The sequence below is a fragment of the Abramis brama genome (assembly GCF_963993115.1).
Source record: "Abramis brama genome assembly, chromosome: 16".
NCBI classification, from domain to species: domain Eukaryota; kingdom Metazoa; phylum Chordata; class Actinopteri; order Cypriniformes; family Leuciscidae; genus Abramis; species Abramis brama.
In genome coordinates this window covers 20,530,061-20,651,956 of record NC_139978.1, presented here as the reverse complement: position 1 = coordinate 20,651,956, position 121,896 = coordinate 20,530,061, and the positions used below count along the sequence as shown (strand labels likewise).

Below are 121,896 nucleotides of genomic sequence, written 5' to 3'. Positions count from 1 at the left end.
TTATACACTACCTAGTATATGGGGTCAAAACACTTGCAATGGATGACTTTTATGATAGTCTGCACTTATTAGGGCCCGAGCACCGATGGTGTGAGGACCCTATTGGAATTGCTCCGTTTATTATGATGTTGTATTCTTTTTGAAGCTTGAAATCTTCCTCTATCCAAAAAGAAAACCATACAGATTTGAAATAAGAGTGCAGGAAATGATGATGAGAACAGTTTTGATATACAGTGAAACTATATAATGCAATTTCACGAGTTCACACTTACATACAATAAAAGGGAGTAAAGTTGAATGCGTATTTGGCGTGCTGTCCGGGGGGAGGGCTCCGAGCTCGGAGTTCGGCCCGAACCCAGAGTACTAACCCCGTATGTAAATGGTTAGGACTAGAAGTGTGGAGAAGGGGTGGTGGAGGGATGCTGCTAAACTGTCAATGAATTGAGGTGAGACTTCTGAATATATCGTTGATTGCTGAGTGCTCTCCACTCATGTTAATTATCTGAATGTGCTCCTCCCGAACTTTGTTAATAAAACATAATTTAAAAAAAATCCAATGTTTTACTGTAAATCAGAGGATGGTGCATAAATGTGCATGAAAACAATATCTAAAAGATCTCCCAGGGCACAAAATTATTCACCTGCCTTGTGTATCCGGTCCTACTCAACCCGCTCAAAGCGGGATCCAAATTGGGGTCTCTGGCATGGGAGGCGGTCGAGCTAACAAGGACGCTAAAGACCACAGCCGTTAGCGTCAATCGCTTACTGGCCTATGACAGTTACACTCACCTCACTCCCATCTGGTTCACGGCACCAAATGTAACGTATCGTTTCTGAGCCGGATTCAAACCGGGGTCTCTGGCATGGGAGGCGGGCGCTAACAAGGACACTAGATATGCACAGCTCTTATTGGCCTACGTCTGTTATGACATGTTATTTGACATTCTGCAAATTACTTTATGCTGACTTTTGAGTACAGTTTATTGTAATAAAAAAAGAAAGAAAGAGGAAATCGGTAGATATTTAGTCACACCAAACATACTTTCAACATTTACCCCATGTCTTTCTGCATTCATCTTTTAGTCTGAAAATGAATATGCTTTGGCTAAAAGGACACAAAGCCTGTTCTTATACTGTGATATTTGATAGTATGGTCTTATTGTCAGAAATCTCCATCAAAATATCACCCTGCAGGTTCACGGTCCCTGCAGACCTGCAACTGGACCTCAACATCTGCACCACACCTCTTCCCTTCTCTCACCCAATCACTCGATCAGTAAATGATGTGTTTTCCCAAAATTATTTCATAAGTGCTAACAGGCTCACAGAGTCACCAGCGATTGTGCACTGAAGAAAGAAGGCAGTAAATCTACAAAGCAGGCATTGATTGGCCCTCAAAAAAAGATTTTGTGTATAAACACCACACATTTGAAACGCCAGTGGGAGAGGTTTGCATTTTATACTTGACGTTTTACAATTCACATAGCAAAGACATCTAAATAACTAATGGAGTGCGGTATTTTGCTCATGCTTTGTCCCAGAGATAATCCAAGCATGGCCTGTGGTAAATGACTACAGATGTCTCTCTGTCATGTGTCAAAAGCAATAGTAAACATGATGAATAATATGTCAGAGCCTGAAAACATCAGATTTGATTTAACATAAGAACGTAGATGTATTCTCATAAATGCCAATGATGCGCACAGCTCTCTTTCAAGTTGCAAGTTTTGGTGCTGGCGTGCATATTAAGTACATAACCATAAATGATGTCACATCAGTATATGTAATATTGGCAGCGTCCGGACAGCAAGATTTAGTTTAGAATAATACAATTAGTTAGGAAAAAACTCTGTCAAGAGACTGCAATACAAACCTGTCTGCAAAGATTCGACATTCACCATTTCTCAATAAATAAAGGTTTCTTTATGAAGACAGTACGTGGCTGAGAAGCTCAATCAGCTGCAGAGCTTTGTATATGTAATACTTTTTTGCCTAAATAACCATGATGCAGCCAATAAATTCATATATATTACAGCCAGCTGTGTTTACTTTATAATTGCCAATCTGAAAATGCTTCAAGGAACAGAGGGTCCTTTAGGGCTCGGAGCCACAGAGTTGCTCGCAAGCTGTAGGTACTTGTGGAGAGCCACGTCATTATATAATTCACTCCAAAATGTTTTTGGAGAGTATTTTGCTTTCGCCGGAAAACACCCGCAGTATTTTACTCAGAACTTATTGATCAATTATAACAAGCTCAATACAGTGTTTGTTAGATCTTTTGCCAGATTTTACTTCCAGCACTTAAAAATAAAGGTTTTATTGGCATCTATGGTTAAGAACCTTTAACATCCATGGAATGTTTTCATTGCACAAGAGGTTCTTTACACTAAAAAAAAAGTTATTTGGGGAACCAAAAATGGTTCTTCTATGGCATTGCTTTGACAACCTCCTTTTGGAACATTTATTTTTAAGAGTGAATATAATGCAAATGAATTTGAACACTGAAGCAAATCACGTTTTAATATGTTTTGTCCTTATGGACAGTATTTCTGATGAGAGTCAGTCGAACGGGACAAACATCACACAGCTGTGAAGCAAGACAACCATGATTTCCAAGGACCTCTCATGAGGTATAGAAATGATATTGTGTAATTAGCTAATAAATGTGTGGCCTTTTGTGTGCCGGGACACTGGGGAGCCACTCACATCTTGCTAATGAGAATGGAACGATTACTTTTTGTTCCTTTTTTTTTGTTTTTGTGGAGACTTGGATAAAACCAATCTCACATTCACATGAGTGTTATATTTCTGTAAACTGCTGAGGACAGACAGTGGTGGAACAAAAAGGGTGTAAGGTAGATTTCTATGGTGATGAAATGAAAACAAAACACAAAATCAGCACATACTTCAGAATTTTTTAAGGACTGTTTTGGGAAAGGTTCAAACTTAAGCCTGAAAATTATGATTGCTAAGACTGTAGGCTAAGCATAGATCAGGATCTGGGCATTGGAGACCCAACCGCTCTGCAGGGATTTACAAATATACAAACTAAACAGAAAGTCAGAACACTGCTTTGATGATGTGTGTTCCTTTTAATATAGAAAAATATCTTAAAATATGGATGGATGGATGGATATATAGACAGATAGATAGATAGATAGATAGATAGATAGATAGATAGATAGATAGATAGATAGATAGATAGATAGATCACTGAAAACATCCAGCCTCCGTGCAAAGGTAAATAGCCAGTTTTTATGAAGTGCTCTCCTTTCTCTTGTGTCACACTGATTATACAAGAGCCACACAATCGCAGAGGAAATTGGAGAGTGTAAACACTGGCAGAGAAGTGCTCAGAGCTGTCAAACACATCTCTGTGATTGAGCACAACCTTGTGCTTTAGAGTAAACATGGGAAAAGTCATGGGTACATCACTGCAGTGGGAACCATGGCAAACTACAGAACTGTTGGGAGAGATTGAGTGAAACATAGTGCTCAAGACAGATCATATAGCTCAGAGAATCCAGCAGAGGAAGTTAATGACTAATGGTGCAGTTTTTTTTCCTTTCTGGAGAAAAATAATATGGCTGTAATAATTTCCTGATGGTGGGGTGGGATAGGAAATGGATTCTTCATAACGATGTATCTCATTTTCGTACTAATGTCAAGGCTTTCCTCCCATAGTCTCCTAATCTGATGACATCACCACTCCAATCATCGTCCAGTGTTTATATAGCACTATATAGCTGCATATATTTGTATTATTTTGTGTAATGTGGTTTATGTGAAAGAAAAAAATGAGATATTAAGGCCAAGTATGGTACCCATATTCAGAATTTGTCCTCTGCATTTACCCCATCCAAGTTAGTGCACACATATATTAGGAGTAGTGAACACACACACACACACTCCTCAAGTCATTTCCTTCTGGTATTGAGAATCAAACCTGTAACCTTTGGGTTACTAGTCTGTCTGACTCTCTAACCATTAAGCCACGACTGCCTATGTTTATGGAAGGAAAACTAATCATGATGTATTGCAGAGCATCACTGCGGCTTGGTACAAGACAGATTTTTCATTCTCAATAGTCATTAACTATTTTTGGATGTGTGATATGCATAGTATAAAACCTATGTAATGGTTGCATAATTCTTGATGAAAAAAAGGGCAACAAGACAAGGAATTCCCATGTTTCGGCACAGACTTGTACAAAACTATAAAACTGCATTTTTCCATTGCCCTGTAACCTAAAACTGGCGCTACTATACTTACAACTACAACTTATAGAAAACGAATTAACAAGAAAACCAAATAAAAAACAAAAAAGAACAAGCAAAACAAGAGTAAAGAAATAAACAATAAGACAAACAAACAATATGAAAGAAAGAAAGAAAGAAAGAAAGAAAGAAAGAAAGAAAGAAAGAAAGAAAGAAAGAAAGAAAGAAGAAAAAATTAAGAAAGAAAAACATATGAAATAAACTTTACAAAAAAACTTACAAAATATAAATAATCTCATAGAAAAATAAAAATAGAATTACAGGAAATGTGTGAAAAGCAATTAATCTTCAAACACTGAACACAATGCTCCTTTGCTACACCATTTTAGTTTAAAAGAAATAAGATCATCCAAAGAAAGAAAGAAAGAAAGAAAGAAAGAAAGAAAGAAAGAAAGAAAGAAAGAAAGAAAGAAAGAAAGAAAGTCCGACCAAGAGAGTCCGTTCTCTCCTGCTTCAGCAGTTTTCTCCATGTGTTTGTCTGGACGCCGAGTCTCGAGTTGAGTTGAGTTGGACCCAGCGCTTCGAGTCCTGCAAGAAAGAGTGCTTTGCTTCTTTAAGACTCCCCTGAAGTTTGAGATGCACACACGAGGGCTCGCGGCTTGGGTGGTCCCTCTACTTTGGTGAGCTGTTGCTAAGCAGCTAATAATAGTCGTGTTTGCTGAGTAATTTTTGCCCTTCTGGAACCAATCAGAGCCCAGGAACCCCGGCCATCTGACAGCCCCGGAGGCGGGATTTCGAGCGGTCTTCGCCACGCCCTCCTCCCCTTCTCCGAATGGAGAGTGATCTTTTTTCACATCTATTGAATCTCTCAGAGATCGCCTTGTCGCGCGGCCTGAGGAGGGACCCCATAGATCACAGAATGCTTCAGCCACCGAGAGATCGACGTTTCCACAGCATCTTCCACTTCGCCTTCTGATATCGCGGACTTTCCAGCGGACGGCGTGAAAGTGGGGAATTGTTGGAGACCTCCAGATTCGCGAAATGTTGGAATGGAAGGCGCAGACTCTGACTCGCCGTCTCAAACAGGAGTATGAAGTGCTTCGCGGATCTGGGATCAACGAGAGACAAACTTGGTTTTCTTCGGATATCACTAAACGCTCGCGGGGAAATACACTAGCGCGGATAACGAGACGTTCGGCGCAGACTTTGCAACATGGCCTCGGCTGTTAATGTCTCCTCCGAGCAGGAAAACAGAGACCCCGATCGGCCGAGGTTAACACGGAGAAATAGGGGCAACTATCGGACCGCCGCGGCGGATTTGGAGTATTTGCAGCGACCGAGCTATTGCGATGCTGCCTTTGCATTGGAGCAGATATCAGAGGTGCTTTTATGTTTGCCCTGTTTGCATTTGGACTTTGTTGGGAATCTCTGACAAAGTGCTCAACTTTAGTGAAGTCGCTAGGTAACGGGATAGCCACGGCGCCGATGGGGGGGTCTATGCGCGAGGCAACCTGTAGCCGCTGCATTTGTTCACCGTTATGTCCATCTGTCCCGATACATTAATCGTAAGCATAACTGTCAGACGTGAAGCTGAGCTCTGAAAGTAAAGCGAAGGGTCTTAGTGATGTTGGCCCTTTCCGGCTGATTGAAGCCCCCTCAGATAGGATCTACACACGGAGTCGTTTTCGTCCCGCACTGCTCAGGCACGATCCATGTGGCTGCCCTCTTCCGTTCACAAATATTGTCGTAACTCCCTCTGTGATGGCTGCAGCACTTCCCAAATCACATCACATCGCGTCCCTTCAGCTATGCGACCCACGTGCATCTCCGATATTACCTACATGACTTTGGACATTGTAACCTGTTTCCCTGGTACAATGTCCAAAAGATGCAATCTGTCACATTGCAGTCATACTCAGTTTAACGTCTAGTAGATGCGTGGGACAATAACTCATTTGAATTATGCTCTTTGAATGCCGAGAGAATAGTAGGGTACAAGTAGTATGGAAAGCTGTTTTAACATTTATTCATTAGAACCAAGTAGTATTTATTTTTTTGTGACTAGTTATTATTATTATTAGGCCTATATAATTCAGATTTTTATTAAGTCATCCTTTTTTATATAGTTTCATTAGTAATAACTATGTCTTAGACTTAGATAATAATTCTTATTCCTAGTCACAAAACCAATAATGACAAATAACTTTTGTGTTTTTACTGTAGCAAATTGAATATTTGCCATTGAATTCTTTGAGGATCTGTGGTTCAAATATGAACTATTATGTGGTATATGTACATTGTAAAAAAATATATGACAACATGTTTTTACACTGCTTTAACTTGTCAAAATAAGTTAAGCATTTACATTTTTTTATGTTATAAAATATTCAACTTTTTTTTTTAAGTCAGTTTAATGTAATTTAACTTAAACATCCAAGTTGATTGTACTTAAATGTTTAAGGCAGCACTTTTTTTTTTTTTTTTTTTTTACAGTGTACCAGTTTTTAGCACATATTTATACAACACCTGAATCTATGTAATTCTTATAACATTCTAAAACTAGTTACAACTTTTTTCTATGTAATGACTGACCAGTCAGAATGGCTGCTCTATATTTTAATTATAATTTTTTACTGGTAAGATTCTGAATGATTCTAGTATAGCAAATTGAATACACACAGTAGTGTCTATTAAATATGTTTTAGTGTGTGTTTAATTAGTAGAAACACTGGAATAGATGTTAGTATCTAAAGAAAATGTATTATATTCTAATGAATAATTACAAGTTAGACTGGAATAGATACTATTCTGAAGTTGATATCTGAACAACATGAGATAATTCAAATTTCCCACCCTAGCAGATTAGTCACTGTGATAGTGACTAGTTGTAAATGAGTAAGTTGTACTACTAGTATCTAATAAATAGATATGTCTAGTGACACTGAAAAAGATAGCCTACTAGTCACTACTACTTGCAATAGTAATAAACTAGTAGTAAAAATGATGCAGCCAATAACTAGTAGTAAAAATAAGTGCCTGCTATAATGATAGAATAGTTTTAAGGGATAAATGTTAAAATGGCTTGCCATAGAAACAGTGCTTGAAAGTGTGGATGGAGGGGGTACTTTTAAGACCTTATGAGTGGTGTTATACATAACCTTAATTGTTTAATACATTTCAAGTAATTACTTGAAAAGAAAGTAGGTTTTTCCTGATACTAGACTTAATGAAGCCCACTAAGTGACAATTTAGTTTATTTACTGCATTTAATCGAAAAACTATGAATAAGTATCGACGGAATTTAGTTGATCTGTTTAACAAGGTGATGCGAGTTTAATATTTTGCTCTCTCTTGTCTTGTAGGGGAAGGCGACTGGGAGGAAAGCGCCGCTGTGGTTGAGAGCAAAGTTTCAAAGACTTTTGTTTAAACTTGGCTGTTACATACAAAAGAACTGCGGAAAGTTTTTAGTTGTGGGCCTTTTAATATTCGGAGCTTTTGCTGTTGGCCTAAGGGCAGCTAATCTGGAGACGGATGTGGAGAAACTCTGGGTAGAAGGTAAGAAGCTGTTTTCCTTGTACTTAAGTCTTTCTAATACGTTTTCCCCTCAAGTGTAATCTAAAGGCAGACCTGAAGCAGTGGGTGTGGTGTGGGGGGTCTGTCATGTAAGCTGAAGGAATTGTTTATTGTATTGAAGTCTGGCAGAAATCCAGATTAAACGTGATAAGAATGTTTTTCGCTTCGAATTTGCCTCGCGCGCACGAATGCACTTTGCTTATGGAACATTGTAGCGCGCGCGCGCCCGCCGATTGTTTCCAAGTTCGATACATCAGTGGATATTTGATTTAGAAAGCAATGTGAGTGTTTTTTTAACACGAATAGCCGCCATTTTGTGAGTGTGTGCGAGTAGTGTGTGTGTGTGTGTGTGTGTGTGTCTGCCTCCAGCAGTTGAATCTGATCCGTGCTGCTCACAGAGCCTGTGTGTGGTCCTGTTTTGGACAGCGTTCAACTTTCCAAAAAGATTTGTCTCAGAGTTTCAGCAGGAACCGAGCGAACTACAGGCAGAAACGTGCACTCAGACCCGACACAGACTACAGCTCATAGGCGGTTTGAAGAGAGTTTGAAAGAGAATTGTTTTTATTTTATGAATAAGTCAATTGTGAGATGTTGGGGCCGTAGTGTGGGTGGTGGTTTTTGAAGGGGGGAGGGGCAAATAGGCCTTTCTGCTTTGATCTACATTCCTGCAGTTTAAAGAACCTTTGATATGACCACAGATGATATAAGAGGTTACCTTATAATTGATTTCACAGGCAATTTTATATTAAGTTATTTTAATTGGATAAATTGGCTTTCAGTGTGTTTTTGGACTGTAAATACACACGCCATGTTCTGTCCATCCAGTACTGAAATTAAAGTCAGTGGTGTGTGGTAGATTTATGAAATGAGACAGTTGCCTCTCAGTGTTTCATTTTTTTTTTTTTTTTTTTTGCATTTCCACTTGATGTCCCTTTTAACTAAACACTGTGTAAACATGGAACACTCTAAACACTCTAAACAAACTGCTAGTATAATAATGTGTATTTATATTAACAATCTTACATTTTTAGTTTTTATTTAGTTGTAGATTATTGTTTCAATTCATTTCAAATTGAAATTTGTGATGTCTGATTGGGTGAGCTGTTTATTCTGTAATTAGTTACACCATTTTGACCAGTTGACCTGTTCCTATTATGATAGGTGGCCATTGTCACGATAATTGACCAAACCTAGTAAGATATTTCCTGTCATGTGACTTTTTGCTAGTATTTTTCAGTTAGCCCTTTATATAATATAATTATATAATATAATTTATATCAAATAAAGAGACCAAAATTTTATGGATATAATTTTTGGCCACACTTTCTACAAAGAATTTGTAGAACACATGCAAAAACAAAAGAGAACCAACAAATTACAAAATATTAATGGCTGCCTATGTTGTTAATGTATGCTTTTTCCTGCAAACTTTTTGTTTTTCTATGCATTTTTTTGCATAGTAAAATAAAACTATAGCTTGCCTTTTTTACCAAATCATTTTGTTGTAATATTTGTAAATACCTTGACTAAGTTTAGTGTTTTGTTCTTCCCTCATATTTAATATATATATATATATATATATATATATAAATATATATATATATATATATATATATATATATATATATATATATATATATATATATAAATAAATATATATATATATATATATATATATATATAAATATTTTTTTAAATATATTTTGTAGTTTACTTTGAACTTTTCATTAAAAACAGATATCCCCTCTTGACATCAATTTTGGCTACTACTACTACACACACACACACACACATTTATATATGTTTATATACTATGTCAATTGCAAGGTGTTTTGAGGTATTTGTATTTGCATTTTTGAGATAAACTAGAGAAGGTAATATAAATAAATTTGGCCTATTTTCTTTTACTTTACTAATTTGTCCTTTAGCAGACACTTTTTTTTTCCACCCAGTGCACCTTACACTATAGTTCCAGTTCCCCTGGAGCAGCTCAAGTTATTTGCTTAAGGCTACTATAGTGGAGCGGGTGCAGTAGCAACCTAGACCCTAAAACCTCAGTCAACCCCTCAGTTAGAGAAAAATGTTTGTGGTAATGCTAGATATTTTAAGTAAATATTTAAGCTGAGTGTCAGTAATCTTTAGTAATTATTCTCAACATTAAAGTCATTTTTGTTAAATCGAATGTGAACCTTATCACAAACACCTTACCCAGAGCTTTATCCTCTCTCTCTTCAGGGCTTTATTTTTGTTACTCACTTCCACATTTCCTTTCCAAAAAGTGCAGGAGGTTTGCAGATGAAGTATGACAGTTGGTTGCTGGACACACACTCACTCACACCTCAGTTGTTCCCATGTCGAAGCACATGACAGCTTCCAGATGCAGTAACATCGAGACCTGTTTGTTTAGATTAAACTCCACAGCTGAGGGATAGATTAGTTCTGGTTGGCCAGGTTCTGCGCTGGGAGATGTCGGCCCAGCGTCCATTAAGATGCATGTTTATGTTTCGTTTGGAACAGTCTTTTGCTAGCGACCTCCAAATGACCCTTCGTTGAAGCTGTGTCTCTTACTCTCCCTGAATTTCAGCTTGAATGGGATTCAGTGTGATCTCATGTTGGCTTTCATCACTTGCCATTGAGGGCTGTTACGCTCCAACCATTATAATTTGTTTGGTTGCTCTACAGATTTTCAGCGTTACATGATTGATGTAGATAATGTTGCCATAGCTTTTCAATTCACTGGCTGTATCCTCTCACTGATCTGATATGAATGTAGCTTTGATGTTTTGGACTCTAATTTTTGAAGTTGTGGAGACTTGTGGACCTCTAGCAGACTTCTTCAGGTCAGATTTTGTGCAGAAGAGAAAAAATATATATTTAAGTGTGTGTGTATATAAATGTATATAAACTCAAAATAATGGCTTTTTAAGCAAATTGTATTAAACTGTATGCAAACTGTTATTGTATAGCTTTAAAAAAAAAAAGAAAAAAAGAAAAGAAGAAGAGTTGCAGATAAAATGAGTAGCCATCTTTTTTGCTTTTCAAGATCACAGGCTCCAAGTTTTTTTTTTTTTTTTTTAAAGAAAATACCAGCACCGCCTGAATTTAATTAAAACAGTTTCACGTAAACATTCGCCTTCCTGTACGCCTTCCCCTCCTGGCCGCTTTTGAGAAGGACCACTCTCTCAGTGAAATCATTGAAATATCAGGGTTCGGGTTGTCCCATTCTCTCGTGCAGGGGGTAGGAGGAGTAGCATGAGGCTCGGGGCCACAAGGCTGTGTCCCTCAGGACCTGAGGTCATCGAGTGGAGACTCCGCTATTTAAAAGCTCATCGGATCCTGGCTACATGACCCGGGTGCAGAGTGAGGGGTTCCAGCTAACGCCAACCATGATGAGAGAAGGTTTACTATTCTAGCCCTCCTGTGGAAGAAGAGCTTGATCGATTTAAAGGCATTTAATGATTAATTTAACCAGCAAGATGTTTTTATACACCCAGCAGGGGGCAGTGTAAATTTATTAGATCAGTGATCAATGTGCAGTAAATCTGGGTATTATGGAAGACACGTAACTTGGGTTTATTTCATTCTCGCTTGATGTATTTGTTGGCCTCTTGTCCTTTTTGTGCAAATTTGAGTTTTATGTTAACTTTATCAAGTTTTTCAGTGTTTTATGATTAGAGCCATTTTATTATGCTCTTTTCAGATGTTTACTCCTGGCGGGGTTTTTTTGGGGAAATAAAGTGTAGACTGAGAATGCCTTTACATTCAACAGGTGTGGACATATTGACAAATCTCTTTTGGTTTTCCATTGAAAACATGAGGATGATTAAGAGTTAGCAGTGTGTAGGAGTGTATAACCTGCAGTTCATGTTAGGAAGAAGTTCTCTTCTACTATGAAGGAAGTAGCTGAAGAATGTGACCTTCCTACATTGTGGTGAAGAGTTCAGGATCTAGTGGAATTCTCCCTGTTTAGATGTGCTCAGGAAGGCTTGGACACACATGGCTGAAATGTAAGGGATGTATGCAGAGCACTAGGGGTGGGCGATATGGCCAAAATCTTTTATCACGATATGAGTCATTTTATTTCATGATAACGATATATATATCACAATATAGTTATTTTTGCTTTAAATAAGGTTTAATCATTGGAATTCATCATGAATCATAATTTTCAATATCACAAAAAACTAATACTAGCCTAAGTTTAAAAAAAAAACTCTCAAGCTTACTGAAGACAAGTTAACAGTGATAAAGAAAGAGCATGGAAACTAATTACAAGCATATAGGAAAACAAACTACAATAGAACAAAGACACAAATGAAATAGACCTACCTGGAAAACGTCAAGCACTGATTAGAAATAAGAAATACTACATAAAATGTATAATCACATAAAAAAAACAATACGTAGACTTTATTGTTTAAATGAAATATACATTTCTTATTACAGTTACAAAAGTGATTCAGTCGAGGTGCAGTGAGAGATTTTCTCTTATTTGTTGTTTGATTAGCATTAATAATGACAGCAGGTAAATTTGGATGCTGTCACTTTAAGACCGACTGCACGGATCCATTATACCCATGCGTTATCTTTCTCAACCATAGACTTCTCAACTAATTACGTTCACTTAAGACATAAATTACTGTGTTTACTTGCAAATAGGCTACATGGTCACTTTGACACTTAGGTTTGTGTATTCAGTCGTCCAAGCCCAATTAGGCGGCAAAAAGCATTTAGTTCAGTTCTCACGCGCTTTATTAATGTGCACGCGTGCATATACTGAAATGAGTTGTATTTCGCTGCTAATTGCACTTTAACGTTATAAAATAACATGTTTTTAAACCGCATCGTTTAAAAACGCATGTAAACGACAAGCTTTCGTTACCGTGCAGCACAGTCACATGAGCGTAACCGCGATAGAGACGATAGTGAAACCAACGCATGCAAAAAAGTAGGTAAAATTAAAAAAAATAACCTGCTCCAGATATACACTTTTTGAAATAATATATTTATTTTAAAATGTATAATTTACATAAGTCATTTAAATGTAGCCTTTGTAAGAATATAAAGCAAAACATTAAATATGCAAAAAAGTATGAAAAATGTAAACAACTAGGCTAGTATTTCCAAGTCGACTATCAGCACAGCAGTACTGTTTAATCGACTAGTCGAGTAGTCTTGCACATCCCTAGTGGATACTGTAATATTCTGGCTCATAGAAATGGTTTCTTTCTCAAATGTAACTGTGAGATTTTTGCCTGTTTTCTCCACCAGGTGAAAGTTGTATGTCTGATTGCTTAGAAAAGTAAAACTTCATTGTATTTTAAACAATTCACAGTTTGAGGGGCCTATTCATGTCAGTAGCACATACAGTGCAGGACAACTTGCATGACAAAGCAGTTTACAATGTAGCAAATTCCTCTGATTATCGTATTTTGGCGCTTGACTGTCCCTAGATTTGGCCCTTTCTTAATTGTAACTATGGGAATTTTGCCTGTTTTCTCCACCAAGTGAAAGCTGATAACTAAAAGTGCACCTCTTCTAAACTTTCCACTCAATTTGAGGTGACATTCATGTCTGTAGCACAAATATCGTGAAGATTAAAACTGTTTGTTTAATACTTTGCAGTTGCTTAACATATGTTTGATTTTCGTATTTTACACTGGCTATAAATCATGATTTCTTCAGCGGCAGCCTCAACAGTTTTAAAACTGACGCAAGTGTGTGGAAGACAGATACGAATGGAGCAACTCCCATCCACAACCAGCATCCTGACAGCTCTCCAATTCCCGTGTTTATATTCTGCATACCTCCACTCCGTGTTATTCAAAAAACAGAGACACCAAAATGACGGAAAAGACTCATGCTTTCTCTCTCTCTCGCTCTCTCTACTCCCCTTCCCCTCTCTTTTCTTCCGAAAGCTTTCACTGCCCTTCAGTCCCCCCCCCCCCCCCGTTCTCCGCTCCTCACACTGACACCCCCCTCCTCCCCCTTCACTTGGGAGTCCATCCCTGGGATGCCAGATGTATTACAGAGTGAAGCGCAGCAATGTAAACACTGAGTCCTGCCATGGATGCCGGGTGGTCTGGCCCTCCCCCTCTCCACCCTCCCTGTCTCTGTGGCCGAGGGGCGGAGGAGTTCAGCGAAAGAGAGTGAGAGGGGGAGGGGAGCGTAGTAGCTGAAGTGTTATTTGTGTTTTGGTTAGAGCGGCCGTTTTTCTGCAATCTGCTGCTGCGGTTAATGGGCCAAGATACTACGAAGTTCAGCCTACATCTTGACCAGTTTCCTTCTTGTTCTTTGGGAACAGTTTAGTAAACTTGTAGTGAAAATTTAAACTTGCCTTAAAACATGCCTTTAAAGCCTAGTTAACCTGCAAGAAGTGTTCGATATTTTGCTTTATCGGCAACCAAGGAAAGGAAATTGATCTCTGTCAAAATTGGTTTGCATGTGAATGTAAAACCATAGTAGAAATACATCTGTTGCAGCTTTTTGCATATTATTGATTTGAGTAGACTTATTATTAGGGTTGGGAATCGTAAGAAATTTTCCGGTTCCACCAAACGATTCCGATTCCGGTTCCCATTCAATAGAAATGATTTAAAACATCTAATAAAAACTAGTAGTAAGGGAAAAATGCACAATCCTTTATGCGTTTATTTCTTATACTTGTCAAATGAGTTTAACAGACTGGTAATGTCAACAAATTCAACATATTATTTAGCAATTAATGCAAAAATAATTAATTTTTCTGATGGAAAATAAATATTTCTGCATTTTCTAGGAGAATTTGGGACCTCTCCTAGCTTATTGTATCTTCAGCAGTGGAGAATACCCTCTCAGAAAGGGTGTAATATGCATGAGCACACATGTATGATCCAGACAGGTGAAACAGAACAATTTTTAAATCGGTTTGAATGATTGATTCATAAAGACTTCACTTATTTCATTACTGGATGAATCTGCGCTCTAGCGGTTAATAAACAGAACTGCATGCGTCTTGCGGAAGAACATTGTAGCCGGAACTATTTCTCTCTGTATGTCTATGACGAGTCACGCAGGTACTGGGATACTCCTCAGCGGTGTAAACGCTTATTACAGGCTTACCGTAGTGATTCAGGATAAGACGAAAACACGGTTTGAAAAAAGGCATTCATGATGTTCTCGCTCATTATATAAAATTTGTAAATTCTGAACACAAAAAAGTTATGGACTGCAGCTTTAACAGTCGTTTTTATGAATGTTTTGAAGCATCAGATGTAGCCTAATCGATACACTCATTATTTGAAGTGACTTTCAAAAGGTGATTTACTCTATTTTGGTTGCTACCGTAGACATCAGTGTTTATACTCGAACAATAAACTTTTATCTTAGTACTTCTGTGATCATTTGAATATTCGTAACACAGAAATATCGATACTGTGTGGTTGAAAAGACTGTGAAAGTAAAGCTGTTTCATATATATTGACAACTGCCCTTTCTGGGTCAGCGATAGCGCAAACAGATTTGAATGTTCCGGTGCGAAGTTTTTGTCATTTAGGAATACGATCGTGTGGGTGTTTGAATCGAGATCTTTTAAAGATTAATCGTGCAGCTCTACTGTCTTTACACTCTCTCTCTGAGAGAGTAGCGCAAGGGCTTTTCAGTGCATTACTATTTTAATATTCATGAGAATATTCATATTCTGTTAAAGGATAAGCTTCCAGCTATTCACCCACACATCGCACCAGAACCGTTTTTGGAACCGAAACTTTTGAATTTTGCACGTTTCCGGTATTTTTAAAAAACACAAACGGTTCTGGATAAGAACCGATTCTCGGTTCCCAACCCTACTTATTATATTAGCTAACTTGGATTATTGGTAGTTATATCAAATTTTTTGACTGCAGACACCTGTAATCAGCCAATCAGACACCAGTATTCCAGAGAGTCATGTAATAATAAGCGATTATTTATTTTAAAACCCTGACTAACTGGAAATGTCCCAGTGATATCTTATTTTGCTGGAGCTCACCGAATGTTTGGGTAGGTGTGCACATTGATCCCCCAACCTCAAGTGTGCACAAACTCACACACACACACACACACTTTTCCTAATGCTTTTTGTTGCAGTGCGATCCAGTTCATTTGAATAGTTTTTTCTTAAGGCAAGGGACTTGAATGAAGCCAGCAACGTGGAAAAATCTACCCATTCAGGCCCCTCTGAATGTACATCTCTGGATTGCAGTAAGCTGTATTTGTAGGCAGCGGACTGCTAAATACATCCATTTTTCGCGGAGCAGATCTGGACAGGTGATTAGCATAATTAGAGGAGAGCTGGCCATACATATGGTAATGCGGTGTGGAGTAAATGGCAGCTGCGGTGTAAAATTTGTGTCAGGGGTCGAACAGGCTGCTTGGGGGCATTGTGCTACAGCTGCGGGTCAGGGACTCTCTCTCTCCCTCACTTTTTCTTTTTCTCTCACTTTCACTTTACCTCTTTCCCACTAATCGTATCTCCTCTGCGAAAGGTGGATAAGTGCATGGTGAAGGTCAATGTATGGAGCCACTGCAGGGCTTTGCTCTATTTGTGGATATGCTACCTAATTTTATCGCTATTAAAACTGACGTCTAGAAATGGCAGTATTATTTTTCTTCAACCCAAACGAAATGTAATAAATACTTTGAAGGCAGCTTTCTGGTTTAGATGTGAGCTTAGCAGTCAGCGGCATGTCGAAACTGGTGCGTCGTGGATGAGGCCGTTTGTGGTGCGCTACAGTTTGTGCCTGGATTTGTGCACGTTGTGCGAGGGAGAGAGTTCATGCCGCTATGACCCTGTGCAGAAACTTCCGTGCAACCACAGGGGGTCTCTCTGAGTTGGAGTCTAATCCAGCTAATCCTGCCCGCAACACAGTCATAAAAAGTTCCTCCCTGTGCCGGCATTGCCACACACAGCACCCCCCCCCCCCCCCCCCCCCCCCAATCTAAAAAAGCTGCCATAAGCCACACCATCCCATCATGCAGCGACCCCAGCAACCGTTCTTCCCGGCCCTCCAGCCGAGTGATTGGCGTAGTCGGCGGGATGAAGTGGTGGGTGGTAGGGGAGCTTGCAGTAGTGTGGAGTTATGTCATGATCTTCAAGGGGTTGGGTGCAGTGGTTTTGGCTGTGGTGGAGGGGGGGTGTGGGTGGGATGTTTCTTTTGTACCAAACCCCTCACACCCCTCAGAAACAGGCCACTCAAAAGCCACTCTGCAGCTGAATGGTGAGAATAGTAATGCGCTTGAAAACTCTGGGCAATGGGAGAGTCCTTGCAATGGCAGCTCCCCCTGTTTGTGAAAGGGAGGTTCAAGGGTTAATGTTATGCAACAAACTGAATGGGCCCAGTGGAGGCACCAACACACACTGACATGCACACCAGATTCACTGGCTTTCCTGCTGCACCCCTTGCATACCTGTGGGTTAGACAATATGGATGGTTTTGGTTTTACATGTAAAGTCCTCTCTGCTGTCTAAAGTACCTACATATTAGTTAGTGAAAGTGATTATCTGATTTGTTTATAGGTGTCTCAGCTGCTGCACATTTTAGCGTTTTTAATACCTGGTTAAAGCATGGCGTTCATGCCATGTTGTAATTACTGTGATTGCGAGATGGCAACATGTGGCGTTCCCGGAGCTGTTCATGTCCACAGACTCGGATTTATGCATTTCTGTGGCAACACTATCAACGCAAAATGATACTGCAGCAGTCAGGTGGTACAAGTCAGAACTCTCTAAGTTGTGTATGTTCATTATTATTGTAATGTTATGTGCTTTGAGACACGTGATGCTTTGCAGACTCTCCGGCTCATGTGTTTTGGAGGAGGAGTGGCTTTGGAGACGCTCTGAAGGGAGGATGGGATCCAATGCTTTCAAAGCTGTCTTGAAGTTGCTAGCCTTTATAAAACCACACCTAGCTTTAATGTTATGTCTTTTTTGCTTACATGTGTAGTACACAAATAATAAGCTGCTTTATTACAGCTTTTCTTGGGGAACATTTCATCAGATAAACAGAGCTGATTCTGATTTTCGTAGAGATCATTTCTAGAAATCATTTATATATTATTATTTTAAAAATCATAATTATTATTTATAATAATTATCATTATAATTACGATTTTTTATTATTAATTATGAATTCCTATTATTATTATTATTATTATTATTATTATTATTATTATTATGTGAATAACACTGTTGTTTTTAAGGATAGTTATGAGAAGATTAATAGTTCTGGCTCAGGTTCCAGTCCATTTAATTTATTCATTCTAGATTTTTTTTTTGTGTGTGTGATTTTTGAGAAAAATTACTTATTACAACAAATATTTGTTTTGAATGTGTATACTTTACATTGTCATATATACTGTCATATTGAGTTAGATATGACTTGTGATTCAAGATCCACTCTGATTCAGAAAGTGAGTTGTTAGATTAATTCCAATAGATTTTAAGTTTTATTCATGAGATTTTTTTGACTGGTTTGTTAAAAAGAGTAATAACGGAATATGCACTGGTTCTCGATTCCCAAGTTTCCCAATCTTGATTTTTTTTCTATTGATTAATGCATATTCGATAATGTGATCAAGAAAATGTTTTTTCACAAGGAGCATACACAATATTTTTCACCGATGTCTAGGGGCTGTTTACACCAGGCCACTTCATGCGTTTTCTCAGATCGGATTGCAATCTGATTTATCAAAACGACTCCATTTACACCTGGTTACATAGGCTAAATGTGTGTGTGTTTTTTTGCGGATAAATCCGATCTTCAATTCCCGCTATATGCAGATTTAATGGAGTGCACGTCACCGAAAGCAACAGTTATGAGATACATTATTTTATTGATCATCAGCTAAAATTTCTGAATCAAAGCCCGCAATAAGAGAAAGCGGAAACAGCCCTGGTAAGATCATTTCGTTTCTTTACATTTAATGAAGATGATTGTGTGTTAAGCGTCTGCGACTTACTTTCACTTTGATTTGCGATAGCACGTTGATGCTCAGCTTCTCATCTGCGGCGATGCGTGTTGCAGTAGTGTCGTCATATCTGACTAAAACGTGACATATAGCCTATAACACGCTCTCACATGTTTATTTTTTAATAAACCATAATTAACAACATATAAAAATGAAATAATCTTTAGAGTAAAGCCGCAGCCATCATTACCAAGCGCGAACCATTGACAGTGAATGAAACGAAGCGAACTTATGGCGCTTTTCCACTGCATGGTACGGTACGGCTCGGTTCGGTACGGCTCACTTTTGGCACATTTCCACTGCATGGTACGGTACGGCTCGCTTCGGCTCGCTTTAAATGGTACCACCTCTGTTGAGGTTCCAAGCGTACCGTACCGATACTAAAATGTGACGTGAAAACACTGCAGATCACTGATTGGTCAGACAGAATCATCTCTACCAGCGTCATTGTATTTACGACACGAGACACTAAACCCGCTAGATTTAAATAGCCAGTAGACAACAGCCAGCACTGTAGCGCCTGTTTTAAAAGTATTTGCTTTAAAAAAAAAGAAAGAAAAAAAAGAGTATAAACTTCAAAAAAAGAAATGGCTGAATCGTGGTCAGTGGACGAGGTGCAGACGTTCCTCTCGTTGGTTGCCGAGGAGTGGATGGGGAAACACGGAATGAAAAATTCGCATTTAATATGATGATATCATGGCAGTAGAGACGGCAACTATAACGATCAGTCCCACCCACTTTGAAGCGGTACTAACTGCAGTGGAAAAGCAACCGAGCTAAAGCGAACCGAACCGTGCCGTACCGAGTCGAGTCGTACCACGCAGTGGAAAAGCGAAGCGAGCCGAACCGTTCCGCGCCGAGTCGAACCGTACCGAGCCGAACCGAGCCGTACCATGCAGTGGAAAAGCGCCATTAGCCTACAGGCCGTAGTGTGACATGCGTAAACCAATGGTGTAAACATAATCATAGATGACGTGCCACGGGTTTTTATTTAAAAGAAAGAACGTAGTTTATGTTTGTATGTAGGTCTAGGCAATTTATATTCACAATACTTAATAACTAATATTATTTTATTGCATTTGTATTAGTTGTTTGAAGAGTAAAAAAAAAATCGGTCGGTCTTAACGCATTTTACAACCGGCAAGTCGGTCGGACTAAAAGGGAAAATAAATAAATAATTGGGTCGGTACTAAATTGACAGGGTCGGTCGGGTTACGGCAAACAAGAATATTTTTAAGGATGGCCCAATTAGATGCTGCTTTTTATATAATACATTTCTTCTTATAAATTATGATACCATTTGGTTCATTGGTCCATCGGGGCAGATTACTTTCTCACCTCAACCGAACCGCCCCAGAGTTTGTTTTCAATCAGGCCGAGACCACCTAATTCAGGTGTGGATCCAAGCGCGGTTGCTGTGTTCATATTTGCCTAAACAAAACGAAGGGAGAAAACGCACCAGGTTCGAAACAAATGCTCCAAACAAGCCAGGTGTGAAAACGGCCTTAATCTCCCAGGAATATATCTACACCTGTCCATGTCGATACAGTTTATGGGCTTTTAGTTTTTGTAGTTTTGATGCACAGGATTAGACAATCATGCTGTTTTTTAAAAGACCATAAAACACACCTGCAGTCATGTTTGAATGAATTCACCTCTTGTTCTCTGTCATTCTTTCTCGTTCACATTTTCTTTTGGTGTTAATTTCACACCTGAGGCAAGGCCATTTGTGACCCCAGAACCTATGCGTCTCTGGAGGGGTGTTGAATTCTCCAGAGTTCAGGTCATAATATGACGTTTCCAGCAATATTGAAGTCTTTCTCTGTGAAGTGAGCGACATGCATTGTTATAGTTCCTTCCTGTTGCCTCTGTAGGACATACATCAGAGGAGTCATTCATGACATGTAGGTGACCCAATGCATGGTAATCCAGAGTGGAGACTTTTCTGATTGAAAGCTGACATCTGAGGCTGTTTCATCTCCAAAACATGTTGGTGATCCCAGGGCCTCAAAATCAGGAACATGCTCAGCTTGTTAGGGATATAATCAACCTGGTCCCAATAATCATGTTGAAGTAAAGCTCAGGCTCGCTTGAAGCTGCAATTAATGAGGGATATTATAAACATGCCCCAAAACAAGATCAGATGTACATTTGGGCTCAGGAAAAAAGAAATCCATTGCTTTCTCAGAATGCTTCTAGACATTTCCCTCCTTCTCAGCCTTTTTCACTGGCAGGGTGGTCTGCCCTTAGAAAAAAGCACGGATATTTTCAACTTTAATACAATTACAGTGGTTTGAAAATATTCAACGTATGTCTGTCTCGTGAATTGAAAACCATTGTTAAATTGGATTATAGCTTATAAGTTGTTACAGATTGCTTTACACAGCCCTTCCTCCAGAGCTCGAGTAGGTTTTTGGTTTAGTTATCAGGCATGTTGTGTTTTTGAAGTTTTAGTGGTTTTGAGGGGGAAAACAGTAAAAAAAAAGCTGAATTGGTTGCTAATTGTTTTATTTTTGTTGTTTTATGCTTGCTTGCTGCGTGAAATTGAGACCATTCTCACATGTTTAGAGTGTGGAAAAAATTGTGAAGAGCCTAAAGCCCAATTTATACTTCTGCGTTGAACTCACGCCGTAGCTACATCTTAGGCTTTGTGTAGCGCGCGTACCCTGCCGTGCACCTCTCCAAAAATGTAACAACGCGTCAATTCTACACAAACGCAAGTGCTGTGATTGGTCTGCTAGAACCCCTCCCTTGGGTTTCACATGCTCCCTCTGCACGTCAACGTGGACAACGACGCAAAATAAATGAAAACCAACGTGTAGTCTACAGTGTAGAGGCTCCGGCGTAGGTCCGACGCAGAAGTATAAATCAGCCTTAAGTCTTGTTGCCACACACAACTAGGTGGGAGAGGACTTTGTTTAAAACCTGCTAGTGTAACTTCTTCAGAAAAACATTGGTAATTGCTAACATATGATTCTGGCTTAATTTTTCTTTGTTCATGTCCAGGGTCCCCCCCCCCCCCACACACACACACACACAGTACAAAGTACCCTACCCATGTGAACTGCGAGCCCAGTACTGACAATAAATCTAAAATAAATTAAATAAATGCAAAGAAACAGTTTGTAATATTAACTTATCCTATTTATTCATAAAAAAAATACAAAAAATCACTCTCAAGACATCAAAGCACTTTGATTTATGATCTATTTAAAATCTGTAAATTTAGGCTATATGTAAAGATAATAATATAATCAAATGAATAACAACAAACAATAATAAGTAATAAAATGAACAACAAAATTACACATTACATAGAAGTGGCAGATCTATTATTTTGACTTTACACTCCAAGACTTCATGCACAGATCATTTGACCCGGCCATTTCTATGGTTATCACTGTCGATCGGGTTCAATCGCACATTTAAATCCAGAAACTTTGCAATGTGTAGTTAGTAGCATGAAAAAATATTTATTATAGCCTATACAGAAAGCAAGCAAAGATTGTTGCCATTATAATGAAGCTGTCAATTATAACGGCAGGTACACAAAGCTGCAATCGATGAAGCTGCCTACTCTGTGCAATGAATAATTGATATTTTGTTTATACTTTTTGGGTTATAATGAAAGGATTCACAAGCGTGCAGAACTCACGCTGAACAAAAACTCTGCTGTTTTGAGTGGTGTTGAGCGTATTCTGACCAAACTTAAATGCATCTGATTGTTATTGCGTTCACTCACTCAACAGATATCTCTGTGATTGGCTAAAAAGCTCAACGCTACAAAAACACGTTGTAAATAGAAACCATTGACTCTCTTCACAGAGTGCTTACCCGTTATAATCGCACGTACATTTGAAGGGAACAATATTGCTGCTTTTTTGATGCCGCCAAAGTAATGCAACAACTCATGTCAAGTTACTTTGCCCGTGTGATACACAAGCAAAGTTAGTCTTCAGAATCTCTCCTCTGGCAGAATAGGTCAGTTAAATATGGTTGAATTTACCTTCAATACTTCAAAGTAAAATAGTTGACCATAAATGAACCCTCCTCCCTGCTTCAACATCTCAGAAGAGCTTCAGAATCATGCAACCTGTCATCCGAAACACATCACACCATTATATGATTTGCTTGATTACGTTACAAGGAATTGACAGATTGCCTGACTGTACCAGACTGTATTATTACCTGGTTCAGAGTAACTGTGAAGTCCTTGTGAACCGTGTTGCCTGCTTCTCTAGGGTGCTTGATCTTGGAAATGGAGAAGTCTTCTATTTTCGAAGGTCAGGTAGAGAGCGCGTGAAGAATCGACAGCTTTGAGAGGCGGACTTGGACGGTGTTCAGCAAGACGCTTTGAAAGGCTGCTTTTGTAGCTGTGAGGGTTTTCTGTTCCTGTTGGAGCTTAGGTGTGCCACACAACGACTCCACTGCCCCAATGCAATAAAGAAGCCAAGGCGCTTACACACACGTGTGCGCATGCAAACTCACTTGCGCACACGCTCATAATTCATAAGCCTGGATTTGAAGGCTGTGAAGAAGACTGCAGGTGTTAAAGGGTGCACTGAAAGGCATTTTGAAGTCAAGTTAACAGGACAGATGGGAGCCTGTACATGTGTTAGCTTTTCCTTTCATCGAGGCTGGAAGATATGATTGATTACAGTGAGACTGTGCTTGACCCTGTGTGACGCAAGTGAAAGTTATGATTGTTTGTCACTGAGTGACTTTTTATCATGCTTGTCTGATTCTTGTAGGTTTTTCAACTGCTTGTTGATGGTAATAAGTTTATAAACAAGTAAATAAATGAATAAATTTAAGTTGTCAGCTTGGTGAATTGAGTGTGATGAGCTAAAAAGATTGCACTGCGAAATAATGCAGAGAAAACGCGTCTTTTTATTTAGTTGTCTTCACTGACTCTGAGTCAGTGTTTTTAATGAATTTAATCGCATTGATTAATGTTTCGCTTAATGAAATCAATATATCCGAATTAGCATCTGACTCACCCACTCAACTCCACATCGTTACATTGTCATCTTTTACCTAAAATAAATTTTAATTTTAATAAAAATCTTAAATGTTTAACTTAATTTTATTGAGAATATTGAAATGAATTATAAACAAGTAAAACATTTACATGTAATTATGTTGTTTCGTAATTAAAACAAATAAAATAAACAATACCAATTTACTAAAAAAATTATGTAGTTAGGACCAATTTGATCATTTGGTGGTAGACAAAAATAACAACAACAGCAAAAAAGCAGCATACTATACTTTTTAATTATTTTTCTGACATTGAGCTGTTGAATTCGAAGCAACATTTCATGCTCCTAGACTCATAAATAAAAGTACTAAATTGTTGTAGAGCCTCATCTGAGTCTTCTTTTCCATCACTTTTCATTTCCTAGTGGGTGGCAGGGTGAATCAGGAACTCAAGTACACGCGGCAGAAGATCGGAGAGGAGGCCATGTTTAGTCCTCAGCTCATGATACAGACGCCACGACAGGAAGGTACTAACATTCTGACCGTAGAGGCGCTGAAGCAGCACCTCGACTCCGCCATAAAGGCCAGCAGAGTGCACGTTTACATGTACAACAGGTAATGGCACAACAGCCTCTGCAGAGTTATTTTTTGACGCACAGTATGTCAATGGACTTTTTTTATTTTAGGTTAAAAATTGTGAATGTGTATATTTTCCTATGTGTGTGAAGTCCTATAAACGATCACTATTTCTTTCAAATTTTATTTTTATTTTCAATCATAGTAGTGCACAAAATTACAGTACATCTAATTTCCACTGTTGCATTTTCAGGCAATGGAAATTGGAACATTTATGCTACAAATCAGGAGAACTTTATACAGAAAACAATTATGTGGACCAGGTAAGGAAGAATGCTCATCTTTTTAAAATGACATTTTAGTAGAAATATTTGAACTTCAGAGGAGGACCAAAAGGCTTGTGAAAGGCTTGTAATGGCACATCTACCTTTTCAGATTATAGAGAATCTGCACCCATGTCTGATCATCACTCCTCTGGACTGCTTCTGGGAAGGTGCTAAGCTACATTCAGGAATGGTCTACCTCCCGTAAGTTACACACACCTTTCTGTATTTCATTGGAGCTTGTAATTGACTGTCCAGTGTGACTTTGCAAATCAAGTTGATTTGCCAGAAAGGCCATTTTCATACAGTAAACACTTCGCTGACATGTCCTTCCTGTGAATAGAGCCATGTAGAAAACTAAAAAACAAGCAAACTAAATTTAAAGGAAAAAGTTTTCCAATCTAATTAAGAGTGGTGGTTAAAAGTGGATTTTACCATGTTTATTTGATAAATTACCTCTTTAGGGGTAATTTATTTATAAATCAAACCTAAACAGGAAGTTAAATGAGAGTAGAGTCATTTGCACTCTTTGTAAGGTGAAATTTAATAATCATTGAAGCTCAACAAGTCTGATATCTCATTTGGGTCATATACGTGAATTGCGTAGAACCGGAGAGTTTTTTTGGGGGGGGGGGGGGGGGGGGGGGGGTATTGTTACTCACAGTAACTGCCATGCAGGCTAGAATTGCGAAACATTATTGGATAATTCTTATAATTGACATTTCTCTGGGCCAATCGGAATCTTAGCACTTTTTCTCTTGGCCAATTGGAATCTTAGCACTTGCGTCAGAATCTTGAAGCACACAGCGTCAACTGAGCTCGGCTCGCCATTGGATGAGACGCCTGGCTACCGTGCGAGTCTAATGGAGACTCACGCATGAATTTTCCTGCATTGAACTTGTTTTAGCGAAAGAACGAGCAGAGAGAGAGAGAGAGCCGGTCGCGCGTGCGCACTCTCTGTGTAAACAAGACTTCACCGTCTCCAAACTAAGCACTGTCTTGCTCTCTCTCCCTCGCACATATTAATCAAAATAAATCGACACGGTGGTAAAAGGTCGGAAGACCAAAGTTTCATGTAGAGCATTCGGAGATTTTTTTTTCCTGAATTACTGCTGGGTGTGAATTGTGCTAAATAAGTTGCCTTATCTTCTCTGAAAAGCGTTCCGGACATTCAGCTGACATAAAACAACACTTTAATTAAACGAAAAAAAAAACTATACAGTGATGAAATGTTTTCTATGTTGACACATATCTTGGATGTCCATGTCCTAACTGCTGGGATAATCACACAACGCGCACGACACGTCCAATTCGCGAACTAATGACTCCTTTGAACCGATTCATTTTAATGAATGGTTAAAACAACTGATCTTTCCAACAGTGAACTCAGGAGACATCTGAATCGGTGTATAACTAATCAGTAACACTTTACAATAAGGTTCTATTTATTACATAAATTATATAAAAAGTACAGTTTGCTAACTCAAGCTTAAACTTTAAAATAAATAAAACCACTTGTTTTTTTTGAAAAGCATATGACTACATTTTTCCACACAGTGCTATCAAGAATCGATAAGAGAATCGTTAAAGAATCGGATCGATTATCAGAATCGTCAGTGGCATTATTATTGATAAAATCTTATCAATTCCCATCCCTATGTGAAGACAGTAAAATTATAATCAAACATTAAAGAACATACATGTTTTTTTAATAGTTTTTTTTTTTTAGAGTTAAAAGATTAAACATTTTGCTAACATGAGGTCTTATTGTGTCACTGTCAGTCTTTTTACATCAGTGCAAAACTAGGGTATGCAGATTAAGACCACTATTCATCAGCATGCATTGATTAATCCCATGGCATGTAGCAAAAAAAAAAGTTAGTCTGCACTCCATTATGCTTGTAAGATTAAGTCCATGAAGTGCAGAAAATATATTTTTATTACTGAATCAAGTTCTGTGATTTTGAATCAGTTTGAGAATTAGATAATCTATATTTTTGCATGAATCAGACGAGTACATAGGGATGTTGCATAAAGATTATTATTTTATTTTTTTAACATTACATTAATCACTATATTTTAATCGAATGACAGCCCTAAGTGGTGCTTCACAGTCTCCAGTGGGGTTTTCTGAAGGCCTTCATTGTAATGTTGAACCGCTCGAGGCCTCACACTTCTGCTGCTAATGGCTCCTTGCAACAGTTACACTCAGTGGACAACCACCAAGTCTGCAAAAGTTTTTCTGCCCCCCTCCCCCCTCCCTCTTTCCCTCCATCATGGATGTAAATAAGGATTTTACTGTGTTCTGGTTGGGGGACTTGGAATAATGACTCAAGCCTGGTTAGGCACATACAATGTGGTCTGAACCACCGCAGGCCTGCCAGAAGAGAAAGACAGAGGGGCGAGCAGAAGAAAACACATACAGAAAAAAGGAAAGAATGAAAGCAAGAGGGAGAAATGAGAGAAAGATGGTGCAGGGACAGAAAGGCGGAGCTGGTTTGACAGAGGGAGGCTTAGAGAATCAGTCAACGGAGCGGTGGAAGTGGATGGGTGATGGAAAGTGGGAGGGTGAACTCGGTCCGAGGAAGGCCGTCTGAGGATAGAGTCAAACATACGGGCGGGACGGGAGACCGGGTGAAGACACAGCAAGAGAAAGAGGGTCTTGAAAAAAACAACTGAGACGAGATGGCAAGCAAAGTATGGGAGGTTTGTGAAACTGCTGCGTTGGGCTGTTAGTTGTGGGGAGATGCCAGGCCCTGAGCGGGATCACCCGGCACGGCAGTATAATTAGAGGGGATAAAGATCAGATGAGCGGATTGATTCCATTTTCTCAAAGCTGTTATTATGGAGGCAGGCTGAAATCCAATCCCAACTACATTTGTGCTGCCACCGCTGTGACGTGCAGCATCCATCAATTCCTAAGCCTTCGGAATTCCATCCAGTCACCCTTCCTCCGCTCCCCGTAGTTACGCCGTACCACTTTAAGCACGTCCAACATCCCATAAGCAGGGATCCATGGTTATTTTAACAAATTATTTAACAAGAAATAAATGACATTTTAAAATATATTAAAATAGAAGAGTGTTATTTTAAATTGTAAAAATATTTCACAATATTACAGTTTTTTAAAGTTTACTGTTTTTCCCCCCATCAAATACATGCAACCTTGGTAAACGCAAATCTTACCGCAATGAGTGCCGCATTATAAAAACAGTTTATCTCTTGAAACGTACAAGATCAATGTTAGTTTTTAAACAATGGGCTAATCTTAAGAAATTTGGGAGTGGAAAAGGCATGTCAAGGGTACTCTGTGTTTATGCTAGCAACTTTTTATGGGAGTTAATGTGCCTATAACCCTGCCTTCTATTCAATTCCGTTGTGTGAGTGCCATAATGTGAATGCCCCCTTAGGTCTGCATCAATAAAATGGTTTCTTTTTTTTCACACAGTGGCAAACCCCTAGTGCAGTGGACCAACTTTGATCCGATGGGATTCATTGCTGAGCTGAAGATGCTAAAAAATCCGGCGGACATCTGGGAGGAGATGCTGGTCAAAGCAGAGGTGGGCCATGGCTACATGGATCGCCCCTGCCTGAATCCTGCGGACCCTGACTGCCCATTGTCAGCTCCCAACAAGAACATGACACGGGTGGGTTCAGCATACAAAGGATGGCACAGAGCAATAGCCAAAAATCATTGTTGGATCTCTTTTTTCCCAGTCATAGGCTATAGCTATTAAAGCAAAGTTGTTTTGCATCTTGAGTGTGTCTGAATTATGATCTGTCATCATCTTAAGCCTTTTGACGTGGCTCATGTTCTGACTGGTGGCTGCTATGGGCTTTCCAAAAAGTACATGCACTGGCAGGAGGAGCTTATCGTAGGTGGGACCAAGAAGAACGACAGCGGCAAACTTCTAAGGTAAGAGACCAATTTGGGATTTAAACACTGATGGCATTCATAGAAATAAATTTATCGTAATGTATTTTAATTGTAAAGGGGATAAACAATCGTGAAAACCATTGAGGGTGTGCAAAAGGAAATAAAGGAAGCGTGTAAAGTGTGTCTTTAAATATGTTAGCAGTGCAATTTGAGCAGTGGAAAAAAACATAGCAGTGGAAAAAAATATCAATTTGTCTTTCAAAATTAAACACACTCTTACACACTCATATGTACAGTATGAGGTTTGTTTTTTGTTTCTTGGCAGATTGTAATCATTAGTAAACTGCATATTAGTATTCATTCCCACAGACTGAGGAAGCCCACACCTTTCACTCTAAGAGCGAAATGTGTGTTTTTTTTTTTGTTTTTTTTTACCTCTTTAGGTCTTGAGTGGGGACAGAATTCAGCATCCATATTATGAAAGAACATTGTCGCAAATCCCAAAAATGTTAATTCGCTGCAGTGGTGGTGGCGGAAAAATATTCTCAAGTGGCTCTGGAATCGTCCACTACGATTTCTAGGAATCTTTTCACTCCCTTGTGGCTTTCTGAAAAGAGAAAGTCAAGGGTTTTTTTCATTCAAGAAGTGTTCATTGAACAATAGCAGGTTGACAGTCCACTTGAGGGAGTCTGTACTCTACAGTTGGAGAAGTCTGAGCTCGTCTGTGGAGCAAAGTGACAGACCGCTGTATTTCAGCATGTTAGTGCTTCTTTTCATGGTTTTTTATTCCCAAGAAATGACAGACAAGGTTAAGACTGTTTTTGCTCTTTTTAAGCAGCATCCATTATGACTTCATTCCCCCCAAGAAATTGAGCTTTAACAGCATGCTGAACAATAACCAATAAAGAGCAACACCCATCGAGCGATTTGTTTAGAAATTGGGCCACATGTTGCACAGAGGACAACGCACTACAAAGTTGTGTGCTGACCGTTCAACTTTTTGTATATGAAACATTTGGTCAGTTTATACCATACATTCAGCTCAACATGTTGTTCTCTTTTCACTCTTCCTCAAAGTGCACAGGCTCTTCAGACCATGTTCCAACTCATGACCCCAAAGCAGATGTACGAGCACTTGAAGGGCTACGACGAAGTCTCACACATCAACTGGAATGAGGACAAAGCAGCTGCCGTACTAGAGGCCTGGCAAAGGAGATACTCTGAGGTACATGCACGTCTCTCACCGCGAATCACCTCGCGGAAAGGATGTAAAAATGCTCTGTTGATGTCCAGACTTCAGTCTACTTTAGTGGAGACATTTACAGTGACTTTTTCTGCTGTAGTGTTTTTAGTAATTCATCCTTTCATCGGGTTTTACTTTGCCTAAAACTGGATCTTGTTATGAACCGTTTAGGGGGCCCGTGGCGATTCATTCCTTCAGTCCAACTTTGTTTCCTGGAAAATACACTCACATACATGTACTCATGCAGTGTGAAGGCATTCGTCTTTAGTCATAAGTAATGCATACATTCCAAAGGCGCTGTGTCTCTTGAGGTTAGGACCCAGCTGTTTAAGTGCAGTCCTTCAAAGGCATAGACTTCCTTTTTTTTCCTTTTTCATACTTTAAATACTCAGGTTAAGTGTGAACTTGGAAAAACGGGGCACATCTGTAAGGTCAGGAAAGGTCACGATGGGACACTGTAGAAATGTGCACAATAAACCCTTCACATGTATTTGATGTGCAATGTTGTGACACTGAAAACATCATCTAGAGGTATTTCGGTCCTGTCTGTTTTAGAAATCATCACTTTACATTAAGGTTAAATTTGTTAACATTAGTTAATGCATTAGGTGTCATGAACTAACAATGAACAACCTTTTTTCAGCATTTATTAATAATGCACATACATGTATTTTGAACAAATGTGAATTAACAAATGAACAATAGTATATTTATAAATTAACATTTTACAGAAAATATTAATATGGTTCAATTTGTTAACAATAATGCGTTAGATGTCAAACTAGCAATGGACAACATTTTTACAGCATTTATTAAAACTGCGTAGTGTCAATGTTTACATTTAAATATAACATTTTAAAATGTATAAAATAATGAATGTACTATTAACAAACATGAATTAACAAATTAACAATAGTATATACAGTATAACAAACTGTACGTGGGCTCTCGACGCACTGATCGCACATTGAATTTATGCGTAGATACATTTCAGTACATTCACATTCACAAAATCTTTTGGGGCATCTCCATGTGGTCCTGTGAAATATCGCAGCTTGATATGTCTAAAATGAAAACAAGCTCTAAAAAGCTCTTTGCTGTTGCACTGTACACATACTGTACACTGGATTCTGAAAAGTTTTATTCTGTAATTTTTTTTTTCTTTTCATGTGTGCTTTCATATGCATAAATGTATGTATTATTTGGACTCCTTATATCATTTGGGTATTAGGTGTCCTTTTGATGTCTCCAAGTGTCCTTTTTTGGAAAGACACCCACATTTACCTTGAAAAAAGCTTGCAGAAAATACAGTTTTGTAAGAAGCATCCTTTAATCTGATAGTTTACTTTGCTGGATATAGCAAATGACAACAAAATAAACACCCTTAACAAGATAAACGATGTATGCTTAATTCCACGATAAGTATGCGATTAATCGTGATTAATCGCACCCTTTTTTGCGATTTTAATTGCATACTTATCGTAAAAATAAATAAATATTGACAGCCCTAGTTTATAATATATTAATTTTTTTAGACAACTAGTCGTTAACAACTTGTAATTGTTAACTTGTTACTTGTCCAACATGTTATATATAAAATTATGCATCATTAAATGCTGTCAAATTATTGTTCATTGTTAAGTCATCTAATGCATTAACTAATGTTTACAAATCATTTTAGCATGCTTTTGATAAGAGATTTGCTCATTTAATATGGAATGACTGCATTACAACACAGCTAGTTTTTGCTAGTGATTGGTGTCCATTGCAGAATCCCCCTCTTGGTATGGTGGCCCCAGCACTTGTGTGTGTGTGTGTGTGTTTTAGCATGTGTGTGGTATCTGTGTGTGTGTGTGCGTGTTTGACAGGACCGTCTGGAACGCATTAACCCGCTCAGCACACAATCTCTTTCACAGCTGCCGTCCCATTGGTGGTTTGTGTGTGACATCATCTGGTCTCTGTTTTGTCAGCCCTGACCTTCGCTTGGCATAGGGTTTCCTTTTAGTGCGTGTGTGTGTTTGTGGATGTGAGTGCGTGTGGTTTTAGGGGGTGGGGCTGTGATTTTAATTTCTTGGATAATTGTGCTGTTGAAACATTTGTGGGACTGTGATTTCCACTTTAATTAGCTTCATTCGCCAGAGGGAAAATACAAAACAAGGAAAAGATGAGCAGTGAAAAAAATGATAGAAAGGGTGTAAATGAATCGAAGATAAACAACATTAAATAATTATTTTTCTTTCTTCCTTCCGTCCTGTGTGTCCTCAGGCCGTCCAGCAGAGTGTGTCTGTAAATTCGTCTCAGAAAGTTCTCACGTTCACCACCACCACCCTCGAAGACATTCTTAAGTCCTTCTCTGATGTCAGCGTGATCCGTATCGCCAGTGGCTACCTCCTAATGGTAAACTCACTCACACATCTCCAGTTCTGTCTTGAAGAGCTTTAGTTTTATCTAGACTAAAAGACTCCTTTTATGTTCAGGTTAAAGCACAACCTCATTCACTACATTCTGCGTTACACATTTTAACCTAAGTACCCACCCGAGTCTTTGAATAATCGTGGAATATGCCTCATTTCGATGTTAACATTATTTTAAGATAATTTCACACCAAAACTGGAGTAACTAAATAACAAGAAAATACAAAACCTCTTGCTCTGTTCTTTGAGCATCCCACCAAAAGCGTTGTGTTTATAAGTCTCTGTCCCTTGTGAAATAAAAGTACAATATAGAATACTTTTAAAAAGAGTAATTATACAGAAATTAATATACTGATAAGTATTTATGGTAAACTAAAATATACTTTACTATAATTTCTATTGACATTTGTATGTCATTTATTTAAATATATTTGTAATAACACCTTTTTAATGAAGTTGCAATTCAGTAAATATTAATAAAAAATATATTAACTTTAAATGTAATTAAATAACACACTGCGGTTACAAAGTTACAAAATTACAATCAAGTACTTTACACGTGCTTTAGTATGATAGTCAACGTGTACGTAAGTGTATTTTAAAGCACGACCAAAGATATTAAAACATAATGATTTAAAATGTAATGTGTTAAGAAACATAGTCATGAAAGTGTACTTTTTTAAGATTTGGGCACTTCTTTTTCACAAGGTGGATACAATTAAAAATAAAAAAAATGCATCTTGAGACCCCTGCAGTCTTTTCCATTATGTTGCAACTCCCATCTAGTTGTTTTAATGTAAATGCCCCCAAAGAAATTTGTCCAGTCGTGGACAGATGAGTCCCAAACAAGCAAAAAATTGTACAGGAATTCTTTAAATAATCCAATTACGGTAGTCAACTGGTTGACGCTATTGCCAAGCAGATAACTACTCATGCAGTCGTTGAGAGTTTGAATCTACTTTTACAGTAACTGTTCATATATAATTGTCTGTCCATCTCTCTCGTCTACAAGTGTCTAAAGGTAAAAAATTTGACCTAGCCTAAGATTCAATTGATCGACTGATCATTGATAAATATTGAGACACATTTTTTTCATTTTAAAATCTTGTCATGAAAGTTTTTTCATGTTGACAATTCAGACTTGGTGTGTATAGGCCTAGTGTTATGTTACATGCAGCTTGCCAGTGCATGCCTGACCCTGCTGTGCCGTGACCGCACTCATGAGAACGGCACTGCGGTAACGTGATAATGTCAGATTAACGCTATAGCTGTGTTATCTGTGTGCAGCTTGCCTATGCGTGTCTGACCATGCTGCGGTGGGACTGCGCCAAGTCTCAGGGGGCGGTCGGGCTGGCCGGAGTGTTGCTGGTCACTCTTTCTGTCGCCGCTGGACTGGGACTCTGCTCGCTTTTGGGCATCTCCTTTAACGCCGCTACCACACAGGTACATCGCATGAACATGAGTAATCTAAGGGGCTGTTGATGTTCACACAAAACACATTCATTCCGCTGTGCTACTTTTCCAATCTTTTTCAATGCAAACGCTATCTTTAACCATAGCACTCGCATCTTTTGCAGCGTCCCGCACATGACACGGCATTCTAAAAACGCGGCGCTCAAGTTAAAAGAAGTCCAACTTTAAAATAATGATCTCTAGACCTTGCATCTTCTTTTTTTTCCACTGACTTTTGCTGTTAAAACAATTCTGTGTGAACTAGCCCTAAGATGTTACAGTACCTACTGTGTACTTTATATGTAGCATGCTTTTCTGTTTTCATGTGCGTAAAGGTGTTGCCGTTCCTGGCCCTTGGTGTAGGGGTGGATGATGTCTTTCTCCTGGCTCATGCTTTCAGCGAGACCGGCCAGAACAAGAGGATTCCATTCGAGGTGTGTTATCTCATTCCACACGTCCTGAAAAACAGGGAACACTACTAAACAACTACTGTTTTCTCCTGTGACAGACACTCAGAAACACACAGCGACTACACATCCAAAGATAGTGTCAAGACAAGGCAGTCAGTTCAGAAATGAGGGAGCTAGTATGTTATCAGGAGGAAGGGGGTATATCTGAGCGTACCCTCATGTTATCACTTACATAAAGGAATGTGTGTGTACCTGCCCCGACCTGTGATGTAACTTCAAAAACACTAGCACGCTTTGATCTGCTGAGGGCCAATGAACAATGTCACAACACTGATAAAAAAAAAAAAAATACTACCATTGTCTGTTTTTTTTTTTTTTTTTTTATGTTCATTCCATTGTATTTTATAACATACTTTGAAGTAACAAATTAATACCATGGAATAAATATGTAATATTTTCGTATTGTATAAATATTTGTATAATATCTATTAAATCTGATATAATGTAATCATTAAATTAAATTTTTATGTAATATTATATTACATTATATTATAATATGGTGTATTATCTATTTATTTATTTTTTTAACCATATGTATATATAGTACTGTTCAAAAGTCTTAGGCACGTTAGTATTTTCTCCCAAAAAACTGGTTTTAAGTCCAGTTAAGTCCATCCACTTTTGCCATTAATTGTAATATATATATATATATATATATATATATATAATGACACCAATTTCCATTTTACAAATCTTAAGTGCACAAAATATAAAATGCACACTTACTAAAAGCAATAGTAAAGGATTTGTTAAACTGATTTAAAAAAAAAAAAAAAACTGATTAAAACTATTTTTGAACGATTCATTAAAAGAACCAGATCATAAGAGTAATTTGTTCTGCAGTACAGTCTTTTTAATACTTTATTCTTTTACACATACTTTTGGTCTTTTTAGTTTATCAAAATACCATGGTATTATAATCTGATATCATCACTTTTCCATGGTATTGCCACAGTACTTTTTATGTAAATCTTTAATCAGTTTCTGTATAGCCATTACTAGCACAGATGTTAAGGATTTGTGTTGTTAGTTTTGCCTGCAAAACTTGATTGGACAATGGCTATCTTATGTGTTTGTGATCTGTTTTTTTTAGTAAATTTATTTATGTGCTTTCGTCTATCTATCTGTCAGGGGTATCTTTGTTTAGCTTTCGTGTGCGTGTACGCGTGGTGGTGTATGAGAGGTGATTTAGATTACTCTAATGCAGACGGCTGAGTTCAGGCATGTATTTGCTTGTGTTTATGTGAGATTGCACAGCGTGCAGCGACACTTTTGTGTGGAAAGTAAACAGTTCCCCTGTGGGAGGAGAGAGAGTGCAGAGCCCTCCTGTCTTAAAGCTCTCTGTGTGTGGTCCTGCACGTCCTCAGACACCACAGAAATACTTTCCCTCTTTCTTTCCTTCTCCTCATCTCTACCTCCGTGTGTACGGAGATGGGGTTTTGAACTGTTTCTTTTGCGCCTCGTATCCAGAATGGCTTTGAAACGAGCAGAGAGTGCTTATCCTAACAAGACAATGAGCCAATCGTGTTTCTTGGCTTCTTTGTTTAAAATGATATTGATGGAAAATATTTCTGTGCGAGAGAGGGATAATGAAAAGGGAGGGAAATGAATCTGTTTTTGCTTTTTTCCTCTCTCCAAAAAAATCCACATAATAGCGGGGCAAGAAAGGAAAGCTTTTCATCAGAAGTTGAGCTCATTAAGTTGTCATGGCAATTTGTTTGATTATCAGCTCTCTTCGATTTTAAACTTCTGCACGCTTAAATGAAAGTTACACCTTAAGTCATAATGATTAAAGGTGATTTTTTTTTTCAGTTTCTGTTCTGCTGACGTCTGAATTGTTATTTACGAAAGTAATCGAGGCCCGAGAGTGACAATAAATGATTTATTTTTAATTGGAGCTTTGTCTTACACTTAGAATATCAAGAAATGCACCTACTCTCATTTTTGATAATTGTATAACAAAATAAAATGTATATTTTTTATGTATTTATCATAAATTTCTAGTTAAACTCATTTATTTCTATTCTATTGAAATTCAAACTCAATCGAGCTGAGAATATAATTATTCAAAACACCACATTCAGATGAAAAATAAATGAGTAAAAGTTCACGGTATATTACAGTTTTGAATAAGTTTACACTAAACATAACAATTTTTATATCATATGACAAGATATTAATAAATGCTTTATTTTAATTTAATTTGTCTTAAAATAAGCAGTACAGAATACACTCAGAACATCTAGAGCTGCACATACCCCCATATTTGGTATATAACTAATTAAATAAATTGAATAATAAATAAAATAGATTAAAAAATTATAAATTAATCAATGTTTATTGTCATTTCCAGTTACACTGAATTATATATATTGTACTATATCCAAACTCAATCGAGATAAGAATAAAATCATTCAAAGCACAACAATTAGATGAAAGAATAATAAGTGACTAAGTTTGCAGTATATCACAGTTTTTAATAAATCTATATTCTAAATATAAATAATGTCAACGTTATCACGAGCCAGATGTCAGTCACCTTCCTAGATCAGCCATCTAAACTAAACCGCCTCAGACTAGCTGCAAAAACATTACTCGCATTGGTATTGATGTCAAACTGTGCACACATTAATATAATACTCCCCATGTTTACATGTTATTACATATTCAGCAACTTGGTAATGACATCGTTACTCATTTCACATGCCAGTCATAACAGAGGTCATTTATGTATAGTAGTCTGAGGTACAGTAGCAAAAACAGCCAGGGTCTGAATTAAAAATGGACATGAAAAGCTAATATACAACACTTTTTGGTGCAAGAAACCTTGACTAACATTAGTGGACTCCAGGGGAAAGAATAAAATTCTTGCTGTGGATTTGTTGACAATGTGATGTTACTTTATGTCTTTTTCCCTCAGGACCGCACTGGTGAATGTCTGAAGAGGACTGGGGCTAGTGTGGCCTTGACCTCCATCAGTAATGTCACAGCATTTTTCATGGCCGCCCTTATTCCAATCCCAGCACTCCGAGCCTTCTCCTTACAGGTTTGTGTGTGTGTGTTTTTGTTTTTTTTTCATCTTCTTAAACAGGAATGCAGTTCAAATTGTCTGTAGCAATTGTGTGTTTGTTTATATTACCAATGGATGTTTGCTGAAATTTCCCATGTCCATACCTGCTCTTTCTTTGTGTATGTGTGTGTGTTCCAAACCTTCATTGACTCCAGATTTCTCCACGCGACTTTTATTGATTTCATTCATCAAACCAAGCGTGTGACAGGTTGAGGGAGCTGGTGTGGCCCATAACCCCCCCTACGGCGTGTGATTAGTGGTATGGCCCCCTAAGTGTGCAGATTGTGGGCATGTAACTCAATCTGGGAGTGGGGGTGGGTCTCACGGATTGTTGTTCCACACATCTGCGGTTTATTTATGACCGCAAGGCTGTGGAAGTGACATTGCAAAGAGGCTGAGCAGGAGATCTGCCCACAAACTGTTCCTGACTTAAATCAGGATAAAGAGACTGTCGAATGAAAATTCTGTCATCATTTACTCACCCTCATGTCGTTCCAAACCTGTAACTCTTTTTCTTTTGTGGGGAAAGAAAAGGAGATATTCTGAAGGCTGTGGACTGGAGAATTCAGTCTTCAAAAAAGAACTCAAAAGCAACTGTTCACACCAACACAAATGTTCGGCATGAAAGTTCAGTTCAGAACAATGCATAGAAAACATCAGGATGAAGGAAAATACAATTTCACTGACTTTTTCTGACAGTAGGTGGCACTTATAGAAAAGCAGAAATACTGCATTGATTCCATACTAATATTCGTGTCAGTCTAAACAGTAGGAATGTGCCTCGAAGCCAAATACAGTGTTCGAAAATGAAATGACACATTCTACCTAGCCGTCAGTCATCTCTCCTTACTATCTTCACGTGAAGATGTACTTTAATGTATAACCGACTACCGCAGCAAGCCTAACCATGTACCTTTAGGGGCTCAGTAGAATGCATTTTTCGTTTTCCGTGCCTTTCCGAATTTGGAATTAGGCTTCAGGCACATCCCTACTAAACAGATATATTAACAGCCATTTATCGTGCAAAATTTTCCCAATGAATATTCATCTTGGTGTGAACAGGCCTTTAAAGTGTATTAAAAGTGGTCTCTATGACGAATCATACACAATAAGACTATAATCCTCTCTAGCTCTCTTTAGGATGTTTGAGTGACAAGTATTGATGCCCAATTCCTGAATGAATCATTTTGAGTCAGATCTTTTTAATGAATCAAATTCGTTCATGATTCACTACTCATGAATGGAGATTTTTCAGTCAATAACGACTTAAATGTTTGTCTTTTCTCACACAAAGCTATCGTATGGCTTCAGAAGACGTTTGAATATATACCATGAGTCTTATGGACCACTTTTATGGTGCTTTCACATCCTTTTTGAAGATTAAAAGCTCCAGTCCCCATTCATTGTGATTGAATGGTTGATATTCTACTGAAAAAAAGTAACTCTTAAAAAATGACATGAGTTTATTTTTGGGTGAAGTAACCTTTTAAATGGCCTATATGAAATCTGAAACTACCTACGTTTGAACCTACTTAATCAGTCTTACTAAATTCAATTGAAAGATTTTCCCCATTGGACGTCTGAAGCCTCATCGCCCTCACATGAAACTCACACTGATTCAGCGCTTGAGCTGCTTAACCTTTGAACTTTAGGTGAAGTAACCTCGCCATCATCCACATAACCTGCACAGCTGCACAGAGACAGACGTAGAGATTTACACACTGATGCCTTGTTCTGTTTAACAAACACGCTCACACAAATCTCAGCCTAAACCCTACAGACAGCCTCCCCCATTTTGGGATCCTTTGATCCTAAATCAGAAATATACCATTTCTTTATACATCTGCAAGTGTAGACAATATGTCTCATATTGTGTTTGTGTCTGTTCGATGATTGCATATTTTCAGAATATGTTGTGCGGGATGAGACTGCCGACCACACGTGGCTCACGCCTAAACTCACACACACGCACTCATACGGTGCTGTAGATCTAGTATTAGGATGTGTGGATTGATGTCTCACACACATCTGTCAGACACACGCTGTTTTTCACTGTAGCGCACTCCAACTGGCACCTGTTCAACTGTGCCTGAAAACACTCATCTTCAAAACCGCTGTGAACACACACACACGCACACACACGTACATACAAACACGCACTCACTCACTCACGGCTAAGAAATACTGCTTTTGCAAACATGTTATTTCCTGCCTTAACAGTCTCTTTTCAGCTGTAGTGTGTTTACTTGATCGTTTGTGTCCAAATGTGTTTACTTTAACTTTTGTCTAATGTTTTGTTTCAACTTATCCACTTTGAGGAAAATGCCTAAAAATTACAAAAAAATTCTGCCATATGCATCTCAAGCCTATAGATAATCTTGTCCCTATGAACATTTTATACACTTACATACCAATTTGCGGGCTTTCTATTCTGGGAAAACAAAAGTCAAAAAGTCAACATAAACTCAAAATTTACCTAATTGACTAATATAAATACTACCATTCAAAGGGTTGGGGTCAGTAAGATTTTTTTTTAACAAGAAATTAATACTTTTATTCAGCAAGGATTCATTAAATTGATATAAATTGACAGTAAAGAAATGTATAATCTTACAACAGATTTCTATTTCAAATAAATGCTTTACCTTTGAACTTTATATTCATAAAATAAATAAACAGAATCACAGTTTCAATCAAAATATTAAGCAGCACAACTGCATTTGATAATAATACATGTTTTGAGCATCAAATCGGCATATTGATTTCTGAAGGATCATGTTACTAAAGACTGGAGTAATGACTGCTGAAAGTTCAGCTTTAATAAATTACTTCTTGAAATATATTAAAATAGAAAACAATTGTTGTAAATTGTAATAATATTTCACAATTTTACAGATTTTTTTACTGTATTTTTCATCAAATAAATGCAGCCTTTCTGAGTATATTTCAAGTTTTAACAAATCACTGGTGCACATTATTCCAGAGGAAAAAATGGTTGTCTTTATTTATTCCCCATTAAAATAAATCGCCACATTTACTTTAAAAACATGTATTTTTGTGTAATAACAATACAGAAGTGATGGGTTGCTGCAATTACGACTTAATGTTGAATTTAAGCATTATTTCTCTGTTTGAATTCTTCTGTCTCTGTTTAGCTCTGTTCCTTTGGCACCTCCCTGACTTTCTGTCTTTTTATCTGTTTCTTTGGCAGCTTAAAAGCGGCCGCACATGTCGAGCCTAACAGATCTCACTCTAGAATCACTCACGCACAGTGTCTCATTTGTTCTCTCTCTGTTCCTTTTTAGGGCTGATAGATTAGATATTTTGTTTTGTAATGCAGTGACAAGTGTGTCCAAATACTTTTTGGAGTCACTGTATTTTGTATCCATGAGTTCTCTTGTCTTCTTGTGTCTTGGCTCTGTCAGGCTGAGCTGCTCTCTGGGTGGTCTGGCAGTCTGACATGGCTCCAACCTCCACCCATAAAAAATACACACTAGGGCAGGCATGCTTCGATCTGCCCTCTCTCTCTCTCTCTCTCTCTCTCTCTCTCTCTCTCTCTCTCTCTCTCTCTCTCTCTCTCTCTCTCTCTCTCTCTCTCTCTCTCTCAGTTTCTGACTCTCATTGTCATGTCGCTTTTCTTCATCCACTCTCTTCTCACACTAGTTATTCTGTAAGCTTCAACCGAATTAATCAGGATTAAATGTTTCAAATCACTCGCTCGTTTCCCCACGCTGGTAAGGAGCTCTTGGCCCGGTGGAGTCTTTTTAGTAACCGTGTGATATATCGGCTCTGAAAGAAAGTGGCTGTTTCCCAAGGTCAGAAGAGCCACATCTAGCTGAACACTGAGAAAGTCTTTTTCCTGGGTTTGGATACAAACCACTTCATAGTCAGTTCTTCATATTGGAGTGTGTTGATCGAATTATGAGTTCAATAGCAATGTGATTTACGTTTAGAAATTTAAGTGGGTTTCGCTCAAGATGGATGAGCCCAAATTCAGTTTTGGATTGGCAAGGGTTGTGTTTTTTTTTTTTTTTTTTTTTTTTTGTCATTCATCTGTTCTGAAGAGGATAATTGTCTTAAAATTGAATTTGTTGGGATCGTTGTGGTTTTGGCATAGACCCTCTGCAGATGTGCTGGTGTTGCTGTATGTGAATATTTTGTGCGAGTGTGAATATGTGCTTAATAGGAACTTCTCTTTTCTCTCAGGCGGCAGTCGTCGTGGTGTTTAATTTCGCTATGGTGCTGCTGATCTTTCCTGCCATCCTCAGCATGGACCTGTACCGCCGAGAGGACCGCCGCTTTGACATTTTCTGCTGCTTTGTCAGGTAGTGAACACATTTATCTGGCTAAAGGAAGACTCATCATAAACTGCTGTTGTTTTCAAAGCTAATTATATTTAATACACACTTAGCTTAACTCTACCCTGATTAGAAAAAAAACCTTTGCATTTCAGGAGAAAAACATAATTTAAGCAATTTTCTTTTGAAGGATGTCCCCAAATAGAGTTAGCTAACTTCTGGGGTTTTGTCCCCAAGTAAACATACACAAAAAATATTTCCATTTTTGTTCTCATGATGACCTTAAAGGGTTAAGTTCTCCCAAAAATGAATATTGTCATCATTTACTCTCATGTTTTTCCAAACCCGTAAGACTTTCATGCATCTTTGAAACACAATCCCTCCATTGACAGTCTACTCAACTATCACTCTGATGCTCCAAAAAGTTAATAAAGATATCGTAAATCTAATGCATATGAATTGAGTGGTTTAGTCCAAAATTTCTGAAGACACACAATCACTTTTTATGATTAACAGATTTCATTTAGGCTTTTATTCTCATATAAACATCCATCAACACACACATCAGATATGGTGAATAAATTCAGATAAAATATTCAATGACTTATGACACTGAGCGCAGTATAAAACCGCACAATTAAGCGTCAACCTGTCCTAACATCTATACTTTGTGTGCATATGTGCGTGTGTTGATGTTTTTCTCTGTCTGTGGCCCCGGGCCTTTAAATAAGACATGCTGTTGCCTCTCCTGCTTTTTGCAACATTCTTGGTGTCTGATGAGAGAGAGAAAGCGAGTCAGCTATAGGCACATACTTTACCTTCGTAGTCATGCCCCCAAACTCCTGCAGGAAATTAAACCTGATGCCTAAACTTTCACCATGGTTGAAACGCTTGCTTTCTAGTCACCAGCACTCACTTGCCTCTCGGCTTTAACTGCTCTCGACTGGAAAGCTGATTGCGGTCGTGTTTACATGCATTTGCATGAGCGCTCAAGAGTAATGAGTTGCCACATCTGAAGGACTTTCACAAGCTCACTCGCTTACTCTCCATTCATATAGAAAATCATGGAGAAGATACAAGCTCTTTTACAAAACCTTGTTAACTTTCTTAATTTGCCTTATAAGCCAGCATACTAACTATCATGAACCTTTATAAGTAACTGATTTGGAGCATGCTAGATAGGCAGTGACTCGCCACAAGTGGCTCTCCACACAGGACACTCAACTTTCAATTGATTTCAGTAATTTGATGTTAGCATGTTGTAAAGCTAACAGCATTATATTCTAATAATAATAGAAAAAACAGAGAGTACGCAAAAGTTGGGTAAAATAATCCAATTTTTAATGTATTTATTGATACTTATCTGTATTGAATGATGGTCTCTCGCTTTGTCCACCATCCTGGTAGTATTAGAATTCGAAATTAGAATGAGTGTGTCCCAAATGTTGAAATGAGTATCCCAAAGGTACCCGGATTGAGTAGCGTTAATTAAATAAACTGAAATATGCAGGATGTATAAGAGGATGTTAACTGTGATAAAATGACAAATGATGGTGACAGGATGCACAAAACTATGCAATAGTCCAGCCCATTAAAGACGCAATTATGATGTATGTCCCACAACTTGCCTAGTCTTCTAATTTTTTAGTGCATAGTAAAAGTAGGCAAATTGGGACAGCACAACTGAGCTTGTAGCAGGCATTATGGGATTGGATTCTTCATTAAGAATAAGTATGATGCCGATTTACAATTTGGACCAATCGAGGTATCTTAGAAGGAAGAATGATTAAGATCCCTACCTTTTTGAACTTCCTTTGTGGTGAATGTTAGTCTATACATGCCGACTTTATCCAGCTCTTCTGTATCATTTCCTGTGTTGTTGTGATATAAATTGATATTGCAGGAAATTCCACACAGAATCGACCGTTACATGGTGCTTTTGTGTTACTGAAATGCTCTGCTCTCTCTCTCCTTTAGCCCTTGTGCTAACCGGGTGATCCATTTGGAGCCGCAGGCAGCGTACGCCGACTCCTCCGCTGACTCGAGCCACTACAGCCCTCCGCCCTCCTACAGCAGCCACAGCTTCGCCCAGCACACCCAAATCACCATGCAGTCCACCGTACAGCTGCGCACAGAGTACGACCCCAGAACACAGGCCTACTACACCACGGCAGAGCCACATTCTCACATCTCCGTCCAACCCTTTGCCCCCAATCCCAATCCCAATGCCAATCCCAACCCCAACCGCAACAACAATAACAACAACAACCGCAACAACAGCAGCGCAGGGCCAGGAGCGGCCTCCGATACAGCATCCTGCCAAAGTCCTGATGGCGCTAGTTCCACACGAGACTTGCTATCTCAGTTTGGGGAGTCGAGTTTACGCTGCCTGGAACCGCCGTGTTCTCGATGGACGTTTGCATCATTCGCTGAGAATCATTATGCACCGTTTTTGCTGCAGCCTACAACAAAGGTGAGGGTAAAATGCTTTTTTTTCCCACACCGTACACATCATCTGATTAGAAGTGGGATTAGAGATGCCAGCAATGAGCTAATCTCCTGGAGTTAAGTTTTGTGAGTGTTATTTTGTGAGTCAGGGCCTTCTGAAAACCACAAACACCTCAAACAGGGCAGAACTTTGTCATAAGACACTAAAACAGCAGTAGCTTCAGATATAGCCAAACTCTGACTCATATTTCTCTTTTTGTGTGTTTCCTATCAGGTGGTGGTAATTTTGCTCTTCTTGGCATTGCTCGGGGTCAGTCTGTACGGCACCACCTGCGTCCGGGACGGTTTAGAGCTGACTGACATTGTGCCTAGGGAGACGGGCGAATACGACTTCATCCGTGCCCAATTCCGCTACTTTTCCTTCTACAACATGTATGTGGTGACCCAGAGAGCGGACTACGCACAGATCCAGCCTCAGCTCTATGAGCTGCACCAACGCTTTGGCACTGTGAAGTACGTCCTGCGGGAGGAGAACAGCCAGCTCCCACGCATGTGGCTGCATTACTTCAGAGACTGGCTGCAAGGTAATACACTCAGATGTGCAATCGATCAGTCTTGTGTAAGAAACCATTGGTAAAGGCCAAACTTTTGACTAAACTGCAAAAAGTGTGGTCATATTGCACATTGCAGCTCATTCTGATCCAGAACTGCCCATTTAGACTGGAAGAGATCATCTGACTGATAAGCAAAATGACCAACATAAGCATTTTTTTTTTTTTTTTTTTTTTTTTTTCAGCATACACCTCAATACATTTCGTTAGATGTACACTGCCATTCAAAAGTTTGGGCTCAGTAAAAAAAAAAATTGAAAAAGAATTTAATACTCTTATTCAGCAAAGTACATTAACATTAAAATGATCAAAAGAGACCGTAAAGACATTTATAATATTACAAAAGATTTCTATTTCAAATAAATACTTTTGAACTTTCTATTCTTCCAAGAATCCTGAAATATTGTATCATGGTTTGAACTGTTTTCAACATTGATGATAAAAAAGAAATGAGCATCAAAACAACATTAAAATGATTTCTGAAAATGTAGATTTGCCATTACAGGAATAAAATAAATTAAAATGGAAAACAGTTCTTGTAAATTGTAATAATATTTCATAACATTTGTGAGCAAATGAGACTTCTTTCAGATACATAAAAAAAAATCGTACCGACCCCAAACTTTTGAATGGTGGAGTATTTTTAAAAAGGGGAAAAATCTCCAACGTTCCATTTGCCTACAAACTATTTTATTTTCTCTAAAAACCATTTGAGTTTCACAAACTGCTTCATTTTTAGAGACTGTCTTGGTTTCCAGACAGCGCCTCGCTTCGTTGGAGACGAGTTTTACCTCAATTTTACCATCATCAGATCATCTGTTTCTCACAAACATCAATCATGCTGTTAAACCTCCAAATCTGTAACACATTTAATTTCTTAAGATGGATTATGATCAGAGAATGAGATTTAAATTGAGAGATTAAAAACAGTGCAAAACTGTAAAAAAAAGGAAAATCCTTTTTTTTTTTCTCACTACAAAAAAAATGCAGTGAAGGTGAGAGTGAAACAAAAAAACAAGAAGATTGGGAGATAAAGGGCATGTCCCTGCAATGGCTTTCTCCACAGTGGCTTCTTTCCACGAAATCCATGTGTCGGGTGCTCGGAATGCCGTATCTAATCCCAGGCGGGTCAAATTCAAAAGAAAACCTTGTTTTGCCCACTTTCTCTCTCATAGCTCCTTTTTTAAAAGGCGTACCTGTTTCCAAACAACTTCTGTCCAGACAGAGTTTGGGTGGCATGTACAGACTTGCTTTGTCGCTGTCAGCTCGGCCAACCAGAACCTCAAACATCATTGGTGTTCTTCATTTACTTTCTTTTGTTTAATCCTTTCAGCGGTCTCATTAGAACACATTTTTGTTCGGTCTCTATGTGTGCATTTACTTTGGTGTATGCATGTGCGTATAGGCTTCAGTAAAGGCTGCTCCAGAGAGGGTGGAGAGAGCTGTCTTTAATATTGTGGTTTGAAATGGCTCGACAAATTGGTCACAGACAGTGAGGCGAGGGAGAGAGAAAACAATGTGCCCTAGAAACGGACCACTGGCGTTGAGGGGAGAGAGAGAACAAGGGGTTGAGGGATGACTGAGAGGAGAGGTTAACATGATTTATGTATAACCTATTGAACAGGATCCACAAAATAATGTGTGTGTGTCCTGGCAGGTGTGCAGGAGGCATTCGATAAGGACTGGCAGGCCGGTAGGATCACTCAGGGGAACTACAGGAACGGCTCTGACGATGGTATCCTGGCCTACAAACTCCTGGTGCAGACCGGCCGCAGGGATAAGCCAGTAAACATCAACCTGGTAAGAAATTAACTAGACTTGAGTCAACCTCACTTGAGTAAGATCAGATACATCTCAATGCAACTCCAGTTTTCATAGATTGAATCCCATGATTCTCAGAGAGATGATGGAGCCGAGGTGGTTTATCCACAAATAAACTTTCACCTATATCCACAGTATCCACTCTTTTTAAAGAGCACATCACTGTTTATGTACTAAGAAACATACTAGGCAGGTCGCCCAATAAATTTCACAACTTAAATGAACTAATTAACTTCACAACCTAAACTAATTAACTTATTTTGTTTATTGACTTTTTAAATAAGTGGCCTTGGTGACATTTTAATTTAATTGTATTTTATTTAATTTCATTTAATTTTATTTTATTTTATTTTTACTGAATGTTTAAAAAAATGATATTACTAGCACTATGCTGAACTCTTTGAGAAAAAAAATATTGTTCTTATTTTTAGCTGTAGCCTAATATTACATACAATGTTTATGACTTTAATTGTCATATATCAAATGTCTATCTATCTATCTATCTATCTATCTATCTATCTATCTATCTATCTGTCTATCTGTCTGTCTTATTAGTATTAAAGATAGGGTAGGTAGGAATTTTATAAAAAACTTTTTTCCAAATTTGTTTAAACTTTCTATATATATCAATACATAATTAAAATGTAAGTACTCTGAAAAAAAAGAGTATAAAAATCGAGTGACTCTAGACCGTTTAATCTGCATTAAACACAGCTCATTATTTCCATTCGGGACGAAACAAAGGATTGGCTTAGGCGACTGTCACTCTCTCGCAACCATGGCAACCACCCTTTTGCCACACAGGATCTGCCCATATGCGCGCGCACCCGTTTGATTTGAGGAATTCAAGAGGCACGGAACCTAGGAATAGCAAAACAATGGCAGAGAAAGAGCAATCAAAAATTCACATTACCGGCATATGCAGTTAGCGAAGGCAAACAAGGCAAAAAAGGAAGACAGTACTAGAAAAGGTAATGAACAAAAAGTCTTTGAATAAATCGCGTGTCAATATCCTCGGACCCTAGTTGCACGGCCTCTTGCACGACCTCCTCTGCTTCGCCCTCGACCCCGGACCTGTCCTCGAGCTGACGATGCGGTACTTGTCTCTGGAGTGTAGTCCTCATCAGAGTCAACAATGCTTTCATCATGGAAACTCTTACATGCAGAACACCATATATGTTATGAATCTTACACGAAATTCATCTTCATCACAGTGTAACTGATGGTAATGGAAAAACGTGTATGCAATGCAACCTGTTTTTAGCTTTGCCTTATAGATATAACTAGCTCGTTAGCGAATCAAAAAATATATATTTTAAACTTTACCAATATCAATATGCTAGCTTGATAGTGAGTACTAAAATACATCTTATTTGTTTATATTCATAATGATAAAGTTAGATTTTTTTATTACATGTGATTCTGACATGATGTCACTACATGCACTGTGCTCCTTCCTCTCCGCTCGTCTCAGGTAAATAATGCGTCTTCCAGTTCAGCGGTCGGAGTCACGCGTTCATGTGTTTTGGGGGCGTGGCTTTGGAAGGAGCCCAGAAGGGAGGGGGTGGAGTGAATGGAAATTAATGAGCTGTCTTTAAAACAGTCGTGAGAGGTCTACAGACACTCGATTTTTATACTTTCTTTTTCAGAGTACTTACATTTTAATTATGTATTGATATATACATAAAGTTGAAACAAATTTGGAAAATAAGTTTTTTAGACAATTCCTACCTACCCTACCTTTAATAATAATAATAATTAATAATAATATTCACTTATTGTGTAATATAAGATTTCTAATATTTATTATTAATGTTATATTTATATAAATTCTGTAAATTATTGTTGATAATAATCATAATAATAATAATATATTGTATTATAATTATTATTTACTATTAAACAATTGTCATGCCCATCTCTATTTTTTCCCCCGAAGTATATTGATACAGTACAGTGGCCTGGCCTTTTCTGTTAGTTCCTGGTTGACATGGTCAACATGTTTATGTGAATCTCTGTCTGTGTGTGTAATTCTCAAGATGACGGAGGGGTGCTTGGCCAGATATGTCTTTAGCATCAGTGTCAGGGTTTATAACCACGCATAGGAACCACACCTGGCTTCTGAATGTTCGTCTGTATCTGTCCTCATTCTCTTTCTCTCTTTCTCTCTCTGATTGCTTTACCAAGCACAGGAATTTAAAGCTCTCGATGGGGCCGCAACTTGCCTCTGAAAAAGCAATTAAGTCTTCATTTAAACCATTTGTTCCAGTTTCTTGCTGCAGGCCTAAAGCTCAGCCTATACAACCTTTTCAGGACTCTTCAGAGGGGCCTTGTCAAGAAAGAAACCACTGCACGCATACACACACACAAAAAAACATAACAGGTTAACACATTAACAGTTTCCAGTTGCTACCCAGCATGAAATGTCAGGCAAGAGGAGAGCAAAAATATGAAAAATACAAGGCATACCATATGCCAGAGGGACTAGAGGGTGGGAGGTGTGGAGCGGACGGCGGCGAGAAAGAGTGTGTATGTGTGTTTGAGAGTGTGTCGTCTTGTCAGGTATTTGGCAATGCACACATAAGACCAGAAATGATTTGCATTTTTGTTGTTTTCAAGTGGTCATTATTGTGCTGAACCATTGCCAGCTGAATGGGAAAGAAAAGCCAGCCGATCTGTGTTGGTGTGCGGCCCTGTGATGTCATTTCCTCTGCCTGTGAGGGAAGAGGGGCGGCAGTGGGCCAGGAGGCCGCCAGCTTTGCACTGTGTGCTTCCCGTGACAGCTTGAAGACATACAGTTGTTGCGCATCCTGCTGCTTAATGCAATCCAGATCTTTGGAATCCAGGTCCGCTTATTCCCTTCTCTTGGAAGTGCTGCCATGTCCCCTTTCAGTGTATACAGAGGCGGGAATCACATGCTGCCTGTCTCTTGTTCACCTTATATTTTTTATTATATTATATGTATTATTCATTTTAAAATACATTAAATAGAAAATCAATACAAAATGATAAACTTTCTATTTTATATATTTGTTTTATTAAATTGAAATTTTATGAGTAAGACATTTTCTTACTCATCTACTATTTTTATTTTAGATTTTATTTTTATTTAAACATTTTTCCCATAATCTTTGTGATTACTATGATAAATTACAACCCCCTACGGACACACTGAGTCACCATTCGAGGTTCGATGAGGCTCACTGAGTCACCATTGTCTATGATTTTTTTTTTATCATACTCGCCAGTCTTTTTACATGGAATGCAAGAACAATGCAAATGAAAAAAAATCTACATAAATATAATATCATTGTAACGAGGTTAATCAATAACCAAACACAAAACTAAAGAAAAAGCGGCAGCCCCTCACGGACGACTGCTGTGCACACATAAACAAAACATAACGTAAAATAGTCCAGGCCTGGTCCGCTCTCATCCTCTACTGTCGTCGCTCCTCCTTTTAAGCTCCCGTAGCTCCTCCATGAGACACGAGGCCGGTGCGGAGCACAGGTTTGACGGCGTAAATGACTGGTCATATTAGAGCATGCGGCACTCGCATCGAACAAAGTTTATAAAGAGTGACTGTTTTGTCCATGTGTTTTTGATCATCGCTGTTGTAACGTATGGGGAAGCCAGAATGCGTATCCATCGACAGAAACGTACATTAGCCAAACTCTGTCTATTTTACACTTTGTTATAATTATTTACAACAAACCATATTATAAATGCGTCATCAGTTTTAAGATGAACCGTGGTGAAAGTGCGTGCTTTTTTTTTTTACATTTTTTTTTTTATTATTATTTATTTATTTATTTAATTTGTATTTAATCTCAAGATTTTTTTGTTGCTTTCAGGCAGTTTTACTAGTTTTTAATTTTTACTTGTGTTGAGTGGGATTTTAGGTCATTGTCCTATCAAAAACCCTATTTTTGCCTTCACAGCAGGAGCCGTCCGTGGCGCCGGGCTTTGTGGGTATTCATAGGGGTCAGGAGAAGCAAGTGTTTGCAACATTTGTACAGATGCTGTGTTATTTTTATAGCTCTCCTCCATTTGCTGGGTGGCATTTCCTCCAGTGTTAACAGCAAGGTTAACTGCACACAGACGCGCTCAGGGACTCCGGCCAATTTTTTTATTGTTACACTAACTCAAGCAATTTTTCTCTCACTTACTCTCATTTCTACCACACACCCTGACCATACCCCCCCCCACCCCATACACACACACACACTCTAGTGCACACTGACCCCCAACTCCTGGCTAGGAAACTGTAGATTTATTTTCTTGAGAAGCATGTATGGCATTGAGTGTGATGCCGTAATGACTTTGCCTTCACAGGAGGTAGCTAGGCGAGAAGCAGAGATTGCTGCAGTGCTGGTGGGCATTCACAATGCTCGATTATTTAGTACATACATTGGTGTATCTGCTTTTTCTAGAAATAGTTAAAGTTAGCAGACAAACCGTGTTGAACAGTTTCTAATTTTACATTTTCTTTCTTCTTCTTTTTTTTTAATCACCAGCTAACCAGACAGCGGTTGGTGGGTGCCGATGGAATCATCAACCCAAACGCCTTCTATATTTATTTATCTGCCTGGGTGAGCAATGACCCGGTTGCCTACGCCGCATCCCAGGCCAACATCCGTCCACACCCTCCTGAGTGGATCCATGACAGGACAGACTCCATTCCTGTCAGCAGACTCAACAGTGAGTACTTTCTGATTCATTTATCACCAGTCCAAGGGGCCAGAAACTTTACAATGAGTCGATGTGACCAACTTTTATTTTCAGTATTTTAATATGCTGAATTTTGTTGATCTTATCCTGTTATCCTCAGCGCCTATGCTTTGTGAGCACAATAATTTCATCCCAAGCAGCAGAAGATGGCATTAATGCATTACGTGGTTGGGTTATGCTTAGTTTACATTAGTGGTTTGGAAGTTTAGACATTTTAAACCTGTGAATAAACCTGCTGTCATTTGGGGGATTTTCCTTTTATTCAGGTTTTATTTGGTAGGATATACATTTTTTGTGTTAAATGATAAACGTCAACACGAAATGGCATTTACAACACATTTTACGTCCGTAATTTTACCTATTTGATAGTATGAACAGGATAATAAAAAAATAAAATATTATCTTCTTATGTAGGGTTTTTTATTTTAATTTTATACTTTAAACATGAAGTGATGAGTTGTTTCTGATTGATTATTTTATTTTAATTTGATTCATTTATAAAAATAAAAAAAAATCAGAAACGATTCATCAGTGCGTGTTTAAAATAAATCAATACATTTGAAACATGCATTGTTCATATTAAGACTATGAGTATGATTAAATGTATTCTGTTACATATGAAGTTTTGACTTTTGGTTAATAATGGTCAACTGAGCTTTTCCAAAACTGAATGACTTGTGTATCGTTTATGAAGTTCAGACAGCAAAAGTGGGTGTATTCCAATTGTAGTTGTATTTTTAAAGTTAACAGCAACACTGGGCTGCGTGATCTTGTGTACATTGTGTGTGTGCAGTACACAGTGGGCGCTAGGGGAAAATGTGACTGGATAACAAGCTGAAACGGCCTCTCCGAGTCTGAGCCCCCACAGCAAGCTGGCAGACGTCCAACTCCCGTCCTGATGGAAATTTATAGTGGAGATTATAACGGGGCAAAAGCATGTTTAGCAAGTGGTCCTGCCTGACCCCTTCAGGCACTGGAACACACACACTCAGATATTCCCTCCCTTCCACCCACACACCCTTCACAGATGCTCTCACACACACCTCTGGAGCGCTAGTCATTCTGGGTCACATTCTTCTGATTTTATTTGTGGTTTTAAGACTGCCGCTTATCCAAGTCCAGTAGCCAGAGTGATGACTCATTCCAGGCCTGCTGCTGAAAGCCCTGCAGTGCACACACGCTTTGATGACAGGTGATAACTGTCAGCATGAATTTGGCAATACTCAAACGTTTGATAGTCTTCCGTGTGTGTGTGTGTTCGTTCCAGAGAGGAGCAATGGGATATTGCAGTGCAGATTTTTGACAACATAATTACAGCAGATCATCATCAGGATTGACACTCGGCTGCATGTCGAGATTTGATAGCTGGTAATTTAGCGCTCTTTTCCTCCTGGGGCGGTAAAAAAATCGACATGTTTAATAGGTGCAGTCTGTCTCTTTGAGAACTAGACGTCCTTTATGCTAACTACGACTCTCAAAGAGTGCCAGGTCATGTGGCTTGTTGTAAAAGTAAAATTTACTAGTAATTATCTCATTTGTATGGACATCTTTGTCTTTATGTCTGCAGTTCCGGCTGCTGAGCCCATCGAATATGCACAGTTTCCCTTCTACCTCAACGGGCTTCGTGAGACGCCACAGTTCGTGGAGGCCATCGAGAGTGTACGCGCCATCTGCAACAACTACAGCCGCCAGGGCTTGCCCAGCTACCCAAATGGCTACCCATTCCTCTTCTGGGAGCAGTACGTAGGCCTGCGTCACTGGCTCCTGCTGTCCATTAGCGTCGTGCTGGCCTGCACCTTTCTAGTGTGCGCCGTCTTCCTGCTCAACCCCTGGACTGCGGGAATCATAGTGAGTTTCTCCTTATGATGTGTCAGGGTTTTGTGTACATGCACATTCATCACAGACTTGGCTCTATCTGTGTATGTACATTCAAGGCTTGTACAAACCAAGTCTGAATTTTTGGCATGAAACAGAACATTTCTATGAACTCCTTCACGATCTGAAATATCCACTGCAATTATCTGTTGTTGTTTTTTCAGTTGGAGTCTAGGTCGGTTTTTTTAATTGTTCACATGCCGAAAAAATTAATTTATGTATCCAAACATAAGAGACGTCAGACTAGGCGTAAGTAGTTTTGGCACAAATCTATAAAAAATATTTTCAAATATTGTTTACTTTCGTAGCATGTAGTTATACTGGACTTAGTGTAAGCAGGTCTTAAGTGGTAATATATAGATATGAATATATAGATAACTAAATAAAATATTTCATACTGTATATCTATGGTTTTTTATATCTTTTGAACTGAGTTTTATTTCATTGTGTTACTCTCTCAAAAGTCAACCTTTTGAAATATTATAGTCCTGTTTTGGAGTAAAAAGACACATTCAAATATTTGTTTCAGTTATTCAACAGTACATGCATCATAGGGTTCAATTAATGCTAATTTTTCTAATTCTTCATATTCTCGCTCCTTCACTAAACTTCATCATCCATTAATATCTATTTAATAAAAGGTAATTGTGACCTTATTTTTTTACAATTGCACATTTTATATTTCACAATTGCAACTTTATAGTTGTTATACTGTTTTATTTATTGAAATTGTGACTATTCCTCACAACCACATTTATATCTCATAACTGCACCTTTATATTTCAAAACTGCAACTATTTTCATAATACCACCTTTAAATCACATTTTTCAATTGCCGCTTTAGTTCATATGTCATAAAACAAGTTTCTTACGATTACATTTAATAATTTTTTTTACTTTGAGGTGGAAACAAGCTTTCACAACGTCCTCTTCATTATTCTGTGAAGGACTGTGATGTACAAGAGGTTTGGAAGTAATTAAATGTGCACAATTTAGAGCAAGACGGGAGGGCAGGCATGAATAGCTGAAGAGAAGCCGTGTTTTTACAGCCCTGCGCTTTGTGTTTATCTTATACTGTCAGAGCCAGTTTGTTTAGTCTACATGAGGCTTTTTGAGACATTTCTCTAAAATAAATGGGGAAATGAGAGGTTACCACAGCAACTATATCACTCCTCATATAAAAAAGACCTGCTGTTCCTGCTGAAATGTGCGCATATGTAACATTTATATCATTCGTGAGGCCTGACTTTCTTTCCCACACTCTGTCAGCCACTTTTTGATGGTTTCTGTTTTATTAGGGGCAGTGTTTAAGCCATCTGACTGATCCAACTCTGTCTGACAGGATAGCGGCTTCATCCTTTCGCTTTACTGGACACTTGAAAGGGAAAGTTATAGCCCTGCTTCAGCTTTTACCATTGCGCTTTTGTCCCAGACCACCAGCGGCCCCCTTAAACTCCATACGTCCCCACTTCCGCAATGCTCGACCCCCCTCCCTTTCATTTGCCAGCCTTCCCAGCCCCCAAACTCCCCTCCGTTGGCCCTCTTTCTGTCCTCTTCATCCCTCTTCAAAGGCAGCTAGGCCCCCAAGTAACCCAAGACTCATCAGCTGATTATGGCATTTACTTTACCAGTTCATAGCCCGAGTTCAGCTCCATATGAAAGCGTCGCAAAAGAGCCCGTCTGAAGAACAGATATTTTCCCACATTCCACAGCGCTTTATCTAAGCTGACCCATCTAACCCGAGCCGTACTTTACTTTAATCTATGTAAAGTATGGCTCCTTGTGTTTTCGGAAAGAACTAGGATGATGGATTTATGTTTGCCGGTCCTCTCCAACAGGTGTTGGTGTTGTCTTTGATGACGGTGGAGCTGTTTGGCATGATGGGATTGATCGGTATCAAGCTCAGCGCTGTGCCCGTCGTCATCCTCATCGCTTCTGTTGGCATCGGTGTGGAGTTTACCGTCCACGTGGCACTAGTGAGTTCATGTGCTAGTCATAATTGCGACTATTTCATCTTTTTATCTCACAATTGCGACTATATATAGCCAGTTCACTCATTATTATTATTGGTCTGGGTGATTTATATTGATCATATTTGTTATGTTTTCTTCTCAGGCGTTCCTCACAGCCATCGGGGACAGGAACAAACGAGCCGTTCTAGCACTTGAGCACATGTTTGCCCCAGTGCTGGATGGAGCGTTTTCCACCCTGTTAGGAGTCTTGATGCTGGCAGGGTCAGAGTTCGACTTCATAGTCAGGTAAAGACTGCAGACTTGTATTTTTCAATCCCTTTCTGCCGCATAGATTGTAGTACATTTAACGTACTTTAAGATGGGATAGCTGTGTTAATCAGAGTAAAGGGTTAGTTCACCCAAAAATGAAAAATTGCCATAATTTACTCACCCTTATGTCGTCTCAAACCTGTAAGACTTTCATTCATCTTCGAAACACAAGTAAAGATATTTAAATTTAAACCTGAGAGATTTCTGTCCCTCCGTTGAGTTCAGGCAACTAGCACTTTGTCACTTCAAAAAGTTCATAAAGAGATCATAAAAGTAATCCATATGAATTGAGCAGTTTAGCCCAAATTTTCGGAAGAGATTTGATCGCTTTTAATGATGGACAGATTTGATTTAGGCTTTTATTCACATTTAAACATTGATCAGCGAACATAAACAGAAGCTCAACCAAACCTGCTTGACGCACAATGACAAACCTCATCGGTTATGATTTAATATTCATGAGGAGAATGATTGTGGTCCAATGAATATCCTGTGAGTGCATAGCTATCTGGCTCAACATATTAAAGCATAAACATAGAAACTAACCAATTTTGCTCATCATAGCTGGTTTGACAAAAACTGATTAACAGAAAATATCTCTTTTATCGCTTGTCACTTTTGTCACATCACGCCTGGTTAGGACACAGTGTAAATGTTTTCCTAACTCTCTTCTCATTTTTAACCAACCTCCCTTCACTTTCAACATGAGCATGTATCTTTCCTGTCTGTCTTCACAGAGCTTGAGGCTCTCCTGTGTTTTCTGTAATCGTTTTTTTTTTCTACGGCCCTGCAAAGACATTTACAAGCTGAGCACAGAGAGGGCCCGGGGGTTATTTTGCAGCATGTCGAGGAGTGGAAATGAGGAGTGACACACACTGCTACTTAGAGGATCTAAATCAGTAACTTTGCAATTGCTTTATGTTTTATGTCCTTCCTGTCCTCAGATGAGTCCGAACAGATACGCTAATTTATTGTTTCTTGGAGCGGTATCGAGACTATCACTGTGTTGAAATTCAAATCACACTTATATCAAACTGAGTCATGAGTGTTTGAGTGGTAAGTATCTCGGCTGTTTCTATGGGAGGGAAAGAACAAATGTCTGCAGTAGCTCATTCTTATTAGAGGACTGGAAAACCACCACAGCCCTCCACCCTCAAATCACTCTGGATCTAAAGTAGCATGCCAGAAAAATAATACACACACAAGTTCAGAGCAATCACACACTCTCTCCGCAGACCACATTGGGCCCCAGTCCCTCTCATGGGCTCCCATTGAAACGCAACTACTGTTTTTTCATCAAACAAAACCCCCTGGCCTCCGGAGATATGGAAAAAACAAAAAACGCAGGCTGTATTTTTATAGCCTTGCAGGAATAAATGTTTCCCTGACTTTGCTCCGTCAGGTCCGCTAATGTTTTGAATCTAAACAGATCGGACGTGTTGCTCGGCGAGGTTTCGCTTGGGAGAAGTGGCTTTCGAGTACAGCTCTTGGTTCATGGGCACTTCACGTGACGTCTCAAGAGTTCAAAGTTGAAGAACATAAAACTCTCTTGTTGCTTCAGCCAGTCTGAAGGAATCGCTCTCATCCGTGGAAAAGCACACCGGCTTAAATCACTCGTCAACACGAACATTTAGTTTGGAGTCTGTGACTTTCCGAGCGGTTCGACCAAGATGATGTCTGTTGAGTTGTAGCTATTGATCTGTTTGATCTCTCTGCTTGTGAGTTCTGCCTTTCGTGTGGTAGAGCAAGAGCCAAACGCAAACCCAAAAGTGCAATTCAAGGAACCTTACTTGATGAAATGCAGACATAGTCTAAAGATCCAAACTTTTTTTTGTTTTTGTTTCAAACATAAGCCTAAATAATACCAGGCTGGCTTCTCTCTCCACTCTCTCCCCAAACAAGTGGCGTCTGCTTGGTTAAACACTGTGGTAGCTGTTCCCTTGAACCAGACCTACGAATCCTCCCAAATGACATAAAGTGAGTGTATCTAGAGAGACACCCAGGTCTGTGGTTCTCTAGTGAGAAGCCCACCTCGTGCGGCCATAACAGGACATTGTTTGAGTCTGAGGAGCTGCTTGTAAACCTGGGGAGGCCGAGCAAGAGCAGCATCAGTTATAAATGTGTCTCTGGGTTTAGTCTGAGGTGCAGCTGTGCTGCATACCAGCTGGCAGGCCTTCGCTAATGTACACACTCTCTCTCCCACACATGCATTCACATATTAATTCCAGTATAAGGTATGGTTTAAATGCATATTTCGCCCATGCAGTACCACTGCAAAAATTTGTTTCCAGTAAAAATATCCGTATATAAAAAAAAAAAGTATGAAGAGAAATTAAGTTAGATAATATTTATTTGATTTACTTTGTTTATTTATCTCTTTATATTTTATCTTTTTAATTATCAATCTAACATTATTTGTGTGTGTGAAGAAGATAAGAAGTACATTAAGGCCTGGTTCCACAGACAGGGTTTAGATTAAGCCAGGATTAGGCCTTAGTTGAATTAGGGAATTTTAAGTAGCTTTTATAAAATGTTCCTTAAAAAACATTACTGGTGTGCATCTTGAGACATAACAGTGGCACTGATATATTTTAAGATATGTCAGTGCAAGTTGCTTTTAGTTAGAACAGCTCAAACATGCATTTTAGGCTCAATCCCAATTCACCCCTTGCCCCTACCCCTTGTTTTCGAGTGTACCCCTTGGCCCTTAAAACAGAGTTACAATGGCCAAGGGGTTGAAATATTCCCCTACGAAATGGAACAACCCTTCATGAACCCGATACATCATCAGTCGTCGATGATGGCTCTGACGTTACGGAAGCGACGAGTTTTTACAGGATTTCTCCATGACAACGACTGACAACGATACCAATATGCCGTCCTCCGCTGTGGCAGTCTCTGTTGTATGGGCTGTATGCATCTTTCTGGACTTGTCTGCCGTTACTCGGACAAGAAAACGGAGACGTCTTCAACGTGAGAAAATACTTACATTTGTGACTTTTTTTAGCCGTTTGTGAAGCCATCTCACCGGTGATTCGCTATGCATTCTGGGAACTTTGTCGTCGCCCTCCGTTCGGAGTGTGCCTCTGAAAAATCTCCGTTTTGAGGGCTATGTAGCCCTACCCCTTCGCCCTAGGGACACCCTACCCCTAGACGTGAACGCGCAAAACGGAGGGGTAGGGCCAAGGGGTGAATTGGGATTAGGCTTAAGACTTGTCTGTAAAACCAGGGGTGAATTGTACTAAAATACATATTTCATAATTTGTCTTTCATCTACAATGTGTGTATGTATTCAGTATATATTTTATGAAAAGAGACATTGTTCTCTCACACTTCAGCTCAAATAAATTAGTCTTGTTTTAAAACTGTTTAGATCATTTACTGTAAAATAAGAAAAAAAATGTAATTTATTTTTTATTTTTTGCAGTGCATAAATTTAGTAATGGTAATATTAAAAAGAAATTTCATTATCTGGATATATAAGCGAGAAATTTCAACATTTCAAAAAGGAAAAAAAAATATTCTAAAGAAAATATCAAGAAAAAAGTGTGTTCTCATCCCAGTATTTCTCTAAAGTACAAGATGGCAGCTGCAATTTGAGCCGCAGCAATTTACACTGATGCATTGCTGGAGTAGCGAAGGAGGGAAAGCTGGCCATAATGAAGAAGAGAGAAAGAGCGAGGGAGCGAAGGAGGACAGGAGGGAGGGATTTGTCGAGGAGATTGGGGGGTCTTACCTGATACTCTAGAGATTTAATTAGAGCAGGGGATTGTAAAAGGCAGGGAAATTTCACAGGGGCTTAGCATAGAAAGACTGATAGAGAAAGAAAGAGAGGGAAAGTGAATGTGCTCGAGGCCAGGCAAAAGGGGCCTGTAGTCTTTCCTCTCGTCTCTTCCTCCTAGACTAAATTGTTTAAATTCTATACCGTTCACTTCATTTGTTTGCTTCTGCGTTCTTTTTTTAAAGAGCGAGAGAGGCCCCTGTCCCTTTGTGCTTTGCCTCTCTTCTCTCGCAAGCCTGTACTCCACATTCCTTCTCGTTTTGCTTTTCCCTGTGTTTGCTTGTACTCCACTCACCCCTAGAAAAAAGAGAAAAGAAAAACCTCTCTCTTTTTCCTTCCCTATTTTCCATCCTTTTGAATTAACCAACTAATTATGTCCTCTGCTTCTCTGTGCTGCTTTCTAAAAGACCTCTTTGGAGACTTTCTCTGGCACAAGGTAATTTTGTTTAAAACCAAACCCGACTAAAGTCTTTTTGTGTGCGAGTGTTTGTTAGAATGTGACTTTTGCTCTGTGCTTGAATCATAGCAGTAAAGTTCCTTTTTTATTCTGATTACAGTGTTTTTTTGCTGTGTATTTACAGGTATTTCTTCGCTGTTTTGGCCATCCTAACAGTATTAGGGGTCCTGAATGGACTGGTGCTGCTTCCAGTCTTATTGTCCTACTTTGGCCCTTATCCTGAGGTAAGAGGATTGCTCCTGTTAAGTTATCCTGCATAACGCCTTCACATACCATACATAGTGCTAAACTCCTTTAAAACTTAGCTTTTTCTGAAAGAGTGACCAAAATATTTTGTTACCAATATTAGACATTTAGATTACTTTTGCTGTCATCTAATGCTCACACCCTATAATACCTACTCTATCATATTTGATACGCAGATTTCCAAGCCCAAGAGTTTGCTGAAAAACCTGTTGTCTGATTGATAGTTTTTTTGTTTTTAGCAAGTAAAAGGCCTTTTTGTATAATTCTAAAAGCATCCCACTTCAGGTCATGATACATGTCTTTTTAAACCTAAGAGTAACTTAAGTAATATTTCAAGATGAGCATATACGGGACTGAAGCAACTTAGGTTTACTTAATAATCCATGCATCTTTTTTTTTTTTTTTTTTAGAAAAATCATGTTAAAATGTATCAGATATATATATTGTTTTGACAGAGCTTTGATCATAAAACTAAGCATTTAAAAAAAAATCATCTTAAGACCGCATTGGCAGATATAGAATGACGACTGATATTTACATGCATTTTATTTTTTGGCCATATAAATATCAGCAACTGCTCCAAATTGCATATTTTAGCTCAGTTTGAGCCTCTGAATAAAATTGGGGTGTTTTTTACCCATTTGAGGATGAGCTCCATATTTTTCTATATTATACAATATGAGCCATAAAAGCTTGATGTATCAAATATGAACAAAATAACACATATTCAAAAGTTTTTTTTATTTACATTTTTTAAATATTTTATCTAAAAGTTCAATAAACTGTTCCATTTAAAAAAAGATGATGATTTTTCTGACTATTATTTCATACGTCAGGCTTTACAGTGTTCAATTTTAAAAACACTCATGTTTTAAAAACAGCATTTAATGTAATCTTTCTTATACTGTACATTATAATGCTTTGATGCCTAAATTCACTTGCAGCATTAAAAATGCTTGATTGTAGTTTGATTTAAATTTATTTAGACAAAATAGCATAGAATTTTTATATCTGCCATTTATCTGTTATCAGCATTTTTAAGTGTGGCTAAACTGAGCCACTGTAAATATTCAAAACTGCACGATGATGTTAAATCTTTCAAATATCACAGGACATCCACAAATTTTAGATAGAGCAACTTCTCAGATTTTTATTTTCATGGCCAATACACTTTCAGGTATCTCCAGCGGACGGACGAAGCCGGCTGCCCACCCCGTCTCCAGAGCCTCCCCCACAGGTGGTCCGCTTCACCATGCGGCCCAGTCACACGACCCCTGGAGCAGGTTCAGACTCCTCAGACTCAGAATACGGTTCCAACACTACTGTGTCTGGCATTAGCCAAGAGCTTCAGCAATATGACCTCCAGCCCAACAGGGGGCGATCAGCCAGACAGGAAGAGGTGCAGATCGCCACAGGGGGACGACAAGGCAGTCGTCAAGTTGAATTGCCAATATGTCCTTCTTACTCAGTGAGTAGAGTGTTTATATCACTATATATTTTACATAAAAACAATGAAGTAACGTTGTTACAATGTTTTCCACAGGATGACTCTAGACAGCAGCAACCACAGCGGCATTACAGGTCTACCCATCTGCCCAGTTCTCAGGATGCTGGACCTCAGTCGTCAAAGCGATACTGTAGCAGGGACCCTAAGAGGGATTTTGGAAGCGGACACCCGCCTCCCCCTCACAGGCCGCGCATGGATGCTTTTGAAACCGCTACTGAGCCAGGAGGCCGTTCAGGCCCCAACCACCGGGAACGTTCAGGGGCCCATCGCCCCCGTTCCCACAACCCTTACTCTCACCCTTCCCAGCCGTCCACAGGCCCTGCCTATGGTCAGCCCATCACAACAGTGACGGCCTCGGCCTCGGTGACGGTCGCCGTTCATTCGGGGATGCCCGGCCAGAGCGCTACCTACCCGTCCCACCCCTCCAATGACAGCTATCACACTTCAGAAGATGTCTACACTGACCCTCACTTCTCCGACCCTCACGTGCCCTTTGACGAGAGCAACGACAGCTCAAAAACGGAGGGCATGGAGCTGCAGGATCTAGAATATGACACTCCCAATGTCTGCCACACAAGACCCTCCAGCTGAGGTTAGTTGGGGAGCTTCTTATACGGCGGAATTCAAGTAAAGCGGTCCACATCAAATCAGCAGTTCTATGAATAAATATGGCTGTCAATTTATTCAAATGTTTAATGATATTAAATAATATTAATATTGATAATGCATGAATTAAGATTTAAGTTTATATTAATTAAAAATAAAGGTAATTAAAATCCATATATTCTGTAATACTATATTATAACCGTGATAATTATTTTCAGGATTCTTTCTTTCCCTTTTTTTCAATTAACTGACACCAGACTTTTGAACGGTAGAGTAAATACTGTTCTTTTGAGCTTTCTATTCATCAAAGAATCACGGCTTCCACAAAAATATTAAGTCAAGTCAGTTCTATTTGTATAGTGCTTTTCAAAATACACATTGTTTTAAAAAGAAGCTTTTCAGAAAACTATGATGTTATTGTGGTAACACTTTACAATAATTTTACATTAATGCATTAACTAACAATGAAAAATACGTTTATTACAGTAATTATTAATCTTTGTTAATGTTAGTTAATGAAAATACAATTGTTCATGTTGTTAGTTATGTTAGCTATATAATAATATAAACAGATACATCTTTTCATTTTAATAATGTATTAGTAAATGCTGAAATTAACATTAACTAAGATTAATAAATGCTTTAGAAGTATTTCTTATTTTAGAAAAGTTTCTCAAGCACCAAATCAGCATATTAGAATGATTTCTGAAGAATCATGTGACACTGAAGACTGGAGTAATGATGCTGAAAATTCAGCTTTGATGATCACAGGAATAAATTACATTTTAAAATATATTCAGATAGAAAAGTTATTTTAAATTGCAATAATATTTCACAGTATTACTGTTTTAGTGTATTTTTGATCAAATAAATGTAGCCTTGAGCATAATAAACTCCTTTAAAAAAGGATTAAACATTTCTTTTTTTTAATTGTTAATGAAATTACATATATCAAAATGTGTTTTTTAATTGCATTACTTATATAGCACACGATTGTTTATAATAGAATTAGAAAATTAAATTGACAGTCCTAATAAAAACGACTACTAATAATAACACCTTTCTATGTGATTCAATTATGTGGACTTAACCAGGTATCTTACTGTTATTATGAATTAATATTTAACTGCTATTAAACCTGTTTTTTCCCCTACTTTGTCTTCACAGTGGTTGAATGTTGAAGCTCAAACAGCCAAAGATGGGACATCTGTCTGCCAGCGTTTCAGAAACATGGTGCTGCATGGCGGGGACACTTTGACCAGCGGTGCCATTTCGGTGCTTGACTCTGTTACTGTATAACCCTGGTGTATTATTGTTAGATATTTCTAAGTATTTATGTGTACACAAATGTAAATAATGAATGAGAGTAGCTATAATTTGACCGGGATCATCAGACTTGTGTGTTCCAAGTGCCCACCCATCATTTGGGTATCTGTGCCATAAGGAAACTTCATTCTTGACAAACATTTCAGCATACAGTCGTTGCTGCTTATGATATTGTTGTAATGTTTGTATAATGCTATGCAATTATTTTCTCTAATTTTATAGAACTGTGCGTTTGAGAGTTTGAAAATGTACAGTTTTTTTGTTGTTGTATGTGTGCATGTATGAATATTTTGGTCCACGTCAGGCCCCCTAGACCCCTCAGATGCATATTAACTAACAAGAACAAACACTAAGTGGCCTAACATAATATGTTGAACGATTTTGTGGCAGTTCCATTGCACTTACGGTACACTTCTGTTCAGAACACCAGTACAAAACTGCACAGATACTTTCACTTTCAGAGGACACATTCAGGGAAATGATATTTGTTCAGACATATGCTAGAACACGCAGAACTTCACATTGATATCCAGTTGTTTGCCGACAAGCGTCAGATGTTTAAGCGTGCGTGCGGATGTTTGCGTTTTGTGTATATTGAAGCGTTAGAGTTTATGCTTTTTAATTTTAATTTGCTTATCACAAACCTGTGGTAGTTGAAAAAAAACAAAAAACAAATACTGTTTAACATTGAAACACGCTATGCGTGAGAATTTAGATGAGCAGAAATGAAGAAGGAAACGAGTGATTGTTGGGTGACTGTGCTTCCGTTTTTTTCTGTCCTCTGTACTGGAACTCTCTCTGGTCTCTTGTATTCTCTCTTCATATTCCAGTTATTTACTGTAAAACGGTCGTATGCGGCCACCCTAAATTTGCTCATGACTCCAACTTTGCATTACTAAGGTAATGTAATGTGACGGTTTTTTCGGGTTTTCATTGTAGCGTTTTTTTGTTTGTTTGTTTGTTTGTTTGTTTGTTTTTACGGTACGGCATTATTTCTGTTCAATAATGGTTTAAGCTAAAACATTACTGTTAAAACAATATCCGCTCTGATACTGGTGACGTAACTTTTTTTTGTCTTTTTGTTTTTGTTTTAATAAGCTATGCTAACGAGCAATCTCAAGGTGTGCGTCGCATAACGGCCGATCACGACGATGGTTTTTGTCAATTCGTTGACCTCCTCAATGACAAACCACAACTACTGGCCCTAATTTAGCACGAGCAGTTCTCTGCGCTGACCTCACCTCATAAAAATCCACAACATAACGCTGTGACACTAATTGGACGTTCCCCCCTCAACTGCCAAATGGTGCATGCGAGTGCTTTAAGGGTCAGGGGTCATGGAGCCCCCACTCCTCCATGGCTCTGAAGCTGGCATGTGTGTCTTTAACAGTGTGTTTGTGTTTGCTGCGACCCCCTCGTCCAGATTGACTTCCTGTCAAACATACGTTTGTTCTCGACAAAGACTTTGAGAGCTGTTCTGTGTTGTTTGTTTGTTTGTTTGTTTGTTTGTGTTTGTGTTCTCCTAAATGTCACATTGGCAGAAATGGGAGAAAATCATGGCTGGCAACTATTGTAATGTTTATATATATAAATATATATATTCTATTTTTTTTTGTTTTGTTTGTTTGTTTTGCAATATTTATATTTTTGTATAATAAGATGTTTTGTTCAATAATGGTCATAATGCCAGTTCTTAACAATGCAGGGATTTTTACGTCTGTCGGAAAACACTATTATTACAGTTTCTTTGTTACAATAATGGATTTTGATCTGTATAAAGTGCTTACTAATGTTAAATAGGAAAAAAGAGTATATAACATTTACCTTACAGATCCATCATAGCTCTTAGAGGATTTTAAAAGGAAAAAAAGTATGTTTTTTTTTTTACAGACTGCCATTTTTTTTCCCATTGTTTTGGCGTGGATGTATGTCGTTTTCAGTTACAAAGATAAATGTATGCCATATAATTTATTTATATGAAAATTTATTTTTGTAGTGTACATAGTAGTTGTCAAGTTATTTGACAGAAGTATATTTTTAAAGAGTTTATATGTAATGCTACCATTTTTGTGAGAACATAACTGAGAAGACGTTAAGATGCACACTTTCATTGCTAACTTGTTCTCTTGACAACTAAAGTTCCCCTGTTACAGTGTTATATAGACGAGAGTGAGTCCAATCTGAAGACTGTTTTTGGGTTTTGTGAAAAGCTAGCCATGAAAGTAGAAAACAAATGTACTAGCTCTCTAAATAATAATGTTCAAACACTGATAGAATTCTAACAAATAAAAATATTATAACTTATTTGTCTCTTTGCTATACATTTAATAAATGATTCTTTGAAATGTAGCTACACCCGTGACTATTTCTTTAGCGTAACCTTGTGACCTTCACGAGTCAAACGTTGCATGGAGCATTAGCATTTTCATCACCTAACACCCAGTCATTATAAATTTCCTCACATACGGGCCTTAAACTAACAAACCTGCTTGATTTAACCAAGACATCCGAGACGTCGTTGGTTATGCTGTGCGAGTCTAAGAAAAGAAAGAACAATTCCCTGACCTAGCCTCTGTACATTTCAAACGTACAATCAAAAGGCCTAATCAATTTGCCTGAACTTTACATTAAAGTCGAGAAAGTCCGACAACATTATCTCGCGTGCAGGATTTCGACTTGCTGACATCTGGCTACAGATTCAGCCTCCCCCTGTTCAGGCAGTCATACTCAACTCTGCGCTCGGCTCTCTTGTATGATTCTGATTGACAGTTTTATAGACTGCAAGGAAATTGGTTGTAGTTACAATACAGCTGGTGTGCTCTAAGTAATGAAAAGGGGCATATGGCCTTAAAAACAGAGTGATGGAAACTGATTCAGGCTGCCCCCTTCTAACTGCTGCATGGGTGGCAGCCATTTATTATTCATACGTTATAGTTGCCAAGCTTGTTTCAATCTACTGTAACCTTTGATGCATTGCAGCGACTTGCTCTCTTGAATACACTGTGGTCGGTGTAATTGCTTTTAGAGCCAACGGGAGCACAACCTATGTCTTCTACGAGCCAATCAGGGCTGACATTCTAATCATGTGATGTGATCTAGACTCAGAAATCGAACTTTGGCTGGACTTGGTTCATTAACATGTATTGTGAAATGAGATTTTCAGGTCAAATAAATCTGTTAATGATTCAACTTTTTTTGACACTAAACTGCAAGAATGGCTCATTATGAAATCTATGACCTTGTGACATCATCTGATTTTTGCAAAGTGGTTGTTATTGAAGGATGGGTCATCCAGGGCCAGATTTATGCATGGGGGCGGGGGGTTGGGATGAGAGGTTATTACAATGAGGAGAAATAATATATTTTTTAAATTCTTCTTAAATTTCACTCTAATGGTAGATCACTGTAAGACAATCTAAATTAAAATTTAAAATATCAGGCAGAAACCTTGTATCTCTATAATTCGTCATATTTTCTTTTTTCCATAAATCATTACTACAGGTCACCCTTTATGTCTGTGTGTTTTGCAAATATTTAACCAATTAAAAACGCCAGCTCAAAACTGAAGCTTGTTTTCCATTGGATCCTCAAACTGTCAGTCAAACCTCATAACTCAACCCGCCATAAAACATAGGCAAATAGATGGCCTGGCATTTGTCATCGAGACATAGCCAATTCTGTCTTCATCCTTCTTCATGAGATTTTGGCCAAATTACAGAAAAAACTGAGTGCCCACATAGGGTTATTGTGGTGGGGCAAAAAAAATATTTTGTCCATGTCACAATATGAGGTAAATCCGGCCCTGGGAACATTGTAAACTATATCTGACAGCAAACCTGCAACCCTTTGGCATCATATCCGAGACCCAGGTATCGGCATTTTGCCTCTGTAGAGGGAATTTCTCTAACAACATACATGTCATAGATTTAAGTCTGGATGAATTGTAAAGAGTACATTCAGGGCCTTGGTTTCACCTTGACATCTTCCTCTCCTTGGTCTTTAAAAATGACTAAATTATCCAATTTAGTTTACACTTATACCATAGAAATTAAATTAGTATATTAAATAATTATATTATATCTTTCATAATATTATTGATTAAAATAAAAAAAACATCAAAATTGATTGGTGAATGAAAAAAATAATATTTATAATATATATTCATATATTTTCATTGTCTTAATTTTCTTAATAAATGAGTCCTGTCCTCTATACATAGATAGCATAACAGGATTAAAATTTTTTTTTTTTTCAAAAATGTCTTTATTCCATTTGTTTCTTATGATCCAAACAATGTTGACCTAAAAAAAAATCAGGAGAATATTTATTCCACATACAAGGCATTGACAGAAACTTGAGAAATTAGAGAAAAACTAAAAAGGATCTACCAAAAAAGATTTTTATTTTTATGGAATATTATATTATTTATTATAAATGATTTATCCGTGTAATGTGCCTTGGTAATCTTTAGTCAAAATTCCTCTTTGCAGCAACTTCTCTTCTCTTCTCTTCTCTTCTCTTCTCTTCTCTTCTCTTCTCTTCTCTTCTCTTCTCTTCTCTTCTCTTCTCTTCTCTTCTCTTCTCTTCTCTTCTCTTCTCTTCTCTTCTCTGATGACGTGTTTACTGGCGCGAGGGCGGGAAAAACTAAGTAAATTTTTCTTGTTCTAAAAGCTGTTTCACTCTGATATACATCACAATAGGTAAGGAAAGACCATCATTTTATTATCATATAAAATATTTTGTAATAAAAAAAAAAAGAAGAAATATTTGAAATTCTACGTTTTTAGAAATTGTTATAATTGATATATTACAGTTTTTCTGAATTGCTAAAACACTAAAACCCATTCTCTGAACCAAATTCTCAATAGCCTAAACCAATTTGTCAAATAAATCACTCTTTCTGTAAAACATTAAACAAATTCAGGCAGTTAAAACACTGTTTGCAAATCTCATGCACTCTTTTAGCAAAACTCAAAATACATTCTCACTCACTACAACACATTTCGCACTGTGATGCACTTATGTTTCAAAACGCTAAACACAGGCAGGCAAACGTTAAACACAACTACAACACAGTCGTCATCATTTACACACGACGACTCAAAATTGTTCACACTTATTTCTAATGATGTGACCAAACCAACTGTACATAATACAAGTCGGTTGCACTGAATGTTGATACCAACAATGGATGGAAACAATATAAGAAGGAGAGGAGGAAGAGTATGTATCCAGTAAGAGGTGGTGAACAAAGAGGAAGAGGATGAGAAAGAGCAAGATGTGGAAAATGTTGTCAAGGCTGGATGTGGCTTTAGGGTTTTTCCCTTTGCCTGCAGAGATGACATTGTCTGTGATGTGGACAAAGTCCACCTGCCGGACCCAACATGAAGACATGATGCTGAAGCAGAATCAATCTCTCTACTGACCTTGATTCTGCAGTTGCACAACTCTTCTGAGTGTCCTTTACTGTAACGTGCTTTTCATTTAGAGTTTTTTACTGTAACATTTTTGTCTTTTGCAGTTGGGTCACAGTATGCAAGTGCTGAATATACAGACATTCAATACTATACAATATTCAGTACAATACTATACTTGCAGTTCATATACAATTTATTCACCTTACTACTGTAAGTTGGCATTTGTTTACAGTTTTTCTCAATTGTTTACACACAAATACTGGTACTTGAGACACAATGACCACAACATGTAACTCATTCACCAACCCCCTGAACCAATTCTGCTAAACTACAAGCACAATTCCTGCTTTACACTCAAATTGCAGTTCTAAAACACACTTTTTTCAAAACACTACACACAATTCTCTGCTTTTGGCACAATTTTCATGCAGAAAATCTCTTGTTTTCACAAGGAACACACTGCCATTCAAATATGCACACTGACTCATCACATGGGCAAACACCCGTCACACAGTTTTACAATTAGCAATCAGAGCCTTAGCATAAAAGGGCAACAGGTCAGCTCTTCAATGGAGCAATGGATGCCAACATTGGATTATTTTTTTTTTTACTGTAACTGTATACAGTCAATTCTTCTGTTGTTTTGTATGTAGACCACTGTATGTCCAACTTTGTGTTGGTTGGGATGTACACTGTACATTGTGGGAAAAATAAAATATATTTGTTACCGTGTATTTGTGTGTTCTGAGTATAAAAACAATATTCTCAAATATTTTACAACACACTTATGTATGTACTGTCTGTAGAAAGTGTAACACTGAACAAAAAAAAAGGCCTAAGTCATTATGATGAATGGAGAAGAAGTGTTTTCCATTCATCATAGTGTTTTACATTGAGCACATCAGTGTTCAACTGGTTCTTATAAATGTCTATTCATATGATGGTTTGTGTGTGTCATTTGAAAACAAAATACCATTTTGAGAAGAAATAACATTGTTTTGAATGTAAAGTTTCATTTTGCAGGAGAATTGAGGGGTTTTGCCCATTGTGTGTGTGTTTTTTGATTTGTGTGTAGAGTTCTGAGAATATGAGGCATGCTTTCAGAAAATGTGTGTAAACAATCAAGAAAAACTGTACTTTGTTACAACCTAGACAGCCTGCCCAGATCCGGCCCACATCTGGTACGCATGGAATCCACATGTAGATGTGGCCCCGATCGGGGCTGACACTATGTTGCTGTCTGGGAATATACTTTTGTTCCTGTAACTGCATGCTTTGCATTCTGTGTTCTCCATTTTTTGATGTAGTGTCTAATGATCTGTAGTGTTTATAATATTGACTTGCTGTGTGTATGATCTGAAACCATTGTTTGATTTTGAGCACATATAAAATGGTTTTGAGGCCATTGTTTGATTTTGCCAGTTGAGTCAGAGGTTCTCTGAATGTGGTTTGAAAATTTGGTTTTGTGTTTAAGGTTTTGAGAAAGTGAGTGATGGTTTAAAGAAATGTGTTTTAGCAATTCAGAAAAACTGTAATGCACCATTTGCAGTCCGCCATGATTAATTCTATTCTACAAGCGTATAAACATTACGCGCACTAAAACAGCCTTTATTCAGCCACTGATGTGACTGGAATCATCTCATGTGAGTGTGCATCATTTTAAAATATTAAAGTACTCTTCTTTTCCAAGTAAAAATGTTACAATCAGCAAGCTGACATCCATATTGGTTCTCCACCCCGGCAGAGTGTCCGTGTTTGTGTGTGAGAAGCATTTAGCAGGTCTATCAGTATCAGAGCTGCAGTCCCTCTCTCTAGCCTCTCAGAGCTGGAAAGCTGGGAGTCATTAATGGAGGAATTCAGAGGCCCTGAAATCACACATCTCATCACCCCTCCCACCCCAAAAAAACAAGACTAAAAAAAAAAAAAAATCAGACAGTAGAAGAAGAAAATGAAAAAGGTGTTTATTTTCCAGTGTTGGAAGCTGTTGAACAAGTGATCAGCAATGGCAGGCTGACATTTCAATGGTAACACCCAGAGGAGCGTTACGTTTCAGCGACTGCTGCCATCAGCCCGGAGCAAAATCAAGTCTAACGCGGCTTGGAGGCTTAAGTGCAGTTATCCAGTGCCAGAGAGTGATGGAATATATATCCTCAAAAAAAAAAACAGCTAGACTCAAAGAAAAACTGGCAAGGGTGAAGGACAAAACAGCCATTGTATGTCTAATGATGTATGCTCGTGGCGATTAAAGCAAATTAATTCATTTGTTTCAGCAACCATATGTGGTAACTATTCCCAACACATATGGAACATGTGGTAGTAAAATCAGTGATAACAAAGACATTTCAGCATCTCATAAATAGTGTTTGGAAAGGGGTTAAAGTCAGCATGAAACTGAAGTTGCAATAGTATTTTCTTCCCTATTCCCTATAAGCAGCTTCTCGAACAAGAAAACATGAAGGGCAGTACTTCATTTTGTCCATATTTGGATTGTTGGATGGTTGTGGTTTGCTATTGCAGTGATCTGATGTGAGTGACAGGTTGTCCCGCCCTCACACCAGTAAACACGTCATCAGAGAAGAGAAGAGATGTTGCTGCAAGAGGGAGGGGAAGTTTAGTAAATCAAAACTAGTCAATCCTAGAGATGACTCATATAATTCGGTTCTTTTTTAATTAAAAACACACAATGCAAAACTTTAGGTGTGTCCCAATTTGCATACTTATGCACTATTCTATGTCGTTTTGTAGTATAAATAGTGCAAGTAGTGTGTTAATACTGAAAATTCTAGCCTTTCAAGTCATCATGACATATGGAATATTGCAGTTTTTATTATAAATGAATTATTAGTGCACATCATAATTTTTAAAAAGTAATGTGCTTTTGTAATCTATAGGCTAATCAAAATAAATTCCCCTCCCTCTTGTAATGACATCCCTCTTCTCTGATGACGTGTTTACTGGTGAGGGCGGGACAACCTGTCACTCACATCAGATGATCACTGCAATAGAGTTCGGGATCGTTACGTCACGTCGCAATGCATTGTGGGAATCACGGTACGGAAGTAGATGTATAGTATAGTAGCGTATAGTAGGCAGTAGGTAACGTTGGTCATTTGGTCATTAATTGAGGTAATTTTTTTGGAAAAATTGTTCAGTATTGTTGTATTGTTAACTGTAGTAATCGGTCTCACGATCGACAGGGCAAACATCTCTTGAATCATTAGTTTTCACAATTTTCCTACTTGGAAAAAACACACAAGGAGACTTTGTGTCAGAAATCACCAAGAGGCGTCAGATGGCTTGGGTCGCTGCTGTACGGAGGAAAACCATCACCTTCGATAATATTTCAAAAAACATGCTTGTTTGCTCACGGCACTTTCACAAAGGTAAGGTATTATTATCAAAGCTGTGGTCTTTTTGCTCACTTCACAGACCAGGTAAGAGAAAATATCAGGGAAACTGAGGCTTGGTAAATTTTCATAATTATTACACCAAACATTGTGTTCATAGGGATCGATTCCGCCTATAATCTAAATTTTTTTAAGTACCGTTGTTTGGCTTCATTATTAAGTTTGTCCGTATATGGTATAGGCAACTTTTTTTTGTCACGGTCCATAACTATTTCTGGAGACCGGCCGGCTACGCTATTATCTTATTACAAACCGGCTTTTGCGTTGCCTCTAAAATGGCCGCCGTTACACACTATGCACCATTCCATAACATCTATGCCTGAGCTTTACAGCAAACCACAATTATCCAATCAATTCCCGATGGGCAAAATCAAGTCTCGTCCTACTTCTTTTTTTTTTTTTCTTTTTTTTTTAAGCTGTTTCATTCAGATATGTCACAACAGGTAAGAAAAGACTATCGCAGCAGTTTCATGTCAACATGAAAGTACTGGGGTACAGCCTCCCCGTCAAAAAGTGTCCCCATATATTTTAAAACTGTTTTGGATTTATTTATTGTCTAGAGTGTGCTGCTTGTTCACAAGCTGCACGCACAATAGAGAGCCACTTCATCGCTGACACGAATGACAGAAGACATTATTGTGAGCTTGGTTCCCTTTTGATACTTTACTTAGCCTATAAGCCTACTGCGTCGCTAGACGCTGTTATGGGAAAAAACTCCTTTTTCTCCGCATTCTGAAGCCTTTTTAATCACGCAGTGAAACTGCACGGCCATTGCTTCGTGCAGAGTAATAAAACAAACCAATGGCGAGGCAGCGGAGCTGTACGAATTTCCATTTCAACTGAAAGATGAAGGCTGTAATACTAATGTTGTCCACAGGGTACGAAATCTTTAAAGTATAATTGTTTTCTATCTGTTTCCAGCATTGTGTGTGTGAGTGAATGTGTGTATGAGAGTGAGTAGGCCTATGTGTGAGAATGCGTGCGTGTGTGTGTATGAGAATGTGTGTGTAAGCATATTAATGGAGTTATCATGGAAAAATGGCCTTGCTGTAGTGGAGATTACTGGTGGGAACAAAAACTTTTAAAATGAAATAAATGTTTTGCTTAATTTGTACAAAAAGTGTATTTATTTATTTATTTATTTATTCATATTGATCAAAAAGATAAGGAATCCAGAATATTTTGATTACCAAAAAATAAAACTTTGCATTTTGGACAAAATTCCAGGAAAAATAAATGATACATAGTCTGAAAGATGCCGTAGATATACTACTGTAACTGATTATGTGAACCTAGTTACACTAGTCACACAAGTAGTCAAACATGTAAGGCAGAAGCCATTAAAATCATTTTCTGTAAAAATAAATCAATTGAGAATGAGGAGATGTCGTCACGACACAGCGCCCCGCCCTCAGAGACCGCGTCATCCTCCCCTTTCCGCCATTTTGGGAGAATACCCGCCAGCGCCGTTCATTGTTTGTATTGGTAGTAGAGGATGTTGTCGCACTATTTTAGAATGCCTGGAAAACACTGATGTGTAAAAAAACTGCTCCAGTGTCTCACACGATTGTCGTGGAAACCGTAGCAACCATGTGTTACAGTTTTTTCGTATTTTAAATTTTAAAAGTAAAAAAAAAAAAAAAAAAAAAAGTTTGGCATTGGTAGTAAGTTTCTCCCTGTAAGGACCCTTTTCTTTTGCCGCATTCATCTCCATTTCTTCTTAATTTTCTCGTAATTTCTATTATAATTCCTCGAGCCGTCTTTCCTGCTCCGTCTCTGTATTGCTCTTGCACTGTTGCCCCTGGCAACCGATAGCGTATCCTCCCAAAATGGTGGACGGGCTCAATTCGTCACGTGACCGCAAGCTACCTATGAGTATGTCCTCATTCTCAATAGAGCTGAATTAGCCGGTTACCATGATGTGCACAAAAACGTTTAATGAAAGCAGCCATGTCTATAGCCTTTGATTGTCAGACTCAATACTAAGCAGGCCTATTGACAAATTGCTTAGTCTACTATCTGACATGGTGGAGCGCAAGTGAGTTTTCGCAAGTTTCTCTGTATCCACTTATCCATTATCAATTGCTGTTTACGCTAAATGTACAACCCGAATTCTGGAAAAGTTGGGACATTTTTTAAATTGGAATAAAATGAAGACTAAAAGAATTTCAAAACACATGAGCCAATATTTTATTCACAATAGAACATAGATAACATAGCAAATGTTTAAACTGAGAAATGTTACCCTTTTATCCGCTAAATGAGCTCATTTCAAATTTGATGCCTGCTACAGGTCTCAAAAAAGTTGGCACGGGGGCAACAAATGGCTGAAAAAGCAAGACATTTTGAAAAGATTCAGCTAGGAGAACATCTAGCAACTAATTAAGTTCATTGATATCAGATCTGTAACATGATTAGCTATAAAAGGGATGTCTTAGAGAGGCAGAGTCTCTCAGATGTAAAGATGGGCAGAGGCTCTCCAATTTGTGAAAGACTGCGTAAAAAGATTGTGGAATACTTTAAAAACAATGTTCCTCAACATCAAATTGCAAAGGCTTTGCATATCTCATCATCTACAGTGCATCACACCATCAAAAGATTCAGAGAAACTGAAGAAATCTCTGTGTGTAAGGGACGAGGCCGAAGACCTTTATTGGATGCCCCTGGTCTTCGGGCCCTCAGATGACACTACATCACTCATCGGCATGATTGTGTCAATGACATTACTAAATGGGCCCAGGAATACTTCCAGAAACCACTGTCGGTAAACACAATCCGCAATCATGCAAAAAGGAAGCCATATGTGAACATGGTCTAGAAGCCCCGTCGTGTCCTGTGGGCCAAGGACTATTTCAAAGTGGAATAGTGTTCTTGTTGGAAATCACAGATGACGTGTCCTCCGGGCTAAAGAGGAGGGAGACCTTCCAGCGTGTTATCAGTGTTCAGTTCAAAAGCCAGCATCTCTGATGGTATGGGGGTGCATAAGTGCATAAGGTATGGGCATAGGTTTTAGAGCAACATATGCTCCCCTCCAGACAACTTCTATTTCAGGGAAGGCCTTGTGTATTTCAGCAGGACAATGCAAAACCACACACTGCAGGTATTACAACAGCATGGCTTCGTCGTAGAAGAGTTCCGGGTGCCTGCAGTCCAGATCTTTCACCTATAGAGAACATTTGGCGCATCATTAAACGAAATACACCAATACATCAATGACGACCACGAACTCTTCAGCAGCTGGAAACCTAAGGCAAGAATGGGACCAAATTCCAACACCAAAACTCCAGCAACTCATAACCTTGATGCCCAGACGTCTTCAAACTGTTTTGAAAAGTAGAGGAGATGCTACACCATGGTAAAACATGCCCCCGTCCCAACTATTTTGAGACCTGTAGAAGGAATCAAATTTGAAATGAGCTCATTTTGTGCATAAAATTGTGCAGTTTAAACATTTATGTTATCTATGTTCTATTGTGAATAAAATATTAGCTCATGTGATTTTTGGCAAAAGAGTTAAGGGAGAGGGGTGAAGATAAGCCATTGACATCACTATATGACAAACACTGTCCCAATAAATATTATTTCTAAGCTCGCGCAGACATTATTAATATTTGCTTTGATAGCCTACATTTTCATTTGAATAGCAATTAGTAGGCCTAATTAATCCGCAATCAAGTCGGTTATTAAGATAATCTCGGAGAAGTTACAACTAAAATGTCAACCATTTAAAAATTAAATAAAAAGCTTTTAACATTTTAATTAAAAACATTTACACTTTTCTTTTCTGTCTTTAAAAAAGTATCCCGTTACGGTGTGAGAAACCGCTATAAACGATTAAATGCATAACTGTCCAAATGAATCAAACCACAAACTCAATCTCAAACCTTTTTGCAAACCCATTTCACAGATTAGATAGATCAATAGTGATTCATTCACAATAGTGATTCTAAGCAGCTAATAGAAAACAGACATGACATGAGGATTAATCAGTAATATCCCCAATGAACACTGAACACTGCGATTTCTGCGCAAAATATATTAGCCGGTTCATAGTGAATCAAAAAAGTACCTGACTAGAATTCCAATTCCAGAGCAAATGACTCTTATGAGTCGCTAATTTTAGTGAATCTCAAACAATTATGAATCAGTTGGAGCAGTTTCTCAATTGTAATTTGATTAGGATGCTCTTTGAATTATGTTTTAGAAGGGAGCAGCCTATATGGAGTATCCAGCGAAACTCTTTAGTTTTAGGAACAAATCTTATGTTTTCATTTAAATATGCTACATAAACACCCCTCATCACTTTTTGTATAAGTAAGGCTAACTATTTTGGCACATATAGGTAAATAAAGGGCTCTGCAATTGGGGGGGGTGGCATGTGAATAATTACTTTGTTTACTTTGATTACATTTCGCATCATTTATTTCGGTATTTACATTTCTACCCCAGTGATTGTGAAGCACAAGCCAAGGCCAAGATCTCTCGTAATGCTTATACAGAACTCACTCCGCTTGAACGATTCTCTTTCTCTCTCCCTGCTTTCCAATCCCAACCACATGTTTACACTGCTGTGATGTAGATGTGTTTATTATAAAGATGACAAACTTACGGTACATTGCCACGCAACATTTTTTTTCCCCTCTCTCTCCCAGGTTTCTACAACCCCTGCGGAGCCCTGATGTCCCCTCCCTAAGAAAGCTTCCCTCTTTTGTTTAACTAGTCTGTCTTTGCCAGCAAATATGCAGTAATCTATGGAAACATATACGTCATCTAAAGGGCGAGGGAGAGAGACGTGAGTGTGAAGGTTTAGGGAAAAAAGTTAAATGCTTTCATGTGTATTTGAAAGTGTTGTGTGAACACAATATTCTGCTAATCCAAATAAAATTAGGGCATCTGATTTCACAAGGCTAGGATGGATGGAGGGAAAAACTTGCTTTTTCAGCTTGAGATGCAGAGGGCCCCAAGACTCAATGGGCGGGAGGAAGAGTAATGAGGAGAGGCTTGTGTTTGTAAATAATTTGGAATTCGCTAATGTTCTGTCCATTCACAAATGGCAGTCAGATTGTTTTCTAGCATCCTGCCGTATTGATTCTGGCACAGGGACAGAGACCTAATGAGGAACAGGTGTTGAGGAGCTCACACTGAGTCAAGGAGGAGTGACTCTCCACCTCCATTTACTCTCACTTTGTCCCCTATATGTGCCTACAGTGGCCCCCAAAAGTATTTGGACATGAATGTCATTGCATTAGCAGTGTTGTTATTGTTAATTAAAAAACGAAATATATAAAAAATTGTTTTCTGTAATTGAAATAAAGCTGAAATAAAAGAAAATCCATATATTAGATAATGTAAAAATTAGAAACGAAATAAAGTTTAAGCTGAATTATAAAAATAAAACTGAAAAAAATAAATAATGAAAGTTATATAGAAATATTAAAAAACGCATAAAAATGACAAATGCATGACAAAAAAAAAAACTTAAGATTAAACTAAAAATACAAAAATAAAAACTAATTCAAAATATTAATAAATACAATTATAGTATAAGTAATACTTAAATAATACTAAAATATCAAACCAAGTGTAAATTATCTATAAAATAAATTTATTATAATTTTATCATAATTTATTCACCCTCATGTCATTCCAAACATGTAAGACTTTATTCAGCGGAACACTGGAGCTTTTTTTTTATCAATGAGCTCCAATAAATAAATAAATGAAAACAAAAAAAAATATTGAGATAATTGTCACATTAGTCTTACAGGTAAATGATGACAGACTTTAAATTTTGGGGTATTCAGACAAAAAGTATTCAGACACTTTATGAACATGTTCATAGTTAATGTGATGAGCTACACCTGTGGTAACTCTAGGACATCTGTGAGAACCTGAGGGGAACTGACTTCATCCACTAAAAAGAACCTTGGGACCAGTTGGTTAAAAGTAATTGCACATTTAATGCATTTTTAATTGTGGCTCCAGTGTCCAAATACACTTTGGGGCCACTGTGTATTAGAAGTGCTTGATTTGTTCAATAGTTTGAATCCGCTCACTATGCTAAACAGCAAATACCAGATCTTGGTTTCATTGCATAATGTGAGTAATGTAAAAATCATCAAAATGCAAAAATATAAAACATACAACCCGTGAAATGTAAGCATGCTCCTGTCTTATAAAGCTTGTGTGCTGTCCCTCTGTGGTTATGTGGAACGCTTTGGCTCGGTATGACTGCGAGGAAACTGCAGCAACGGCCATCACCATTACATGCCAAAAGCGAACAGAGTAATTATTGAGAAATCAGCTCGAAACTTTGGACCTGAGAGACCGCACCACACTGAGGCCACAGTTTTCCTTATGTACATGCTGACATTTACCCACAGTGCATTGGTGCCAAATATCCAGCATTAGCTCTGAATGATTCAACTGCCATCTATGCTCTCCATCAGCGATGTAGAGCTCATTGTGGGTGTTAAACACTTTGACATAATTCTTTTTGAATCCAGGAATTAGTTGAAAACACTTAAAAAAGAGAACTCTCATTGATGCGTCGAGGTTATATAGGGACAGGAAAATTAATACTTGAAATCGATTGGCTGGAAACTAGTTCGAATGGCTGAACTATTCATATCTGCAAACATCAGCATGTGCCTCATCAATCCAACACCTTAAATGTGCAGTAAAAGTGATGGTGAATTATTCAATTCATGACAGCAACTCAAAAGGAACAGCAAACTTAAAGATAAAACTCATAAAGGGTAACAAATAAAAATGTATATGTAAAATTATTTTACCAAACAAAAATTATATTGAATAATTTTCAGTGTTGGTGGTAACAAGTAACGCGAGTTACGTAACGCATTACTTATAAATTTACAACAAAATATCAGTTACTTTTTCAAATAAGTAAAGTTACTTTGTTTTCCTATGTTTTGACTGACAGCTCTCCTGTCTCCATTCTGAGAGAATTGCAGAGGCATTGTGTGCACTAAACATGATGGTTATTGTAGTTTTAGACTAAATGTGAGCATGCATTTACTCATCTCACTTTCACAAAAACAGATTCAGTATTTCTCAAAATGAATAAAAACTGTGAAATGCAAACTCAGAATATTGTGCAAACCTGCAATAATTAAATTACGTAAATATGATTTATTTATTTAATCTCACTGTATTATGCAATGTCTTTGCTGCTGACCTTCGATGATCCAGTTCAACCATACAAATAAGCAAAAATGACTTTAGATAAACATCACATTTGTGTTTTTAATTTTTTTAAGTGAGGCTGCATCCGAAATCGCATACTCTCTTGAGTAGGTACTTATTTTGTAACAAGTAATTACTTCACGACCACTAAATATAGTATTAATGTAATCTGGACGTACTACATTGGCCATGCTGTCTTTATCATGTGACCTTCCAGCATCAGTTCACTTCATTGCCATTCACAAATGCGATTTCAGATGCAGCCAGTGTTGAACTTTCTTCTCCTGCATCCCATCCTTCTGCAATCCAGAATGGGAGCACATCTTTGGTGTTTTAGAGACAAAGCTTTGTTTTAGCTGCACCCTCTACTGTACAGGTGTGAATTTGCATTTCCTTCAGCCTGAGGCTTATTCATTTCACATTTGGTGTGAAAGGGCCTTTACATTTGCCAAAAATAGAATTGTTTGTTTATTAAAAAAACAAACAAGCAAGCCCAGGTGAGAAAAAGTAACGCAAAAGTAACGCATTACTTTTCATAAAAAGTAACTAAGCAACGCAATTAGTTACTTTTTTAGGAGTAACACAATATTGTAATGCATTACTTTTAAAAGTAACTTTCCCCAACACTGATAATTTTGATTCACAACAGTACCGTTCAAAAGTTTGGGGTTAGTAAGATTTTTAATTAAACTAATACTTTTATTCAGCGATGATTTGACGTAATTGATTAAACGTGACAATAAATATATTTATATGTTACAAAATATTTCTAATTTTAAAATATTAAGCAGCACAACTGTTTTCAGCACTGATGATGATAAGAAATTATTCTTGAGCAGCAAATCAGCATATTAGAATGATTTCTAAAATATCATGTGACACTGAAGACTGAAGTAATGGCTGCTGAAAATTCAGTTTTGCCATCACAGGAATAAATAACATACTAAAATATATTGAAATAGAAAACTGTTATATTATAACAGTAATGTTACAGTTTTTTTACTGTAACATTACATTTACCCATAAGAGATTGCTTGCACATTCACAGTCTCACATTCATGCTCTCAGTTATGCTTCCTGTTGGTCATGTACTTAACTTGCTCCTCATGTATCTTGCAATAATGTGATCATGTCTTGTGTTTCCCCTGTATGTGTCAATGTTCTGATTGTTTTTTGGTTTTTTTTGGTCATGTGTCCAATGTTCTTATTGGTTCCTTGTCTTGTGTGTTTGTGTTTTGATGCGCTCATTGTTTAATTGTGTTCAGGTGTTTCTTGTTTGGTCATTAGTCGTGTGTGTGTGTGTGTGTGTGTGTGTGTGTGTGTGTGTGTGTGTGTGTGTGTGTGTGTGTGTGTGTGTGTGTGTGTGTGTGTGTGTGTGTGTGCGCGTGCGTGCGTGCGTGTGTGTGTGTAGCCCTCATGTTTCATTGGTCTCTTGTCTAGTATTGTTCGTTTAATCCACTGTTTGGTGAATTTAATCTAATTTCAATTTTGTTTATTTTGTATCTGTTCATGTTGGGATTCTCAATAAACTGCACTTGGGTTCTGCAAACTAGCCTACAGTGGACATTTGTTACAGTATACAAAAACATTGAGACATTTCTCAGAATATCTTCTTTTATGTTCCTTGCTCTATAGCGGGTGGGAGGGGATCGCAAAACTATCACCGGAAACGTAATGGTCAAAATTTAGTGTGCATTAAACCATTGCAATACACACTGTCAAATGATTTAAATCATCGGGAAATTCACCAGGAATATAAAGAATATTCGATAGATCTCTCAGCCCCAGTTATAACTGACATCAGTGAAGTACAATCACAAGTTATTAATCTCAGAATTTTTTTAAGCAGCCTTATTCAAAGAACAGAACATCTCTCTGCCAAGACAGGCTATTCTCCAGCTCTGTTTGTCACTGAACTGTTAAGCTATTTGTTTGAAGTGTTTGGAAACTTGTATTTATATTTGCTAATTTAGTGTGACTGCATGCAAGACAGCTCTAGAGAGAGAGAGAGAGAGAGAGAGAGAGAGCAGCCATGAATCAGGATCTGCACTGCAAGCCATTTCTCTCTGATTGCTCTGTCAGTCCATCTGTGTTTTGGCAAAGACTCTTAACTCCATGCTTGTTTGTGTTAGGCCAATACGTTTACTTTAATCAAAGAGCGTACACTCCAACTTTGCTGATTAAATCCTCCCCATACCCCCCATAATCCACCCTCATCCAGCACACACACATACACGCACGCACACACACACACAATCAGACATACAGACATGTTTAGCCCAAGTATATAGGACATAATAAGACTGATCAGAGCAAGATGCTGTAAAACAGCTCCTTTCAATTTGGTTCAACTCTGACTTTACTATGAACCGTGACTGTTAACCTTTAAAGGCACAATATGTAACTTTTTTGCTTTAAAATTAGCAAAAATCACTATATCTACGTTATATATTTTTTTTAGTTGTGTACTTACATTATCCCGACTGTTTCCAACAACTTTCAAACCAGGAGAAATTTTAATTTAATTTTTAGACACGGCACGTTTCTTTATTTCCGTTTTGTCGCAGTCAATATCCGCGTTGTCCCTGGTTTCCGCTCGTGCTGCCATGGTAACCAGAGCTATGAGCAGAGCCCTCTGATTAACCAAAGCGACAGACGCAGACAACTGTGGAGTTCGCAATGTCTATGTGCACGCTGTTGTTGTTTCGTTCAAACATTACGGACCATGGCAAGCAGACTTTGGATAAAAAAGGAGAACTAAAACGAGAATCAATATCAGCGCGGTGTTTTCGAGATGCCGAGAGCTCCCATAGACAGTATATAAACCGAGAGCTCCACGTCCGAGACTTCGACCGCTCCTACATGTACTTTATTAAACAGGTGAGTACATTTACATAAAACTAATCAATGTTATATAGTTCAACAATGATAAAATGTTAGAATATGATCTGTATGTTATTCTAACGTTGATCTAGCTTACTGCTAGTCTCATACAGACAAACTAACACATACTTTTCAACACATTCAAATGCAGTTTAGTGTGCTAGTGTAATGTTAGACCAGGTGAAACAGCGCTGCGTTACCTCACAAGTTTAATTTGTCTAATAAACTGACCTGTGAGTAGTAATTCTGCGTGTAGTTCGGTAGAATGAAATGTCCGTATTCCTTTTATATCCGCGGGAGCTCGCGTCGCGTGTGGAGCTGATAGCTGTCTCTTAGCAATCCCGAACTGCTTCATATCACAGTCATGATAAAAGCATCGATGTATTCAGTCATCCATAAACATTATTAGATCGCCCGGCTTGACGTTGACGACAACATCCATAATTCTTAACATGTGTTGCGTCATCAAACTACGCCTTTGTTATTGTAAAGAGGTTAGCGACCCCTAGTGGCGAAAAATTCCATACTGTACGTTTAAATGCATGAATGTTTCGCCAATCATTATTACATATTCGGGTCTTTAGCGACCCGGATCTATATCTAACACAGATGGATCATACCTGTCGCGATAATATAAAACTCTCCTTATATTAGAGTTATAATTACAGAAGAATAAAAAAATTAAGTTTGAGCTAATTTCCCAGTACATTCAGCATCTGGCTCATATTCGCGATCTCAAACATATTCTCAAAACTACCATTTTGAACATCATCAAAATCAATATTTTAATCGCTGACAGCTTCTTAACCAGATCCACCATCAAGTGACAATGTCACTAATATTTGTGTTTAGTACTTGCTCTGCAGTAAATTGCAGAGCCATTTCAAGTTTTGCTAATGATACTTCCTATTCTTTTTTTATTTCTGCCTGCGGTAACTATGAGTGAAACGTCACTTCATCATTGTATCAGATATTGTCACCTTGTGGAATAAAGATGAGTTGCATTTATTCAGTTATCAAAGTTTCAATTATTGTAGTGCAGTAAAAATATACTTACACTGTTACACAACTCGGGTTGTTAGCGACCCTATACAATTATTACAAAAAATGAATGGGAAAACAGGCATTATTTTATAATTTTGTTGTTTTTTTCTTCTTATATTGTTTGTAATGAATTGATTGAGGAATACTAAGAAAGTTGATGTCTAACTGAATAAGGATGGTAGTGAATGATGTCCCACGCACGTCATATTTTGTTGATCTTGGAACAACATTCCTGTCCGAAAATATAATCCGAACCCTATCCCTACCCCTAAACCTAACCCTACCCATAAGTCCCTAAATCAGAGGGAATGATAGGTGAATAACACTGATGTAGAAGCACCTAACCCTGGTTGTAAGCCTAATCTTGACATAAACTGTAAACTTGTCCCTCAAATCTGATTGGTTGATTGGAATGTTGTTCCAGAATCAACAAAGATATTGAACGTGTTGTACTTCGTGAAATCAGGTTTTGCCATTAAGCTCACTTCAAACCACGCAGCCTGTTGAAGAAAGGTGTGCTTTTAATTTTCTACTGTTTTTTTAACATGGAAGACAATAAGACAGGTGACATCATCTATAGGCCAATATTAAAGTTTTTTTTTTATTTTTTTATATAATTTAACATATGTGACCCTGGACTACAAAAACACACGGGTCACATGGGTCAATTTTTTTAAATTGAGATTTATACATCATCTGAAAGCTATTTGAAAATCTGGAATCTGAGGGTGCAAAAAAATCGAAACATTGAGAAAATCGTCTTTAAAGTTTGCGATTGTGCTGCATTCACTCACAAAAATAAATATTTTATATATTTACGGTTGGAAATTTACAAAATATCTTCATGGAACATGATCTTTACTTTAATATCCAAATGATTTTTGGCATAAAAGAAAAATCGATAATTTTGAACCATACAATGTATTGTTGGCTATTGCCACAAATATACCCGTGAGACTTCTGACTGGTTTTGTGATCCAGGGTCACATATCATTTATTATTTATTGTGCATGCTGATTTCCACATTTTTACATTTACATATAAATTATTTGTATATTATTTGTATGTATACATTTATTTTATTTAAAAAAAAAATTCCACATTATGTAATTTATTTAATGTAATTTAGCAAATCTCAAAATGAATATTATTGTATTAATTTGATCATACTGTATATTATTATTCACTCATAGTATTTAAAAATAAAAATGTTCACATAACCAAGAAAAAATGTTTTTAAAAGATTTTGAAAAAATAAGGACGTTTTGAATGTTCAAAGAACATTCAAAAATGACGTTTTCATAACTTAATGGGAAGTTGAACGTAAGCAAAACGTTCTTAGAACATGTTTTTGTTAACAGTCCATAAACTTACAGTACAGGAGAGAGCTGAGACATATCTAGGGACAACAATATGACATTTAAAGAACTAACCACACAGAACTTCCTACAAACTGCATACTGTAGCAACACCTTTGCAACCACTCGCATTGTGATGGTGAGTTTTGCATGGGCAAACATTGCAAATGTAAAATTATATTTGCGTTTATTGTGTGGCTGTCCCTTAAAACATCATAAACTTTGCTAAAAAAAAAAAGGTCACACTATGAATCTGTTAAAAAGAAGCGTATTCGGTTTGTAAACAAGAATATATAAGCATTCTCTGTTTCAGATTGGTCACAGAGGATTCCCTTCTTCCCCAATGAATCCCTTACTTCCTCACCAGGCAATAAAGGACTATGCTGAAAAATGTTTGGAATTGCAGTAAAGCGGTTCAGAAGGTGACCATCTCTAGTCATGAAACCTTAGTCTTTCTCACTAACTTACAATAGGATGCCAACCACATAGAGAGCATGGAGACTTAGCTGCCTCTTTAAAGTTTGAAGATCTACATAAATGAATTTATGAGGACATAAAAGGTGGATTTTTCATACTTTTTTTAAATAACAGTTCTGAGTTAGCTAAAAGACCAAAAAAAAAAAAAAGACTATGTGAAGATGATAACTGTTTGGCTTGTCAAAAACAGATTTCTGAAAGACTTATCCAGAAATGTGCAACATCAGTGCATGTGGAATGAGACAAAGAGTGAGAGAATGGTGACATTAATTATTTTTATACAATAAACAATTTTATATTAATTTATGCATGTAACCCATTCATAGAATTAAGAGAGTTTGAGAAAGGCAGAGGAAGAACCTCATATGATGCACATTAACTCAAATCTAAAGACTAATAAAGACCTTGAAGCTATAAATTAAAATCAGATGATCATTATTCATCTTGGTGTGCTAACCATTAGTCCTCATCTACGATTCCCCTCTGATCATTGAGAATGACAATCTTGTCAGGAAGGACAAAGAGCCATGTAAGCACAATTAACTCCATAGCCAACAACAAAGACAGCAACCACATCTTTTTAATTTTCAGCTCGGATGATGCCATTACATGAGCATGCGAACACACAGACCATCTCATTTACACATGGTTTAGAGATTACAGCTCTCATGAACCCAACAAACAGGCCAAATTTATTTGAAAGTGAGCAGCATCACTGTGCCCTGTGCACTCCAAAGAGCAGTGCACTTGAAGTGAGCATTCTGTGTACAGTGTATTGTCTCATACAGTACAGTATGTGGACGTCTTTCCATGTCACCGCAAACTCATTTTAAATTTGAATGTTACTGCAACAGCTGGAAAAAAAATTCAACCTCAAATAAACAAACATAAGATATAATTTCCACAGATGGAATGAGAGAAATGAAAAAGTGCATCAACTCAGTCCACCTACAGAAAGTCCACAAATATCCCTTTATTGTTGAGAAGCACAATTTTCAAAATGACCATCTTATATGCACTTCACTGTGTGAAGGATCATAAATGAATCACATTATCATGATAACTTGTTCTAATCAGTCTAGCTTTTCTTAATCACTTTGCATAATCCAATGTGAGAAAGCTAAGCTGTTAGCTTTCTAACTTAAAACCCCAAACAAGGAAAATGTTTACTTTGAGGCTTTATAGTTTGGATAATAATTGTCATGAAACTGCTCTGAAACAAAGGTTAAGGATTCAAACACAGCTGTATTTAGGGTAATACACAATCATAATCCAGGGAACCAGGGAACCAGGGAACCAGGGAACCAGGGAACCACTCAGAAATGCAGTGTGACACTAAACAAGACTTTACAATGAGTAAATTAATACACAGGGTTTAAATAGGCAAAGTTAACAGGGGTAATGACACACAGGTGGACGTGATCAGGGATAATGAGTCCGGGCAATGGATTATGGGAGATGTAGTCCATGGTGGGAAAGCAAGGGAGTCAGGATTGAGATCATGGTTACCCCAGTCAGTGGTTGTGACAATAATATGTAATTTAAAAGACATTAATTCACAAATGTTCAGGATTGCAATTGTCTACCTAATCAGGCTTAAAAAAAATCAATCTTCAATTTTCAATGGGATTTTTAAATCCCAAACTTCAGTCTTCCAGCACCATTTATTCATCATGGGATACTGAGCTTGGATTTTAATACAAAGCCTGTGATACACCATTGAGTAATGAGGAGTGTGCAGTCGATTGCTCCCCCAGAAACAGACAACAGATTCCTCCACATAAGATTTATGAATTCTGTGCAAGACAGGACATCTGTTTTTTCATCTCCCTGCTTAAAGATGTTCCAGTCTCTTGATACCAATTTTTACTGTCTAATTGCTTTTGCTCTCTTCAAGCTGAACTTGAATATTACTTTGTGTTTAAAGCCATTAAACATTTGTTTAACTTCCAATGGTAATTTGTCATCAGATGAACATAGTAGCCTACGCATTGTGCGCTCTTATGATAGAATATTGGGTTAGTGAGTCATATGTTGATTCAGTAGCTGCTCTGATGGATTAGGTGATTTCATTCAGTGGAGGATTCGTCAGACTAATTCAAACCAGCAACTCCTACATTTGTGACAGTTCATTTTAAAGAACCGAATCATAATATGTTTGTGAACCGGACTACACAGGTTACGCGGTAAACATTGCTGTGAACAATGGCACACTATTGGGGCTTTGCTGTGTCATAAATACGTAGAGTTAATACAAGTTACGCCAACCACAAACTTGCTGATTAATTATGCAAGCATAGTTTTATGTTCGGCATGAACGCACCACCATTTTCTCACTTTATGAGACCAATTATTCCACTCTACTACAAGTTGAAAACCATCCGTTTACATGTGTAAAGGCCCATTTACACTAAGAACAATAACTATAAAGATAACTACTATATTAGCGTCCACACCAATGGACAACAATGTTCTGTTTATTAAAAGCGCATGATGCAGTTTTGTTGTCTGCCGCATTAAATGCTAATGCTCTTTAAAGTCGGGTGGATTTTATATTGGTTTGATTGGTTGTCTTCAATCTTCAAGATGTTTGCTCTTAAACATTCATTAGGATTGATCTTTTTTTTATAATTTACTGCGAAAAAACATGCTGTTTTATAAGAGAGTCACAGACAATTGCACGTTTATATAGTTATATATTATAGTTATAGTTTCAGTTTACAGCCCTATAATTGGCTCTTTGGTTTGAAGTGTGTATTTTGTGCAAAAATACTGATTGTTTTCAAACAGGTTTCATTAACCATCTCCAAGATTTCCATTGGTCAGCCCACAGATAGTTCCACCCCAAACTGATTTCATTGGTCGAGGCAAATTTTAATCAAATCAGCGTTGGGATGGATTACTTTTCTCTACATGTTAACAGAACACGAGATGGTCACTGGAATACGAGAAAGAATTCTAACATCGAAGAAGTTAAGGCTAATTTACACTAAGGACACTTATACCGTGCAATGGGGGACAAAGTACCGTTACTCCCAGGGGTTGAAAATGCCTTCCTTTGAATGGGCGGTCAGAATACCGGCAACATGTGAGTAGAATCTATTATTTTATATTTTTATAAGTCTCTTTTTTTCTCATTGCACATTTCACACCATGCAGCTCAATTTAGATGCAATCAAATGTTGCTATAATATGCTGCACTTGATCGAAATTAGGGCAATGAGAAGATTAGTGGCCAGAGAAAGTCCATTCCTATCCAAAGCATGGTAACCTAAGGAGAGCCAGGTTGGTCTGGCCACACCTTGTCTGTGTGCTTCTGTTCTCTGTGAGTTAGGATCCAGCCTGAAGCCAGCTGGCTTGGATTCTGCTTCATGTGGGCGGCAGTAATGCAGGCAGCCAGCACATTTTCATTCAATATAAATAAAGAGATTGGAGGGAACTCTGCCGTTTTGTACAGGCGGTCATATATTCAACATTTAACCGCATCGCATGTAAAACTACAAACCCAGATTTGGGACCTCTCTTGGAAACAGAACATTCAGCGGAAAAAAAGTGGAAAGAACGATCATTCCAGCCCCGTCGGGCAAGAAGTGGTTAAGAGACCCGCTGCCAGGTACAGAAATGAAACTGGTCTGGATCTGAACTGAACTAATTTGTCAGCACTACCATCTGTGCAGCTCTCGGTCTCTGGCTCGCAGACAGGCTTCAGCGGTTGACATCCTACTCCAGTCAAAATGCTTGGAAGATATGAGTGTTTCTCATGATTTGGCCAAGGGGGAGCTCTGCTCCTACCACCCACTTAGTGATCTCAGCGCTGGACATGGCTGCCTTCTGCCAATACCCCTTCCATCATTTCGGCCCCCTCCGCCCTTGCTATTTTCTCACATTGGTTCCTTTTTCCCCCACATTCAACAACTCTCTTATTCCCCCACCTTATGATCGACCATTTTGAGCTCAGGGAAAAACACACATGGTTTCTAGCCCAGGCATTAAACCGCATTTTTCTGTGTGTTCTTTATTCCTATTTGGATGACCAAAGAAGTTCCGCTCAGACCAGATGTATTTTTATGTAATGACCAAAAGAATCTGGCCCGAACTGACCTAAATGTACTTCTGGGAGAACAAACATTCTGTGACTGTGTGTGTGTCCAGTCAGAAATGCATGTACATTAATGGGATTTAATTTTTAAATCAACTTCTTTGCAATTAGAGCATCACTATCAGAGAATCGATGGCCAGTTTAAACGATGCATTAAGATCTAAAAAATAAAAACATAATTAATCCAAGAATAATGCCCAATGTAATTGTGTTATTGTTGAACATTTTGTATGCATTCGCAGATGAATGATTAAAATGAATTATTGCAATAAATATTTGTTTGACTTGGTAGTGTGCATAGAGGTTTTTCTGTGCAGCCTTTCCATTTGGTGAGTGAGCCAGAGGCACCACCCAACTCTAAGAAAAACACACACATGCACGAGCACACACACACACGCAAGTTTGTGTGTAGAAAACCACAGGGGTGGTGAGCTCTAATCTGGAGCCACTAGCCCACTTTAAACACATTCCCCAAGTTATAGACTCTGCCTCACACCAACCTTTCGCAAGAACACACAGTCTTTCTCTCTATCCCTCTGTCTCCACGTTACAACATACATGTAACATGCCAACACACACACACACACACACACACAAATGTGGTACCATTACCTCTGTTTAAACAACTGTTGTAATTCGTCTGCTCTGCATCTGCTGAGGTGGCCTTGAGGAATCACTGTTCCCTAAAACCAGCTACATAGCCTCGGACCTCCGTGCATTTGTTTTTGCTTCCAGGGGGACAGCCGCATGCACAGACCCCTGACTTCTTGACTTCTTGCTGCTGGTATGCGGTCGACTCCAGATCCTCCAGATCCTGCTCTCGGCTGACCTTAAACAGTCTCCCCATTGTATGAGGCTCAGAGTATGTACCTCATTGTGATTGCACATGTCACCTCCTAAATGAAATGTGTGCATAACATCATCTAAATTTTGCATTGGAGGCCATTTATTTAGGGGAATAAAATGTGGAAGACTTTTGTGTAACAAACATGTTCAACAGTCAAATAGAATGATGAAACTATACATACTGTACACATATATATGCAGCAATTCAGATAAATCCAAAGATATGGCTCTATATTAAGGGGTGAATCTAACAAAAGCTGTCAAATTAAAATTAAAATTAAAATTAAAGTTAAAATTAAAATTAAACAAATAAATAAAACTTAAATGAAATTCAAATAAATTCAAATAAAATAAAATTAATAAAACAAAACAAAAATAAAATAAAATAAAACTGAATAAAATAAAATAAAATAAAATTAAACTTATTATTTTACTTTCTCTTTTGCTACCCCTATTGAATGTTCTCCCTTTCACTGATAGAAATGCTCCCACGTTAAGCTGTTGTAAGAAACTGTTAAAAACTGTAAGATAGCTTACAATGATTAATTTGCATTTTAATTGGGTGTTGCGTTATTTAATGTTGTTACGCCCGTTCTGGGTTTGAGTTAGTTTTGCACTGTTCCCAGTTCAGTTGCCCTTGTCTTTGTTCATCAGCTGCCATGCTCTTTGCCCTCATGTGTTACACCAGTGTCTTGTTAATTTTCTCGTTTTGTCCGTGGTGTGTCCCTGACTCCCTGTATATTTATAGCCCTGTCTTTGTCAGATCTTGTCTCACAATAGGTGATGTTCCCATTTGTTTGTTTTCATAAAAAAATGCCTTCAAATAGATCCAGCAAGAACACTTTAGAACCATGACAATTAAGCACATTCATCCCAAATTACTATTACCACAATGCAAACAAAGGTTACAAAAATGTTTTTTTTGTTTGGTTTTGTTATATTCGAATTATTTGTACTATTATTTGCTACTATTGTTGCTATTTTGACACTTAATCCCATTTCTTCTTTATCAGATCCTCCCATTTCCTTGTTTTTAAAGACAGAACTCCTGACATCAGAGATGTTAAATCAGAGTGTAATTCCAGTAAAATTACAGAGAACAGCTCCCCGATAAGCCATCATGCCTTCAAAGACATGGAGGACAACAGATGTTTCCATTAAAGGCTCAAAATAGATACATAAACAACCTGCCACCTATTTTTTTCCCCCATCATGCCTCTGAACATCTCTTTTATTATCAGTCCATTTGACTGAGCTGTAAAGTCCTCCTGACAACATGTTTTTAAATAAATTACGTTGCAAAACTGGAATGCGTTCTTGTTCATAAAACTTTCCAAACAGCTAAGTAATAATACATAAGAGTTTACAGGCCAATAAGATTAATCTTATAGGCTATCTACAGCAAACCACTTTACAGGAGATCTAACTCTTTGGACAGAGCCCTGAGGTTGAAGATGTTGAAACAATTTTTAAACAGTGCCACCTAATGGTCAAATGCAAAACAGTCCTGCACTAGTCCTGCAGGAGAATGTGAAGAAGGATCAAGCATACACAAAATTTTTCAAAACGCGCGATTAATGACGTAATCAAATACCATTTAAAGCTTTAGAAAGCACATTAATGGGTGGATTCACGCGCTTTTATGTCCTGGGTGAACGATGTTATATGGAGGTCTTTATGTTAAAACGTTCTGCAAAAAGATTAAACCATGCCTTTAACATTAATTTTTTGCTGCATATTGCTATTTTACAAAGAATTATCTCAGATCCTCAGTCTTAAACAATTAAAATAATCATAAAAATAAAATATAATAAATCATTTTTTTTAAATAAATTGTATTTAAAATTATGACAATATGCAAAGAGTGAAATAAAAATAAACCATTTTAATAGTTGTGTCATATTTATTATATTAGTGAAGAGCTGAAAAGCAGCAGGTGGAAAGCAATTTCTCATTTTATGTATAAAATGTAGTTTTCATCATACATATTATCAGACAGTCATGAGGTGGAAACATATGGCACATTTGTTGGTTCAGATAATGAGAGTGTGAAAGCTTTTGTGTGATTTAACAAAATAGTATTTTCCTCAATAATGTATGGGCGCTTCAGTTCATGCTGCGACTTTGCCCCTCCCCTTTTAGAGGCGCGCAGCCAATAGCAGATGACAACATCCGGTTTAGATGTCTGAGAGGGAAGTTCAGAAAGATTTTTACAGCATCTGATGCCGCGAAAATTCCGTATTGCGTTTAATAATCTTATATACAGTTAGCTTAGATTATTGGAAAAGTAAGACAATACATGTACGTCAACAGAAAGCCTGAGCAAAATAAGGAAGCCGTGAGAGTGCAGAACTGTCAAACACGACGGCAGAAGTCTTCGCAGACCGTCGTCGCGCTTAGCCTGCTGATTTTAAAGGTAACATCTGGGTTTACTTTGTTTATTCAGATTACAATGAACTGAAGCCTTTGGTCTGACTGTGTGTGATTTCATCTATGATTGTCAGAAGCAGGATGCGCATTTGCGAATCATACTATTCCCTTGCTGCTTGCTCATGAATATTAATTAGATTACGTGACTTAATAAATATTCATGACTTTACTCTTTATAAATGTTTGTTTGGAGGCGTGTATGTACTCAGACAGAAGTGAAATGCTTCTTGCGCTGATGTTGGAGTCAGTGAGAATACAGACAAATATGATATAAATTATGTACAATATAAAACCAAGGTAAATAAAAAAATGGTACCCTTCTCTTAACCTTGTAAAATATAGTGTGCTCAATATTAAAAATATTAAACATACTTCCTAAATGTCTTAGCTCTTTAAAATCAAGATTAGTTTCAGTTTGGATTTTGGAAAGTTTGAGGAAGTATGTCAGACATAATCATATAAACCCCAGTTATAGTGTAGCCTATGTATTATGTTTAATTATTACATGTATGTTCAGTTATGGTGTATTGCGGGTGTTGTTAAGCCTATTCTTGACACTAAAAGCTGCTACAATTCACTACAAGTAAAAACTGTTTTTTAATTCACGGGTCAATTTTGAGATATTGTGTCCTGTTTGGCTTTTCATACCATGTTGTTTCAGACTAGTGAACAGAAAACATCCAAAATACACTTCAAGGGTAATTTCACCTAGTTTCAACCTGCTTTGTGTGTTGAAAGTACAGTATATGTAAAGGGACGATGTTTAGGGCTACTTGTTCTCTGTGTTACCTGGACAGAGAAATTCACATTTATTTGTCAGCAAAAGTCCACTGATGAAAACTACAGATTACACTGCCACATTTTTGTATCCCCACCCACGGACAGTTGGATCGACGAGACAGAACAGTTAATGTAAGTGTAGGTTTATCACTGAAAATTGTACTATACTATGTCTAGTCTTTAATAAGCTTTCTAGTAAAACTGGAACACCATGGCAACGTACCTGTATGTGACGACATTTTGCTTGGGGCGGAACTGACAGAACGGCAATTTCTTTCAGTTTTTTCCAAAACAAAAAACTGTTTCGTCGCTGTGTTTTCTCTGTATTTACAATACTTTGCAAGCTTTAGCCACTACCTACAACATACTGGAAAATAACTCACTCCCACTAAATGTTTACTCTTTGAATTCTAGCAACCCGGGATCAATTCCATTATGACTAAAAGTTTGCTAAGAGCTATTTCCTACTAAAGCAAGTTGGTATTTGACTCTGGTAAGCGTATCCTTAGCAGACTGGTATGGTCTTGAATGGCAAGATGCCCAGTGCATTATGGGTGTTTTAAGTTTTTCTACTTGGCAAAAGGGAAGACAGCAGCCTTTTTTCTCCGTTTTCTCTAGTCATATAGCACCGATTTAAAAAAATGTTCACCTTTCTACTACATATGTTGCCAAGTTTTATTAAAAGCCCATTTTGGCAGTGATGAAGTACCCCCTTGTACCCCTTTGTTTATTTAAAGGGATAGGCTAGTTCACCCAAAAATAAAAATCCTGTCATCATTTACTCACCCTCAAGTTTTTCCAAACCTGCATGACTTTCTTTCTTCTGCTGAACACAAAATAAGATATTTTTAAGAATGTCGGTAACCAAACAGTTGATGGACCCCATTGACTTGTATTGAGTGTATTTTTTATTATGGAAGTCAATGGCGCCCATAATTTGCTCTTGACTGTTGCTTATGTCAAGAGCCAAATTATACATTTGTAGTCACTTCTTTACTACAGCTTTTTTTTTCTATTTGGCATACAGTCAGGAGGATATTAGTATGTGTTGGTACACGTCAATGTTGACACTCTCCAGCGCATAACATATAGGCCAAACCATTTACACTTGCACAGATTCAGCTAACGCTCTACTCTAGTATTCTGTGTTGGAATTACACCCATCTTGGCCGTGGCAGTTTATTGGCCAGGCGGCTATGTTCCCCGAAGGACTGGTGAAAGCTGTGCGGGGATGACAAGTCAACAAGGAGCGTTTGTTCATAGTTTGGTTTGATGAAAAAAAGGAAAGAAAGGCTAATTATATATTTACATTGTCTCACCCAAGGGATTTTTCCAGCAGGGGTGATGGCAAGACATTAAACAACTCCGCCGTTACGAGCAGATCATAAAAACACTCCCTTGTTGTGTTTTTCACAGACCTGTCATTAAGACTAAGAACAACAATTACCCACAAACTCCTGCTCCTGCACACACAAGCTGTTTGAGCGCTTTTTCTACCCCGTTACGCTGTGGTCACGGTGTGAGAACCTCGCCTCCCAGCAGGACACAGATGAGGATATGTCTCCATTCATGGCTTCAGCCTTGTTCCGTTTTGTTTATTTGTCAAAAATACTTCAGTGCTGAGTTAAGAGCGTTCTAGAAGTTTAAAATAAAGTCCGTGAAGACTTTATTGCACAACTCATTGCCTCTTTTATCCCCCCCCCCCCCCTTTTTTTTTTCCAAACTGGCCGGCTCATGAAATAGAGGCTGATGACAAATTAAGAGACCTCAATTGGGTAACACATTTTCAACTCCCCATTTCCTGATTACAACCCCTGTCATCTCAGACTCTGTACAAAAGTCATCATTATTATGGACTTAACTCTCCTACTTTTTCTGGAATGAGAAACACACTTTTGAAGTTGCATGGTCCAAATGTGTAGATCTGCTGGCCTTTCAAGGAATTGTTCATCCCCCAAAATCATTTATTTGTGTGTCTCTGCAGACTTCAGAGGATGGCTGCTGTTTCGGAGACAGATGTGCAGTTCTGGATGGCTAAAGCAGTGAGCTGGGGCGAGGCTACATCATGTTCCGCCCTTCTGGACACAAGCAGACATCTTGATTATCTGAGGAGTTTTCTCCAGCAGGTTCTTCTGGGGTTGCAGCAAATGGTATGAAACATTTCAGAACACATAACTTGAGCTTCACAAGCAGGACAGCATTAGAATTTACACCATCTACAGAATGGTCATCTAGTTGTCCAATAACCGACTAATTGATTTGTGAGGTCAACTACTTTATGATTTTTAAATCATTAATTTTAATACAGGGTAAGACAGTACGATTTGTAAGACATTAAGTCTCCAAAACATTATCAATTTTATCACTATCAAATTTAAATTTATAAATTTATATTTGCATTTATAAATTTCTTGTCAACATTTCCACTGTCCCCAAAACATTATAAATGTTACAAAAAATGTTTTTCTTGAAGTGTTCTTAACTTTGCAAGAATAGCTAGAAACTATACATGGAATGAAATAAATTCATAAACACTTGAAAATTATGGCATGCATAGCAAAACATTACTAATTGGTTTGTATTTAAAAAAAAAAAAAAAACGTATTTAAACTAGCAAACAAGTTTAACTCATCAGAAGTCACAACCAATTGCCACTGAAAACCAAATACTTAAATATGCATTAAAAATAAAGGCATGAAAATACATTTACATAATCCACTTGCATGAAACTCTGACAACGGCCCTGGACGAGAGGGGTATACTTATTACTGAGTACTGTAATATTAAAAAAAAAAAAAGATAAATTAAGAGATCCAACTTTGAGAGATTTTGAGCATGCTGACAGCATGTTATGCTTTAATGTGCTAAAAGTCTCACTGTAACCAAGAACTAAGAAATGGAGTCGATTTTGAAAATGATTAGTTTTGCACATTTCTCCTGCCGAGTTCATAGAATCTCCTTCAATATTAAGGTCAGTGCTTTAACTAACTCTTTTAGCACCCCTAACAGAAGCTGCTCTGTGCGAATGAAGGCTGGACATTGGCACAGCGGCGGTGATGATTTAGTGGGCTAATAGCCACCCAGGGACTGCCAGCGTTAACCTAATGTATCCCTGCATCAAGTGTTGCAATTTTGGACGAGGTATCATGGGTAAGGGCGACTCTGTGAAGGACCAGTGTTAAGAAAAATTCTGCCTCCCACTGACTCTCCTCACCTTGAAAGAAGCTCTTTATTCAACCTGCAGCGGCCTTTCGCACCAGCAGATCTTCTGCACATCGTGCCGTTTGGTGCCTGGCATGTCAGAAAAGAAAAGAAAATCTTGCAGGCTTTCTTATTTCAACTTACAATGGCTGCCCTGCCAAAATGCAATCACACCTTCCGTTTCCATCACGCTCAACATGCGTCAGCTCCTCTGACAGCATTCAGCAATGTGAAGGGATCGGGATTTCTTAATTGGCACTAAACCTTTATTCCCGGCAGAGCCTCATAAAACGGCCCGAATGAAGTGGATATGAACAGCAGTGCTTGGATGATTTAAGGATGTGGCTCGCGCCTGAGGATGAAAAATGTCTCATTTATATCAATTTCCTCATTTGCATTCCATCAGAACTGGTTTTCCCACTGCTTGGGACTGCTGGAAAGGGGAGGATTCACGGTCCCGTAAACGGTTTTCTTCCTAAGCCTGACACAGTTGGGTGCCCGCTGGCGATGCGCCCGTGCTCAAGGGGAGACTGAGAGATGCATGTTTGAGTGAACACATTCCATAATTGCTGACTTGTGAATGTGTATATAAGACTTTTTGCCCTTTAAATCCCATGAGAAAGCATCTCTGGGATAGTACATGCAATTACAAATTTGCTCTTAACCCTCTGATGGAGGTGGATTATCACTTTGTCATGGTCAAATGAATGGTCTTTTCAAGCTGTTTTTCAAGAGTTTACATTAGGGCAGCATAATTAGTCAGATTCAAATTTATATTGGGATGTGGTATAGTGAGATTATTAAAAAGCCGCATATTTTATTTTATCTATTTTTAGATATACTTGAAAATTCTAAAATTGTATTAATTCAAATTTAATCAAAATGTTTAAATGGTGTTTGGGGACCCAAGGTGGCTCCAAAATGTTTCCAGGGAATCCGCAGAAAATTGCAGAAAATCATTTTTTATGGTTGTTAAAGCTGTAAAACAGATTTGAAATAATATTAGGTTTGAAAAGCATTAAATAATTGAATTGAAAATTCAGGTTTATAGATATAACATTTAAAGTGGGGATAAAATGATAGATTGTCAAAATATTTTCTAGATTATATTTTAATAATTTATTTTGGCTTCAGTACATTAACAATATAAAAAACAATTATTTAATTTAGCTAACAACACATTGTTTTTAAAATATCATGCTTTCTCTCACATACAAAATGTTTTTTTACACATGAAATCATCCCTAAAAAATCATGAAAAAATCCCTCTATTAGATGTTATAAATGCAAATGGAAGTTCTAGAGCTACAATAATTAGTTTAGTGTGTGCTCTGTATTTGCATTCATTATTTTTTCCTTTTGTCAGACTTGACGTGTTAAAGTTCCACAGGAATGGTGTCATTCTCTTCATGCGTGCACTGAAATCGTTTAGCATCCAACAATGTATGTGCCTATGGAATGTAAAAAGGCTCAGATCCTTTGTATGGCTTCCAGTGTACAGTAAATTGGCAAGGCACATCTTGAACTGATGCAAAAAGCTGTGATACTCAACATGCCTTTGCATTAGCACACTGGTTTTCATTAATTACGTAACTGACTTTAAAGAAATGATCAGTGACTCTTTCTGTCTGTCTGTGTGGGAACTGCTTTATAAAAGACCATCAAAAGTTTTTTTTTTGGCTCAAATAGTTCTTCAGGAAATCATGATTAATTTTTTTCATATTAGCTAATTGTTCATACTTTTGATGTCAGCTAACTCGGCAAGTGGCAGAACTTCATTGTGCACTTAAACTGTCAGTATTACTTAAAAAAATTCTAAGCAATATAGTTCTGACATTAGCTCGTTTGTTCCTGCAGAGTTCCTCTCTGCAACCATCAGTTCTTCATTGATGTGCCAAAAAACAAAATGGGCCTTTAAAATGGCCCTTATTGTTGCATTACAGAGACCTTTGTGAAATACAACAACAAAATGATTGGCTATTGTGGCAAGAGAGGCATCTATTTTAGGGTATCTATGAAATGTGTGCTGAATCTTCATGCAGCCAGTGCTGATGTGGTTATCAGGGAAGCTGGTATTGCAGTGGAAATAAAAAGGGTCTTAGGACATATCCTTGTGGAATGCAAGATGGTATGACTTTAATCATCTAGAAAGAAAGGTTTTTTCCATCCATTTCAAAACACATCCATCAGGTGTGTTTTATATCCGACCAGCCACCTGACTTGTGTGATGTATGATCTGTATTCATGGTGTTGGAGCACCACGGAAACACCAGACTGTTTCTGATTGATTCACAGATGCCAACTTTCACACTATACAAGTTATGACGCAAATTTCAATGATATAAAGGGTGTGCCCTAGTATTAATAATACACACGTGAATAATCCAATTGAACAATAGTTTTTTTTGGCTTTTTCCATTGTATAGTATAAAGAAACTGAGAAATAATGGGGTTGAACAATATCGAAAAACGTTACAAGCAAGATTCAAACTTTCATCATTTGCATGAGTACTAAAGCTCAATGTGCAAAAGAATGTATGCTCAGTTGAAAATTTGTTTTAACTTTATTTGTATTTTAACACCTCACCTTTCCAAATATACAGTACTCATCTCATAGATTATGTTAATGGATGCAATGTGAAAGGCTGTATTGCAGTTTATTTTTCATGATTCCGATGCAGAGTTTTGCTATTGATGTCTGAGGTGTGTGTGTTTACTGTATAACAGAGCTCCACTAGTGAGGCCATGAAGACGTTTCCTTTTGTGGGCCAGTTCCTGGGAAGACTTTGTTGGAACCCATGTGTTATTGCGGATGGTAAATTTACGACTCTTCTACACTTGGGGGTGTGTTTCCCATTTAAGACCAAGAAATGTGTCTGCATGGGTTGGGTATTTACACTAATTTTCCAATGAACCCTGTAGTGGCCTGCTGGGCATTTGTTCTGTTATTTGGCTTTCTTTCACTACCTCTCTCGCTTTCTTGTCTGAACACCATTTCCCTTCCCTGAAATTTCTTATTAGATTATGTGTTCTTCACATGCAGCCTTAAAAATTACTTGAAAAAGTTGAAAGATCTATCACTGTACTTTTTACCCTGTTATATAGTTAAAAAATTATATTATGAATTTGATTTAAAGTTGTATATATATTTATTATAAATTTATATTATCAGCATAACAATTTGAGTGAAAAGTTGCATTGAAAAAGTTCTAGGTTTAAATTAGATATTTCATCTTAGTTTAGTCTACATTGTGCCTGATTATAAATGCATTCATGCATTTTCATGGGTTTCCCATTAGATGAATAATGTGTCCATTTTCACATCTTATAAATGGCATTTTGTCCTGTGGTCTTGTTTATGTATGCTCAGAGAGAAGCCAGAGACTCCTGCTGCGGTGTTTGAGCTGTCTGTACAGCGCTGAGCCACTGAACGCCGTTGAGCGAAAAGCCAACACTTGGATCAAGGTAAAGCCAACAGCATTTCACCCCTTAAGGTTAATGAATGGATAAATAAATTGCCAAAGAAGTTTAACAAATTGATATCCTTACAGACATATATTGGTTGTTTAATTTAAAGTGTGAAGATGAAAGAAAAAATCAAAGGGGTCATGAATTAAGAAATCAAAATTTCCTTGATCTCTTGACATAAGAGGTATAAAAAATATCCTGTAAAATTCAGAACTGAAAACTTCCTCATTAGGCCAATAACAAAGCGTGGATTCACTTTTTTTTTTTTTTTTAAGTTACTGTATTGCGTCAGTAAGTCGCTGTTCATTTGTTCGCTTCATTTTACTGTGGATTCATTTTTAAAGAATTTTCAGAGAAACAAAACAAAAGATGATGCAGTGCCGACTACATCGGATCCGACAGTAGTGTCACAACTCTCAAGAAAAAACGATGTTTTTACTTTGTCTGTTGCAGATTGTTTAATATGTACTCACTTTACTATCACTTTTCTGAAAATGACGAACGACAAATATAAGAACGACAGTGTGACAAATGATGGTACATTCATAATTCGTCTACACGAAACATGCATGATGTGCCGATTAATTCATCTAATTGCACACCAAAAAGATAATTTCATTATTGATAAAGTCATTATTGTGTTAAATGATAACTGTGGCAACTCCAGGTACTTTATTTGCCTCTACCAGCTTACAAAGCATATGTAATACGCATAAAGGTTTCACAGGTGACAAATGTTACAAGTATGTAACGAAATAAACACCTTTCTGTTGTGTCTTTGTTTCAACTTGTAATAAAATACAAGACTACCTCACAAATGCATAAGGAATAGATATAAATAAAAATGGCTTACTGCCAAGCTGTTGCAGACTGAAGTATCCTTGGTATTTGAGGTGTAGGTTTGTTGTCTTCTGATCCGGGATCAGACTCTGGCTCAAACATGTATGGCTGAACATGCAGTTAGAATGCTAGAATATTGGGACAAAAATACCCCTGTATGAGTTTTTTGTCTTATATTTATGTCATATGATATAGTTAAGCAATATCATATGAGCAACGAATGCAATATCACACGAGTGCGGTTTTGTCCCGAATAGCACAAGCGCAAATGTGATATTAATTTTATCCAACAGTTAAATAAATAAGAAGTTAATATTGTTGTTGTTGTTTTAGACTCAATATTGTATGTTTTTGCTCAGTTTTGCCAATGAAAATATTACAAAAGCCACAGCAGAACAGTTGTGCGTCTCCGAGCAACACAGCGGTGTGTCTTTCTTAACAAATCCTCGTTTTGAACGAATCGGGTGAACCAATTATTCAATGGCCCATTCATAAAGAGAGACATTTATTTAATTCCTGAATTTGAGCCATTTAAACAAATCGAATGAATGAATGAGTCAATTACTCTCTCATAAAGACATTTTCTGCCACCTACTGGCAGTTTTAGTTTCTTATTTAAAGTATCATTTCATTAAAAAATTATATTTTATGTTTCCATATTAATAAAAAAAACATTAAAGTGATAGTTTACCCAAAAATGAAAATTCTTTAATCATTTACTCACCCTCATGTCGTTTTAAACCTGTATTACTTATTTTTTTTCCTTCTTTTTTTTTGCGGAACATAAAATAAGATATTTTTATGAATGTTGACTTCCATTGTAAAAAAGACATTTCTCAAATTATCTTCTTTTATGTTTCACAGAAGAAAGAAAGTCATACAGGTTTGAAACTGTATAGGGTGAGTAAATGATGACAGAATTTAAATTTTTAGGTGGACTATCCTTTTAATAGCCATTTAAAACCCATTAATCTCACGGCATTATTTAATTGTAATTGCAGTGTAAATGCATTCATGCCACATCTGAGCTGCAATAAACGGTCTGTAAATATATCTAAATACCAATGCAGGTGCAGCTTCTGAAAAAAAAATTGCCGTTGTAGCCTAAAAGTTTATGTGTAATAAATTCCATGTTGAATCAAATTAAATATTTCTTTCTAAAGCTGTTTTTTTATGCTTTTCTCATTTAACACAATAATGACTTGATCAATAATGAAAAAATATTTTAGGGGTAATTTTTCAGCCAAATTTGGTGTGCAATTCAATTAATTTATTGGCACGTCATGTGATTAATTAAATACAAAAAGGTAATCGCTTGACAGCCCTAATTATTTAATTTTTAGAAGGTTTAGAAGGTAATTCTTTGAAGGTTTAAGCCCTTTTTTGTTTGTAATATACCTAATAAATATCATACTCTTCCAGACCCCAACAGTTTTCAATCTGCCAAAAGTGTTTTTGAAATTCTCAATGTACACTTTTATATTTGAATAGATGTAATCAGGGTTGGGAGAGCGGGGTGATGAAAAAGAACTAAAATAATTGTACACTTTCAACTTTTTACAGAGTTCACACAGATGGTTTACCATAAGCAATACAGAACCCCTCGCGTTTCGTGTGTGCATTCGTTTGATTATTTTTTTCATCTAATAAAACATAGCGCTAATTAAAGCAGGGCTTTTAAAGTAAACTTTTAATTTGCCAGATGTTTTTTGACCTATACGAAGGGAAGTGGAGTCAGAGGGAGGTGTGGGTTCTCTGTCAGGGGTTGAGACACGGTATTTAATCTTACATTATTTATTTGCTTAGCTAACAATCCCAAGTGCAGCAGCAGTGTGTGTACGTATGGTTTGTTGGAAAAAGATACAGGACAAAAAACAGAGAGATTAGGACTATTTGTGTGAGGAAGTTACAAATTATAGGTGCTTGGGAATTTACTTGATAGATGAAACATGGGAAGAGGAATACAATCAGTATTGTTTCCAGTGACTGGCCTACAAAAGGTCCAGAAGGTCGCTGTTTTTGACTTTCTTTTGGTATAGAGGTCAGTTTATTGTCAAAATTAAATTACACCATGATACCATGGTAATCTCATGCTTTTCCAGACATTTGAAGTACCATTTGCAGTGGTGAAGATAATTTGATTAAAGATTATGAAGGCACATTAACTTTAAAAAAGAAAAAAAGAATGATGTGCATGGATAAATCATTTATAGCAAATACTGAAATAATACATGGTGACTTTAAGGGACATAGTTGTAACTTTTTGGGTTTGAGTCAGGAATTGTGCCACTTTGTGTTCTCTGTTTAATAGCAGATCACATTCTCATTTGTTCTGTTTTGCTGAAATAGAATTACTGTCCAATGTTGTCGGTCTCTTTCTTCTTGTGTTTTAGCAAATTGATTTGGTCTGAGTTGATTTCCTGGGGGTCTATCTTCTCCTCCCAGTCTGACGTCTTGCCTCTTCCAAGCCGTTGATCTCTTATTTTTCCATTCTCGTGTTTGTTACGGTCCTAATGGACTGTGTGTTTTTCCATTTATCCCCATTCCTTGTTTGTTCCGAGCGCTGTTTACTGTCACTGTCAACATTTTAAGACTCACCCATTAGAGAAAGCCTTCATGTCGATCAGCATGGGTTACAATGTGAGGTCCATCTGGGATGATTTCAGCTGACCCCCCAGAGCCTCAACGGCGGTGATGGCCTGTGTTCCTTTAGTCACTCATCATGAATAAACAATCGGTCCTGTCATTCATAAAGCCATCTTGGTCGTGTTCTTCATGTGGGTGGTTTAGCCCAGAAGAAGAATGACGATGCTTCCACTAGAGCCACGGACTGACATTTTTGCCTGTTATTAAAGGGCCTGTTGCCCATTCTACTGTGAGCCTTTGCTCTGGAGCGCCAGCCTGACTCGCTCTCTCCACATCACAAAGACCAGACCATGCCTGATGGCCCCTCCGCTCCTTCAGGGCTCCTGGGGGTCTGGAACAGTCTTTAGGGAGACATGTGTGGTCTCTTTAAGTACAATCACCTCTGCAGGCGCATTCGAGATCTATTTTAGGCCGAGCAGAATGACCCCATCTTTACTATTTCTGTCACTTTGTCTTTTGATGTGCCTTTATTTTTATATTATATAAGGATTAAACTTTGTCAGGAAACTTACCCCTGCCCCAACATGAAGAATTTATTAGCCCTCATATTAATGCATTCAAAATCTGCTTATAACTTGCTTATAAACTGAAAACTGAGTCATAACTGAATGCATAATTTGTTTGAACGTTACTGTTATTACCAAGTTATTACTACATGTGCCCCTTTTAATCATTAAAAAAGTTGAGAAATTCTTTGAAATGTACAATTTTTCGTGAACTACAGAAAAAACATGCTAGAAAAATATCTATTTCGTCAATATTCATGAGAAATGTAATGTGCATATATAAGATATATAAGAACATATAATAATACCATATATTCTGAGAATTACAAGTTTTAACTTTGAAATCAATGGATATAATTAAATTTCTTTGAACTTATAACTCATGACTGCTCAAACACGGTCCAAATTTGAATAAAACTCACATATTCATTTTCTAACATAACGACTTCAACATTACTGTGAAATGTTTTCAAACTAAATATATACATTTAACTTGTAACAACTTGCATCAAAACAGACAGTAAAATAGGTGGGCTCTTTTGACTTGCAACCACGAACACCTTAAGAGTGCCCTAGCAACTACATAGCAACCACCCAGAACAAGCAATTGTTTGATTTTTAGCATTAATAGTTTAATAATGTATTTTGTTAGCTTGTTTCTTTGAAGATCTTTAGGCTAGAGTCATGTGAGATCATGCCTTGATCAGAAAACATCTGAGAAGTGAATATGTGCTCCTCTTAAACTTTCTTTTCATTTTAGGAATATTGTACAAGTTGTTTTGATTTAGCCTGGGCATCCATGTGGTTTAGTACTGTCTAAATTACCACTTTGAAGACCAAAAAAAAAAAAAAAACCCCAGACAAAACAAAGAAAAAACATCATGGCAGATGCCATCTTTTTCCACCTCAAGGTAGAGAAAAAAACTAGAGAATATATAAGGTCTGCGTTTCATTGGCCTGTGCTGTAGCCGCAGCCCAGCTTAGAGTTGAGTGTGATCTGCAGTGTGTTTTTGCTGTTCAGATGGTAGTAATTGAGCCTCTTTGGGTCTGTGGAGGACATCTTAGCATACTGTAAACCTAAAGAAACCACATGGCCCCACCACAAGCAGACATGTTTTCTGTCAAGGCTTAAACCCTGTGCTTTCATAAACACCATTCCATTGTCTTTTCCCCTTTTTTATTTGTATGCAACATGGAGATGTATTTATGATGAGCAAATAGTTGTCCAATTATAGACAAATGATGTTATTGATGTTTCATGGTGTGTGATTACATTTTCCCAATAAAAGCTGTCGTCTGCATTTTTACGTTCTGTGTCTGTTCTGGACAGAATATGTTGTGTCATCTGATCTCGGAGGAGGAGGGCAGTGTATCTCATGCTACAGTAAAACATGCTGGATCAAGCCCGAAGCGATACCACTCAGAGGCTCTTCAGAAGGTTTGGGAATCACTGTTCACAGTCTTGGCATATTGGTTAATAATGACATGGGTGGTGTGATGGGTAATAAGGCCTAAGGCTAAACGATTTCACCTTTTCAGTCTATTGATGATTTTCAATTGAATCTATTTTCTTTCCCCCAATCACAATAAAGGTTGTTTCTAGTAAACAGCCACTATTACCAAGTAGGTTGGAAATGTTTAATCTAGAATCATTTATGTTGAAATAATGATTTGGACCAATAAAATAGCATGTTTGATATACAAATTTTAATTATAAATACCACTTATGTATTCATTATGTAGACATAATGAGGCAGCATATGAAAAGTGACAGTAGCCATTTCACCATGATATAGATGACTTATCATCTATCATCTAGTCTAGTGATGTGCTGTTTAAAAATGGACTAATAAAATCATTTTAAAATCATTCACAATGTTCACATTATCATTTTACATCACTGGCAAAATCATAGCAAATACATTGTGAATAGATATCTTTCCCTGCCGTGTATTTTGCACTCATTTACATGAGAAATTAGTTCATGTTCACGGTTATTATAAACTGAAACCAAGTTAAAGTCTGAGTTGATTTTTAAATTGCATTTTTATTACATTTGTGAAATTATAGGCAAACTGTTGTGTCCTGTTGTCACTTTCAGGTGGTGGCATTGATGACAGACGAGGTCATTAAAAGCTGTGACGGCTTGCCAAAAACATCAGCAAGGTAATGAACGCTTAATCTCACACTGGATTCGCCTATATATATATATATATATATATATATATATATATATATATATATATATATATATATAATCCACACTAATTAATCACTCTTTGTAGATGTTCAAACGAGAACATTCACACCATGTCGACGGCATGCGCTGCCTTGGTCACATGTCCTCAGATGGCTCCTCTCATTGGAGCTCTGTTGAAGCATTCCATGTTGTGTGGCTCTTCCTGTCTGAATCAAGAGTTTATTAAGGAAGTCAGCGAGGCCTTGATCAGGTAAGTATCATTACAGTGAAACACTGTAATACAGCATTTAATGACAGCACACAGATGATGTCCGCTCTTGACCCGTGTATGTTTTTCCTGTCTTTCTTTCTTACACAGTAAGAGGCTTGTGTTGGAGGATGAGGCTGTAGTGACCCTGTGGTGTCTTAACCCCACCTGTCTGGAGGGGGCAGCAGTGAGCTTACTGGAATCTGTGCTGTCTGACCATGAATCAATGACACAGAGTCTGGACAAACATGTTAACGACTCATTACTGGTACGCTTGATTTCTTCTATATTACCATTAAATGCTGGTATTTTTTTTTTAGATGGGTCTCAAGTTTGAGACCACATTAAATATCTGTCATTTAAACTGCTACTTTTAAAATGTTTCACTTTTTGATAACACCAAATGTTGTATAGTTGCATTTGTCTCTTAAAAATGGCCAAACAGATCAGCACCTTACAACAACAGACCATCACCGTGTTTATTAGCAACAAGTTCACACTGTTATGTTTGGTGGCAACTAGTACCGCATGTCATAATATTTGCTTCGGTTGCTAATTAATTTGGTGCTGCTGTGTTGACAGTAAAACTATGGTAGTAAAGAAGGAATTTGATGGTCTGTTGTTCGTATGGTACACAATGTATGAAGATTAACAGCGGTACGCCGGCCTCAGACTCAAACAGTGTGACGTGAACCAGACCTGTGGTCCAAACACATCTTTATGATGCTGTTTCATTCCTACATAAAGAAACTTAAAATGACTGAAATCAAGACCTTATTTACATGTCTCTCTAAGGATGTCAAACAGTCATCATGTACATAGCTGATGTTTGAGGTCCGTTGAGGTCTGTTTAGCATCTCATTCTGAGCTGTACAGACAGGTAAAATGAGGCCCAAATGCAGCTGCATTCAACTCGTATTTGTTTGTGCTTCAGAGCATATTAAACTGTGCAGTGTGTTTACGTTGCAGGAACAAGTTGTTTAAACCGCAATCAAAAAGGGGAAACCAGAAATTAGTTTCACATTTCTGTTTTCATCCACCTTCCTCAAAGCTGAGCTCCAATAACAATAAACAGCATCTTCCAGCATCCCACTGCCAGAAAGAGGATGTTTTTGCTATTCTGTAATTGACCCTCCCTGAAGTGTTAGGAGAAGGTATGGATGAGTGTTTGGAGAACCCATCTGTTTTCACTAGGGAGAGAACGCTTCGGCCTTCATAAAAAGCAGACAGCTCTTTCCTGCGCCTCTGCTTACATCACGGTCTCTTATGTGGGATTTTAGAGATTTAAAGCAATAGTTTTAAATTTTTGGTTTTGAAAATGATTGATAATTTATTCATCCTCATGTCGTTCCAAACCCATGTTATTTCTACTGTAAAACACAAAAGGTGAATTTATGAAGAATGTAATGGTTGCTCTTTTCCATATAATGAAAGTAAATGGGGACTGGGGAAAAAAACACCATACATTGTCAGAAAAATGACCATGAAAGTGTAGTACAAGTGGCCCAAACTACTCGTGCTCTGTATTTTAAGTCTTCCGAACTTTGTGTCGTGAACTATTTTTTTTTTTTTTTTTTAAAGATTATCTTCTCCACTGTAACTCTTGACAGCTCCAGTCCCAATTAAATATAGAAAGTCATACAGGTTTGGAACAACATGAGGCGAGGGTGAGTAAATTATTGCATAATTTTAACTTTGGGGTAAACTCTCCCTTTAAAGAGAAATGCTTTTTTTTGAGGCTGCCAAAGGGTTAGGTGATCATGCACAGCCTGCAGGTTTGATCCTAGACCGGAAGGCACCTGTGAATTTATACCATTGAAAAGTTTGGGTTTATTATGATTTTTAAATGTTTTTGAAAGAAGTCTTATATGCAGGGATACATTTATTTAATCAAAATACAGCAGTGGAAAGTGATGCATATTTTTTTCAGGATTCTTGGATGAATAGGAAGTTCAAAAGAAAAGCATTTATTTGAAATAGAAACATTTTGTAAAAGTATTAATTTTCTGACCCCTAACTTTTTAATAGTAGTGTATGACGATTGTCTGATGACTAGTGTCTGAATCGCTTATTTATGAAGATCAGGTGAGGAATTAAATGGTGTTGTATATCAACATTTCGGCTCCAGGTGCATCTGAATTATTGTGCAAAAAATTGCTTGTGATTGCAGTCATAACAGTTTCGTTCATTGGTTTTATGACTTTGGCTGTGAGTTGGTGAACTCTTTTCTTGACGTGATCTTTCTCTTTCTTGTTTCTATTGCTCTGTCTTCTGTTTCTGAGACGGGATCATACCATCTAATATTTGTTGCCGAAATGCGTCTCTTTTTATTGGAGCAGCAAATTGGCGGCTTTGGCAAGCGTTGAATAGCTGGGGTTACGGGAATATCTGAGATGCTTTGGGGTTTGGGGGGTGGTGTGTGAGGATTGTGTGTGCGTGCAGAGGGGAGATGAGGGTGCCTGTAGGCTGGGTGTGGCAGATGTTTTAATGGTCCCAAATGAAGGAGAGAATAATGAGGCTTCTCCCTGTGGCCTACACACACACACACACACACACACACACACAAACACATGCGCAAACAGAGACAAATGTTCTGAGGATCAAAGACCGGAGGGGCACATGTGGGCTCTCTGGAGCACTGATGTTTTGGGTCTGGGTGAAATGTTTTTATGGCATTCTTTGCCCATATGAACTATGGGTATATTAATGAAACCTGTTCTATTAAAATATGTGCATGTACGTTTACGTGCTGCACCAGACACGCATGTACAGCTGCTTGGATGTAATTTTTTTGACTCTCTTTCACATGAATTTAAAACAGATGATATTTGCTGTATAATAAAGCAATGTGCGTTTTGTTGGTAAGAAACTTGGCTGTTAAACTTGCAGCAGTGAATTATGGGAGAGGATCTGTGGGAGATGCCAACGGGTCCTCATTATTATTGCAGCATTGCCTCCTGGTGGTTGAGAGAGTAGATTACAACCAGACAGTGTTCCTGATGCACTGCAATGTTCTTCTTTCCCCCACCAGCCTCAAGCTTCAGCCCATTACTGCCACATCTTTCTCACAGTCACTGAGATTTACAGGTGAATATTGGCTTGTATTATTGTTTTTAGACCTATGCAAAATCTGTCTGCAAAACACCATAAAATGTGCCCCAGACCATCTTTAAATCCATTCTGCTAAAATAAAAAAATGATTAAAAAAAGACACCATCTGACCCATTTATACTGTATATAATACAATATATAATATATTAAGTGATTATATAATATAAATTGATGTCCGGAAGGGATATTTGTTTTTAATAACCCTACAAATGTGATTAAACCATCAAAGTATGAGGAAAATATTTTATATATTTTTAAACAAAACACTACTTGGTTATGATATTTATCTTACAAAATTAATTGGCAAAAAAGGCAAACTGCTACAGGTTTTATTTTACTATGCATAAAACCCCCCAAAAGCTCACAGGACAAAGCATTCATTGACTACAACATATTCAGTTATTAATATTTTGTTGGTTCTATCAATTATTATATTAGTACTGTCCAATAATATTATTTTTATTATTGACATTTTCCTGATTTAGGCTGCTATTGGAAGCTTTCAAAGAATACTAAACTGTTACCCATATCTTATGTTTTGATGCTTTCTCAATCAAAGCATATATTAGAGCTTTAGTGTGAATGTTGTTTTATTTTTTAAACAAAAACAGTATGGATTTATAATGTGTGTGTGTGTGTGCAGGAATGTGCTGACAGAGATTGATGAGAACCTGGCCCTGAGAGCCCTCGTACAGGTTTTCACTGCCTGCTTCCTCCAGAGAGTGACTGGACAGAAACCTCAGGTACAAGCTGACTTCATGAATGTGAATGTGTCATTTCTCTGGCACTAGCAAGCACCAAACCGAATCACAAAAAAAAAAAAAAAGATTGTTTCCAAAAATACGAAATCCCACAGAGGCCATAAACAAAAGAAAACAATGCAGAGAAATAACAATGCTTGGCCTCTGTGGAGCTTCATGTGATTGGCAGGTCTGTTTGGTGCCACTAGTGGCTCTCAAACGACACAAAAGAGAGATTTCAAAGTTGGACTTGTTGTGATATCTGTGTGCATATATGATTTGTAGGATCGTCTACCACTCAGAGCCTTCTTCCCAAACGTGACGCCCAGTTTACTCTCTCCTTTACTGACAGCACCGTCAGGTACAGCATCACATACTACATCTGAGAAAGCTATTTTGATGATATAGAGCATCAACAGTTTATAGCACATAGGGGGGGGAGTGGGGTAAGCTGTGATACTTTTTAAGTTGGTTTCAAATAACCAACTTAAAAAGTGGCACATCGTTTACAGTTTACCCCTAATATGATGTATGTATAATGCTAAATAAAGCTTTAAGTAAATAAAACCAAAAATGTATTTTCAAAATATCTCTTTAAGGGTAAACTGTAAGTTTAATTGTTATAAATAAATTGTTTACATTTTTTAAATATTAATAAAATAAAAATGTGTTTACAGAACCAACAAAATGTGCAGCAAAAATGCTTTGAATGTGTTTTATCCACATTTTCTGAAAAAAATATCCATAAATCATCCTGGAAAATTTTCCAGAACATCTGGCACACTTTACCCCACAGCTATCATTTTGGGAAAAATACTTAATTATAAATGTTATTATTTTAAAGATCAATACTATTATCAATACTAGAGGATTGTACAATAAGACTTCCTTGTAAAAGTTTTCATTTAAAAATAAATGGCTCATCCTTAACCTAAAAATCACCTGATTTTATGAATTGGACACTACCGTTCAAAAGATTAAAATAATAATAATAATACTTTAATTTAGCAAGAATGCAAAAAGATTTATCAAAAGTGACAGTAAAGTCATCATCATGTTACAAAACATTTATATTTAAAATAAAAGCTTTCAATTCATCAAAGAATCCTGAATCACAGTTTACACAATAATATTATGCAGCACAACTGTTTACAACACTGAATAATAATAATGATAATATTAATGATAATAATAATAATAATAAATGTTTTTTGAGCACCAAATCAGCATATTCAATTAATTTGACTAATTAATTGAAGACTGGAGTAATGAATGCTGAAAATTCAGCTTTGCCATTACAGGCTTTGCCATGTACAGTGAGGAAAATAAGTATTTGAACACTCTGCTATTTTGCAAGTTCTCCCACTTGGAAATCACGGAGGGGTCTGAAATTGTCATCGTAGGTGCATGTCCACTGTGAGAGACATAATCTAAAAAAAAAAAAATCCAGAAATCACAATATATGATTTTTTAACTATTTATTTGTATGATACAGCTGCAAATAAGTATTTGAACACCTGTCTATCAGCTATAATTCTGACCCTCAAAGACCTGTTAGTCTGCCTTTAAAATGTCCACATCCACTCCATTTATTATCCTAAATTAGATGCACCTGTTTGAGGTCGTTAGCTGCATAAAGACACCTGTCCACCCCATACAATCAGTAAGAATCCAACTACTAACATGGCCAAGACCAAAGAGCTGTCCAAAGACACTAGAGACAAAATTGTACACCTCCACAAGGCTGGAAAGGGCTACGGGGAAATTGCCAAGCAGCTTGGTGAAAAAAGGTCCACTGTTGGAGCAATCATTAGAAAATGGAAGAAGGTAAACATGACTGTCAATCTCCCTCGGACTGGGGCTCCATGCAAGATCTCACCTCGTGGGGTCTCAATGATCCTAAGAAAGGTGAGAAATCAGCCCAGAACTACACGGGAGGAGCTGGTCAATGACCTGAAAAGAGTTTCCAAGGTTACTGTTGGTAATACACTAAGACGTCATGGTTTGAAATCATGCATGGCACGGAAGGTTCCCCTGCTTAAACCAGCACATGTCAAGGCCCGTCTTAAGTTTGCCAATGACCATTTGGATGATCCAGAGGAGTCATGGGAGAAAGTCATGTGGTCAGATGAGACCAAAATAGAACTTTTTGGTCATAATTCCACTAACCGTGTTTGGAGGAAGAAGAATGATGAGTACCATCCCAAGAACACCATCCCTACTGTGAAGCATGGGGGTGGTAGCATCATGCTTTGGGGGTGTTTTTCTGCACATGGGACAGGGCGACTGCACTGTATTAAGGAGAGGATGACCGGGGCCATGTATTGCGAGATTTTGGGGAACAACCTCCTTCCCTCAGTTAGAGCATTGAAGATGGGTCGAGGCTGGGTCTTCCAACATGACAATGACCCGAAGCACACAGCCAGGATAACCAAGGAGTGGCTCTGTAAGAAGCATATCAAGGTTCTGGCGTGGCCTAGCCAGTCTCCAGACCTAAACCCAATAGAGAATCTTTGGAGGGAGCTCAAACTCCGTGTTTCTCAGCGACAGCCCAGAAACCTGACTGATCTAGAGAAGATCTGTGTGGAGGAGTGTGGCCAAAATCCCTCCTGCAGTGTGTGCAAACCTGGTGAAAAACTACAGGAAACGTTTGACCTCTGTAATTGCAAACAAAGGCTACTGTACCAAATATTAACATTGATTTTCTCAGGTGTTCAAATACTTATTTGCAGCTGTATCATACAAATAAATAGTTAAAAAATCATACATTGTGATTTCTGGATTTTTTTTTTTTAGATTGTCTCTCACAGTGGACATGCACCTATGATGACAATTTCAGACCCCTCCATGATTTCTAAGTGGGAGAACATGCAAAATAGCAGGGTGTTCAAATACTTATTTTCCTCACTGTACATTTTATATATTCAAATAGAAAACAGTAATTTTAAATTGTAATAATATTTTACAAAATTACTCTCTTTACTGATTTTTTTTTTTTTTAATAAAATCAGCCTTGGTGCGCACAAAAGACTACACTTTCAAAAACATTTAAAAAATCTTACTGATACAAACTTTTAAACGGTAGAGCATATTTGTAGACCTTGATCAGTTTGCGTTGACACAAAATTCATTTACTTCCCATATAAATGACTTTAATTTGCTTTAAATGGATTCTTACCTTGAAAACAAATCACTATTCTCACGTACATGTCAGTCATAGGCATATATACGGTCATATGACAGAAATTGTGAATGTTTCCTAGAATAAGGGGAGACACAGCTACATAGTATAGTCTAATTATATCATATCGCCAGCAAATTACAAGACACACCAAATCTCTTTCTTTTACTCATACACCACCCAACTTGATAACCTCATCAACCGACTGAACATGACTAAAATATCGGTTTTGTCCCAGTGAGTGGCTTGAGCTTTATTTGAATCCTTCATCCTAAACCTCCACCATCTGAAGTGTCCAAAAGCCTGGCCTTATCTCCCTCCCTACATCAGAGCAGTCCCAAACAAACAGGCTCCTTCCTCCTGTACCCACCCTACCCGCTTCAGGCCGGTCCTCTGATATCTATCTCTGGCTCGGCTCCCAAAGGACCCTGGGCTCTGCAGCGCCTCCTGAACTCCGGAGGATATCCTCACAATGCCACCTATTCTATATCCAGCACAACAGAAGAATGCTGCAGGCCTTAGGTGTCTGCTCCACCAGGGGCTCTTTTTTAGGATTATTTGTTTGCGCTGGTTCAATTGTCAGTGTACATGGAATGATTGACATGAAGGGGGCCTTCGTCTCTGAAAGGAGATTTGTGAATGCCAGAGCTTAGGTATTTACCTCATCTAGCCAAGGATAGGTCATTATTCTTGAATGTGGGACAGTTCATCCAAAAATGAACATTTTGCCATTATTTACTCACCCTCTTGTTGTTCCAAACCTGACCTTTTCTTCTGCGGAACACAATATATTTTGATGAATGCCTGCTTTTTTGTCCATATAATGATAGTAAATATACAGTGCTGAATATGTTTTAAGGGGCTAAACACCCCAGGTAAACAGTTTAACTGAAGTATCACCATACTTCCCCAGTTGATTGATTACATTAAGAATTGCATACATTCTTGTGTCCACCATTTTTTGTCAACATTTTCACAATTCGCTATGTTTTTAGGAATAAAATGTATAAAAGTCAAGCAAATGATAAATGAACAAACCCCTCTGTAAATCCGTCAGAATATAGATAGGAATAAAGCTGTGACGTTTAATGACGTGGAGATATTTGGCTCAGAAATGCATTTTGAGAAATCGGACTTCAAAGATATGTATTGTATTTAAAATCTACAGATGCAAATAGATAAAGTGCAATAAAATAAACAAAGATTGGTCAAGAACATTTTAAAGGCCTATCGAAGGGTCGGTTGAAACTATTTGAACCGGAGGTTTATTATCAGTGGGTAAGTTAGGTATCCAGCTCAAAATCAGTTTCCAAAGTGTCTGATTTCTGCGTTTCTCATGTCACCCTCTTTCAGAGGTTCCCAGGGAAGCCTGGCGGGATCATCTGAGCTGGATCAGAAGTTTACTTCAGAGCGTGACAGAGAATGAGGAGGCGGGGGAAGATGTCAGGTGAGATGAGCTTCAAGACACTCTGCACTTCATTGCTTTCTTATCATCTGCCGTGCTGTTACTTGAGAGATTTCCCACGCAGTAATCCGGTATGGTTCCGGCCAGCTCAGGCTTGACACAGGAAGGGTGTTTGGACACAGATGACCAGATATTCAGTGATAGGTTTTCACTTGAAGTACATAGCTGCTCTTCACAAAAGCTTGTCCTGGAAAAATGCCCAAAAGGTCTATCCATACCAAGTGGAATGTCCTGAATGACTTTAAAATGGGTTGCAGTACATTAACCCTTTGTGCTACATACATAACCACCCCTTAAAAGTCCCATTTATAATATATGTGTATATATATATATAATATATGCACATAAGTATAAAATATGTTTTTCATTTAGCCAGACATACGGTCGATTTGTTTCATCCTTGATGCAAGTAGACCTATTGACGCCAATTCTTTTCAGTAACCCTATACAGTATACACACATACACTACTGTTCAAAAGTTTTGGATCAATAAGGTTGAATATTTTTATTTAGCAAGGATGCATTGAATCAATCAAAAGTGTCAGTAAATCAGAAAGATTTCTATGTAAAAAAAAAAAAGCTGTTCTTTTGAACTTTTTATTTGTCAAAGAATTCTTTGTATCGTTTCTAAAAAAATATTAAGTAGCACAACTTTTCAACACTGATGGTAAATAGAAATGTTTCTTGAGCAGAAAATCAGCATATTAGAATGATTTCTGGAGGATCACATGACACTGAAGACTGGAGTAATGATGCTGAAAATTCAGCTTTGTTTATCACAGGAATAAATTACATTTTAAATATATTCAAATCGACTTCTGTGAATATTTCTAAATGAAAAAGCAAATAAATTGTTGAATCAAAGTTTGAAATTCATTGAAATTGACAGATTAAAGTAATTTATTTATTTATCACTTTAAGCTGTCCATTTAAATGTTCAATAAGAATGAACCTTCTTTTTTCTCTATCTCTCTTCATAACACATATGTTACAGTAAATAACTGTTATGTTCTTCCATTGTGTGTTTGGGTGGATGGTGATTTTCCAGGGCGTATGAGTCTGTCTTTGAAGCTTGGTTCCTGCTGGTGCAGTGTGGGTACTGGGTGGACACAGCTGTTGAGCTGCTTGTTCTGGCAGAGCCTGAGAACGCCGAACCGCTGCTGTGGCTCCTGACGTTCTTCCACCACCCCACCAACAGAGGGCACCAGAGGTCCCAACAAACCGTAAGAGATCTAATTATGGCGCTGAAGTCAGTCAACCTTACGTCACAAGTTAAAAACAGCAAAGTGAAGCAGACTGGAAAATTACTGATGGTTTCCTCCTCTTTGTTTTTAATCTCAGGCAGTGGCCAGAGAAGCCTGGACTCATCTAAGGATCCTGTTTCTCACTCGTCCTCCCCTTCCTAGTCACCTCAGTGCTGTGAAAGAGCTCCTGTCCTCCTCTCTTTCAACAAACCTCGTCTTGCATCTGTTTTCAAACTTTGCCATCTTTTCCCATGGACCTGTTAGCATTATCACTGAAATAACTGACAAGGTGAGGTCTTCACTGATTCAGTTTCAGCACATTGTGAAATTACATTTACGTCCACAAATGCCAAGGGTTTACTCATGCGAACCCGGTGGCCTATTCAAGACTAGACGAGGGCTCTGCGCAGCCCAATTAAGTTGTCATCAGTGCCTTTATTGATCCTACGCTAGTTTGTGTGGTATGCAGAGAACAACAGAATAAAATAGGCTGTTGGGTTTACAACACATTTAAAATCAGAAGCGTTTCAGTCTCACACACACACACGCACGCACGCACGCACGCACACGCACACACACATTAAAAACAAGTTTACCCCCAACTGCTTAAATGCTGAGAGTGGCTATTTTATGGCAAGGTTAGGCCTCAACTTTGTTTACATACAGGGATAATTCATATTGATGATGATGATATTTTGAATATTCATGCAGGTGTTTCCCATACAACAACAGTTCATAGTGACCATGGGCTGTCAAACTCTGAATCTCACAAACAGAAGCCAAAAAGATTCATAAAAGTAGTTAATCTGATTTGTGCTTTATATTCCAAGTCTTCTTAAATCATGATATGTTTTTTTTGTGTCATAATTTACTTTTTATCTTATAATTTCAATCTAATAACATTGTCATACTTTCAACTTTTTATGTCAGTTATGACTACCGGTAATTAAAACAATTTGTCATAATTTTAAGTTTTAATGTCATAATTTTGACACATGCCAAAATTCTGACTTTTTATCTTGCAGTTTTGAAGTTTTAGGCCATATTCCCTTTTAATCTCATAATTTTGACTTTTAATCTCATAATTATGGTTTAGTATCTCATAATTTCAACTTCTTATGTCATAATTATGATTTACTAATGCATGTTTATTTCTCATGTGGTGGAACCTTTTCTGCTTCTGTCATACAGGTTCTCGTTTCTCCGTTGTCTCCGCTGGTAAAACACGATAATAAGTGTTCCATTGTCTAATTTTCACTCCTTGCATCACCGAACTACACTACTCTCCCAGCATATCTAGAGGCAGCAGCCAATGAGTGTGAGGATTCTCTAACGTTTAGTAAAACTCAGCCAGTCATGTCATTTTAACATGGCGAAATACAATGAGGGTGTGAGCTGCACCATACACATTGAATCGCTTTTTATAGAACATTTTTTATACTCAATTTTTTATATATATATATATATATATATATATATATATATATATATATATATAAAAGAATTATCATTACAGTCTCAATCCCATGTGAGTCTCAATCCCATCAAATCAGCACCGAACTAGTGAATGCACCTCTATTTTGCTTTGCAACATGAAAATAGATAATGATTAATACACACACTTAATTTCTGTGGTCCAGTGGAAATTGTGAGGGCTAATTACCCAAATGTGTGTTTTTTGATGCTGGCAGGTGCTGACTGAGGCTGCTGTGAAGCGCAGGGCACTGTGGATCCTCGCTTCGATACGCTGCAGACTAAACAGTGCTGCCTCGCGGGACGACAGAGTTCATTCCAGGCTGAGGACGCTTCAGGACACCCTCCTCCAAACCTGAGAGCCTCGCATAAAAACTCCTAGCTTCGAGAGCTTTCTGAAACTATTTATTAGGACAAGGAATCCTGGCGTGGCTCAGTTACGCATCAAAATGCTGGGTGGGACGATATGGCATTTATAGAAGAGAAGCCCAGCTGCCGTTTTTAACTTTAAAAGCAGTGGGTGTTCTCCCCCTAAACCCAAGAGGGGCCTCCGCGCTTGATGTATTGAGCCAAATAAAAGGAACACATTTATTTCTATCTGTGTGTTTGGATGACATCAAACGTGAATCCGAGAAAGTAAATCTCCACCGATGCGACTGCTGTCAGATCTGCGGTTGTATTTCTTGAGTGTTTGGACTCGGCGTCTTTGTTGTTTGACTGCGGAGCTCCATCTAGCTAACACGCCGTTTGTCTTCGCTCACTGTCCTCCCACACACTCTTCTGACAGGAGAGCATGCCGGAGTCCTTCTCGCCACATGATCGCTCACATCTGCGCGTGTGTGTGTGTGAATCCCAGGGAAGGGCCTCCTGAATAGTTTAGTCTCTGTACTTTACACTCTAGACTCCATCATCACTAGTGCTTCTCCGTGGGTCTCTGTCTCCCTGTAGGACCATTTCCTCTGAGCGTTTTCCCTATTCAACCCTCTCAAGCACGCGTTTATCACTCAAAACTGGGTCATACTGAATTTAAACTATAAGAATATCAATAAATGTCTTTCATTTGAAATGCTAGATAGATAAATTGTCACATTTAATACTAGTATAACTGCAACCAGTTGAATATTCATTGAACAATTAAAAGGCTATTATATGAGACAGAGAAATGTGTCAAATCCACAATAGAAACGTCCCTGAATGTGTGAGGTGTTGTAAAAACACTAACAGGGAGTATAAGGTGACATGTTTAGCATGTAAACATGCGTCATCTGCGCATATTTCTACCACAAACATTTTCTTCTTATCAGATCGGGACTCTGGGACTGGACAAAAACAAGCTGTACCTTGGTGAGGAAGCCTTCCAGTACTTAAGAATGACACACATTTGAGTACAATATTTGTTTTTAATTCTTTCTGACAATACAAAAGTATGACATTTTGGCTTTATTTCATATCTTCTAGCTTGAACATTGAGTTGTTGCAATGATGGAAAACAATCGCCTTAATAATGACAGTGATTTGTTTTTTTGTGCATACTCCATATGTCATTTGTTGTGACAGTGGGATCCTGCTTGAGTTGAACATGTGACTGCAGACCAAACAGATCTGAAAAAGAGAAGAACCAGAATCACTACAACATGAAACATTGTGATTCATTCTCAGGACATCAGAAGTAATGTATCAAGGCAAGATACATTTATTTATATAACACATTTCATACACACTTTCAACACTTTAGTTTAGGGTCCAGTTCTCACTATTAACTAGTTACTTAATAGCATACATATTACTGTTTATTAAAACTTATAAAGCAAAATGAATGCCTGCATGACCATATTCTACATCCCTTAATCCATCCCTGAACATAACTACCTTACCAACTATTAATAACCAAACTTTCAAACAAAACCAAACTATCTTCTTTTTTTTTCTTTTTTTTTACCATTTATAATAAACGTTCTACCTTTTCAGTAGTTTATTTTAAATGGGTTTAAAAAATACAAATATTCCACGTATTTCTCAATAAAAGAATGACTAAAATGCTATTTAAAATAGTTCTGGGGGAATAGCCCCAAATGGCATTTAAGTAATTTTACTATGTAGTATTTTGTCGGTAGTTTCAATTTTAGTTCACAATAACAACGCTAATGCGTCTCCCAAGGTTGGCACAGTTCAAATGCAGTGAGCTACATGTGTGTGGATAGTTGTCTGTGGACCAGACTCCTGTTCCTGCTGAACTGAGCCAGTGTTTCTACAGTACTGTAATCAGCTCAGTAGGCACGGGAGGCCAAGTCCATCTATCTCTCGCACACGCTCACATATGACTCACGCTGATGGAAGGATCAGATATGGGATAATACGCTTCAGCTGAAGGTGCTTAGCACTTCATTTCCCACAAAATATCTCCTAATGACATTTTAAATACGGCCCGTGCAACTAATTCCATTTTTACTAGCCTTGGATGGTAATGCATCTTTAAACACTTTCTAAATATAGTCATTTATGGCCAGCTTCTCCTCAGCTTCATATTTAACTCGTACATCTGTCATGACTTTAGAAGACGGCATGCTGGCCGCTGGCCGTCCGCTAACTCGATCTGCTGAGGTCCTTTTAAGCACAACTTCCTGTCTCAATTGCTGTCTTTCATATTTCACCCATCAAAGCTAAAAGTGGAGCTGTTTTTACAGTCGAGAGATGCAGATGTTTTGGTCTGTGTGGCCGGGTCTTGCTCCATTCCTCCTCTCCACATTTCCCAGAATACCTTTGGATTACATTTGGATTTTGTGGCCCAGCAGTAGGAGAGAGCAAAATCATTTTGATTTTCGCACAGAAGTACATAGTGACTCTATAAGACGCTTGAGCCTATGGAGAAGAAAAAGGAGGAGGAGGAGGAAGACAATAACTCCTGGGCTCCTCATCTCACTGTGGGCTCCATTAGCTCAGTCTGTTTCTCTTCAGCCCTCATTACAGCCATCTCCACCATCTCAGACTCAATCTTCATCTGTCATGCCAACCCGAGCGCTCTCGGCAAGAGTTTGTTATGCTCTCTTTTTGGAAGGGATCTCACAATCAGCTCATTACGAAGGCAACCGCGTCGTACTGCACTGCTACGATAAAGTTTTACTCCCTCAAAGAGCATTTGCACAATGATATATGAATTCTCAGTCTGATGGGAGAGATCTAAAAAAAACCTGTATGCTGGAAAATGGCAGGTTATGAAAACCAGGTGCCAAAGTTTGGCTAGTTAAGCCCAAAGTATACACCGTTTTTTTTACACGTACGCTAGCGTATGCGTACAGTCGAATGGGTAGCCTTTCAAAGTGTACTCCATTTGATAGCGTGCGCGAACATAGCCGGTCAACATGTGTGCTCTAGAAAGTTTCATCTTTGTTTGTTGTTGCAGTCTCTGATATTTTGTTGTTGTTGTTCCGTCTTTCTAGTTTAAATTTTTACTGTGAAACAACGGCCTGGGCCAGTGTCGCCACCTTGTGGAACAACTGATTAGTGCAAAACAAATTCAATGCGCATATGCGATCTGCACGTACAAAGTACATGCGGTTACAAAAATCGTGTGGCGTGCGTACTATTCTGGTGACGAAATTTGCGTCAGTGAACAGTGAATTTGTGAAATTCACTGTACACGGACCCAATACTTTGGGATTTAGCATGGCCTGCTAGAATAAAACAGCATCTTTCTCCATTATCAACCATACAAAGTTAATTATGAAAACAGGAAGATCATTTTTTTTAACCTAATTCATTATATTATATTATATTATATTATAGTGAAAGGCTTTGTACTGTTAGCATCACTGAACCAGCAGTGTCATCATGAATAGGGAAGATGAACAGGATGGTTGACTAGTCGCTCAACCACCAACTAATCACTAATGGCAAGTTTGACTTTTATGTCGATTTAGTTTATTATCTTTTAATATTTTAGCTGCAGTGCTTTAAGAGGATAAATTAAGAGATGCAACTTTGAGGAAAGAGCCTTAACGTACTGTGTGATAGCATGCTATACTGTAAGTCTGATAGTAGCATTACTGACCTCAAACTTTTCAACAGTAGGAGATTATTTGTTGACTTTCTGTCTAAAGGAATATCCCTAGCCATGATGTAATTTTCTTGAGCGATTAGCCACTCGACAACTGATCGGCGAAATGCTAACAGAAGGCTTTCTCTAGGTGTTATAGACCTCATTGGCAAAGACTGCTGAGAAGAAAGTCTTCTAATACAAACTAAACTACAGACACCCTCCACCGACTTTCTCTCTTACAAGTTGTCTTCCGTTTCTCGTGAATGTATAATAATTACACTTTTAGCACTTCACATCTGCATTGGGTTGAAGAAAAGAGGGGAAAAGCCGTTCCCTGAGGTCTCTCTCCGTCTGTCTGTCATCCTCTCATCAGGTGCAGAACTTAGCCACTGTGAACAAAGAGTTCAATCACTGTTCACCA

General features: G+C 37.8%; 3 protein-coding genes across 5 annotated transcripts in view; 2 read left to right on the top strand and 1 right to left on the bottom strand.

The window, feature by feature from the left end:
- The first annotated feature begins 5,069 nt into the window (after nucleotides 1–5,069).
- ptch1 (patched 1) lies at nucleotides 5,070–63,898 on the top strand. 2 transcript variants are annotated; one of them, XM_084087842.1, is made up of 24 exons: nucleotides 5,070–5,598; nucleotides 7,580–7,772; nucleotides 24,182–24,371; nucleotides 24,586–24,655; nucleotides 24,768–24,859; nucleotides 28,104–28,302; nucleotides 28,450–28,571; nucleotides 29,610–29,757; nucleotides 32,041–32,172; nucleotides 33,477–33,632; nucleotides 33,977–34,075; nucleotides 37,032–37,157; nucleotides 41,388–41,506; nucleotides 43,457–43,952; nucleotides 44,202–44,511; nucleotides 46,196–46,338; nucleotides 50,877–51,060; nucleotides 52,658–52,938; nucleotides 54,804–54,941; nucleotides 55,081–55,223; nucleotides 59,610–59,709; nucleotides 60,909–61,199; nucleotides 61,275–61,830; nucleotides 63,012–63,898. In XM_084087842.1, the coding sequence occupies exons 1-23, from the start codon at nucleotides 5,431–5,433 to the stop codon at nucleotides 61,827–61,829; spliced, it is 4,455 nt and encodes a 1,484-aa protein (XP_083943968.1). In that variant the 5' UTR covers nucleotides 5,070–5,430; the 3' UTR covers nucleotide 61,830; nucleotides 63,012–63,898. The 2 variants fall into 2 exon arrangements, with proteins under 2 accessions (XP_083943968.1, XP_083943967.1); XM_084087841.1 differs by having other exon boundaries at nucleotides 60,909–61,830.
- A 28,160-nt stretch (nucleotides 63,899–92,058) lies between these two features.
- fancc (FA complementation group C) lies at nucleotides 92,059–118,035 on the top strand. The gene is made up of 15 exons (XM_084086592.1): nucleotides 92,059–92,323; nucleotides 95,102–95,267; nucleotides 99,046–99,133; nucleotides 99,689–99,783; nucleotides 105,109–105,216; nucleotides 105,880–105,944; nucleotides 106,064–106,228; nucleotides 106,337–106,493; nucleotides 109,257–109,312; nucleotides 109,980–110,079; nucleotides 110,362–110,437; nucleotides 114,611–114,704; nucleotides 115,771–115,945; nucleotides 116,064–116,255; nucleotides 117,658–118,035. The coding sequence occupies exons 2-15, from the start codon at nucleotides 95,112–95,114 to the stop codon at nucleotides 117,796–117,798; spliced, it is 1,668 nt and encodes a 555-aa protein (XP_083942718.1). The 5' UTR covers nucleotides 92,059–92,323; nucleotides 95,102–95,111; the 3' UTR covers nucleotides 117,799–118,035.
- A 786-nt stretch (nucleotides 118,036–118,821) lies between these two features.
- aopep (aminopeptidase O (putative)) overlaps nucleotides 118,822–121,896 on the bottom strand; it is an 81,758-nt gene continuing 78,683 nt past the window's right edge. For both annotated transcript variants that reach the window (XM_084086590.1, XM_084086591.1), the window contains exon 17: nucleotides 118,822–119,041. The gene's annotated coding sequence lies outside the window, so the exon portion shown is untranslated. The remainder of the gene's footprint in view (nucleotides 119,042–121,896) is intronic.

What these genes read in the sequence shown, in the direction of transcription:
- fancc (XM_084086592.1), top strand. Translation starts at nt 95,112, where the DNA reads ATGGCTGCTGTTTCGGAGACAGATGTGCAGTTCTGGATGGCTAAAGCA. An exon ending in TTCTGGGGTTGCAGCAAATG is followed by an intron (nt 95,268 to 99,045) that starts GTATGAAACATT and finishes ACTGTATAACAG; the next exon opens with AGCTCCACTAGTGAGGCCAT. An exon ending in ACCAGAGGTCCCAACAAACC is followed by an intron (nt 115,946 to 116,063) that starts GTAAGAGATCTA and finishes TTTTAATCTCAG; the next exon opens with GCAGTGGCCAGAGAAGCCTG.
- ptch1 (XM_084087841.1), top strand. Translation starts at nt 5,431, where the DNA reads ATGGCCTCGGCTGTTAATGTCTCCTCCGAGCAGGAAAACAGAGACCCC. An exon ending in TGCTGCAGCCTACAACAAAG is followed by an intron (nt 43,953 to 44,201) that starts GTGAGGGTAAAA and finishes GTTTCCTATCAG; the next exon opens with GTGGTGGTAATTTTGCTCTT. An exon ending in CTTCAGAGACTGGCTGCAAG is followed by an intron (nt 44,512 to 46,195) that starts GTAATACACTCA and finishes GTGTCCTGGCAG; the next exon opens with GTGTGCAGGAGGCATTCGAT.